This window comes from Muscardinus avellanarius (genome assembly GCF_963383645.1).
Source record: "Muscardinus avellanarius genome assembly, chromosome: 17".
Taxonomy (NCBI): Eukaryota; Metazoa; Chordata; class Mammalia; order Rodentia; family Gliridae; genus Muscardinus; species Muscardinus avellanarius.
The window spans coordinates 29,838,935-29,983,113 of NC_137803.1; the positions used below are offsets into that span (position 1 = coordinate 29,838,935).

At 44.8% G+C, this 144,179-nt stretch overlaps 1 protein-coding gene across 1 annotated transcript; it reads right to left on the bottom strand.

Moving 5' to 3' along the window:
* Window positions 1-14,176: 14,176 nt before the first annotated feature.
* On the bottom strand, window positions 14,177-72,828 carry SLC14A2 (solute carrier family 14 member 2; the record flags this gene model as incomplete). Its single annotated transcript, XM_080714790.1, has 19 exons — window positions 14,177-14,377; window positions 17,680-17,729; window positions 22,126-22,260; window positions 23,896-24,043; window positions 29,075-29,267; window positions 30,144-30,272; window positions 30,576-30,765; window positions 31,466-31,625; window positions 32,505-32,587; window positions 35,190-35,312; window positions 50,261-50,435; window positions 50,890-50,939; window positions 51,347-51,481; window positions 52,693-52,840; window positions 58,246-58,438; window positions 62,244-62,372; window positions 66,699-66,888; window positions 67,902-68,082; window positions 72,679-72,828. 19 exons carry the CDS (start codon window positions 72,826-72,828, stop codon window positions 14,177-14,179), a joined length of 2,763 nt encoding a protein of 920 aa, XP_080570916.1.
* Between the last annotated feature and the right edge of the window lie 71,351 nt (window positions 72,829-144,179).

Below are 144,179 nucleotides of genomic sequence, written 5' to 3' on the forward strand. Positions count from 1 at the left end.
ATGACATCCCTTCTACTGGCGTTTTCTTCCTTTTAGAAGCTGAAGGAGCAGAGAGTGGACGAGGTATCCTGTCCAGGACTGGCAAGGGCACCAGCCCAGCTCAATGTCCAGAGTATGCAGTGCATCTGACCTCCAACCCTGTACTCGCAAACAGCAGAGTGCAGCGAAGCACCAAGCAGCTCTGCCAGCCCCATGGGAGAGCCTTGGAGGTCTGCTGAGTGTTGGTAAACAGCATGTGTCCAGCTCTTCTGCCTGGTATCTAGGGGCCTCACATGATAAAGAGAATGGACTGGAATCTGGGGCACACGCAGAGCAGCACACCAGTGTGTTGTCCTGTGGCCTCGTGTGAGCTGCAAGGCTTATGCATTTTCTGCGAGTGCATCAGGTCAGAAGGTCAGGTCATCCCAAACACCTGTGTGTTGCTGGGGGCCAGGGTGATGTGTCCATAACAGAACCAGTACATTGCTTCTGATGGAAAATACTGGGGCAGGAGGACTACCAAATACCTGCATGAAATGTTGAGGGAAGGAATTCAGGAGAAAAAAATAAACACCAAGATCATCTCTCTCTCTCTCTCTCTCTCTCTCTCTCTCTCTCTCTCTCTCTCTCTCTCTCTCTCTCCTCCCTCCCTCCCTCCCTCTCTCCCTCCCTCCCTTCCTCCTGCCCCCTCCTCTCTCTCACCAAGGTCCCCTCCATGGACTCTCAACCATCACTCATGGAAAGGCAGGAAGATCAAGGCAGCATTAAGACTCCTCTACCTGCCTTCAGGACCCTGCCTTTATAAAGGGACCACCCCACTCTCTATTCCTAACCCTCATTATTCCTCAATAGGGTCTTATGTGGAAGCATCAGGTCACCTGTGTGGAGATGCCTCTTCTAGGAAGATGTCAGATGACTGAAATCCTGGTTTGGGGGATATATATATATATATATATATATATATATATATATATATATATATATATGACAAATTCTGTTATCTCTCGTTAGCTTTCTTTGTTTAAATGAGAAGGCCCTCTCAGTGGTTTCAGTGAGACATGTGAGGTCCTTATTGGAGAGACCACAAGAGCTGGCAGGTAGTCATTTGTAGCTGTTCACCATCTCACTCCATCAATTCCCACTAAAGTGTCCTGATACTCAACATAATGTTCTCCAAATACTATTGTTGTGCTCAATTAGTGTGCCTGGCCCTCTCCCTGAAACCTGGCTCAGCTCCAGGTCTTGGGAGCACCCATAGCAAAGCCAGGCTAGTTGAGGGATTGGGTGTTGCTTTGGAAAGGAACACTGTGTCCTCAGAACCTCAGAGTGACTTCTTCTGTGGTGTGTTGACTTCTGACACTTTAAAAATGTCCTTAAAAACCTACTAGCTACTCATATATTTAAAATGTGGTAGTTCATTTTCATATTGTAAGTTTAAATGATTAGAAACATACCTTTACATACAACTGTCGAGTGGCTTCTGGATGCTAGTCATATCTTGTCTCTTGGCCTGGCTGCTGGTCCTCTAGGTACATTCATTTATGGGAGATCATTGACTAAGTGGTACACTTATGATTGGTTCACTTTTCTGGAGAGATATGGTATATATAATGTTTATATTTATATTTTAATAAGATGTAATAAAGCCAAAGCAAACAAAAACCTTAAAATAGGTTGCTTGAGCTCAGAGTACACCCTGCTCTTTTACTTAACCTTACAGAACGTGCATAAAATTTTGAGGGTGTGAGCCCTGGTCAGCCTGAAGACAAGAACTCCTGGCGAGTTCTTGGATCTAACACCCTTGGAGAGGCCAAATAAATGGCTACCTCTGGCATGCAGGGAGATCCCGCTAGCCTCATACAAGCCCGATCAGAAGAATTCAAGACGAAGTGTACACAAATGCTATGGAATTGTTGAGGAAGGACACTTAACTTTGCCTTGAGAATTAGAGAAGTCCTCACAAAGGATGCCAGTGACAACTTAAGGGTGCACTGAAGACTGAATAGAAGTATCTCTGGTGGAAAGTGGGAGAAAGCAATGGCAAGAACGGCAGGAACAGGGACAGAATAAAATTAGGGTGCATTGGGTCTGAGGCTAAGTGAATGTGGAAGAACTTACTGAATATATATGGTGAGTGTGTGTGGGGGGAGGGCGGGGAGAAGTGAGAGTGAAAAAGTAAGCAGCACTGGACCACGAGCAGCTTATTTGTAAAGCCTAGGAACCTGGCTTCATCCTTCAGAAGGAGGAGCCTCTGAAGGATGCTCAGTAGGAGATCTATCACCACCTCTATCATTACCAAGTCTACCCCACCAACTCCATCCCCACCAGTGCCACCATTACCTCCTTCATTGCCACCTCCACCATCACCACATCCATCACCAACTTCATCATCACCAACTTCATCCCCATCAATGCCACAGCCACCTCCGCATCACCACCTCCACCACCAACTCTACCTAAACTAATACCACTTTCTCCACCACCATGTCCATCATCACCATGTCCACCACCAACGCCATCATCATCGCCAGCTCCACCTCTACCAATGCCACTGTGACCTGCACCATCTCCAAGTCCACCCTACTGACTCTACCTCCATTAAAGCCACTACTACTTCCACCATCACCAAGTTAACCATCAAGCCTCCACCACCAACTCCACCTTTACCAATACCCACTAGGTCTGCCATCACCAAGTACACTCCATCAATGTCATCATCACCATTTCCAACTCCATCGTCACCAACTTGATCTCCACCAATGCCACCAGCACTTCCATTATTAACATGTCTACCCCACAGTGCTACCACCACCACCAGCATCATCACCAGCTTCATCCCCAACACCGCTACTGGCATCTCTACCATCACCAAACTCTATGCTACCAGAGAACCTATTATAATGATTGTCTTCACAACATGGATTCTCATAATGCTAATTACAGCACAGTGACTTAGGGAACAAAATTTGAATTGAATCTATTTTAAAAATACCCATCCTACCTAAAGAGAGAAAGCTAAGTGGGTTCAGTGTGAGGTGTGGGGAGCGAACTCCCTGGCTGGTGGAGGCTCCTCTTTTCTAACCTGTGTTCTCTGCCCACCATCAGTGTTGTGAACTGTGCTGCATACAAAATACAAGGTCAAGACGAGAAATTATAGAAGACATGGAAAGATTTCTCAGTATATGAACAAAAGACAGCCATGACTGAGCTTGAATTTGTTCACAATAAAACTTTTTAAAAATTTTTTTATTGGTGCACTGTATTCATACATCATAGTGGGATACAAAAAACTTTTGTAGACATACATGCACACATTGCCCAGTCAGCCCCCACCCGATCCCCACCCCATTCCCTCCCCATCCCTCCTTCCCATGCCTGGCTTAGTGGTTGACATCTAGTATTATAGCAATTTATCCAAAATTAAAAATGATATTCTCACATAACAGTTTCATTTGTCTGATACCAAGCTTTTGATAACTTAAAGATAACATTTCAATATTTCTTTTTGCCTTCTTTCTTACCAGAGAATATTTTTTTTCTTTTTTTTAGGTGAAATGATCATATATTTTATATATTTATTTTTCAGAAAAAATCTATCCTAATATGGAATATGGACTCTAGATACCCAAAATGATCTCGAAAAAGAACAAAGCTAGAAGATATATATATTTTCTGATTTCAAACCATATAAAGCTACAATAATTGAAACAGTGTAGTACTGTTCTAAAGGCAGATATATAAACCATTGGAGTTAAATAAAAGCCTAGAGATACATTCTTCCATATATTGTCAAGTTATTTTTGACAAGGTTTCCACGAACATTTGGTGGAGGAAATAATAATCTTTTAACTAAATATTGTTGAAGAATAATACTTACATGGAAAAGAATAAAATTGGACCCTTACCTAATCCCATATACAAATGTTAACTCAAAATAGATAAAAGACCTAAATATAAATCTTAAGAATATAAACTTTTAGAAGAAAATCTGGGTCATAAAACCTCACAACATTGAAATTGGCAGTGATTTCTTGGATATGATTTCAGTGGCACAGGCAACAGAAGAGTATACAAACTCCCTAAAAAATAAAGAAAAAAATTGTATATCCAAAGACAATGTAAACAGAGTTAAAAGTTACTGATAGAATGGGATAAAACATTTCCAAATGCTATATCTGAAGGTATATTAATATTCCAACTAGAAATCCTAAAAATTAACAACAATAAAAGCAAACAATACAATTTAGAGATAGGTAAAAGACTAACATAAATAATGAATCTCCACAGATAGCCAATCTTAGTTGTCTGTTGGATAGAAAATTTTGTTTCTCTGGTTCTGGTGTGTGTTACCTATTTCTTCTTTGTAGTTAATCTCTTTGAGTATTTTCTCTAGTGCTGGTTTTGAAGACATAAATTTCTTCAGTTTCTGTTTGTCATGGAAGCTTCTTATTTCCCCATCTAATTTGATAGAAAGTTTTGCTGGGTAGAAAATTTTTGGCTGGAAGTTGTTTTCTTTCAGAGTTTGGAATATGTTACTCCAAGCCCTGGCTCTCATGACTTGGTTTGGGAAGTCTGGAGTGATTCTAATTGGTTTGCCTCTGAATGTCACTTGGCCTTTTGTTTTTGTTGCCTTTAAGATTCTCTGCTTGGCTTCCACATTGGTCATTTTGACAATTATGTGGCATGGGGATCCTCTTCTCTGATCCTGTCTAAAGGGAGTTCTATAAGTTTCCTAGACCTGTGTATTGACCTCTTGCTCTATGTTTGGAAAATTTTCTGCTATTACTTCCTTGAAGAGATTGTTGATCCCTTTGGTTTCACCTTCTTTTCCCTCCTCTATTCCAATTATTCTTAGGTTAGCTCTCTTAAAATGGACCCATATTTCTTCAATGTCAGCTTCCTGCTGTCAGATATTTTTTTCTAGATTAGAAACTATGCGTTCATTTTTGGATTGATCATCTTATAAGAGCGAGATTCTATTCTCCATGTGGTCTAATTGGATTTTGTACTTTGAATTGAGGTCTTTACTTCATTAATTGCATCCTTTATCTCTTTTTGGCTCTCTCTGAATTCTTTTCAAAACATCTCTATTATTTCTACAGTTATTTTCCTGATTTGATCTTCTAGAAATCTCTGATTTTCAGTTTTATCGGGTTCTGATGTTGTGGGGTTGTGGGCATTCATTGCTCCATTGTTATTCCTCTTTCCCATGATTTCAGAAGTTTGTGCCTTCTCTGGGTTCTTTCCTTGGTTCACTATGACTTCACTTAAGGTGCTCTGGATCTCGAGTCTGTGGTATCTCAGACCCCACTACTCCTTCACTGGGTTGTATTGCAGAGTCTCAGACCCCGGGAGTCGATAGAGGCTGCTTTAGACTATGGGGAGTGCCAGGTTGGGCGTTCTCCTATGGTGTGATATCTCTGCCACCACCACTCCCCCACTGGGTCAAGTCCCTGGGAGTGCAGTACTGGGATTTCTCCTCTGGGGCCCGCAATTTGACTCTCTGTTGTTGAGTACGCAGATGGAGCTGTAGTGGACTCGGTGAATTCGCTGCTGCTGCCACCAGTGGCAATATGGTGCTGCTGCCACGCCCTCAGCCGTGAGGCTGGCGTATTTCTTCTCTGGTTTTGAGCTCCGCTCTGAGTCCCTGCAATGTATGCTGAGCCCAGCAATTGGGAGCTTTAGATACTCCCTGCGCTGAAAAATCTGCTGAATCCCGCCCGGCTGTTCCGCAGCGGCTCACCTCGGCTCACTGTCCGCCGCTCCTCTCTGGAGCCTGGTGGGCTGTTGAGTGCGTTGGTCTGGTGCCATCTGGTGAACTCGCCGCTGCTGCTGGCAGTAAGGCGCTGCTGCTGCTGCATCCTTGGCCGTGCAGCCGGCGTATCTCCTCTGTGGCTCTGAGCTCTGTTCTGAGTCCCCCTCCTCTTTGGGGCCTGGTGCTGCAAGGAAAGATGGCGCCTGTTGCTCTGCGCCGCGGCTCCGGCAGCAGCACTGCAGTCTGGTTTCTTTCTGGTGTCCCGGTTTTTCAGCCCTCTTTTTCTCTGTCTCTTGTAATTACATTTTTTCGTTTCTCTGGTTTTGTTTTCTGGCTATGAAAGGCACTGATTTTGTGGTAATAGAGATTGGTTGTTAGCGGGGCTCTTAAGCCCCGCTTTTCTCGGTCACCATCTTCCTGGAAGTCCACAATAAAATTTTTAAAATCATTTTTGCAATTCAAGGTTTCTGATTTTCTAGCAACTCAAGCCAGTGCCATAGGGTAGCATAATTGCTAGGAGACTATCATGGAGCTTTACCTCTGTTATCTCATTTAACTGTGAAAAGGACTCCAATAATAGGTCTGAAATAATCCTTGTGAGGATGAGAAGTTGGGCTGAGAGGCGTCAGAAGAATTCCTCAGGCCTCACCATTAATAAGTGAGTTCCTTAGTCTCTGCATGTTCATGAGCTCCAAAGTCCTTTGGGTATCAGTGAAGTAGGGACAGATTGGGACACTAGGCTTGAGCAGATACTCTGCAATGGGGGAAAAGCAAGGAAGCTTTGCATGGCTTTTGGAGATGCTCTGGCTCCCTCTGGTGACAATTTATAGGTGTTGCAAGCCAAAGCACGCTTGGTGTGTTTGTACTTGGAGATCTTATTATATAGGTTTGTGTCCAAACGTCAACATGCAAAACAGAGCAAGAAAAGAACAGTGCTGATGGGGAGGGAAAAAAGGTCAGGCAGAGCCATCTTGGTTCTAGATGCCTGTCGGCCTCTGTCCTCCATCTAACAGATAACTAACTGGACACAGGAATCACCAGAGAGCTCCAGCGTGTAGAGTCTAGGCTTCAGGCCCAGAGTTTCTAATTATTTGATCTTAAGGTGCCGCATAGATTTGCATTTTGGGGGGACTGGGGATTGAACCCAAGTACATTGTACCTCTGGGCTATACCCTCAGCCCATTTAATTTTTAAATTTATTTTGAAACAGGGTCTCATTACTGAGGCTCTTGCTAAGTTGTGGAGGCTGGCCTGGTTCCTGTGATCCTCCCAAGTACTAGGGTTACAGGCATGCACCACCATGCGTGGCAGACTTGCATTTCTAACCACATCTGAGTGATTCATACTTAGGTAAAAAGCAAAACAAAAATTACAGCACACTGTTTAATATTTAGCCTTCTTAAGACACTGTTATGTCAGTAGAAAAACTAAAAATGCAATTCCCACATTCAGTTGCTAAAAGGAACCCAGAGGAATTCCCAAGTTACTATCTCATATCTGCTTTGACCCTGTTTGAAGAGAAAAGATGCCATTCTACAAAACGCATAAACCCCAATCCTCCTTTTGGCCTAATTCTCAAAAGATCAAGTTAATATAATCCAATCACATTTAAATCAATAAGTGTATCCTTGCAGAGAGGAGATCCAAACCGCTAGCTCTTTGGAATGTGTTCCTGGGGGTGTCGCTCCTTTACTACACCTGGGGGCAGCTAGTACAGGGACTCGGAGACGTATGGGACCCCATCCTGCCCGTGGGGACTCAGAGTCTGTTACTGCCAAGGAATCAAGGGGCTCAGGAAAGGGGCAGAAGTCCTTGAAGGCAGCTGGCATCCCAAGGTCCTGGCCTGACCTTCAGATTCCCACCTTGAGTTTGTGCCCGGATCTCTTGGCCTTGCTCTAAATTAGGGTTGCCAGAAACTAGCTGAGCTTCTACATCTCTCAGAAAGCCTAAAAACACTCCCAGACGGTCAGATCCAGAGTTTAAGAATTACATGGTAACAGGCCATCTCTGACCCCTGAGACAGGGGCAACCACCACCTGACAAAATTATGTTGCCTGGGGCTCCTCCCGGATGAGAACTCTGCTAGTTTTAGTACCACCTGTATCTCATTCTAGAACTACCTGTCCACTTGCAGCAGCTGCTGACACTAGCACCGCCACCTTCTAGAGACTCTTCTCCCTGCAGCCTCCCTGGCTCGAGATTGACAGTATGGAGGACCCTCCACATCTCCTGTGGCGATGTGAGCAACCTTGACTTTGCATCGGCATGCTGGGAGATGCCTTAAAAACCAATCACCATTGGGTCTGCCCCAGAGATTCTGATGGGAACATATTGTGGCCTGGAAATGGGGATTGTTAAATCCTCAACTTCACGAGTTGTCTACCTCCCTGCCCTGTGATGCTCCTTGCCACATCTGCTCTGGGCTTGCTATACGTGAAGGTTCCTCTCTCCAGCACTAGGTGGACCCTAGTGACTCATGCTGCCCCCTCAGGAAGCTGGAGCTGGAAACAGCAGAAAGAAGCAAGAGCCCCTGCTACAGCAGCTCATGCAGACCTTGAGGAAGCTTGCTTAGGGGACTCGCAAGGACGTAAATCCCCCATGAAGTATGTCTAGCATTTCCTTCTTCAAAAAATTATTTTAGGATTATTTGGATTAATATGTATAATTGGAATTTTATGTATAAGCATTATAACTAAAATTGATGGGCAGCGGCTTGTGAGAGACTCAGGCAGCAAAGATTTTTTTTCCCCCAAGGATAAAGTTTGGGCCAAAGATTAAGTCCAAACTGACCTTAGTTTGGGCCAATATATAAGATTAGTTCAAGCTGGCCTTGTGATGAGACAAAGCATACTTTCTATGATTATTTAAATGTCTGGCACCCTGCCCTGAAGTCTGTTAAAGACTTTTTCTGTCCTTGAAGTTCCTGTTTGCATGACTATAAAGATTATAACAAATCCTGAAAGGAGAGAAGTAAGAAGGTAGTAAGAGAGAAGCTGGAGAAGCTTCCATCAGAATAGAGTCCGGGAAGCTGCCATCTGGTCTCGCGTGTCAGTGTCTTCTCTCACGAACCTCAACTCATGCTAGGGCTGGACCCCGGCAAGCCCTCTGTTTCTGTCTCATTCCTGGCCCCACCAGGTGGGCAGAGAGCTGGGTCTCCACTCCCCCACTGAAATCCACTGTTTCCTCCCACCCCCCCCCCCTTTCTCCTGTTCTAGTACCACCAGGCACACGGGCACACCCTCTTTTGCATCTCTCTCTCTTTGGCTCTTCTCCACCTCCTTTATCTCTTATCACAAATGTCTACCCACTTAGGGCTTACTACATAGAGGTCTCCATGGGGTTCCTTTTCTATTGGCCGTCTGTCCACCTGCCCATCCACACGCAGCAGTTGCTGCTGTCACCAGCCCCCCTCCAGCCCCAACTCAGGGCAGCCCGCCATCCTGTACCTGCTCACAGGGTGCCGCACGGCTTGCATCTTATCTGTGGCCACACCTCCTCACCAGGCCCAAACAGCCCACCTGAGGGCAGTGAGGGTCGAGGACTGCTGACCACCTCGCTGTTTTACTTTCCCTTTCTAAACAGGTGCTCAACAGGCTTCCGGGGCAATGTGAAACCTTGCTTGTCTGTTTGGCCTACTGAGCCGGATGTATCTGCTTGTGGTTTCGTTTTTCTTTATTTAGTCTCTGATGAGCCACAGGGCTGGCCCCCAGCAACATGGTGAAAGAGATAGACTTTATTTTTGAGCATTCTCTGTGCTGAACATGTTCCTCCTGCCTCCAGATGCCCAGTGCTTCTCATTCTACAACATGTTGGGTCCTCCGTCCCTTATTCAAAACCCATCTGAGGACTGAGGGCTTAACAGTCTCCAGGAGTGACTGATGGAGACAGCTTGGGGGCCAGGGAATTGGCACAAAAGTCGTTTTTGACTCTGGCTGCCCCTTAGAACATACTCCATGTACTTTATTTTTTATTTTTTATTTTTATTTTTTGGTACTGGAGGTGGAACCCAGGGGCTTTCCTACCTCTGGGCTATACTCCCTGACCTATTTTTTATATTTTATTTGGAAACAGGGTTTCACTAAGTTGCTGAGAGCCTCACTAAGTAGCTGAGGCTGCCTTCGAACCTGTGTGATCCTCCTGTCTCAGCTTCCCAAGTGCTGGGATTACGAGCGTGCATCACCACACCTGGCATACTCCATGAACTTTAAAAACACAGCTGTACACAGGCCCACTACTGACTCAGTTGATTCAAACTTGGCTTAGCATGTCAGAATCAGGTGATTTTAGTTTATATAGGACTCAGAGCCTTTGCAATACTTTCTAAGTGGGACCTTGATCTAGCAGCATTTGGATAATTCAAGAGTTTGTGGGAAACTCAGATTCTTGGCTCCATCTGAATCTACTGAATCCAAATCTTTGGGGCTGAAGATGGTTCCTATATGCACAAGAGTTTGCAATCAGTGTGTTACAATGTGCAATGAAAGGGGAAAGGATGGTTGGAGGCAGTATCTTATTTCTAAGTCCAGATTCTTGGTTCTCAAAGTGTGGTCTCTAGACCCACAACATCAGCGTCATCTGAGAAAGTTTTATAAGTGCAAATGCGCATGCTCTGCTACAGACCTACTTCATCAGACTCTGAGAATGGGCCCAGAAATCTGTGTTAGAATAGACTGGGAGTGATTTCAATATATTTTGGAGTCTGAGAACCATTGGTTTACCGTCTACTTGTCTCACCGGAGACCATTTTACAGAACTTGGAGGTCCAAACTGTAGCTACTCTGGAGGAAAAGGATGGTTGCAAAAGACTGTGCAGGAGCTGAGAGTTATTGCCCAGAAAATACTGAAAAGTTTAGGGTTAGATGGTGTGGACCATTCTGAAGGGATCTTTCCTTGGAGGAAGTGATGGGCAGTAAGATTTGGAAGCAACATTCAGTCAAATGTCCTGCCTGAGATTTCTGTGTCTCTTCTAAGTCTGTGTGAAATGAATTTCAAATTCCACCTAGGATAAGTACATGAACTGAGTGAGACCATGGAGATGGGGTTTTCTCAGGTCTATTATGTGTCATAAATGTGCAAGCTCTGTGAAGGAAAAAGACAAATGGCACAAATAACTGTGCATATGTAGTTGTGCCCCTCACATTTAAAATCTTTATGTGATGACAGAGTTAATCATGCCTTAGTCTTTAGCTTGTTATCTTCACTGGGGCACGCAAGGTCTTTTCCTTGAGTGTATGAAGTTGTGCATATCTTTTTATTTTTATAACTCGCTCTGTATTTTTTGTTTGTACATGTGCTTGAAAAATATATGTTGTTGTTTGTATGCATGCCTAGATTTGTAGTTTGCCAGTTTCTGTGGTGTAAATGCTCCCACCATGGCTGATTTCAAGCTGCCGGTATGATATCATTGAATGGCATTGGGAGGAATGCATCTGCGTGCACAATAGGCTCTCAGGAGTTAGAGCTGACTAGTTCTCCACTGCTGATGTTCATCTAAAGTGCTGGACTAGATGACTGCTTTTTTTTTTTTTTTTTTTTGCAGTACTGGGGATGGAACCCAGGGGCATTCTACTCTGAGCCACACCCCCAGCCCTATTTTTATTCTTTATTTTGAAACAGGGTCTCACTGAGTTGCAAAGGGCCTCACTAAGTAGCTGAGGCTGTCCAAAAACCACGATCCTCTTGTCTCAGCCTCCCAAATTCTGGGATTACAAGTGTGCACCACCACGCCCGGCCTAGACGACTGGTTTGGTATCTTGTAGATACTGAACGTTTTCATGGATTAAGGTTTTTTTTTTTTTTTTTTCTACCTTGCTTAAAATCCTGGGCCGATACAGCTTGCTTTATAGGCAAGGATATTGAAATACTTAGAACAGCTGAAGGATTTTATTAGTGGTCAATAATCAGAATGGCATGTACATGGAGGCTTTCCGGCTCTTAATAAAACCAGATTATAAGACTTTGGTGGAAAATGCACGAGAACTGCTACTTTAATAGTTCGATGTCATCACTTGGAGGTTCTGGGGCAGCTCGTGAGCTGTTAGCATAAACAGCCTTCTGGTGAAATTCTTAGATGCTTGATCTTCAGAGAGTCATAATTCTGTGGTCATTAAAATACAGCTTGGGACCTTCTTGGCCTCAAGGTGTGACCACAAACTCAAGAGGCAGCTCTGGAATGTGAGCTGTTCCCCTTTCCTAAAGGGAGAATTGTTTCCATGGAGAAGCACTGCATTTTCCTGGGGAATCATAATGGGCTAGAAAGGGCCTGAAAGGCAAATACATAGAGCTTGGTGCTCCTGGGCTGGCAAAAGGTGGCAAGGATCTTGGGAAGGATAGTAAAATGAGAAGATAAAAATAAAAACTAGCTTTTTGTAAAGGATAGGTTCTAGTAAAATGTGATTGGTTCCTTAAAGCTGAGTTTATAGAGGCTCTGTCCCCTCCTCCTTGTTTAATCCCCCTACGCTTCCTTATAGGTCACCACTCCATCATGCCAAACTGGAAGAGGGAGAGGAGGAGGGAGAAAGAGAAGAAGAAGAGGAAGAGGAAGAGGAAGAGGAAGAAGAAGAAGAAGAAGAAGAAGAAGGAGGAGGAGGAGGAGGAGGAAGAGGAGGAAGAGAGGAGGAGAAAGAGGAAGAAGAAGAGGGAGAAGAAGGAGGAGGAGAAAGAGAAAGAGGAAGAGGAAGAAGAAGGAGGAAGAGGAGGAGGAGAAGGAGAGGAGCAGGAGAAAGAGGAAGAGGAAGAAGAAGGAGGAGGAGGAAGAGAAGGAGAGGAGGAGGAGGAAGAGGAAGAGGAAGAAGAAGGAGAAGGAGGAAGAGAAGGAGAGGAGGAGGAGGAAGAGGAAGAGGAAGAGGAAGAAGGAGAAGGAGGAGGAGGAGGAGAGAGAGAAAAGGGGAGAGAGGAGAAGAGAGAGAGAGGACAGAGAGAGACACTCTGGTTTGGAGAGGTTCATCGTGCTCTGGGGAAGAGCCGGGAAGGCTGGGCCACGTAGATTCCGATTCCGGGGTCCTGTGGTTTAAGAGCTCAATAGAACTTTATTCCCAGAGTGACTAAATAACAAAAGCTACTGGCCATTTGAGAGGGGCTGGATTTCAAGCCCGGCGTGGTGGTGCTCACTTGTAATCCCAGTGCTTGGGAGGCTGAGACAGGAGGATAACATGTTTGTAGCCAGCCTCAACAACTTAGTGAGGCCCTCTGCAACTTAGGGAGACCCTGTTTCAATCAATCAATCAATCAATCAATCAATCAATCAGGACTAGGGGTATAGCTCAGAGGTAGAATGCCCCTTGGATTAATCCCTAGTACCACACAAAAAGAAGGGCTGGATTTGTACTCTTGCACAGAAGTCTAAAAGACTATTCTCTAAAAAGTGACATGGGTTATCAATAATCTGCACCTCAGCTCAAACAGAAAGCAATGCCCATGGTCATTTCTCTAAAGCTCTTTCCATAAACAATTTACACCCTCCTCTGACTCATCTCTTTGCAGACCATGATGACCGTGGAAAACCTCCATGTGGGTAGCATCTGATCGTGTAGGTGAGCCCCATTTTAAGAAAACCCTGACCAGATCTTGCAAACTTAAACAGTTTAATGATAGTATGATTACAAAAATTACAGAAGGAAAGACATTTGTTTACAATATGATTTGAATGTTGAGAAAGATCAGTTTTTATCTTATGACATTTCCAGAAATAGTTCTGTTGTGTAAAAGAAGGCATATTAGTATTTTTGGTGAATTTAGGTTCCTAACCCCACATCTGGAGAGCATCTCTCACGATGCAAGAATAAACCTCTAGAGAACACCAACACTTTCCTGCCTCTTCTCTGGGTAACCTTCCTACCTGTTACTCAACTCAGGGTAATTACTTGTTGGTCATACTCATTCAATCAGCTTACAGGAGACAGAGAAAAAAAATCAATATTTCTGAGGTTGGAGGGGCTAAGAGTCCCTCCCTGTCATATATAAATCCCTGACAATAAGAAATTGAGGCTGAGATGTGGGAGGGCTGGCCTGAGATAAGTAGAACTAATTGGTGGCAGGCAGAGCTGAGGGGGGACGAGCCCTCTTGCCTTCCACGCTAATGAGCATTTCCTGGCACTGTATTTGCTATGTGAAATGACTGGGCTGGATGGCTATTTCATTAATCTCTGATCCCTTCTTGATGACTTCTTTTTGGGAATGAGGCTTATTTTGCAAAAGAGGGCAAATTCCCTTCTGAGGGAGCTCTCATAGAGACAGCTGTGGGTATCAGGTCTAACTCACATGCCTTTGATAAGTGTTGTGCATCTTAGAAAGGTTCCTGAGTGATGACGACACATACATTTCCTTGTGCTTGGGGGAGAATCACAGAACAGACAGAAGGGGAGGTTAGAGGACTTTCGGCCTGGGGACCCAGGCAGCCTGCTAAAAGCTGCACTTATAAGGATGTGCTTTATCAAGGGCAACTTAGGAGACCTCATAAGCCTGATACTTTGTTATGGTAGATGCTCTTCTGTTTCTTTCCTGGGACAGGTAGTAGATGCGGTTGGCCTCTGGGTAGGTGACTTTGCTGAGTGGGAGCTTGTAGATGGCAGGGTTGTTGGTCGTCAGGAGCAGGAAGGTGAGCGCTGAGAGGCAGAAGGGCCAGGTGCAGGTTGGTAATCCAAACTGGAGGGAGGCAGAACACAAGAGAAGCCTCAGTTATATCTGATGCTAGCTCTTGTTTAATTAGCTTTTATTAGTCAATGATAGCCCTAAGTCTCTAGAGAATGGGATGCTTTTGGGCATTAATAAGGGTGATGCTTAATTGAAAGACAGTATAGCCAGGCGTGGTGGCACATGCTTATAATCCCAGCATTTGGGAGGCTGAGACAGGAGGATTGTGGTTCCCAGACAGCCTCAGCTACTTAGTGAGGTTCTTTGCAACTCAGTGAGACCCTCTTTTGAAAATAGGGCTGGGGGTATAGCTCAGAGGTAGAATGCCCTGGGACTCCATCCTCAGTACTGCAAAAAAAAAAAAAGGCAATATAAATAAAATCATGTTGAGAGTATTAGTCTCCATATTGTATCAGATGAGCACACACCCTTTAAGATACAGCCTTTGGAACCTAATAGGGATTAATATGCCTTTATGGAGAAGACATGCTTTATCTTGGGGAATCTGGCAGGCTATATTTCTAACTCTAGGAACTATGGCAATTCCACATCTTCTCCCATCATCTCCTGTTAAAGGAATGTTTTTGGCAGACACTTAATAGGACCAGACCTTTTTCTCTGACCACAGCTCATTAGTTAGACCAGAGGCAGGCAACGACCCAAACACAGCTTTCCACTGGCTGGTGACTAGGACCAAGAGGATTTTTCTTTTGAGAATTTGAACTGAAAGGTACAGAGACTATGTCCTTAGGGGTCGTGACCGGGAAGGACTGGAGAACTGCGCAGTGAAGAGTGGTCAGTTAGAAGCTGTGTGCTGCAGAGAAACGCTTCACAGAGACAGGGAAATGAACAGCCATGTGAGGAGAGGCAGATGAATGACATCTCTATCCCAGGGAGCGGGAGGAAGAGAAGCTGCCTTTCTTCTCAGGGGCTCTCCCGTCCCCTTGCCACTTTCTCATGATGTTGACTTGCTTTTTCGTCCTTGAGATGCCCTGAGGCATCTGAGACTCCTTTCCACTCTCCATTTGAGATCGCGTGAGTGGATAGTTTGCAAACAGCCTACAAATTCAACCACGAAGCCGATCAAATCATACTCCCTTCCCCCAAACATCATTTATGATAAGCAGTAAAAACCTCAGTGAGTACCATGTAAATAACAATGCCAGTCCTGGGTGTGTGTGTCTAAAGATGGCACTGTTGGGTGAGGCTTGAGATAACAAGAACAGCCTGGAGCTGAGGCTGTAAGGACTACTCGTGAGTGATGACTTCCAGGATCTCTGAAGCTCTACTACAACTGCACAAGGTGTTTTGGGAAGCATCCTCCAATTCCTGCAGTGGAAAGGCTATGGAGTTCCACAGACCCAGGCCTAAGTCTCAGATCACATGGTAATCATCAACTAATCTTTCTTAGTCCACTTCTTCAATAGCAAATCAGGGATAATAACACCTTCTCAGAGAGTTGGTACTTAGTGCATAGTAAATATTAAATAAATGGTCCTTGGGACATGTTCATTCTTGTCAAGTAGATGGTGGAACTGCTAAAGACTGGGCTGCACATACATATGCCAGTTAAAAAGCAAGAGTGTGGCGCAGAAGTGCTCCTCTAGGGAGAGCTCAAACGGCCTCATAAATGTAATTCAACATTTTTTATCCCCTGTTCCTCAATGAAACTGGAAATTCCTTCTGGGTAAGTAAGTTAACAGACAGCGCATTCTGGCATCCCCATCAGTGGCCAGTGCAGTGTCTTAAACACAGTAGGCACACAGAAAGCAAACTTAATTTTGTTTTGAAATAAATATAAATTGAGCAGCATAATCTGTAAATTCCCTGCACATAGATAAAAGAGCTGTAAGCACTTCCTGGTTTGCACCTCTCCTAGTACCCTGTCCGAGGCAGGCACATGACACATATTTATTGAATGATTGATTGGGTAAATGAATGGTGCCAGAAGAGACAGCAAAGCTGAGCCTCAGAGGCCGTGCGCATCCTCTCGTCCCCTTCAGAGTTTCTGGCGGGGGGCTGTTCAGCCCTAGCTCTCACATCCCCTGTTGTGGAGACTCACTACCTTAGGTTTTCATTCATTCAAAGCTGCTTGAGTACTTCCTGTGTGCTGAGTACTGTAGTAGCTACTAGAGATAAAGACAAGACTTTGACACAGAGCCTCTGCGCTGAGAGAGGACTGGTAAGTATTAGACTTGTCACGATACTATGTGTCAAGTGTGGTAGTGCAGAAAATGCCCTGGGACCCAGAGGAAGGACTAATGAGGGAGACAGGTTAGTGTTAGGGCAGGCTCATTCTACTGCTTAGAAAATATTTCTCTAATGAGTGGTTTAAACCACTCATTTTCAGTAGAAGTGAAGGAAGAATTTCGTCAGGTGTTTGAGTAGAGTGTCCATGCTGTCCCCATCAGCAGGATCAACATTTCCTGGTTGTCTGTGTGATGTTTTCTTGACATCTTTATCTCTGGGGAGGAGGTGTTGACTAAAAACTGAGTCCTCAGCACTCTGTCCTAGGGCTAGCCAGAATGTCCTCCTGACCTCCTATGCCACCCTACCCTGGTGTCCAGACGTGGAAGGGGTTCTGGAACTGCACTGTGTCCGAAAGCCATTGATTCTGATTTCTCGTTGACTGGCTAGGACTTGTACTCCCCCTGTGCCCTGAAGCTTTTGCTAGTGACTGTCTCCCCCTCCATGAAACATATTAGTTGCTATGGGAAAAGATGTAGATTGACCCACAAGTGAGGCAAGCAGGTAACCTATACACACCCATACAAGTTATTATTATTATTATTATCATTTGTGGTACTGAGGGTGGAACCCAGGGGCTTTTCTACCTCCGGGCTATACTCCCAGATGTATTTTATATTTTATTTGGAAACAGGGTCTCACGAAGTTGCTGAGAGCCTCACTAAGTAGCTGAGGCTGGCTTCGAACCTGTGTGATCCTCCTGTCTCAGCCTCCCCGGCAATGGGATTACAAGGGTGTGCCACCATGCCCGGCCACACCCATACAAGTGAAACGATACAGATTTTAAAACAGTTCAAAAGGATGGTACAATAGAAAGGAGTTAGATTTATAAGATTCTACTCTTCAAATGGTCCTTCCACAAAGAACTCCACTGACCCACTGAGAATGGGATTTGTTTAAGCAACAGTTGACATTTAAAGTTTTGAAACCCAGCTCCTTTCACCCAGCAGTGCTGAGTGTGATCACTGACAAGGGAGATGGCCCGGGAAGGGCTCAAGAGGAGGTCTGAGCAGGGTTTGGGAAGCCGAAAGGTGGGGCATGTATGTTTGTAGCTCAGCATGACTTACCACAGATAACATGTTGGCCAGGGCAGCACCCAGGTAGGCTGCAAACAGAGCTGGAGAAAGAACCAACAAGAAATAGTCCAGTCACTATTTAACAGCATCTTAAGCTTTGTCTACTCATTCTCTCTTCATTAATTCTCTTTACACAAATTCTCTCTCTCAGATTAAAAAAAAAAAACAAAAACTTGAGTTATGTTTCCACTGCTTGGCAGTCTTAAAAGTGTTAAATTCCACGCAAATGCCGGCACAGCTAAGACAGCAGATGAACTTGGTTAAAAAGGGCCAGAATTTAGCTGTTACAGTTCTCTTGGGTCTTACCACCTTGCATTCCAGTAAAGGAACATTTAACAGCATAAACCATAAATGAAAATTTTACTATACAGCAAAGGCAAGCGGGTCCCAGAACTCCCGGCTGAAATATTTCATCACAAGGTATTAACATAATATGGGTTTCCAGGGAAAAGCAGTATTCTGTGAGCTTAAGGAAGCCCTAATACGTCTACTGCCTCGTCTTCTGGGCTCTGGGGAGAAGGGCTCAGCCAGGCTGACCACTGCCAAGAGCCAGGTGCTGCCAGGAGACCAGAGGGGATGAACATGGCCTGACATGGTTAGGCTTTGCTTTGGAACCTTTGGTTTCTCCATAGAGAGCATCTCGGCAGTCTCTAGGTTATTAACAACAGCTAAACCTTTATTAGAGAGCGACCGTGAGCCCTGTGAGTAGCAACACCAACTGCACCGTTCAACGTTTCTACAGCGCCAGCACTATTATTGTCTGTATTTCACAAATGAGAAAAGAGAGCCTCGGAGATGCTAAATAACATGACTATCCTGCCTGCCTGTGGGTTGGAGAAGTCCCTATCGCTTTGGAGGTTGGGGTTCAAGATGGGAACGGAGAGAAGATTAAGGGATGAATTAGATGGAGTCGGGAGTGGGGCAGGCAGTAGTTTGATGGTCCCATCAGCCAGCCCACTTCTCTCAGAGGGGACAAGAGCCCAGGCCATCCTCTGCACCAGCTGAATCTCATTCATTAGTGCATGTTACTTGACTACAGATAACAGGGGTCAGCACTTTCTGGACACTCTCTATGCATCGGGAATTGTTCTCATCGCACCTAAGAGTTAACTGATTAGCTCCTGGCCAGAGTTGTATGAGGCAGGCACAGTTAGCAGCAGGCGCTGAGAGTTCAAGTGACTTGTCCAGGATTATAGAGCTGACAGGTGGCAGAGCTGGGTCACCTGGGTCCGGGGTGGGGGGGGGGCTCATAAGCACTGGGCACTGCTGCCTAACGTGGCCGAGGTTAGAAAGAAAGGTACAACCTTGTGACTCCAGTACTTGGGAGGCTGAGACAGGGGGATCGCAGGTTCATAGCCAGGCTCAGCAACTTAGTGAGGCCGTCCACAACTTGAGACTCTGTTTCAAAAATAAAAATAAACAGGAACAGGAGTGTAGCTCAGAGATAGAACCACCTGGTTCAGTCCCTAGTACCACAAAAGAAAAAAAAAAGAGGGGTACAGTAGTGCACGCCTGTAATACCAGTACTTGGGAAGCTGAGACAGGAGGAGCACAGGTTCGAGGCTAGCCTCAGAAATTTAAGGTAACTCTATTTCAAAATAAAAAATAGAAAAAGCTGTGGTATAGCTTAGAGGTAAAATGCCCCTGGGTTCTATCCTCAGTATAAAAAAAAAAGAAAGAATAAAAGAGGAGGTAGTCTGGGGGACCAACCCAAGCACCCCCAGACCTCAGATTTCAGGGGAGCAGAAGGCCTGAGTGGGGCCCTCGGCTCAGCACCTGAAGAGCAGAGGCTGAGGGAGCAGCCGACACGGAGCCCAGCTCCATCCCTGGGGCTCAGAGTCAAAGGATTTATTCTCCTGCTCCCTGGCCCCATGGCTACTTTATTAAAAGTCACCTGTTATCAACAGGAAAACTTCCTATGTGCTGACCTGTGGTCACAAGGCCTGCAGAGTGGAGAGGGAGGAGGAGCAAGAGAAGGAGGAGAGGAAACAGGACAGCCTGTGCGGGCTGCTGCAGAGCCCTGTGGTGGAGGGACGCCTCCTCCTCGCCCCCCTGTCCCGCACTGGCTGTGGGGTTGTGGAAAAGGCCCTCAGTGTTCTGTTCCCTTTCACCTGTAGAGAAACACGGGCTTCAGGAAGGAGTGGCATGTCCTCTGAGAGCACAGAGAGCGTCAGTTGCTTTTATGGACCTGATTCTAGGTATTTTATCATGTTCTTGTTGGCTTTAGCTCCCCATCTGTGCAATGGGTATAGTAATAACACCCAACACCCTTTACAGGGTTGGAGTGAGCATTACATGAGAAGATAGGTTCACGACTGTGGTACCCTGGCACTGTTCAGGTTGTCCTGTGCATTGTAGGATGGTCAGCAGCATCCTAGGCCTCTAACCACTAGATGCCAGTAGCACTCTTCTCCTCTTCCCAGATGTGACAAAATGTCTCCAGGCACTGCCAGATGTTCCTGGGGAAGCGGGAATCCCCCGGGTTGAGAAGTACCGGGGTAACATCTGCCATACTGGTTGAGTTGCTTAACCTCTCTGATGAGGCTGAAACCAGGGGGCCGTGAGCCAGGCACCTGGCTGCAAACTTAAGGGGACTTTCAACCCCGAGGTCATGGAACCGCGTCAGGGTTGTCACCTGCGTGACCCCAGCATGAGCATGTCCTTAAGTTTTGCATCTGAGCTGCTGCATTTGCCTTACCCTAATCCTGACACATTTTTTCCCCTTCTCTGCAAAGTGGAATAGCTTAGACACCGACCTTGGCGACTGGGTGTTAAGGTAGAGATGAGGTGTTTAAAGGGCCTACTTTGTGGCATGTACTAGGTAAATGACTACCTTTCATTTGGACAATCTGACAAACTCTTATTTCTTAGGTAACTACATATGCTGGCCTTACATTGAAATTTTTGAGGTAGCAGAAAATAATTTTGAAAAGGAAGAAAAAGCTGGGAGTAGTGGCGTATGCCTGCCATCCCAGTACTTGGGAGGCAGAGATAGGAGGATCGCAAGTTCGAGGCCAGCCTCAGCAACTTAGCGAGACTCTCGGCAATTTAGCAAGACTTTGTTTCAAAATAGAAAAATAAAATAGGGTTGAGGATGTAGCTCAGAGGTAGGACATCCTGGTTCAAAGCCAAGTACCAGTAAATAAATAAATAAAAATAAACAGGAAGAAAGAAAAAGACAGCAGCCTTGTCCCGTCTGATTTATGACTATAGCAACAGAGATCAAAATAGCCCAAGTATGGGACTAACCAAGGCAGCTGTCGCTGTCGACAGACGAACAGATAAGGAAAATGTGACTGCACAGTCTAGTTTAGAATCTGTCTTCTCCATGTTTGTAGCGACTGTCATATGAGAATATATAAATATGACAAATTGTTACAGTCAGTGTCACTTCTGGGGCTCTGAACAAATATGTAACCAAGAGCGATCATTTGAACAGCTGTGGTCAGTGTTCAGATGCTTGAGTTTCATCACTGCGTGTGATGTAAACCCCTCAACTCCATGTATAAGGATTAACGGGTTTAAGTGTCACTCTGTCTAGCTGGGTATGGTGACACGGCTATAAACCCAGTATGCGGGAGGTAGAGACAGGAGGACTGAAGGTTCGAGGCCAGCTGCAGCAACTCAGGTAGACCCTCAGCACCCTAGTGAGTCTCTCTTTCAAAATAAAATATGAAAAGGAGGGCTGGGGGGTGTAGCTTAGGGGTAGAATACCTCTAGGTTCAATCCTAGTACCACGAGAACAAAAAAAAAAAAAAAAAAAAAAAGGTTACTCTCATTTCCAAACACTAGCCAGGGTCATAGGAGACAGCCAGCCCAGAGCAACAATAAAACAATCTTTATCTCTTTTTTAAAAAAACACACAAAAGACTGAAAAGGCAATGGCCTCCAGCAGGCCCCCACCCCAGCCAGGCTCGAAGCATACACCTGTAATGCCAGCACTTGGGAGGCTGACTAAGGAAAACTGCAGGTTTGAGGCCGGCCTCCGCAACTTACAAGACCCTGTTTCAAAATAAAAACTAAAAAAAGGGGCTGAGGGTGTAGTTTGGAAATAGAGCACCCCTGGGTTCAATTCCTAGTACCACACATACAGGAGAAAGAAAGAAAGAAGGAAAGAAAGAAAGAAAGAAAGAAAGAAAGAAAGAAAGAAAGAAAGAAAGAAGAAAGGAAGGAAGGAAGGAAGGAAAAGGGAAGGGGGAAGGGAAGGGAAGGGAGGAAGGAAGACAGAAAGAAGTCTGCCTCCATGTGGCTGAACATTGCGTACACAGCGAACATAGCGTTGAATGTATAAATCTCAGTAAACCATCGCAGACAGTTTTAACTAAAACAAAAAGCCTCCACCCCTTAATCTTTGGGGAGGCAGCACCCTCACGGGGCGGTGCTCCCCGCCGGAAGGCCCGCGGGCATCCTCGCAGGGGCCGAGTCCGTGCCACCTACCGCAGGCCACGGCCAGGAGGTGAGTCTGCCAGGTGATGACGTAGAACACGCCTCCCGCGGCGATGCACGCCAGGGCGCTGTTGAAGCCACACAGGCCGCCGTAGATGGACTCGAAGGGCGTGGCGATGCTCAGCGCTGCGAGGAGGGCGGAGGGTCACAGGCCCTCATCTGCCTGCCCCAAACCTCCCAGGGCCCTCAGAGCCGGGAACCAGCTATATCCTCTTAGGTATGGATAAAACAAAAGGGTCTCTGATTTTATTCAGTGAAAGTATATTAAAGGCAATACATGGCCGAAGAATCACATGCTATACTAGTGGCTAAGCCATTATTAGTTGGAGACCCTCTGAATACTCAAAGTCTTTTATTTATTTTTATTTTTGCAGTACTGGGGATGGAACCCACGGGCATTCTACCTCCGAGCTACACCTGCAGCCCTATTTTGTAGTCTTTATTTTGAAACAGGGACTCACTGAGTTGCAAAGGGCCTCACTAAATAGCTGAGGCTGGTGGCGAACAGCAATCCTCCTGTATCAGCCGTCCAAATACTGGGATTACAAGAATGCGCCACCATGCCCGCTAAATAAAGTCGTTTATTTATTTATTTATTTATTTATTTACTTACTTATTTATTATACTTTTTATTTTTTGCGGGTCTGGGGATAGAACCCAGGGGCATTCGACCTCCGAGCCATAACCCTGCCCTATTTTTTATTCTTTATTTTGAAACAGGGTCTCACTAAGTTGCAGAGGGCTCACTAAGTAGCTGAGGCTGCCCGTGAACCTGGATCCTCTGTCTCAGCCTCCCGAATGCTGGAATTACAAGCTTGCGCCCCCACACCCGGCTAAATAAAGTCTTTTAAAAGAAATAAAATAAATAATGCCCTTTAATAAAGCCTGATTTAAACAGTCCTGAAGTTGGGCATGGTGGCGCATGCTTGTAATCCCTGCGCTTGGGAGGCTGAGACAGGAGGATCGCACAGCTTTGAAGCCAGCCTCAGCTACTTAGTGAGGCTCTCAGCAACTTAGTGAGACCCTGTTTCCAAATAAAATATAAAATAGGTGTGGGAGTATAGCCCGGAGGTAGAAAGCCTCTGGGTTCCACCCCCAGTACCACCAATAATAAATAAATAAATAAATAAATAAATAAATAAATAAAATAAACAGTTCTGAAAATCTCTTTCCTCTGCTTCCCCCAAATCCTTCCAAGAACAAATACAAATCCTTTTTGTTTTTTCATCACTGGAGAAATGCTTAAATATCCCTAGAAGAAATCTCTCCCAAATTTTAAATTTACATTAAAATATAAATGATTAACATCAAAGCCTTTCTTTCTTTCTTTCGTTCTTTTGTTCTTTCTTTCTTTCTTTCTTTCTTGGGATGGAACCCAGGGGCATTTGACCTCCATACTACACCCCCTGCCCTATTTTTATTCTTTATTTTGAAACTGGGTCTCACTAAGTTGCGGAGGGCCTCACTAAGTAGCTGAGGCTGTCCGCGAACCGCGGTCCTCCGGTCTCAGCCTCCCGAATGCTGGGATTACAAGTGTGCGCCCCCACGCCTGGCTCCCAAAGCCTTTCTTGAAGATGGCTTTTGCCCAGGGGAGCATGAAGGTGCTAGTATCAAAAGTGGAGAAACGGGTCAATGGAAGGAGAGAAAGTTTCTGGGAATCTGCAGGTGCAGAGTTAAAGGCAAGGTCACCGGCTGCCTTACAAGCTGGCCCTGGGCACTAACACCCCTGGGCCCATTAACAAGGGAAGGGATGACACAGACCTGCTAGCATCCCCATGGTGGACCCGATTGCTGCATGCAAGCAAATGAGAGGCGACGATATGAACAGAGCTAGGAGGAAGATGCCCCCGGTCCAGGGGTTGTCACAGCCATACACTTGGCCGATTCCAACGGGGATGGCTCTCAGAAGCTGTGGGTACACACAGGGTTACATGATTACAGAGGAGAAAGAGATGACTTAACCCCCCCCCCCAACAGATTCAGCACCGAAACCTGCACCAAAACTTTTTGCAACAGGCTTCCAGGACATTTCTGTTTAGATGGGTCAACTCTAAAAGGTACACGTGCATTATCTTCTTAATTTTGAGTTCTTAGAACACCAGTTAGGATGCTGAATTTTCTTCACTTAGAGACTGTCAGATCTTTACTCCCCTTCCCCACTGCCATGAAGAGAAACTGAAGACCTTTCACATGAGGGTATTATTCAAGATATGGCTGGGTGTGGTGGTACACATCTGTAATTCCAAATCTTGGGAGACTGAGACAGGAGGATGGCAGGTTCAAGGCTGGCTTCAGCAACTCAGTGAAGCCCTCAGCAACCTAGTAAGACCCCGTTTTAAAATAAAAAGTTAAAAAAAGGCTGGAGGTGTAGCTTAGAGGTGGAATGCTCCTGGGTTCAACCAGTAATACAAAAAAATAATATATGTCTGATCAAAAGTCTCATAATTTTTTTGGTACTGAGGATTGAAGCCAGGGACATTTTATGTCTGAGCTACATCCTCAGTCCTTTTTATTTTTATTTTCTATATTTTAAAAGAGGGTTTTGCTAAGCTGCAGAGGGTCTAACTAACTTGCTGAGGCTGGCCTTGAACCTACTTGAACCTCCTGTCTTAGCCTTCCAAATACTGGGATTACAGGCATGCGCCACCGTGCCTGGCTCTCATAGTATGTTTAAAGCTCTTAAGATGATAAGAAAGCTAACTATTAAATGGAAAATGGTCTTTTGTGCTCCCAGCACTACATGTCTGACTGTGGTGACCTTGTCTTATCTGATTGACAGTTGGATTAGGATCTATAGAAGGCCTGGAGAAAGCAGGATGGTCCAGCATCTCTTTCTTGATCACCAAGGGGCACCCTGCTTGATACTGTCCTGTACCTATCCCCAGGTCTGGTGGTGTCTGTCTGGTTGGAAAAGCACTTGAGGAAGCCTGCTACCTCATGGGCATGTGCACAGAAGCCCTGGAGTTTGGGGACAGGATCATGAGGAGCAGGCTTCCCTTGCAACTGAGACGGGGTCCTGTGTTTCAGAGGGTTTTGCTAAAGGCCCTTGAGCTAGGGACATGCTCAAGGGAGGTGGTTCTGGGAAACGTTGGCCTATGCTGGGATTAGCCTCACCCCTGGGGGTAAGCTGAGGGGAAGCGGAGTCATGGGCTGAGTGGTGTGCATATTGTAGTAAAGTACTGTGTTTCTCAGTTTGAGTTCTCTGAGAAGACTCTGACCCTGGGCATACCAGGGGGAAGGACGTGCAACTCAAAGGCCTCATACCCAGAGAGAGGATGTGGAGCCAGGAACATGGGCGGAGTGGGTTAAGCCTTCAGGCCCAGTTTCCCATTATCCCAGGAGAGAGAACAGAAGAGGGCTCTGGCCTGGCCATGCTGGGGGAAGGGGATTGCGGGATTTTATACAGAGGCAGTATAACATGAAGGTGCTAGTATGAAAAGTGGAGAGATGGGGTGCAGTGGAAGGAGAGAAAGTTTCTGGGAATCTGCAGGTGCAGAGTTAAAGGCAAGGTCACCGGTTGCCTCTGAGGAACCTCTCCAGTGGTAACAAGAATAGAAGAACTGCCAGGCATGGTGGTGCACACTTGTGATCCCAGCATTTGTGAGGCTGAGACAGGAGGATCCGGGTTCACAGACAGCCTCAGTTACTTAGTGGGGCCCTTTGCAACTCAGTGAGACCCTGTTTCAAAATAAAGGATAGAAATAAGATGTATGATTACAATGCACCAATAAAGGAGAAGAAAAAGGAAGAGGAGGAGGAGGAGGAGGAGGAGGAGGAGGAGGAGGAGGAGGATGAGGACGACGAGGAGGAGGAGGACGAGGAGGAGGAGGAGGACGAGGAGGAGGAGGACGAGGATGAGGAGGACGAGGAGGAGGAGGAGGACGATGAGGACGACGAGGAGGAGGAGGACGAGGAGGAGGAGGAGGACAAGGAGGAGGACGAGGATGAGGAGGACGAGGAGGAGGAGGAGAAGCCACAGTTGAGATAGGAGTTTAAGATAGAAGTAGAATTTCGCCAGGCCTAGTACATCTATAATTCCAGTACTTGGGAGGCTAAGACAGGAGGATCACAGGTTCAAGCCAGCCTTAACAACTTAGACCCTATTTCAAAATAAAATTAAATAAATAAATAGGGGCAGGGGAGGGAGAAAGGTAGTTTGGTAGTAGAACACCCCTGTGTGGTAGTGCACACTGTAATCCCAGTACTTGGAAGGCTGAGACAGGAGGATCGCAGTTCACAGACAGCCTCAGCTACTTAATGAGGCCCTTTGCAACTCAGTGAGACCCTGTTTTATTTTTTAAAATTTATTTTAATTCATTTATTTATTTTGGTGGTACTGGGGGTGGAACCCTTCTACCTCCGGCTTATAATCCCAGACCTATTTTATATTTTTTATTTGGAAACAGGGTCTCTTAAACCAGCGAGGCTGGCTTTGAACCTGCGCGATCCTCCTGTCTCAGCCTCCCAAGTGCAGGGATTACAAACGTGCACCACCACACCCGGCGAGACCCTGTTTTAAAATAAAGGATAGAAAATAGGGCTGGCTCAGGGGTAGAATGCCTCTGGGTTTCATCCCCAGTACCTCAATAAATAAATAAATAAATAAATAATAAAAAAAAAAACAGAGGAATCCATGGAGACTCAAATTTGTTGGGAATTTTAGACCTGCTCTTTGTTATTTACCACTTATTTTTCAGAAACTCAGGGAACTGAAAAATATAATTATAATTATATGAAATTATAATTTTCAAGAAGACACAACAGATGAATCATTATCATATGCATTCATTGGCCGGAAAGTTCCTCCCTTCCCCTTCCTTCCTTCCTTCCTTCCTTCCTTCCTTCCTTCCCTCCCTCCTTCCTTTCTTCCTTCCTTCTTTCCTTCCTTCTGCCTCCCTCCTTCCTTTCCTACCTCCTTCGCTTTTTTTTCTTTCCTTCTTTTACTGGTTTCAGTCCCCAGTACCAAAGGTCAGAAAGCTATACCTCTAGCCTTTTTTGCTTTGTATTTTTTGCGGTACTGGGGATGGAACCCAGGGGCATTCTACCGTAGAGCTACACCTCCAGCCCTAATTTTATTCTTTATTCTGAAACAGGGTCTCACTGAGTTGCAAAGGACCTCACTAAGTAGCTGAGGCTGGCCATGAACTGCAACCCTCCTGCCTCAGCCTCCCAGATGCTGGGGTTACAAGTGCGTGCCACCACACCCAGCTGCTTTTTATTTTGAAACAGCATCTTGCTAATTTGCTGAGGCTGGCCTTGAACCTTTGATCCTCCTGTCTCAGCCTCCCAAGTACTGGGATTACAGGTGTGCACACCACACCTGGCCAGAAAGTTATTTCTTAAAGAACGACCACTACAAATTGAATTTTTCCCTCTGGAATTTTGGGGTTCTAAAGTATTTGTACAGGATCATTCAAATTTTCACTTCTTTAACATTCTGAAATAGTTTTTAATCGAAAATGTGGTGTGGAGAATGTAGTGTCTGAAACTTGCAATTTCTCATGTCATCTCACAGCATACTAATTAGAGTAACTGTGCCCCCAAAAGCTACCAATCAGGTTAACACCAGGAAGGGGAAGTAGGAGGAGCTGGATCCCCAACACGGGACCTTTTCTCATCTCTGGCCCGTGAAGGCCCTCTAATACATGAAATGGTCAACAAGAATAAGACTAACGCAAGCATTTCCCTTCCTAAATAACGATGCTTCCTAGTGCAAATCTGGGGCCCTTTCCACTATGCTATGAAATGCTAAGAGACCAGGCATCATTATTTCTGAAAGTTTCTTCAACAGGCCCAAGTGGCTTTGTGGTGATAAATTGCCAATAATGAAGTTTCCAGGTGAGACCAGACTGTGGGGCGCTGCCGTGCAATAGGAAGTAGGAGGCCTCAGAGAAACGGTGCCTGGCTAGATAAGAAGGCTAATGGGCACCCTTCTCCATGCTCATTTAATGCTTTTGGTGTTGCTTCTTATTCATTATCTTGGCAGACTTCCAGAGGTCAGCATCATATACAGAATACCTGCTTAAAAAACCCACAACTTTGAAAACTCTGCTATAGATGTTTTGTAATGGGGGAAACACCTGTGCTTTGAAACATGCGCAAGCCTCAGAGAGCAAATGGAATCCACTCCTGGAGGCTGCTGGTGACTTAAGCCAGTAGATGGTAAGCAGCCTGGTGTGCGGGCCTTTAATGGTCAATGCGATTGAAGGAAGAAAATATACAGTTGCATTAAAACTGGAGTAAAGTATCAAAAACACTTTTGAACAAAGAAAAAAAAAATAAAAAAACAGAAAACAAACAAACAAAAAAATCCAGGTCCAGAGCTAGGAGGCTGGAGTTTAGCCTTGACTTTACTCCTTGCTAATTTGGTCTGTGACCGCAGGCAGGTCTCTTAATCTGGTCTCAGTTCCTTCCTTTGTGTTATAATAGGATAGGACCAGAAATAGTCCTTTGAGCTTTTAGAAGACAAGGAAAGTAGTTTATGGGATTTGTATGTAGGATGCCTTATGCTGTATGTGTTAGGAATTATCACTCATGAATACAGTGTGTGTGTGTGTGTGTGTGTGTGTGTGTGTGTGTGTGTGTGTGATTGGGGATTGAACTCAGGGGCCTTCTTCCTTTGAGCTACACCCCCTATTTTTTTTTTTTTTTTTTGTAGTACCAGGGATGAAACTCAGGGGCTTTCTACCTCCGGGCTATAGTCCCAGACCTATTTTTATATTTTATTTGGAAACAGGGTCTCACTTAGTTGCTGAGAGCCTCACTAAGTAGCTGAGGCTGGCTTCGAACCCGTGCGATCCTCCTGTCTCAGCCTCCCAAGTACTGGGATTACAAGCGTGAGCCACCACACCCAGCTTGTGGAATCTCAATGTGCAAAATAAATACCACGTGAACACTGAGTTTGTATCGATGCTGCCCTTCCCCCATCCATGATATCTACCAAGGGCACTTGGACCTCCGACCAGGTGATGTTGGGCACCGAGGATGCCGGCTGCAGCAGCTTGGTGGGGAAGAAGAGGTTGTAGTGGCCGGTGGCTGCCAGGTACAGGGTCACGGCAATGTTGAAGGGCAGTGTGAAGACTGGCAGGTCCCACTTGCTGAAGATGGTGCTCAGGGCACTGGAGAGGATGGGGCTGAGGGGAGAAGCATGGGAGGTACCGGTCAGGAAGCCGCCTGGGCCCAACACTAGACCACACAGCAGCAGCAAGCCCCTGCACCTTCCCAGAGGAAAGTGGCCTGTTGAGCATCCTCTCTGAGCCCGACTGGCCCTGGGCAGATCTCTCCCTGGGCCACCTCCCTGCACAGGGCACAGTGACAGGGCAGGAAGCCCATACTCAACTTTAGAAGGAAGCCTTTCTGAAAGAGGTGTGAAGTCTCCGAACTTCCTCTAAGAGTTATTTAGCTCCATCCCCAGGCAGGAGGGGAAAGGGCAGGTGGGAGGGAGAGAAGGGAGGGAATCACCATTATTCCAGTCATTGATACTTTCTGAGCAGCCAAGTCCACTTAACTTCTTGGCCAGAGTGACTTACATTTTCTGGAAGTGGTAGAGAAGGCTGGCCTCTAAGGTTTCTCCCCTGTGGTTGGCCTTCAGCCCACCCTAGGAGGTTGTCTCAGACTGGTCAAAGGTGCCTGGGACAGATAAAAGCTGGGGGCGTAGGAGGGCTATTTCCAGAAGCTGACAGGGTCCTATATTGTGGCTCTTAACCTGTGTTTGTCTCAGTTTCTTTTTCTGTGCTCTGGCACGGTGAGACCAGAAATCCTTTTACATTTAAAAAAAAAAGGAGAGAAAAAAAGGAAGAAGAAAGGATGATAGCTAATGAGCTACTGCAAATAGATAACCTAGCATCATGCTGTAGGAGTATAACAGTAATTATGCCCAGTGGGTGTTTCTGATGTATAAGTTAAACAAACACTACTTAAAAATGGAGTTTAGACAGGTAGTCACGGGGTTTGGATAAAAAGGATGGTGGCCCTTTGATCTGAACGCACAGCCTTAGAAGCGAACTTACCAAGACATGGACATGACGATGATGGGGAGCAGAAGCCACCAGTAATAGTCGCCCTTGTCCGAGAACACGGCCATGAGCAGCCCCACCAGGATCCCATTGTAGCCGTGGAGTCCCGCTGCGATGGCTGACCTGCAGGACGGACGGGCTAGTGGGATGGGGGCTTCCCAATGGCCTTTTACATTTTCCTTCAGTTGGACTTTTCTCAACTGGGGTGTGACCACACAAACAGGCCTCCCTTGTGGGAGTAGAAAGAAAATCAGCCCTGTCTGCCCTTCACATCTCTTTAGACAGGACATCCCTGTGCAAAACAATCTGGGAATTGTCACTTTTAGTTATCCTCGCCCTTATTTTGAGGGTTTTTGGAGCTGAGGGGTGGGCCGGGGGAGTGGTCCTCTTGGCTCAGGCCTGGCCTCTGGGCCCTTGGTGACTTACTTGTCCTGACTTAGGATGAGGGCTGTCAAGGTGGACACGACGGTGCCCAGGCAGCCCGAGATGGCCCACCAGGGGTTCTGGATGAAGAGGCCCAGGACGATGAGGATGCCGCTGAGGGGGTTGTTCACAAACATCACCTGAGATGTGCCCCGGAGCACCCAGTCCAGGAACTGAAACACTGGGGATTTGTCTGAAATGGAAGAGGGAGGAGGTCAGGAGAGGCTTGGCCTGGCGGGCCCTTGGGCAGAGCCTGGTGGGTGGGCCAAATCTCTGCAGGGGTCTGAAGTGGTTTTCATGGACAGCACCTACTGTCACCTACCATGGAAGAGGGTAAACCCGGGACCGGGGAGAGCATTTGATTGCCCAGAAAATGTGAAACTATTGCCAGCCGCATATAGTCTCTAGGTTGTTTTCCCACCCAGTGGGGAGTAAGTACCCTGAGCTATCTGTGCCTCCCATAAAAGGGGCATGAATTTACCAGAAAACTCTCTTGCTGCACAGAAGGCATCAAACCCATGAGCCATGTCCTGGGAGATTGCTCTAGAGAACCTACTGACTGAGTAGACACAGTTCTCCCAGGAGCTATCTGGAGAGTGTTTTTCTAGAATGCTGGCTCAAGAATCCCGGTACTAAAAATGTTCGTCGGCAACATTTGAGTGGGACATTTGGGACAGCAGGATTATTCTACTTGGCAAAGAGAGTTTGCACACTCACATGTACTGGTATTTACATCCCAAGAGGTTATCTTCAATTACAGCAAAATTGCTAGCTTCCCTGAAAGCACCTTGCAAAAGAGCTAGTTATATAGAATCCCCGTGGCAATGTGTTTCCAGGGATGACTGAGGTGATCTTTACAGCATAGATGAGGGGCTGCTTTCACAGAACTGTACCTTTAAGCCTCTCTCCGCATTCCTTCATCTCCCCCGTGATGTAACTGAGGACCTGGCTGACCCTCTTCCCACCGGCAGCCATGGAACTCTGAATCCAGGAAGTCCTGGACGTGTGGGTTTCCACCTTGATCTCGGAGCTCTCCTCCATGGTGTCCAGATCCTGCCCAGGGGCAAAGGATGGGCAAGCACATCCCACATAACACGGTTTTCACGTAGAGAAGTAACGTTTGTGGTCCTTTGGGGACCAAGCTATTTTGTTAAGCTCTAATTATTTATGTATTTCTGCACATTAGAATCTTTTGTTTGACATGCCATCTCACTTAATATGGGCAACCGTATTAACCACCTTGAGGTACAAAGAAAGTGACATCTCCATCCTCATTGTGTGGATGAGGACACAGGTATACTGAGGCTCTTATTTGCAAAGGTCAAGGTCAGTAGAATGAAGACAAACCACAAATCTCTAGGGTTCTTCTTCTTTTAAACCTTTACTTTCACTATACTGCACTCTTTCTAGAGGCTATTGTCCCCACCCTAGCCTGTCTAGTCTTCAGCATTTAACTGCCCATAAAGGTATGTGAAATCGAACATGTAAAGATTCTGCTTTTGAGAATAGGCATAATTTCCTAAATGCTCCATTTGATAATCAATAATTCAAATAAAAGAAATAGGAAAGTTTATCAAGTAAACTATGAAGAATAGACATTTTATCCAAGTAATTACATTTCTGAAAATATGAATTCATCCAGGCATGGTGCCTCACGCTTGTAATCTCAGTACTTGTGAGGCTGAGACAGGAGGCTCTCAGGTTCGCGGACAGCCTCAGCTATAGTGAGGCCCCCTGCAACTTAGCGAGACCCTGTTTCAAAATAAAGAATAAAAAGTAGGGCTGGGGGTGTAGCTCAGAGGTACAACATCCCTGGGTTCCATCCCAGTACCGCACACAGGAGAAAGAAAATATGAACTCAAGGAAAGTTTCCTCAAATCAGAGCAGCTCCTTGATGGGGCTTCTGCCTGGCTAGGGCCACTTGGTACTCACGAGCAGCTCCACCGTGGGCTTGCGGTATGCGTAGGGAAAGGGCTCTTTGGCTTGTCTCTCCTGGTGCTCACCTCTTCCAAACACTGGAGTGGGAAGGAAGGAGAATCATCAGTTTAGACACCTCTTCTCTGGCACCTTAGCAACAGTTTCTTGCAAGACTTAAGTTAGACTGTTCCATACTTTCTATTCTGCTGAGGAAGCTCAGAGCCAGGGAATGATGTAGCTGAAAGCCCTCTCTTTTGCTTTACTGATCATAGGCCCATTTGGGTCTTCTCTTTGGGGAAAAATATCACATCTTCATGCAAACAGGACAGTTTTCAAGGAATATAGGGAGTTCAGAGACTCTGCTGAGCCTCGAGGAAGAGGTCCTGAGTTAGCACCACCCCTGTACTTTTTAGATGAGCCTCCAGTAGCCCAGAGGGATGTGACGGGTCCTTGATTCCTGAATCCAGTGTTCTTCCCCCTCAACCGTGTGTGAAGAACTTGCAGGTGCACGAAGGAAGGAACCTGGATGTCACTAAAGTCTGCTGGCCCCGTGTATGATAGTAAGCTACTGGAGCCGTGCAGGGGCTGGGTTTTAACTTGGCTGGATGGTTTCGGGCTGTTTGGCTTTTTCTCTTTCTATCTTCTTTCTTTTTCTTTTCTTTCCTTTTATACCCCTCTCTTTTTGATGCTTGATCTGAACTTTAGGTTTTTATTTATTTTTTTGTCCTTGGGATCAAATCCAGGGGCATTCTACCTCTGAGCTACATCCCTGCCTCTATTTGACTTCTTACTTTGAAACAGGGCCTTGCTAAATTACTGAGGGCCTCAATGAGTTTCTGAAGTTGGCCTCAAGCCTACAATCCTCCCGTCTCAGTCTCTCAATCACTGAGGTTACAGGCACATGCTACCATCACTGGGCTTGAATTTTAGGTATTTTAATATTACTTGGTTGGATCAGCACACTCTTGGCGTCTACCTATGTGATTACTTGAAACGGATTTTCGTATGTCCTTGTACTTCTAGAAAACTTTTGTCATGTGACTGTAAACATTCTTTGTTATTATGGGCAATTTTTGTTAAGGATGACCAATTTCAGTGGGTTTTTATGCATCCTGAAAGAGCAGGCCTTTATTTTGCGTCTTGGTGCTCTGGTTCCCCCCTGTGGTCAAATGTGAGAACAGCAGGCTGAGCTCTGCCCACTCTATTTTCCAGTCTGCAGTGCTGTGCCCAGTCTACATTAATGCGTTTTCAGGGCCTCTAAGACTGGATGTTCCTAATTTTGAAGGATCAAAGGCTGAAAATGTGTGTTTGGGAATTTGCACCATGTAGAAGAAATATTAATTTTGGAAGCTTTGAGAGGAATAGGAAGCAGAGAGGATTCCTCTGCCCGGGAGGCTTGTGTGCGCGACCTCTGACTGACCTTCTCGTCTGGATCTCCCTCTGCCTGCCAGCAGCGGGGCAGTTCCTCTGGCCTTCCACCTCCAAGGCTCCTTTGCAGGGGGCTCCACGTCCCGCCCCCAGCCCGGCCCCGCTATCATGAGAGGTCAGGAGGGAGGTGGTTGACCTTCTGAAATGAACCAAGTTTTCTTCCACACGGTGCTGGGGACCCCTGTCAGCATCCAACTTCTGGGCTTCAGGGACCCTCGAGGGGCCTGCAATGCTGTCTGTGCCCTGTGCAGTTTCCCCAGGACCACTGCAAGCCCAGCTCTCTGGCCTGCTATCAAGTGATGGGATTGGATGAGCTAGAGGAAGAAAGTCCTTGCTGCCTCTTTTTTGGGGGGGTGGTGATGTGCTGTTGTGAGGGAGCAGTAACCAGGGAGTCAGTTTTGTCCCCAGGGGTGCTCCTGGCCAGCTGTGGGGCCCTGGGCAGTGCTGCCCTCTCCAGGGGCTGCGGTGCAGTTAGATGGCCTGTTTGTCCTGTCTCTTCCACAGGCTGCTCTAACTCACAGCCTGTGTGGGGGGATCTCTCCACACTCCTCCGGGTGGCCAGAACCCCAGGTCAGCTTCCGGTGCTCAGCTTTGGCTGCCCTCTGGCCCCTCCCCGCCCCTCCTCTCCATCTGTTCTCTTGGTCTTGTCGTCACTCTTCTTAGACCAGTGATTTTTTAACTTGGTGCTGAATTAGAATCTCATAAAGAGCTCTAAAAGATCCCGATGCTGGTAGAGCATGATAGGGCACGCTTGTCATCCCAGCATTCGGGAGGCCGAGACGGGAGGATGGCAGTTTGCAGACAGCCCTCAGCTACTTAGTTAGTGAGGCCCTTTGCAACTCAGTGAGACCCTGTTTCAAAATGAAGAAAAAAAAAATAGGGCTGGGGGTCTAGCTTGGAGGTTGAATGCCCCCCCCCCCCTGGGTTCTATTCCTAGTACTGCCAAAAAAAAAAAAAAAAATCCTGATTGAGCCCAGGCCACTTCCCTGATGAATTAACTCAGTCTTTAAAATGATTCCCACCTGTAGCCCAGCTGGAGTGTCTTGGCCCAGAGCTGTAGAAGTCTGCTGCCCAGCCTAGCATGTCTCCCATGCTAACAAAGGGTATGTCCAGAAATGAGAAAATCATGGCTTTGGGCAGTGGTCATGTGTGTAAAAAAAGACTCTGACTTTGATGGTCTCCCCACCACCCTGTGAAGTAGTTACTGTCACCGTCCCCGTTTTATTAGAGTAAGAAGCCAGGGACCCAGTGTGAGTGGGGGGATGTGCGCACCTTTGCTCCTCCTCCGAATGGACGACCACTCGATGTGGAACACGCTCCTGTGCCTGGGGAGCACAGCTTCAGAGCCCCCCTCAGGCTTTGGGCCCGCTGTGGGTGGTTGCTCCCTGCCGCCACCTAGCCAGGGGCAAAAAGAGACAGGTCAGCGTCCCACCTGGTCTACACTCCTGAGCACCAAGTGTGGGCTGAGAACCAGGAAAAACCACACCCAGAGGCTGGAAAGGAGAGAGCAAAGCAGCCTGAGGCTGGAGCAGTGACTGTATTGGCCTTTACATAAAACATCTGCAGCTCCATTTTCCCCACAGCACCATCCACTTCTGCTCCCTACACTGACCTAACTTGTACCCAAGTCAAAGGATGGATGAACCAGCCCAAGACCCATTTAACCACACCTTAGAGCAGCATGAACAGCTAGACTCTGGGATGGCCACCCAGTCACTACTCTTCAGCCAGTGCCTTGGACACAGAGGTGGTAGGGAGTTTTAAACTGGTTGTGCATGAAATCACCTGGGTGCTTTTTAAAAATACCTAGTTAGATGCAATGGTAGGCACCTACAATCCAAGCAACTTGGGAAACTGAGGCAGGAGGACCGCAAGTTCCAGTCCAGCCCGGATAACTTAGGAAGACATTGTCTCAAAAATAAAAAAGAAAAGGGGCTGGGGATGTAACTGGGTGGTAAAGTGCACCTGGATTTAATCCCTTGGACCTAAAAAACATGCCCTTTATCCTAGAACAATTAGAGATTAAAGTTTTTAATGCTCCTAGTATTCAAAATGGTTCTAGTGTGCAGCTTGGGTAAAGAACTATGGATATATGTTCTTATCATTCAAAGTTGGTCCCTGGGCCAGCATGAGCATAATCTTGGAGCTTGCTCAAAGTGCAGAATCAGGGTCTTACCCCAGACTGATGGAATCAGACTCTGTATTTCAACAAGATCCCCCAGGTAAGTTCGGTACATGTTAAAGTTTGACAAGTCCCACTTTGTGGAGAACTAAGTGTCTTGAATGTGTTATCAATTACAAAAAAAAAAAAAAAGAATTGTTTGAAGCATATTGTCTTAAATTCCACACTCTGGGGAGGCGAGCACTCTTTGCACTAGGAACGAGACTTCTCAAGTTGTGATCAGAGAATGGACTGCATCAAATCACCTGGGTTGTTAAAGAGCATGCTTCACCCCAGGCCTGTTTATTGGAGGGTCACATGATCTCTCATGCAGGCTTAACACACTCTGCTTGGGGTTCTAGTGCACACCAGATCCATATGGTCCAGTGGCTGCCTGGAATAGCGAGAAGCACTCACACTATTATACTTGCACACTTTCTAATTTAACTCACTTGGCCCTTTCAATAGTACCTTGAAATAGAAGGGATGGGCATTGATATTTCTGAAAGATGGGAAAACGAGGGTTAGAATGATTTCTGTAGCATCCTATAAACAGTGAGCCTAGAGAATCTCAGCCTCTATCTTTTTCTCTGCATTGTTGGTGCTCAGAGTCTGGTTTGTGGACCTGATTCATGCATGTCACTAGGGGACTTGCTTAGGGATGTAGAATCTCAAGCCTCATTCCAGACTCACTGAATTCAGATCTGCTTTAACAAGATGTCCTGTTGATTCGTGTTTGAAAACACTGGTCTAGATAACACTGATGTACAGACAAATAAAGCTCAGAATATTGAACAGCGAGTAACCCGAGAGTCTGTGGGGCGCGCATGAATAAGGAAATAGGTCTTATTTACTCTTTCAGATTAAAGGTAACAAGAAACCAAATCCTTTATTTCTGGCTCAGATGGAGAAGCAGCTACTGTTTTAGCCTCTCGCCCATGGGTTAGCATTGAGCTAAAGCTCCCAAGGCTGGGAAGTGTCCATCAACTCTGTACTGTAGAGATGCCAGGAATGTCAGCTTGCCCTGGGACCCTCTGAAAACATGGTTCATGCAGGATGAGAATGGTGGGGGTGTCCTTGCACCACCTGATAAGGCAGGTGTTCCCCCAGAGTGCCAACCATCAGCGCGTGTCTGCCAGGCTGGATGGACACTTCTGTTGGACCACTGTTTCTCATTCCACATATGACAAATGCCAGCCACCCACTTGGCAGAGCTATATTTTAACCCTTGTATGATAAACTCAGATTGGATGGGATCTTCAAGATTACCTTCTTTGTCTAGAAAAGTCAATTCACCAAGACATGCAGCTCATGAATCTTGGCAAAGCATCAGGTCTCCTGTTAGTTCACTGTTCTTTCTACCCCAATTCTATACTGTACTGTACTTCACAGACATGTGTGGTACATTAAAGAGACTTTCCTTTAGTCTGGGACCTGGTCCTAATATTGTAGGGCACAACCGATGCTATTTATTGACATGTGTTGTTTCTTATATATAGAAAGAGGGTGGGTCAGTTCAACAAACAAACAAACAAACAAACAAACAAAAAACCACTTATCTGCTACTTTTGGCAATCCAGATAGGAAAGTTATTGGTAGTTAAGATACTCTAGTTTTTTTTTTTTTTTTTTCCCCACCAAAGGGTTTCAGACTAACAGAGGCAGAGAGAGCTGGGCTTGTTGAGGGAGATCTTTAGGTAGCCAAGTGAGAGATTGCTGGATGAGGTGAAGCCCATCCATCAGGCAGGGCTTACAGATGGCTGCAGAAGGTCAGTGGCTTAGTCTCTGCTTAGACCTGGTTCTGTGTGTTTAACAGCCCAGATTCTTTGCCTGCTCCAAGCCCAGGAAAATGAGGCATGAGGCAGGGCCACAGAATACTACACGTTCCTAGAGTTGATGGCCCAGCCACCAATCCAAACCCAAACCCCAAACAAAGCAACAAAACAAAATAAAGAAAATAAAAAAGCACCTTCTTACATGGGCAGTATTGAAGTGCCCAGGGCGGGTTGCAGCCCCTTATACTGTGCTGGTCAGTGTTGAGAGTGAGAGGTGGGAACAGATGCCACAAAGAAGATTGGAGATAAAATAAGCAACTTCCCAAGGCTGTGAAAACCTATAGAGTGAAAGGTGGTAGTAATTTACTCCTGGCCTCTGGGACAAATTCTCAGGACTTTTATAATGGATAAAGGCAATTTCAAGAATATTACGAACACGTCTATCAATTGTTCTAGAAATGAGATATGCCATTGGTGTGGTGGAGAAAAGAAAAAAGAAAACAACACTGGCTGGGAACCAGAAGTCACTGATTCCTGCCTGGCATTTTGCAAGTCATGTAACCTCATTGACAGTTTCCTCAATTGCAGGCGTGCAATTCTCCCAGAAAGAAATACACAGGCTCTGCAGGGCTGACCTGGTGCACCCAACCTGTAAATGAGACAGCCATTTCAGAGGCGAGCCTGCCATTTCTTTTTTGTATTGTAATAGAATGAAATAATGCTTGTGAAATGCTCTGGAAGATATATTTTTTTTTTTGCAGTGTGCACACATTAGGTTTATCCTTAGGGAGGACACTTCCCTCTGGCGGCACTGGGCCCTTGGCTCCAGCCAGGATGGCTCCTTACTTATCCTTAGAGGACCTCTGGCATTTTACATCTACCTTCATTGATTCCCACCTACTGAGATTCAATTATGTGTTCTTGTCTGTGGCTTTCGCAGAATGGTGAGACCCCTGACAGCCAGAATCGTACTAGATTTCCTGACACCCCCAGCACCTATCAGATGTTTTGTATACCATGGTTTAAAAAAAAAAAGCAAGCCAGAAGTGTTTGTTGAATAAATCAACCAGGGCAGGGATGATTCTCCTACAAATTTTAACTTCTGAATGGTGTGACAAAGTCATCGGATATTCTAGGGTATGAACTACTTTTCAAAATATTTAACATCTATCTTATAATAAATGTTAAATACTTGATAAATATTGAAATAAAGATGGGAGGCTTTCATAGGTTGAAAAGGTTATAGCTGAGGTATGTAGGTTTTGGAAGGTGTGCAATGAGGGCTGATTATTGCCAGCTTTGCTTGGGTAAAAGAGTGGAAGTTTATAGATGGTGATAAAATGGTCGGCTATCTACCACCAATCAACCTGAAACCCAAAAGCCCTGCAAGAGTGATGGAATAACTCAGTTAATGAGAGAGAAGAAAAGAGGCCATTGAAGATAGAGATCTGGCTTGATGTAATTTGTTTGGATCGAGCATGTTACCTAGGTCAGTTCCACCTGGCCACGAAGCCTTAAGCTGCTTAGAGGTGGGATTGGGACTTTCTGCATCCCAAGAGGAAACGTTCACAGCAAGTGCTCAGTGTTTTAATCACTTTCCACACCTATGATCAGACACACATAGAAAACGGTACTACAAGCCTAAGCCGGGCGAGGTGGTTCACACCTGTAATTCCAGTGCTTGGGAGCCTGAGACAGGAGAATCGCAGGTTCAGCAGCCAGTCTCAGCACTTAGCAACACCCTTTCTCCAAATAAAAAATAAAATAGGGCTGGGGTTGTAGGTCGAATACCTCTGGGTTCAATTCCCAGTTACCCCCCGCCCCACACACAAAGAAAATAGAACTTGCATGGTTTGGTGCAGTAAACAGATGCTAGGCCCAGGGATTCTGGCCACCAATAGCCCCACCTGGTTGCTTAGAGGGCTCAGGACATTGTTGCTTCTGCACAGATACATGTGTGCTGTGGCAGACAGTTGGGCGGCTTTGTCCTGTGACCTGTGGATCAACTCAGCACCTGAGCAACTCCTTGGCATGCCTGCCTGGCGCAGGGACTACTGCGCTCCCCTCCTCTAACAAGCCTTATTAAGTGTTCCAATGCATGTACCTTCACGCCAGGGGCCATTCAGGATCATTTTAGAGGCACGGTCCCCGCCCTCGAGGATTGCAACTGTCCTGTGTTTTAATAAGAGTTCATTGATGCATTCTTCCCACTGACTTGAAGGGAAAGAAGAGTTCTAAGCCATAACTATTTGTTCAGAAACACTTTTTCTGGGGATAGTGATCTCAAAATATTCATGCCTCTGCTAACTTCTAATGCCCAGAAATTGCCAACCATTTACATTATCAGTGGTAAGAAACATTTTGTAGGAAATTCCACCTGTTGAGTGGTGGTGTACATCTGTAATCCCAGTACTTGGGAGGCTGAGACAGGAGGATTGTAGATACTGAGGCAATCAGTAAACTAGTGACCTAACCACCATACCTGGCTACACCATGACTTGTCATTTCTGGGGCTACTCTGTGTGTGTGTGTGTGTGTGTGTGTGTGTGTGTGTGTGTGTGTGTGTGAGAGAGAGAGAGAGAGAGAGAGAGAGAGAGAGAGAGAGAGAGACTTGTGAGTTATAAATAGGGTGGCCCCCTTTTCTGTGAAATTAGCTGATATTTTCAAGGATAATATTATTAACTACAAAAGGCATTGAATATTAGAACTGGAAAAGAAAGGCTTTTGAGATTCTCTAGCCCTTTCATTTTATAAATTAGAATATAGAGCCTTAGAAGATGGAGTGACTTGCCTGTGACCACAGATATCAGCAAAGCCAGGAGTAGATATTATGTAGATAGTCTCTGTCTCTTTCCCTATAGTCTAAGATTTCCCTAAATCTTATTCCCACTGTTAACTCATTTGTAATTTTGAATGCAATTTGAAAAAAAATTTAAAACATTTTTACTATTTTGGAACAGAGTCTTGCTAGGCTGATGAGAGTCTCACTACTTGCTGAGGCTGTCCTCAAAAGCAAGATACTCATGCCTCAGTCTCCCAAGTACTGGGATTATAAGTGTGCACTACCAGGCCTGACTTGAATGCAATGGCTTAGTCACGTATTCTAGAATCAATCTCAATCTCTCTCCTTTTTTCTTTTTTTTCTTTTCTTTCCTTTCCTTTCCTCCTCCTCCTCCTCCTCCTCCTCTTCCTCCTCCTCCTTCTTCTTCTTCTTTCCCTCCCTCCCTTCCTCCTTTTCTCTTTTGTACTGGGGATTAAACCCAGGGGTATTCTACCTTCAAGTTACACCTGCAGCCCTATTTTTATTCTTTATTTTGAAACAGGTCTCACTAAGTTGCAGAGGGCCTCACTAAGTAGCTGAGGCTGGCCATGAACCTGCAATCCTCCTGTCTCAGGCTCACAAGTACTGGGGTTACAAGCATGTGCCACCATGCCTGGCTCTAGAATTCACTTCTCTTTAAATTGTGGTCCCCTTTCCTCAAGAAAAATCCCAGTCAGTCTTCCTGTACCTTCCCAATGTAACTGGTTAGGAAGTGATTGAGACAGGTGGGGTAAAGAGGAAGAGCGGGTCCATGGAAACACCTGGAAGTAAATTACTTGGCAGCTCCAACTTCTTAATCAATTACCCAACACACACACACACACACACACACACACACACACACACACACACACATATATATATATATATATATATATATATATATATATATATATATGTGGTACTGGGAATTGAACCAGAGACAGTCTACCTCTGTGCTATATCCCTTGACTGATTTTGTTTCTTATTTGGAAATAGAGTCTCACTAGGTTGCTGAGAGCCTCCCTAAACTGCTGAGGCCATTCTTGAACTTATGATCCTCCAGTCTCAGCCTCTCAAGTGCTAGGATTACATGTGCGCTCAATTTTTCTTTTTAAGAGTGTCGGGTATAAATTACTGTAATCTCCATAGACTCATCTTCATAGTTGATGTTTTAAGTTTTTTCTCTTCTCCTTCCCCATATAGTTCACTGTCTGGCCAGTGAACTTGCCCAGATTTTGTTTATTTTCTTGTCTTTGGCTCACTCCATGGGTAAGACATGAATATGCATACATGAACTGATATCTCATTTAACTTCCCACTACTTTATGGTAGCCTCATAAATAAGATTAAAGAGACTACAAAGACTAGAACCTCTCTCTGTAACCAGGATAATACCCCATCTGCCTCCAGAATGGCTTTGTCCTCTCCCTGCATGGTTAATTCCAGCCTACACTACACCCTTGGAATTGTGTTTACCTTACCAGTCTCTCCAATTTGGGTCTATCTTCAGTTCATTCTGTGCTTCAGCTTCTAGACTACATCGTCACTTTCCTACTCAGTAATCTACATAGCTCCTTCTGCCCAGATTATAATGTGCCAGCTCTTCTGCTTGACTTTCCAGATGTTCCACAGTATGGCTAACTTCACCATCTGGCGCCATGCCATCCTTTTCTTTCCCACGCGCCTCCTGCCAGGGCACTTGGCTCTTTCAGGGCTCCCTGTGCTTCCTCCACCTCTCTTTTTGCCCCAGTCCTAAATACCCTGCATCACCTGGTTTATGTTCTTTTCTTCTATGGGCCATCCTTGGCTTATTTGGCCATCTGGATCAATCCACTCTGATTTCCCACTGCATGTGCAGAAAGTCCTCTACATCCCATCTTTGGAAGTTTAGACCACAGCAGGGTTACAGTATACATGAAACCTACTCAATGCATGCTTTCCAACCTATTGAAGCTACTTTGGAAGACCGGTTCTTCCTTAACTGAGTGACCTTTGAGACCAGGCACTGGCAGAAGAAAACAGGCACAGAGAGAAGCGGCTTACCTGAGGCCACTCAGTGGCCAGTTATGGAGACAGGTTTTGACCTCCAGATTTGATTTTTTACTCCTGCACTATAGGTATTTTACAGATAGTTGGGAATTTCAAAATGATATCAATTGGTTTATGACTTTTCAAATTTAAAATATCATGATTTGTTTTATATCCCAAAGGGTACATAAAACAATAGAACCTGCCTATCATCACTTTTGTGACACCCAATAAAAGGCCAAGGAATATTCTGGGCCACTGTATACTAGTTTTTTTTAGGGAAACATTTACATACTCCTTTGTGCCTCATGCCCTTCCCTCATTAACTATGGCAGACATAACTAATTGATCACAGCACTGTATTCCAGTAAAGTTAAATACAGCCTTAGAATTCTTCTTAACACAATGATTCAGAAAATCAGTATCAATCAGAGTTGGCACTTGAGAATAAACTTATATTTTCCCTTCAAATCTTACAGAAGGATATGGATTCTGTACATATTTGAGGGAAGAGGGCACATCAAGGCTAAATTGTTGAAGAAGGGAGAGGCCAAAGTCACATCCAAGCTCCAAGGATGGCTTTCCCCCCCAGTAAGTTTGCCAAAGTTTATATCATTTGGTGCCAGTTTTGGAGATCACATACCTTAAAGTCTGTCCATTCTCTGATCAGATCAATATCCTGGAATGTTGCTTCTTATGGCTCAACTATCTGCCTTCCAGAAACATCTCCTTTCTGTTGCTGTCCAGAATAAGTCTACAGTAATCTAAGATAAATACTTAAGAGGGGGTACTAAGGAGCTGGGATATTAAGATGTGTGTGGAGATTGGTTGGTCCAGTTTGACTGGCATGTCTGTAGAAGGAGTACAAGGGCTAAGGAGACAAGCCAGGGAGCCTGAGGCAGGCACTCAGCTCGGGAAGCATCAGGTAATGACTGGTTGGCAGAAGCTGTACTCCATCTCATTAGCTGCTCTACTCATTAGCCTACTCTGACTCTAACTCATTAGCCAGAAGCTGTACTCCAGAGGCTCAACTCAGCACCGTGCTGCCCTGAGAACCATACAGATGTCAAGGGAAGGATGGCAAAGGCTATAAAGGCTCATCCAGTAGGCAGGTGAGCTGAGAAAGGGACCTGAAGGTTGATTGATTCACCTGATTCTGACACCGGGTGGGAAGAGGAGCTCAGGGTTGGATGCTAGGATACTTGGACTTCCACGCAGGCTCTTTTAGCACCCGGTCTCATCTCTATATAGCCAGTTTCTTCCTCTCTAAAATACTAGATTTAAACTCTAAATATTTAAGAGCCATTGTAGCTTGATGCTTCCAAGATCTAGCTTTTTTCCTGAGTTCTTAGTGAGTTTCCCATCCCACAGCCATCTTCCCCAGATGCTGCTCAATGAAAAGAAGAAACAGATCTTTTTTTTTTTTTTTTCTTTGAAAAACCCGATGTTGCTGTTGGCTGGGAATCTACCTGGTTGACTTTGATTCCCAGCATCTCTTACCTGGGCTCCGTTCGATTTCCTGATCAGGGCTGGAGAAATCTAGACCCTCAGGATTCGGGATGAAGTTTCCTTCCAGCTGGGCGGCGTTTCTGGTCCTCAAGTTCAGGGACTATGATTTCTTCTAAACCCAAACCTCCTCACTTCTCTGAGACCTCAGGCCCATCCTCTTGAGGACTTTTGCAAGTTCACCAATTTGCATACCCTAAATCTATGCCTGGCATATGTCTGCCAATTAAGAAAGGACACCATGGAAGAGGAGGGAGAGGAGAGACAGACGATGCCCCTTCTGCCACTCCCAGTGTTCTCTGGCCTTCCTGTCAAAAGACTATTGCCCTAAACCCCCTAGTGAAGATAAACTCAGCCACAATGGCTCCCCCACCTGGGTGGGTCAGGCAGCTTTCCTTTAGAGGGCAGAGCTGGGGGCTGTCTGGTAACTTCCCTGCTGTCTCTCAGGCATTACCTCCTTTCATTAGAATTCTAGCTCCAACATTTGCCTTTAAAGCAATTATCTAAGCATTGTCTCCTCCAGGGGCCTATTTGCCTTCCAACCTCAATAAGCTCCCTTAATTCCCAGTACAGGCAGGGTGCGGGCTGGGGAGCGACGTTGCCATTGGTGTCTTGATGGAAATTTTTGCACAGCCTGATACTAGATGTCTTCTTTTTGGTTCTATGGAAAATTTCAGGTTTTTCCTCCTAACTGTTGCTGACTGGGGTCCTGGGAAATCATCAGGACCCTCTTAAGAAGGGCATGATCTAACCCTGCATCCAGAAAGGACCGTGAGTCTATATATTAGGGAAGCTGTCCCTCCCCAGTTTCGTGAGGCCGTGGGGTATGTGTGGGGGGGTGTTGGTGTTTGGGAAGGGGGACCAACCCAGACATGTTTTGTTTGGCTATGTGAGAATGATAGACGATCAACCCTGTGCTCACACCACCCCCACCCCAACGCACACTCAGCGGTGGACTGTGGTCACCTACCCAGGACCAGAAACAAAACCTCATGCTGAGGAAATTAACCACACCTGAGTACACAAACTTCCCCACTGACGTCAAAGGTCCCCTTCCCACTACACCAGGTGTTTTGGAACTGCTGAAGAGGGGTCTTGGTTCTGCAGAGGGAAAGCAAACAAAGGGGTGAAAGGAGCCTACAGGGCCCCACATTCCAGGGAGAGGTGGGGAATGCGTGAGAGTAAAGCAGGTCCCTGCACAGGGGCTTTCCTGGGTGTTGCTTGCTCAGGGCCACAGTGTCTGCTAACTGTACCTGAGCCCTCACCTAGTTTTCTTTGCGCCCCCTCCACCCAGTCTCCTCACTCAGCCTGGATGCTCATCCCTTGGTGTTTTGTTCTGACCCCTCTTAAGGGCTCCTGAACTTCTGTGGTGGCTTGGTCCAGATCTCTAGGCATCCATCTACCTCAGGCATATCACAGGGGTGCCACGTGTGAACAATACCTAATCGATTTGGAAAGAGAGAAGGTAACAGCCCTGAAGAAGCCATCCAGGAAGTTCACAGTGGGCCCATGAGCTAAAAGGAACTGTGGTTTTTAGAGGTACAGAATCTGTCAAACAGGGCAATAAGTGTTATCTCAGAAAGCAAAAGGTCATGATTGAATCCTGTCCCCAATAGGTCCTACAGAAGGCTGGAGCCCGGGCACCCAGGATTCACCAAGAGACCTACTTATGGGACTTTTTTGTAGCTCAATCAGAATTCACTTGCGAATGGCCCTTTGTTTATAATGCTCATATAGCTCTACATTACCCAGCGGGGTCTAAACTTGGGGTGGTCAGGTTCCTCCAGGGAAAAGGTCCAGAGTCCTGTTGGAGTAAGAGCAAGTCTGAGCTAGTTCTACAAAGTGCTTCTTCCTTTCTTTTATTTTGTTTCAGTCGCCCCAGCAGCTGCAGAAGGGATCTGGGAGCTACTGGTTATTAGCTCACAAAGGGTTGAAAAGAACTTGTGATTCTCCCTTCTATCTTCTCTTTAAGACATGAGATTTCTAGTTCCTCTCAAGGTAGCAAGGGTTCCTATGGATTTTTCTATCTTCTCTGAATGGCTAGAGGCAGGAAAAGCCAGGCAAGTAAAGAAAATATCACATAAAATGTGAAGGCCTTTGAAGTTTCCAAACAAGACTGTGTTTTATTAAGTAGAAATCATGTCCACACTGAGAAGGCTATCTCCTACCTGCACTTACGTGATCACTGTCCCAAGGTCCTCACAACCATTAGGACTCAAGGAAACAAGGACAGGCTCACATGGGACACACAAACAAACTGGGCACACGGGTGTGATGTAGCCACAAACACAGGGCAGGGAGACCAAGTGCTGGTCAGATCTTAGAGAGTTGACCAGAAAAAGAATCCTCCAGTGGGGAGGAAGATGGGGAGGTCGAGGACAAGGCCGATCTGAGTGATACTGGTCCTCCAGCTTATGTCCACAAAGCAACCATGTTGAGCATCCCAGTCAACTGACCACATAAATGGCTAATTGGAAAGCTGCCAAAGCAATAATAGTATATTTTTGATACCTCTGGTGTCCATGTTCTTATGTTTTGCCATGTTAGTGATATTTCCTCCTTATTCCTCTGGAGGAGCTCAGGGCTGTAGAATCTTCCTAAACAGAAAATTGGATTTGGAAGAGAGAGGCCGCTGTGCTCACCTGGCCCCCCTCCTGAAGCCAGTGCCCCCACCAGGCCTCCAGCCCCTGCCCAGGCGAGCTGTCAGCCGCACAGAACACCTTTTCTCATCCTCTCCCTTGCTACAAAGCACCCCCCCCCACACACACACACTCATTCAAAGTTGGAATGACATTAATGTATTATTTCCTACTGCAGATAGCCAGGGTCTCAGCCATTTCTTCCTTTCAAGCTCCAAAGAACCAGCTTCATCATCATTCCTGGTGGGACCAGGGGGCTCCAGACCCTTATTTGCTCAGGTTGGCCTCATCTCAGCATGGCCTTTCCCCCCTTTTTTCCAAAGGCTGTCTCCATATGTGCTGCCCATGTTTTCCTTATACTCTCCCCTCCTTTTTTATTTTTGTCAAACCTATTCTCGGAAATGGTTCCTTCAACACAAGATGCAAATGACTGATCATGCTTACTGTTTTACTCTCCCAGATCATTTATATTTTTAAAGGGTTTCAAAGCCTTCAATCAAAGGGATAGCTGGGAATGTTTGGGCAGCAGGTAACGGGAACACAGGGAACAGGAGGAGGCAGAGATACTTTCCTGGAACCCTTAATACCATGCCCAGTACGTTTCCTAAACAGAAGACCAACCCGACCAGATAATTTTCTCAAGATGAAAACTGGTTCGGTGAATGTAAGTTGGCTCAGGCAGCGTGAGATAGCAGCCTCATCTTCATCTCACTTGGTCAGGCAAATCTCCATAAAACCAATTCCTTGAAGGCAGGGACTGGTTGATTCTTTCCTGGCTTATTGTCAAGCTTGGGGCTGAGTGACATATGCAAAGCCTCAGGGATGAATGAGTGGCTGAGGTCAGGCTGCATCATCAATGCCAGAAGGTGGCCCACAGGGGCCCATCTGGGATGGAATAAGAGAAAGAGATGAAATTTGGAGCCATCATTTACCAGAAGCTGTACCTGATTTCAGGAGCAAGAGATAGACGCTAGCAGAAGATGAACATGAACACATGTGGGGATTTAACTTTGACTCCCATCCCAAAGATTTTCTAAAACCCAAACCATTACTTTATAGCAAAAATTTCAATGTTATGTCCTAAAGTGAAGGAAAAAAAAGGGTTACTATTGGGACCTGAACCAGAACTGAAAGCTTAACTGGAAGAAATATCCTGCAGAGCAAAATTGCAAATGGTAAGAACTTGGAGAAGATAAGAAACTTGGAACAAAGATCTAGGAGTCTAACATATGGATACAGGAATTCCAGAGAGAGAGAGAGAGAAAGAGAGAGAGAGAGAGAGAGAGAGAGAGAGAGAGAGAGAGAAGAAGAAGAAGAAGAAGAAGAAGAAGAAGAAGAAGGAGGAGGAGGAGGAGGAGGAGGAGGAGGAGGAAGAAGACAGAAGAGATGGAGAAAAAGCAATGGTCACACAAATGTTTGGAGAAAAGTCATGAGCTGGAGAAAGGCTTGAGGCTGCAGATTAAAAGGCAGGGCTGATGAGAGAAGAGGCACACCTAGGCTTAACTTTATAACACTTCTGACTCCAAAGATGCAGAGAAAATATCTAGTTATTTTATTTTGGTGCTCATGATTGAAGCCTGAGGCATTCTACCAACAAGATACACCCTCAGCCCTTTTTATTTGTATATTTTAGTTTGAAACAGGATCTCACTAAATAGCTGAGAGTCTCACCAAGTTGCTGATGCTGTTTTGGAACCTGTGATCCTTCTATCTCAGGCTCCCAAGTACTGGGGTTACAGGTGTGTACCATCATGCCTGGCAAATTTTGTTTCTTTTTACAAAAGCTAATGAGATTTGCCATAGATTTCTTATTTGTAATACCCAAGAAACAAGAAATGAAAGAACAACATAGACAACTGAAGGGGATGTTTGCATTCCAGGATCTCACATCTAGCCCAAATCATGTATTTACTCGCCAGGGAAAAGAAAGTGTGGAGATGCAAAGGGTCAAAGAATCTGTCACCCGCTGGTGTGACGGCACACCCTCTATATCCCAGCTACTCAAGAGGCTGAGGAAGGAGGATCACAAGTTTGAAATAAGCCTGGACAATTTAGGGAGACTCTGTCCCCAGAATAAAAATATTGGGGTATAATTTAGTGGGAAAGCACTCCTGGGGTCAATCCTCAGTAGCACACATGCACAAAAGAATGTTACCCATATTTTCTCACATTATTATTTGATGGAAATACTCAAGATATTCTAAACAAGAACAGATAAGTCAGAATAGAGATTGAAGGGGAGGGGAAGATGAAAAATAGAGGAAAGTGACAAATAGTGAACTTCAAATGGACAATGATAGAATCACAGGGAATGTATGATATAGGGCTAGATATAAATTCTTGCAAAAAGAAGAGGCATATTGCAAGGGAAAACCCAAAATGGTAAGTTATCTCAGCAAAGTTTAAGGTGGGAGATGGTTGGAGAGGTTCATGTCTTGAAAGGACTACAGCACTGGAAAATAGTGAAAGAATGATAACATTTCAGCATGGTGTGGTGGAGTACATCTGAAGTCTTTGTATTTGGGAGGCTGAGGCTGGAGGATTGCAGGTTCAAGGATAGCCTCAGCAACTTTAGTAAGGCTCTCAGTAATACAGTGAGGCCCTATTTCAAAACAAAATAAATAAAAAAATAAAAAGGACTGGGTAGTAGCTCGGAGGTAGAATGCCCCTGGGTTCAGTCCCTAGTACGAAACAAACAAAATCCAAAATAAAACAAACAAAAAATCTTGGTGTGGGAAAGGAAGATTGGAGAAGTGAGTTGGAATCTTGTTGATGTAAACGTTTCAGTATTTTGTTTTTATATAATAATATAGAAATAGGCTTTTGATCATGAGTATTGGGAAAGGGGCAATGATTGCTAATGGTCAAAGGAAAACCGAAATGTCTCAAGACTCCTTATTTAGACACTTCCAGTGCCCCAATGGTCCCCATTTTGAATTTAAAACCTCATCAGTGTGAAAGTCCTCTCTGCTGAGTGAGGTTCTCAGTGCCCATCGTCCACTAGCTCTGCTCTCCGGTGCCTTCATTTCTAGCACGTGCTCCCATCTCAGCTCCACTCTGGGTCTGCCCGGGAGCCACTCAGCAAGTTTAGCTCTACAGCATCTATTAAGTAGTTAAACATTCCTAGCGGATCATCTCCGAATTACTTTTCCAAATGACTACACAGTATTTTTGCTTTGCACCAACATGGATAACACACTCCTTCCTTCTGACTCCAGCAGTCTCATCACCAACTTCCTTTAATGTAGCACAATAGTTAGGAAGATTTGGGCAGAGAGAGAAAAATCAGCCTCAGGGATAGGGAGGTACAGGTGTGTTTGATTCCATACAGGTGCAAGGAGAGGCAAAGAAGGTGAGCACTGAGCTGCTTGGCCCAGAGTTGAGACCATGATGGCCAGGCAAGAGCATTTCTGCTGGAGCTGGACTAGTCACCGCTGGGGGGCTTCACTTCTTCGCTGCTTCTCAGTGACAGGTAGTAGATGCGGTTGGCCTCGGGGTAGGTGACCTTGCTGAGTGGGAGCTTGTAGATGGCAGGGTTGTTGGTCGTCAGAAGCAGGAAGATGAGGGTAGAGAGGCAGAAGGCCCAAGTGCCTGGTGGCACACCCATCTGGAAATAAAAGCAGGGAAATGAAGAATGTTCCTAGACTTTTGTGTTGGGACAGAGTCTCTGGGGGAGAAGGCTGCGCCCACAGAAGGCGTCCCTAGACCCAGAATGTCAGAGGAGTTGGTCAGGAAATTTAAGGTATTGGTTCTTTTGGGTATAATCAGAATCATTGAATGCTAGAGCTGAAAGTTGGCCTAGGGATGGTCTCCCACATCCAATTTAACCGCATGGATCCATCTTCTCATCTTTGTTACACACACACACACACACACACACACACACACACACATTCTAGAGGGTACATGTACAAAATTCATCTCTGGAAAAACCCTAGATAAACCTTGACAGAAATATTGCGTAAGGTGCCAGACCCAAACCAATTCCAGATACTTCCACAAGACACTAGGTGTCTGGGAGTTCTGACAGGGCTTTAGGATAGTGGGGAATCCAAACTTACCACCGCCATCACATTGGAGAGGGCTGCTCCCATGTATGCAGAGAACAGAGCTGTGGAATTGCAGGGACCAGCATCAGAGTCAGCTTCCTGGAGCCTGCCTCTCCCCTCCAGCCACTGCCCTGGCAAAACAGGGAGCCCAGACCAAGAATAGGGGGCCACACTCTTCCCTGCAGCCTCAGCGTCTGCACTATGCCTTGACATTGAGTTCTCCTACCCGATATTATTTATTATGTTTGTAGTTGTTTCCCTTTTGACTGCATCCTATAAGGAAATCCATTAGAGCATCTATATGCTTTTACCTTGCTTTCCCCTTTCAAAAAGGCCTTGTATAGAGTCAGGGGCCAATGAACATCATTTGCTCGCCCCATCTGGTTTTGGGGATGTGCTAGTGTTGGTAAATATCCAAGGGGGGAAGAGGAGCCAGAGCAGCTTGGTTGTTACTTTCCTGAATACCTACCACAGAAAAGGGCCAGCAGGTGGGTCTGCCAGGTGAGGGCGTAGAACATGCCCCCGATGGCGATGCAGGAGAGGACGCAGTTATAGCTCCAGAGGCCCACATAGATGGTCTGGAAGGGCGTGGCCACCGTCAGGGCTGTGGAAGAAGGCGTGGTATTTCTGGGTAATTCTGGGCCACAGAACAGAGGCCACCTCATGGCTGGTGCCAGGTCTCAGAGCTCTGTCCTTCCTGGTCTTCCACCCCATACCTACAACCCTGGCTTCAAAGGAGCCTCTGAAAATGATGTGACATCTGGTCTTAGGAAATCCACATGAGAAGAAAGTAGTGGTTTCCAAACTGTTTTCCAAAGCTGTAGTTTTTACACAAAGTTGTGGCAGCTTCTAGGACGAGGTGAAGCTGAAAAGGTGGGACTGCAGCCCTCAACTCCTATGGCTAGTGTGGCTGTGTTTTAGCAACAAAGATTTCAAATTGTAAGATTTCTGTTTGAAATGGCTGAACAAAATTTGTGTATGCACTTGTAGATTTATGTAGTTAGAGGAATTTATAGCTATGGGGCTAGGAAATAAAGGATAGATGAATCTGGGTAAAAAAATTAATGGGTACCACTTGTGTATTTTATTTTATTGGTACTGGGGATTGAACCCTAGCATCATTTTATCTCTGTGTAAAATCCCTAACCCTTTTTATTTTTATTTTGAAACAGGGTCTTGCTAAGTTGCTGAGGTTGGCCTTGAATCTGTAATTTTCCTGTCTCAGCCTCCCAAGTATTGGGATTACAGGTATGTACCACCACACCCAACCGTGTTATTTTTATTTTTGTGACTTTTTTATGGGCTTGAAAATATTTCCAATTAAAAAATTAAAGTTTTACTCCAAAATATCTTTGAAAAACATTGGAATAAGTAAGAAACAGACACCTTCTCCCAATGTCCTCTACCTCATTTTCTGACTCTATTGCAGAAAAGAGCATATCCATATATAAATGTGTATACGTATATAAATGCATGTGTAGAAATATGGAATAACACTTGAGAAATGCCGATCCAATTTTGGAAAAACTTTTCCTTTTAGCTTACTCAAAACCTCAGAGTTCTGGGCCATGTGTACTCCAGTCAATGCTAGTATTGCTCCCAGTGCCTCCGTCCAAATTGTATTCAGCTGCAGGGCTCAATACAATTTGCTACCTTTGGAGACTCTGAGAAAGGGAAAGCCGAATCCCTACTGCTGACAAAGATTTGAAACTCCAGTGAAGAGAGCAAGTCTGGAGTATTTGTTATGTGTGTGGGAGAAGTGTCTCAGGACGATTATCCCCAGGATTCCCCTTCGGGGCAGGGGCTCTCTCCTACCTGCTAGCATTCCCACGATTGACCCAATGGCTGCGTGCAAACAGATGAGTGGTGAGGAGATGAACAGAGCCACCAGGATCACGCCTCCTGTCCAGGGATTGTCACAGCCATACACCTGGCCAACCCCGACGGGGATGGCTTGTAACAGCTGCAAAATCAACAGAATCCAGGTCACTGGAGCATGGGCTGGTAATGCAAAGACAGGCTTCAGGGCCAGGACCCAGCCATTCCTGGAGGGGGTAATGAGGTAGAACAGGAGGATGACCGTGCCCTCCAGCGTAAGAGAGACCAAGAGGGGGCACACACTGGAACAAATGGCTCCCCACTCCACCACCTAGCAGGCATCTAGCATCCCTCAGGCAGCAGGGGGACCAGGTGGTGTTTGGCAAAGATCCTTCGGAGGAACAGGTTGCTTCTGCTTTCAGAGGAGAACCTTTGAGGGGAACTAAATGCACCACTTTCTGGGACTTCTGTTGGGAATTTTGGGGCACTCAGAAATTTCCTCTTAACCTTCTGAAATCCTACAAATAGTCTAGAAATATTGGATATATTCTTGGCCATTTTTTATTATTTGCTGCATTGTAATTTTACATCATAGTCGGTGTATAGAGTGACAGAAAAATACATGCCCACAACTCTTGGTGACCTTTCCACTGGGTCCCTCCCTCTGTCTCCTCCTTCTCTTCCCTGTCTTTGAGATTGGGGTTGGTAATTTTGTATATATTCATGGCATAATTTCTTGGCTACTTTGATGGATGATTTCACTGATGGTCACTAGGCTAAAGCTTCTGAACTTGACTTCTAATCTAAGGTCTTTACCACCTTCACTCTCTCTCCATCAAGACACCATTGGCATGTCCTCTTTTGTGGGTGCTGTCTATTCAGCACTACCTGGCAGGTAGTGAGCCCATGGGAAGGAGAGGGCACTTTCTGTGCACCTAAGGATGACTTAGCACTATAGAACATCACTGTGTGGAACATCTGGAGAGTGGCACGAAGGCCAAACATCACTGAGAGACTTGGGGATGTTGTGTTGGGGATGATTGATTTGGGACCAAGGTTGAATGGTCTTCCTCTGGTCAGGCTGAATTGTCTATATTTTTCTGCAACTCTTTGAAGGCAAAGAGGAAAAGCGGGAGAATGGTAACGTAGGGTGAGCAGTGGCCTGATGATTTGGGGCTCTTGCTTCCAGGGTGCTGTGCACAAGTTCATTGTGTGATCATTGGCATGTCACTTCCTCATGCAGGCTAGGGTGTCCTCCTCTGCAACACGAGAAGGCTGGCCGGGCAGATGACCTTTAACATTGTATGGTTATATTCATTTTTTTTTTTATTGGTGCATTGCAGTCATACATCTTCATAGGGTACAAGATGGTAGAGGCATACATGCACACATCACTCATTTAGCTCTTCCCCAATTCCCTCCTATCCCCCTCCCTCCTTCTCAAGTTTGGCTTAGTGATTGACTTTGATATGCTTGTGAATGTACATCATGTACATCAGGGAATTTCCCTCTTCTCCCCTCCCATCCCCTCAGTTAGGTTGGCTTATTTGCTCATCTATGCTTTCTCCTTCTTCATCTAGAGTTCCCCCTATAACTCTTCCTCTCCCTAGCTTCCAAATATTAGGGAGAGCATCTGATTTTTTACTTTTTATGACTGACTAATCTCACTTAGCATAATGTTCTCCAGTTTCATCCATTTCTCCACAAATGATGTAATTTTGTTCTTTTGTATGGCTGAGTAAAATTCCATTGTGTACATATTCCATAGTTTTGTTATTCATTCATCTGTTGATGGACGTCTTGGTTGTCTATGGTTCTTTTCTCCATTAATGGCTCATATAATTCTTAGAGGATGGGACTTTTTATGACTGGGTACACAAAAGGTACTTAATAAATACTTATCATATTGATTACTTCAGTGGTCCTCAAACCTTGTATATTTGGATTCCCTGGGGATCTTTAAAGTACGAATGCCTGGCTCCCCTATAGACACTGATTAAGTTGGTATGAAGCATTCTACCTCCTAGTGACACCCCCAGCCCTATTTTTTATTCTTTATTTTGAAACAGGGTCTCACTGAGTTGCAAATGGCCTCACTGAGTAGTAGCTCAGGCTGTCTGCGAACTGTGATCCTCCTGTCTCAGCCTCCCAAATGCTGGGAGTACAAGCGTGTGCCACCATGCCTGGCTCCTTTTTTATTTTGAAACAGGGTCTTGCTAACTTGCCAAGTCTGGCCTTGAACCTGCGATTGATTCTTTTGTCTCAGCCTCCCAAATGCTAAGATTATAGACCTGCACCACTGCACCTGGCTTATTTGGTTCTTTTAAACAATTTGATTTGATTTGGAATCAATCTGATTCATTTAGGGGATAGTGTTTGAGCAGTCCCAGAAAGCTTTTGAGCTCTGCCCCTTCACTCTGAATGGGTGGACTTCTGACAACCAACTGTACATTGCTTGGACCAGAGTCTATCAACTTGTGATAGGGCCTAATATTCTGTATAGGGCCCAGAACATGTTTTTGAGTAGGCTAAGGAACTCAGCTTATGTGTGGAGGACGGGCTGGAAGTCTACTCAACAAACAGCCCTTGACCTGCCAAGCTTGGAGGAATGTGAAAGGCTGAGGGGGGCCCAGCTTCCACCTTCCCATCTGGGAACGCAGGCTGTAAGCCCAAGCAGTCAAGAATGAGAGGTATGAGGGAACATTGGTCTTGGAATGGAGCCTGTGTTCAGAAGGCAGCTCCTCTGCCGGGACCTGTGCTTCAGCCTCGTGAACTGTGTTTTTGTCCCCTCCACCCTGATCTCCAGGCCGCAGTTGGCTCTCTGGGGTGAAGCGCAGTCAGGTGTGTGGTGGAAATTTACTGAGCACCGGCCTCTTCCCCACTCCTTACAGTTCTCATGTAACAGCAATGAGCCAGCTACATGAAAAAGGAGACCTTCCATCCCATTGTTTTAGAGAAAGAAGGAAATGGCGTGGATACTACAATGCTCAGATCCTGATGGTGTGGGAGAGAAAGATCCTCGTTGGCAGAGTGATGGGCTGGTGCCAAGCTGACAGGGTAAGCTGGGCCTTAGGGTTCCCAGGTTTGGGTCCAGACACTTTCCAGTTGTTTGAGGATGAATGAGAGGTATCTCTTCTCTGTGACCCACACGCCACACTGGGTCCCCCCAGCCAGTTCTAGGTATCCAGCCTCATAGTGTGGGTTGGGGCTCAGCAAGCCTTTTTCCCTGGTCATGCCACTTGTGCCTATGGCTGGCACTAGGACAGTGCCTCATGGGCCCATGCACCCAGAGGCAGTCTGCCTAATTGCCAGATGGCTAATACTGACAATATGGTCTAAGTGTGGTCCCTGCTCCTGACCTGGCCATTTTCTATTTGAGAGAGGAGCTTTTCTTTAAAGGCAGGGATTTATCTTTTCCAATTTCTTGGGTTTAGGCCCTAATTCTGCCTCCAATCCCACTCTCCCCTTAGCCCAGCCCAAGACAAACTTAATAAAACATCAGCTGAGCCGGGTGTGGTGGCACATGCTTGTAATCCCAGCATTTGGGAGGCTGAGACAGAAAGATTATGGTTCATGACCAGCCAAAGCTACTTAATGAGGGCCTTTGCAACTCAGACCCTGTTTCAAAATAAAGAATAAAAAAATAGGGCCGGGGGTGTAGCTCGGAGGTAGAATGTCCCTAGGTTCCATTCCCAGTACCGAAAAAAAAAAAAAAAAAGACATCAGCTTTTTTTTTTTTTTTTTTTCTTTTTGGTGGTACTGGGGTTTCTGGAAATGCTTCTACCTCTGGGCTACACTTCCAGACCTATTTTATACTTTTTATTTGGAAACAGAGTCTCTTAAGCCAGCGTGGCTGGCTTTGAACCTACGTGATCCTCCTGTCTCCACCTACTAAGCGTGGGGATTTCAAGCATGTGCCACCATACCACCAGAAGACATCAGCTTTAAAGAGCTTTGGCACTGCTTACAGCAACTTTTGCCCCAGAAGTGGGGGAGCATTTCCTTTTCTGATAGCTCTTGGGGTAGAGTGTGGCTGTCCCTGGAGGACCCCCAAGTGGTGGCTCTAGAGCTGAGCATCTGCAGAAGGCCATGCTGAGGTCCAGGTACACTAGACCACGGGGTATGACTGGATGGTCACAGGGTTCAAAAGTCATATTATACTAACACTTTATAAGGACATAGGTTATGTTTTCAAATATTCAAAAGGGTACCACAGAAGCCATATCCTGAATTACTCTAGAGAGCAGAGCTAGAAGTAATGGGTAAAAGATGAAGGTAGATGGGTCCCCCAGGAATGGTACCCCAGTTGGAGGTACCTAATGATGGGGTGGTCTCCTCTGGAAAGAAGCGAGTTTTGTCTCAGTGTGATTATTCATTGGAGGCACTTGTCCCATCTTGGACTATGGAGGTGGTTTGAAGCTCAGGCTCTGTGTCAGGCTACGTAGGTGGTTATACACAGGTGCTAGCTTCAGGTAGACTTTGAAAAACTAATTTGCTCCTGCCTTAATTTTCTGATCTGAAAAATGGGAACAATTATAGTACCTACTGCATTGGGTTATTATGAGGGTGAAATGAATTAATGTCATAATAAGCTTGCTTTAGTACTAAATGTTCACTATTTCTATGTTTAACAAGGGCAGAAGTTTATAGTTATATATACTCGGTCGTATGTTATATTTTTATTACATAACTTCATCCCCAGTGTCTAGAGATCAGCAGAATAAGTGAGTATGCACATTGATGATAATAGGCTCTAAAGCAGAGTTTCTTGGGGCGGGGGGTGAATTGGCCCGGACCACCCTCCCCCCATGCCATTCTGGTATGGGGCTGTAACTATTTTCTGTATTTCTATCTTTTTAAAAACTTCTTTAAATCTTCAAAAAAAAAATAAAGCAGAGTTTCTCAACTTTGGCCTTATTGACATTTTATACTATATAATTCTTTGTTGAGGGCAGAGACCAGCTGTGCTATATACTGTAGGGTGTTTAGCAGTGTTTCTGGCTTCTACCCACTAAATTCCAGTAGCACTTTTCTAGTCTTGACAGGGGACAACATCTCCAGACATTGCCTAATGCTCTAAGGGGCAAAGTCACTCTTGCTTGAGAACCATTGGTATAGAGAGTCTGAAAATTTACCTTCTATCTTCCCCTGGTAATGTCTTTAAAATCCTAATTTGACACATTTATTTTACCCTTTTACCATTTTATCAAATTAGCTATCATATATAATGTTTTTATTCAACTGTCACCATCTGATATTGTCTAAGTAACCCTTATTTGTTCACTTGTGTGTTATCTCTTTTCCTCTCTAGGATGCACGTTTCATGAGGTCAGGGATGTGTCTTATACCTTGTGTAGACCCAATATCTGAAAAAGTTTCTGGCTCATATTAAATGTTCAATAAAGATTTGTTGAAAAGATGGACATCACAGCAACCCTTTCTGGACCACTGAGGCCCATTGCTTGATTTCCAGTGAGGCAGAGAGCCAGGGCAATCTCCAAGCCACAGTGGATTCTAAAGCTTTTAACTCATCACCATTAGGAAACTTACCAAGGGCATTTCAATCTCTGTCCAGGTGATATTGGGCACTGAAGATACAGGCTCCACCAGTATGGTGGGGAAGAAGAGGTTGTAGTGACCTGTGGCTGCCAGGTACAGGGTCACGGCAATGTTGAAGGGCAGCGTGAAGACTGGCAGGTCCCACTTACTGAAGATGGAATTCAAGGCACTAGAAATAACTGGGCTGAAGGTGGGAGAGAAAGAGGGTTAACTGCCACGAGCACCATTAGATCCATACTGTTTTATCAGCGCTGTCCACTGTAGCCTCTGCCAGGCCTTCTCCTGCTATAGCCATTCCTCAGGATTCTAGTGGTTTACTGATCTGGGATTGCAAATAAGTCTTCAGTGTAAACTTAATGCCTTTGAGAAATTTTTGAAATACTAAAACATTTTGAATAGAAGATAAAATAGCTAATATATTTTCTTCTTTAGCTGAGAAAATGAAACAAAATGTGATCCATACAAAACGTAATCATCAGGATGTGTGTGTGTGTGTGTGTGTGTGTGTGTGTGTGTGTGTGTGTGTGTGTGACAGCTATTGTCCTGGGCTGTGAACATTTAGAAGTCTGACCTCCTGGGAAGAGGCTGCTGTGGCATGTAGGTGGTATGCAGGCTTGGACTCAGCACAGATACCAAGAGCTATTCTGAAAACTGCCAGGTGAAAACAGAACCTTCAGTTGTTTGTACCTTCTGTCTTCTTGGCCTCTTCCTTGAAAAGAGTGTGAATTTTGGAGAAATATAGAACTGGATGCAAATCCTCATTCTTCACTGTTAGGTGAATGATCCCCCTTAGCTTCCGTTTCCTCCGAAGGGGCCAGACACTCTATATGCCCAGTACCTCTCATATCATACTCAAAGGGACATGAAGTCATGTTATCTGGTTAAATGGTCTACATTTAATTGATGACCATGGCATTTTGGACTACCTGAAACCCCTACTGTACATATCCAGCATATAAACCCTCCAACATGCTGACAACTATTTCAGATGAAGTCTTTACTGTTTGCTTGCCTTTCAGTTTCAGTCAGCCACTGGGCCCTACCTTGTTAAAAATAGAAGGACAAAACGAAAAACATTTTATTTTCCTAACCATAAAAATCCACACCCTGTCTCCTCTGTTCCCACATATTTTATCTCTTACATTTGATGGACAGGTCCCTGCTCACTCATCAGGCCAGCTTTCCCTGTTCTTTGATCAGTCTCAAGGACTTCACTTCTGTGACATTCTCCTCTTATTTTATCTGCAGTATCAATCTCCTCCTCCTCTTCCTCTTCCTATGTGCTAGAAATTAAATGGACAGGCATTCTACTATTGAACTGAGCTACACCCCCATCCCCATTTTATTTTTTAATTTTTTGGTAGTACTGTTCTAGGGATTAAACCCAGGGGGCATTCTAATTCCCGGCCACACTCCCAGCCCTTTCTAAAGTTTTGCTTTGAAATAGCGTCTCCCTAGGTTGCTGAGAGTCTCACTACATTTCTGAGGCTGTCCTTGAACCTGTGACTTTCCTGTCTCAGCCTCCCAAGTACTGGGATTACAGGCATGTGCCCCCATGTCTGGCATAATCTCTTTTTTTCCTCCGGATCATCCTCATCAGTCTATAAAATGTTCTAGTACCTTCTATCTTTAAAAATTATCCCCTCCCAGATTGATGCTCACTGTTGTGCTTGCCCCCTTTTCAGCTCCTCTTTGCAGCAATACTCCTCAAAAGGGCCAGCATCTTTGGGATCCCAGTCTCATTGTCACTCCCAGTCACACCAGTTAGGTCTGAGTCCTTATTACATCACAGGAATGGCTCTTGTTCAGTTTACCAGGGTCATCTGTCCTACCAAATCAACAGTCTACTTCCATCCCCTTAATTTAAACCCTTCTATTGTATTAAAATACTTTGTGTGGGCTACCATGACATTGGATGTGGTTTTCTTCCTGCCTGTTCCTTCTTAAGTCTCCTTTGCTGACATTCTTTATTTTCCATCAGACAGTTAAATGTAAAATTCTATGGCTCTGTCTTAGATTCATTCTCTCTCTTCTCTCTCTCTCTCTCTCTCTCTCTCTCTCTCTCTCTCTCTCTCTCTCAATATCTTTTGGGTGTATTCTTTAGTTCACTGGATGAAATACCTTCCATATGCCTTTCAAATCTTGACTATACCACCCAGTTCTCGATTTGTAGACCTAGTTACCTTCTCAACATCTCTCCTTGGAAGGCTCATGTCTATTATTATCCAAACAGAAGTCTTGATTTGCCTCCTGTCTTCTGCCATCAACCAATTTTTCTCTTAGTCTTCTCCACAGCTCAGATAATCAGGCAAATTACAGGAACGCGGAATGCACGGAATCATCTTTACTTTCTCATCTTCCTACCCTCAGCCTCCTGACAAGTCCTGTTGCCGCCACACTCCTCAAAGCAGACTTCAAAGTCAAGCACTTCTGGTTATGTTCATGCATTCTGCTCTAGTCAGAACCACACTCCTTTCTGTGGGACTTGATAGCAGACTCAGAACTGTGCTCAGCATCCATTCTTGCTCCATTTAAAATTAATTCACTTTGCATGCAGAGGGGTCTTTTTTGTTTTTTAAATTGGGAAATTGGGTGCAGAGAAACTAGGTGTAACTTCTATCCAAGGCAATGTGGCTGAGATACCAGGCACCTTTATAAACCAAATTTATGCAAATGAGGACAAGTTCTGCGTCTCACAGGGGGTGAGCTTTAAGGAACCCCCTTCCCAGAAAAGGTTGCCTTATCTTTTTGTCCCAATGGATTAAAAATTAAAGAACCCATAAGAAGAAAAATAAATTACCCAAAATGGTTAATGTAATTTATTTGTAAGCACTACTAAAAAGTAATGAAACAGTACTTAAGCTAAATTAAACTAACTGGTTTTAGTAACTCCAGACTTTGAAACCAAACAGAGACATTTATTTCTTAGAGATGTTAAAAATAAATCACCATGTCTGATTTATAGCTGAGAACAGGAATAAATCCCCATGTCTGAGTAGAGTGGAGACCAGGGTGCCATGTATATGTGAAGTCAGGAGTTGGAGGTCAAGGGTTCCCTATGACAGCAGGCACACTATGAGACCCTTTGGACACTCTACTGACCTGCTATAAATCTAAAGGAACTAGGAAACACATGTGTGAATGGCAGAGCACACCACTGACTCAAGGAATATTTGTTTCTACCCCCTTCGATCTTGAGTAGGACCTCATTTAGTTCAAATTTCTAGCTTTATATAAAGACCTTCTATTTCAAGAAAGCCTTGTGATTCTATCACAAGGAAGTGCTTAGCTTTTAGGTCTTGGTCAGGTCACATAATAGAGGAGTCTCAGGAATCATAGAGTTTAATAGTGAAGACTCTGCACTTAGAAATCCCACATTAAAAACTTATGTCCCAGGGCAAGTTTCTTGACTTCTGCAGTCTTGGGTCTTCCCTTCTATAAACTGGGGGTGCACATAACCCTACCTTGCTTAGTATTGTCTCTGGCATTTAGGAACTACTCAATAAATGTTAACCTTTGTTATTAAGCCTATCACTCAAGGAAGATTATCAACACATTAAAAACTTGTGAGCTGGGTATTACGGTACCCACTTGTAGTCCTAGTACTTGGGAGGCTGAGGAAGGAGGATTGGAGGTTCCAGGACAGCCTTGGCAACTTAGTGAGATCCTGTTTCAAAATTAAAAATAAAATTCACCTGGGTGTGTGGCTCAGAGGTAGAATACCAGTAACACCAGTATCACCACCACTACAAAAAAAAAAAAAAAAAAAAAACAACAACATACATGGTCTTTGTTAGTCCATAGCCACATGTGATCCCCTTTTGTTGCTCTTGAACTCATGGGCTTTCACATGGTCTTGCTAGACCAACCAGCCTGACTGTGCAGATCCTGGGTCCCACAGCAGTGCATGTCCTACCCCTGTCCAGGGAAAGACACAAAGCATTTTGGGCCTTCCCGAATCTGTGAGCAGAAAGATGGCGATGTCTCACCAGGCCATAGTTGTGAAGGTCACAGGAATCAGGAGCCACCAGTAGTAGTCTAACTTGTCCGAGAATACAGCCACCAGCAGTCCCACCAGCATCCCGTTGTAGCCGTGGAGTCCAGCAGCGATGGCTGCCCTGGGGGTGAAGCAGTGACTTTGTGTTGGAATTTAGTGGTGCCTTTTGGACCCTTCTACCCTGGAACTCTAGGGTGTGCTTAATTTAGTGATTCTTTACTAATGAAAAAAAAAATAGCCATTTCACCTTTCTTTTATTTTTTCCAAGCAATTAGTATATTTTAAATTTTTTCTTTTATTGGTACACTGTAATATACATCCTGATGAAGTACAGATCGAGGCATACATGCACACACCAGTATCACCACCACTACAAAAAAAAGCACTCAGTGAGCCCTCCCCCAGTTTCCACTATGCTCCCTCACCTTCCCCATGCAGAACACTGTGATTGACACTGGTAAATTTGTATATGTGCAGCATGTCCATTGAAGTGTTTGCCTTGTTGAGTTTCCCTTTCCCCTACTATGTCCCTCCCTTAGGTCCCTTCCATGACTCCACTAGGGTTTCTCCTCCTTTGTCTAGAATCTCTTCACACACACACACACACACACACACACACACACACACACACACACACAGTCTTGTACTTGTGATATTATATACCTGTGTCTGATTTGTGGCTAAGCACTCCTTTGCTTTTCAGGAGTGTGTTTGACTGATAGGCACTGAGGGGAATCTAAAAGAAGTCTGGGGTGTGATGCAGATGTGTGTGTGTGCGTGTGTGTGTGTATGTGTGTGTGTGTGTGTGTGTTTAAGGCAAGGGAAAAGGGAGAAAGAAAGGGAGACGGAGTATTTCATGTGGTGTGCAAAGTTCTCTGGGGCTAAAGTCTGGGTGCTTTCCTTCTGCATGTCTGCACCCCAGTGGGTAAGCTGAGTCAGCTAAGGAGGCCCACACGCCCCTCCCCATGCCTTGGTGAGTAGAACCAAGCCTGGGTCTGTGGCCTCTGTCTTTTTTTTTTTTTTTTTTTGTGGGTCTGGGGATGGAACCCAGGAACATTCGACCTCCGAGCTACAGCCCCTGCCCTATTTTTTATTCTTTATTTTGAAACTAGGTCTCACTGAGTTGCAGAGGGCCTCACTAAGTAGCTGAGGCTGTCCGCGAACCACAATCCTCCTGTCTCAGCCTCCCAAATGCTGGGATTACAAGTGTGCACCACCACGCCCGGCCGTCTGTCTGTTTTTGAGGAGGCACCTGCTGTACTAAACCTCTCCCTCTGCTCCTCATCAGCCCTGCCTATGGCCTCCCCAATGGCTCTTCTGGGAGAGGGGAGTATGAAGGGTTTAGAGAAGAAACTGGGCTACTCTTGCTGCAAAGTTCCTGCCAGAGAATGAGTGTTATGCTCATGCTCTGTCCTCTGCGCTTGCATATGGGTCCTGTGAGGGCCCGTGTTCACTGCTGTGCCCGCTGAGCCCCAACATCAGTAGTGTCTGGTATGCAGTGGCTGCTCAGTCAGTGATTGTTGAATGAATGTGCACCTGCTAAACCTTATCATATTTTGGCTGCTCGTGTATGGCAAAGGCTTCTGGAAGCTCAAGGCACCCTGAGATGGGGAAAGGGAACTCTGGCTAGAGGAGGGCACACCTGCTCGGCAGGGGCTATGCCTTAAGTGGGGAATAAGAAGGACCTTTCACCTCCATACTGACCAGGAGATTTGCTGACCCGGGAAAAGTAAGAAAAGGGAGAGGGGCAGGAGAGTTAACATGGAAGTTTCCATCCAGGAGAGCTGTGGACAAGACACTTGGTCCACAGGTGTCCAAGCCAGGAGGCTTTTGGTTGAAAGGTGAAGGGGCAACTGGAGACACACTGGTATCTGGGAAGGAAGCTGAGGCTAGCTCAGGAGCAGAGCCTGGGTTTTGAGAAAATATTTGTAATGAGTTTATATTTTCTCCATATTTTCTACTAGCATTTGGTTTTAGAATTTAGCCTTTCCCTCCCCATCCCTCTCTTCTCTCCCTTCCTTCCCTGCAGTACTAGGGAATTGAACTCAGAGGCATTCTACTTCCTAGCTATACTCCCTGACCTTTTGATTTTTTTTTTTTTTGTTCTAATACAGGGTCTCGCTAAGTTGCTGAGAATCTTGCTATGTTGCCGAGGCTGGTCTCAAATCTGTGATCCTCCTGTCATAGCCTCCCATGTACTGAGATTACAAGCATATGTCGCTATACCCAGCTTCTTTTTCTATTTTCATAGCAACTGCTTTAGGTAAACTTAGGAATAATGCTTGGTCCCTAATTATATGTGAAGGAAGTCTTGCAGCCCCCCGTAGCTGGTTGTGGCAGAAGTAGGAGGAGTTAAAATAATGGAGTCTCGGGAAGATAAAATTAGGGGAACATCTAAGGCCTGCCTTGACACCTATCCCACCCTGTGGGGCACCTTCCTTTTATCTAGCTATTTATTTATTTATTTATTTATTTATTTATTTATTTACTTATTGGTACTGGGGATGGAACCCAGGGGCCTTCTACCTCTGGGATATACTCTCAGACCTATTTTATATTTTTTATTTGGAAACAGGGTCTCTTAAACCAGCTGAGGCTGCCTTCGAGCCTGCGTGATCCTCCTGTCTCAGCCTCCCAAGCATGGGGGCACCTTCCTTTTCGAACTCTATTTTTATTTTATTTTTCCCCAAACTGGGTGACTTCTGGGTTTGGTTACCAAAAAAAAGCCCATTACCTTAAATCCCTGCCATCACCATCAAGAGTATAAAATTAAGCCAGGCATGGTGGTACTGCCTGTAATCTCAGTACTCGGGAGGGTGAGACAGGAGGATCATAGGTTCCAGACTAGCTTTAGTAACTAAGTGTACTCTTAGAACCTAGTGAGACCCTGCTTTAAAGCAAAAATTGAAAAGGGCTATGTGAGCCGGGCGTGGTGGTGTGTGCTTGTGATCCCAGCATTCAGGAGGCTGAGACAGGGGGATTGCGGTTTGCAGACAGCCTTAGCTACTTAGCTAGGCCCTTCACAACTCAGTGAGACCCTATTTCAAAAAATAAAATGACAAAAAAATAAGGCTAGGAGTGTATCTCGGAGGTAGAATGCTCCTGGGTTCCATCTCCAGTACAGGAAAAAAAAAAGGCTGTGTGTGTGTGTGTGTGTGTGTGTGTGTGTGTGTGTCTTGATGGTGACCCCTGGGGTCAGCCCCCAGTGCCAAAAATAAAGTACAAAATTAGGTTGCACCTCAATGCCCAAGAGATTTCCATCAGGACCATGGTTCTTCCAAACAGGAGTTCCAACACACAAAGCACATTTGTGGGCTAGTGGGGGCAGTAGAGTTGCAGACAGTGGGGTGGTGAAGGGTTGTGGGGTGGTGAAGGTTATAGTTAGGATATGCAGCCATGTCAGTGGCTCATTGTAGATAGTGGTAGAGTCCTTGGAAGGACATGTGTAAGTGTGTCAAATAGGGGCCTGGAGCTTTGAGTCTATGATGTAGAACATGGTGCTGACCTATCAGCAAGGAAGTGTGACTATTTCTTAGGTGCTGTGGCAGAATATGGAACATTGGAAATGCACTCCCTGTCCTGAACATGCTAGAGAGAGAAGACTCAAAAAGAAAAAGAACAATTCAATAAAATACTGAGGTATGTTCAATAGTTGTTTAGTGTACACTGGGGGCAACCAAGGGTGGGAATTAAGGGAGTGGTAGGATTGGATAGTTTAGTTGGTGTCAGGAACTGCAGAAGCAAGAGTGCTTAACTGGGGCAAATGGGGAGTGGGTGGGGTTGAAACTATTTCTTAATAATTACCCGAGGGATTCTCATCATCAGGAAAGTTTAAGAACTGTTGGAATAGCAGGTAACAAAATCTGAAGTAGTAGTCAAGCCCAAAATGTATGCTGCTTGATTTTGCACACACTGATCCCTGGGCCCCAGCAGAGCTGGCGCCACCCCTGCCTGCCTCTGTGGTTCCTGCTGCTCTCGTCTGTCCCCCTTGATGCCCCTGCTCACTTCATCCTCCCCTCTCTTTTCCATTCTCTGGCATCCCCCATACCCAAGGTGTCTATCTCAGAGGCCGCCTTGCTATTCAGCCCAGTATGTGATGTCTGTCTTCCCTGAGCTCTTAATTATATGTGGCTTGGTGTTACTCTGAGATATTTGTTGCCTATTAATTCTGTCTCCCAGATTGTAGGCTCCACAGGGGAAGAACATCTCGAGCACTCTTTAGCACCTCACAGGGAATGTTTCCAGAAGTTTCCATAGTCAAACGGCCTGGTGCTGTCACTTGCTATGAGTCAGAACAGTTTAATTCTGTAGGGACCTCTAGTGACCTTCTCAAAGTCGATACTCAGGAGTCTTGCCTGGCTGCTAGGATAGGCTGGTTGAACATTCAAGAAAACAAGTTACCTGTCTGCCCCGCAAAACTTGCTGAGAGGTCTATAGAGGGACTCACCTGTCCTGGCTTAAGGCGAGGGCAGTTAAGGTGGAGACCACTGTTCCCAGAACCCCAGAAATTGTCCACCAGGGATTCTGGATCAGAAGCCCTATGAAGATGACGAGCCCACTGAGAGGGTTGTTGACCAACATCACCTGAGCCGTGCCCCTCAAGATCCAGTCTATGAATTGGAGGGCCAGGGGCTTATCTGCAAGAGACAGAGTGATGATCAGGGTCCAGCCTATGTTGCCCACTGTATTGCTGGTTGGCATGGCAACCAAGACACGAGGGTATACAGGACATCTCTCTTCATTTATCCTGATCTAAGGTGGGGCAGTGAAGGGGTTGGGGGAGGGAATTGGCACCCAGCCCATGTCTCTGAGTGGCCCAGCAGTTGGTCTGCAGTGGGTGGCAGTTTTTGCCATAAAGACCGAAGCATCGTGCTGAGACCAATTTAACACAGTTCCAGCCATTGGCTTGGTTGGCAAGGGAGCCCCAGGAGGATTCCGAGGGAAATTTATTGGTCCAAGGAAAAGGTTGGAGAGGGAAGAAAATTTTTGTTTTGTATAGTGCTGTATGACTCAGTTAAGGGCTGGTATTTGAGCAGCAAAGAAAAGTAGCTTGAAGAAACAAAGCTGGAAAAGAAATTGTTTTAGTCCAGCTGTGAAAATCATTATTGAATCAGGGCCCAGAGGAAGCCAGGTGTAGAAGAGGGAAGATATATTCTACTTCCTTCTCTGGTTTGGTTTCCAGGACAACCCATGCTGGTGGGGGGCAACTGGGGACGAGGAGGGTGTGGCACTGGTTCAGTATTTAGTTCAGGTAGTTAAAATAAAAGAATACTGGGATCTTGGGAAGGGTGCTGCCAATATTTTCTTGGCACATAGTAGGTATATAATAAATAGTTATGGAACCAAGGGAAGGAATGACCATCCAGCTTATTTGGAAAATAACTATACATTGCCAATGTGGTTGTCCTTTATCTATTCCGTGTAGGAATGGGAAAATTTGCAAAGAACTCAAATCAATGAAATGCATTTTATTCTGAAACTGTGGAATCACTGGTTAGTAGATATTATATCTAGCTGAAATCATCTTGGGCTGGAGCTCCCTCAGTCATGGAAGCCCTTGCCATGGGAGTGAGGGAGCAACCTCCTCACCCAAACTGGAGCGAGGGCTGTCTCTGACCTGGCCCGTGGCATCCTCCCTGGCACTGCTTACCTTTCATCCAGCTCCTGTACTCCTTCATCTCACCACTGAGATAGCTCACTGCCTGGGAGAGGCTAAAACCTCCTTGGATTGCAGAGTCTTGACGAAGTACCTCACTTTCTTTCCGTTTACTCCGTTCATTGGGTTTTTCAATTTTCACAATGTGGCTGTCTTCATCAGATGGTCTAAGATCCTTTCAAGAAAAACAATGAGCAGATATCAAATAATATACTTTTTTGAGCAGAAGCATTTGGGAATAAAAAAGGCTCCCAGATTTTTGATAAAGGATAAGAGACAAAGGATGAAACTGATGTTCATTGTCTGAAACCATTTAGGGTACCATGCAAGCCTACCCTTACTAGCCTACCCTTATTTAAAATTTTTTTTTATTGTTTCATTGTAGTCTTACATCTTAATGGAGTACAATATGGTAGAGGCGTACATGCATACATCACCCAATTAGCCCTTACCCAATTCTCACTCTATTCCCTCCCCACTCCCTCCTTCTCATGTTTGGCTTAGTGATTGACTTTGATATGTTTGTGAATGTACAGTACATTCTGTACATCAGGGAATTTCCCTCTTCCCCCTTCCCATCCCCCTCAATTAGATCACCTCATTTGCTCATTTATAGTTTTTCCTTCTTCGTCTAAAGACACTTAACAAAAGAAGAAATTCAAATGGCCAATAAATCTATGAAAAATGCTCAACATCATTAGCAATCAGAGAAGTACAGATCAAAACTACCCTGAGATTTCACCTAACTCCAACTAATCATTCAAACACAAACAACAACAAATGCTGGTGAGGATCTGGAGAAGTGGGAACTCTAATACATTGTTGGTGGGATTGCAAATTAGTACAACCAGTTTGGAAAACAGTATGGGGGATCCTCAGAAGAATGGGAACAAACTTACCATATGATCCTGCAATACCACTTCTGGATAGCTACCCAAAAGAATGGAAACCAAACTAAAAAACTAATGCATGCATATCTATTTTTATAGCTGCACAATTCTCCATTGCCAAACTATGGAACCAGCCAAGATGTCCATCAATAGATGAATGGATTACAAAACTACGAGGTATATAAACAATGGAATTTTACTTAGCCATAAAGAAGAACACAGTTATATCATTTACAGGGAAATGGATGGAACTGGAGAACATTATGCTAAGAGAGATTAGTCAGTCACAAAAAATAAGAATTCAGATACTGTCGCTAATACGTGGAAGCTAGGGAGAAAGTGGATCACATGAGGAACTCTAGTCAAAGAAGGAGAAATGGCAGATGAGCAAATAAGGTGACCTATACATTTTTCATAATAGGGTTTCTTAACCTTTTATACCATGGATCAAATCTGGCAGTTGAGAAAAGCTGTGGACTTCTTTCCAGAATAATATTTAAAGCTGTATAAGATAAAATAAGTAAGATTACATTGAAATTTAATTATTAGAGTATTTAGAAATTTGTAGTTCAAAGCCAGGTGTGGTGCATGCTTATAATCCCAGTACTTGGGAGGCTGAGACGGGAGGATTGGAAGTTCAAGGTCAGCCTCAGTAACTTAGTGAGAATCCCAGCAACCTATGGATATCCTGTTTCAAAAAACAAAAACAACAACCAAAATTAGGGCTAGGAGTGTAGCTCAGAGGTAGAATGTCTCTGGGTTTAATGCCTAGTACCTCAATAAAATAAAAAAAAAGAAAAGAGAAAAAAACCCCCTGTGATCTGTATTAGATTTAATGCCTATTATAATTTAAAATCGCTGATGAGTGAATTATATGGAATCTCTTTATCCCAACTTGGGACAGTTCTGTAAGGCCATTCCAGCTCTGGAAGCTGCCACAGGATCGTGTCTTTACTGTGACTGCATCACAGCTTACCTCCTTCTACCTTCTCTGCCTAAGCTCCCTGCCTTTACCCCTCTGTAAGTGTTGGTCTCAAAGGCACACTCCAGTAAATTCCTTACTTGGCAGATCTCCATGCCAAAGTTAGATTCGTGGAAGACCAATCTATGACAGTGATAGAAATTCCAGGTATTACTAATATGACTGCTGTTCACTACCTAGCAAATGCTAAGGTCTGTTGGAAGTTAATGAAAATAAAGATAAATTATTTTCTCTATCCAAGTTCATACTCTCTTCAGTTCTACATGTGGACCCCTTATTCAAGACTTATTGCTTTAAAGCTATGCTGTCCAATATGGTACCCAATGAAACATGTAGCTATTTAGCACCTAAAACATGGCCAGCATTCAATAAGCTAGAAAAATTCTTCAACTTGATAAAGGACATCTATTAAAACCCCACAATTAATGTCACACCTAATGGTGAAGGACCAGATACCCTTTTCCTCTAAGACTGGGAATAGGACAAGGATGTCTGCTCTTGCCATTTGTATTCAATAAGTATTAGATGCACTAGCCTAAATAATTAGGCAAGGAAAAGAAACAAAAGTAATTCAGATTGTAAAGAAGTTAAATTATCTATTTGTAGATAGTACCTCCTTTTATATTGAAAATTCTTAAGGAATCTACAAAAAACAAAACAAAATCCTACTAGAGGAAATGAGTAAATTTAGCAAAATTACAGGATATAAGAATAATATACAAAAACCTACTTTATATCTATGCCATGGCAATGAATAATCTAAAAATAAAATTAAGAAAACCGTTATGTTTATGGTATCATTAAAAAGAACAAAATATTTGGAGCTGGGTGTGGTGGCACATATTTGTAATCCTAGTACTTGGGAGGCTGAGACAGGGGATCACAGGTTTGTGGCCAGCCTCAGCTACTTGGGGAGGTCTTTCACAACTTAGTGAGATCCTGTTTCAAAAATAAAGAATAAAATAGGGCTAGGGGTATAGCTTGGGGGTAGAATGCCCCTGGGCTCAATCTCCAGTATCCCCTCAAAAGAATAAAATATTTGGTTATAAATTTAACAAAAGTTGTGCAAGTCTTATACCCTGAAAACTACAGAACATCAAGGAAAGAAATTAAAGACCTAAATAAATGGAAATATATTCTGTTCATGAAAGATTTAATTGTATTAAAATGGGAATATTCCAGAAATTGATCTGCAGATTTAATTAAATGCCTATCAAAATCCCAGTGACTATCTTTTTTTCAGAACTGGAAAATATGATCCTAAAATTCATATGAAAATGCAAGAGCCTCAAAATAGATCAAACAATCTTGAGAAAGAACAAAATTGGAGGATTCACACTTCTTGATTTTGAAATTTACTACAAAGCTATAGTAATTATGGTGGCATGGTACCGACCCAAAGGTAAACATAAATCAATGAAAAAACTTGAGAGTCGAGAAATAATTTCAAACATCTATGATTAGTTTTTCTTTGTGGGTCTGAGGATGGAACCCCAGGGACATTCGACCTCCAAGCTAAACCACCTGCCCTGTTATTTATTCTTTATTTTGAAACAGAGTCTCGCTAAGTTGTGGAGGGTCTCACTAAGTAGCTGAGGCTGTCCAAAAACCGTGATCCTTTGGTCTCAATCTCCCAAATGCTGGGATTATAAGCATCGCCACCATGCCTGGCTGATTAGTTGATTTTTAATAAGGGTGCCAAGGTAATTTAATGAAGAAAGAATAATATTTTCAACAAATAGTGCTGGGATAACTGGATAGCCACATGTAAAGATTAAAGTGAGATGGCTGAGTAATACCATATAAAAGCTACCTGAAAATAAATAAAAGAGCCAAATATAAGTGCTAAAAGATATGGAGAAATGAAAATCTCAAACTTATTGTTGAGAATGTACAGTGATGTAGCTTCTTTGGAAAAAAAGTTTAGCAGGATCATGCAATCCAGAAATTTCACTCTTAGGTTTTTACTCAGGATAAATAAGGACCTATGTCCACCAAAATTCTATACATAAGTATTTATGGCATTCTTTATAAAAGTAAAAAAAAGGAAACACCTACATCTCCATCAACTGATAAATGGATATATGTGCACACAGCGAAATATTATTTAATCATAATGAAAAGAGAATGAAGTGCTGATTCAGGCTACAACAAAGATGAACCGGAAACCACGAGAAGTAAAGAATCCAGCCACAAAAGCTCACATATTGTATGATTCAATTAATTTGAAATATCCATAGGGATGGAAAGTAGATTGGTGGTTGCCAGGGTCTGAGAGTGGGATGGAGTGGAGAATTAGAATAAAAAGGGGAGTGAATGTGCCATGGATATGGGGCTTTTTATTGAGGCTATGTAAATATTCTGGGTTAAATCATGGTGATGTTTGTACAACTCTATAAATATACCTAAAACCACTTAATATAAACTTCAAAAAGATAAATTTATGGCATGTGAATTATATCTCATTAAAACATGCTTAGCACTGTGTCCCTGTCCCCCCTACCAGCAGCTGCCAGTCCACATCGTGCTCTGTGTTCAGAGAGTGCCATGACCCACATTATAGAAAGGCCTTCATTAAGAGACTACCGTGCAATTCAAGAGAGTAAGTCTAAGGGCAGGGGGAGTTGAAGTCAGATTGGAAGCTTGGTGTGTCAGTGTGAATTCTCTACTTGTCCTTTACGTCAGGCCTCATACAGCCTTATGTTTTTTTTTTTTTTAAAATGTAAAGTCAAGTAGGACCCAGCATGGATGTGACCATGTGTTGATTAGAAAAACAGTCTCCCTGGGCAGTGGCATTTTCTTGGCCTAAACCAAGTCCATTGGAAGCCATATCTCTTATCCCCCCTCCCTTCCTCCCAACTTCATATTTGGGAAAGATCTGGAGGGAAATGTTGCTCACCTTTTCTTCAGGCATTTCCAGTAAAGGCAGAGCTGGATGGGCATCCTGGGGACTGGAGGGCCAGGTAGGGCTGCTCAGCTCAGACTCATAGAGTTTGTATCTGCTGGAGAGAGGCTCTGGCAGGAGAGGGCTGCTGTGGTTGTCAGACATTTCTGGATGGGGTGGCTGCTCAGCTGTCATGGACTGGTGAGAGGGAAAGAGAAGGAACAAATGGGTGAGGATGGGCCCCAAGGGACTCACTTGAGGCCGAAATGACACCTTAGAAGGCACAAGGTCTGACCCTAAACTCCCACATAAGGGATCTACTGTTGGAGTTGTGCTACCCTTACTCGTGTGAGCTCTACCGCCCCTGCCCTGATTCTTCTAGGTCCGAAAGAAAGTCCATTTTTGCTGTAAAGACTTGCCTGATCACCTAGTTTAATTATTGAAATATATTTTCTCATGTGGCCCCTTTTACCATCTTATTGTGGTAGTTGGTTGTACATGCATTTTCCTTAGATACATACACATAGATCCATTACTGATTAAGAGGCTAAAATAAACTCGTTTTCTAAGTTGCTCTAGAGACCATATTGCTGATAGTCAACCTCCAGCTCCCCTTTCTCTACACATTTTTTTGTGCCCTTCCTAGCCCCTTTCCCCTTTTCCTTCCCTAGAGGGGCACAGAGCTCTGGTCTGTTTTACTGGAAGCTGCAGGTACCCAGGCTGGTTCTCCTTCGCCCTCCATGTGGGGCTCCTTTCCCCTTCATCATATGAGCCTGGGCTTATGCCATGATTTGCTTTTGAAATGCCCCCTGCTCGAGGCCCTCACCATCCCATTTCATCCTGCTGCCCCTGACAGGGCTGTCCTTCTCTCCTTTCTATTCAGTCATTTTAGTTGTTCTTCTTTGGCTTCCTCCAGCTCGGTTATGTCTGTATTTACTTTGTTGTGACTTTGAGAGGTGGTTTTGAAGCTGTCTGCTTTCTTTCTTCAGCATGATCCTAAGTTTCCCCATGGATTCACACACTGCCTGCCCTGAGGTGCAGGAAGTCTTTTTTTAGGGTAGCATTTGCAGATCCCTAACATGGCTGCTGCCATTGCTCATGCTGACCACTGCAGACACTGGTAAATAATTGCAAAGGTCCTTTCTATGAGGACTTCTTTCTATTCCTGCATTAGCACCATTTCCCTGGATGATATCCTCTCTTCTTCCAACAAAAGAAATTCTTGTTCTCCGTGGTTGCTTTCAGACCACCGCCCTCTCTGATTGGGCAGAAACCTCTCGTCTGAGGCATATACCATCTGACCATCCCCTCCTTTTTAACTACTCGTGACTGTGACTGACTTCCTCATCCCTGCCTCATTCCCTGAAGGCTTTAGATGTTACTACTCTAAAAATTCTAAACAACTCTACTGCACAGGGAGATAACTCATTGTCCTCTTCTCTGGCATCTAAGATCCTTGACTTTCTCCTCCATTGACTCTTTCCATTTTCTCTTTCCAGCCACCGATTTCCTCAGTTACAGTGTGGACTTGATATCTCTAAGTTGGACCTCGCCTGTGGCCACTACCTCCTGTATTTTCAGCTCACCTTCCAAGTGCTCTCTCTGATCCAGCCCTTTGACCTCCTGGAGACCTCTGACCCATGCTCCACTGGCTGCCTATCTTCCCTTCCCTCTTTGGCCAACGTAGATTTCAGTTTACTTTTTACAGCTTCTTTGCTCCTCTCTTCATGCTTGTGCAGTGAAATCTTGGCCAGGATAAACCTGAGGCTCTAATTTGCCCATGCTTTCACTAAGCAGTTGAGTTTGGCTAGAGATCAATTTAATACACTGGGTGGATGGCTTTCCCTCCCTTCCTTCCTCTTTCTTTCTCTCTCTCTTTCTCTCTTTCTCTCTTTCTCTCTTTCTCTCTTTCTCTCTCTTTCTTTCTTTCTTTCTTTCTTTCTTTCTTTCTTTCTTTCTTTCTTTCTTTCTTTCTTCTTTCTTTCTCTTTCTTTTCTCTATTCTCTTGTGTTACTGGGGATTGGACCCAGGCAGTTTACCTCCTAGCTACACTCCCAGCCCTATTTTTAATTCTTTATTTTGAAACAAGGTCTCATTAAGTTGCAGGGGGTGGTTGGGAGGGCTCACCAAATAGATAAGTCTGGCTGAAAACCTGCAATCTTTCTGTCTCAGCCTCCCAAATATTGGGATTATAAGCATTAACTTTGTAAACTTTATGGTTACTATCCTCAAACAATTGACACTGCCTTTGCTCTCTTTAGCCCACCTCATTCCAGTTTCTGTTACCACTGCCCTAAGACCTGCACATTGGCAAATCCATACATGTTCAGTCCTCGTCTTCCTAGATGGCACTAGGTACCATGGTACTCCAAGAGTTGGTCATTCTTCCCTGGCACAGTGGTCAGCCATTACAGTGGATCTGCTTTCTGGTTGCCTCTTTACTTTTCCTTGGCTGGTTCTGTCTCCTGCACATGTGAGCATCCTGTGGAGTTCTGTTCTGGACCATCTTCTTTTCACCCAGGTGATGTCAGCCACCACTTGGGCTTCATATTTAATCTATATGCCCATGATTCTCCAGTCTAATTATTTCCAGCACAGTTTGAGCACTGGATGAATAGATCCAGTCGATTACCTTACACTTGCACATGGTTGTTCCAGAAGTAGCTAAAGTTAAGATGTTCATAATGTTGCTTTCCTAAATCTTGTTCTCCTTCAAGGGTGCCTACTCCATGAAAGTTCTCCCCCTCTCAAGCTACTCCTTCAGAAAATTTAAGAGTCAGATGTAATGCTCCCTTCAACTCCACTCTTCAAGCCCAGTAATTCTTTTTTAAATTTTTTAAATTTTTTATTTTTTTTGGTGGTACTGGGGTTCTTGGAAACCTTTCTACCTCCGGGCTACACTCCAAGACCTATTTTATACTTTTTTAAAATTTGGAAACAGGGTCTCTTAAGCCAGTGTGGCTGGCTTTGAACCTGTGCGATCCTCCTGTCTCTGCCTCCCAAGCACGGGGATTACAAGTGTGCGCCACCATGCTCGGCCAAGCCCAGTAATTCTATTTCCAAACTATATTTTCATGGTCACAGTCACCATTTAGCAACCATAGCCCCTTGCCACTTCTCTAACAATTCCCATTTGAATGTTTCATCCAGATTTATTCTCTTAGCCATGCTCCATAGGGCAGAGTTGTCATATGAACATCCAAACCCAGTCACGTTGGTTCTCTGCTTTACACCCTCTAACGGTTTCAGAAGACAAAACACACCTTTAACGGGGCATGGGAGGCTCTGCGTGCCCGAGCTCTGGTATGCTTTAGCCCACCCTGAGCTTCTCTTGCCCCATGCCTCTGGGCTCTGTGCTGGCCTCCTGATAGTACCTGGGAGGTGTTGAGTACTTTCTACCTCAGGGTCTCTGCAAGTGCAGTTCCTTCAACTCAAAAGGCCTCTCCCTAGCTCTTAACCTGGTGGACTTTGCCTCAGTGATCACTTGTTAGAGAATATTTCCCAGATCCACCCTCTCCCCAGAACTTTCCTGTCCCATGCCATCATGGAGCCCAGTATTTTTCCTTACAGCAGATTTGTGTATTCATTTCTATACCCTCCCAAGAATGCATGACTCATAAGGATAGTGACCCCCTCTATTATGTATCCCGAGCTCCTATGGCATGTAGTCGGTGTTCAATAAATAGGTATTAAATGGAAGGAAGGAAGGAAGGAAGGAAGCAAAGTAGGATGGGAGAAAGGAAGGGAGAAAGGGAGAAGGAAGGGGTTGTAAGGCTCCAGACTTCTATTAGAGTGAGAATGGTTCCTTGGAAAGCTGTACAAATCCCTTTGGGGTCTCGGGAGTCTTATGCAGAACCCCCTCTGTAGTTAGCACCTGCCCTTACTCCCAGGAGGAAGGGGCTTTTTATAGCTAATCTTTGTATGGCTCTACAAACTCATTCAAATCCAACCCACCCTGATGCTGCCATTGCTCTGGAATTGGGGACCCTTTACTTTATTTCATTCTGCCCCAGCAGGTGGGGCTTCAGTGAGGGGTGGTCGCCTTGCCCTGGAGGAGGCTGCTGGAGAGGCTTAGTCTAGAGCTGATAACAAGGAGCCTGAGAACCTGTTCCTCTCCAATACACTCTCTCCCTCTGGTGGCCAAGAGCAACCTTGGCCCTTGGTAAAAATTTCCACACAAAAATCAAGAGACAGTCAGCTATGTAGACTTGTGATCTTATATCACCTGGATGAACTAGAAATGTTTTAGAAAGATGCTGTGTTAAATACAGTGGCTGTAAAATCTATTAAAAGTCCAGTTGAAAATAGTAATGATAATTAAAATGATAATAATTAATAATTACAAATATTAAAATATTTCATTGAAGATGTTATCAATTATATTTCATTATTTAATATATCACCAAAAAAGGAAAATGCTGCCAATTACAAGTTTAAGAGGCATCCTGATCTCCAAAATGCTAAATTATGAAGGTTATGTATATCGTTAATCTAGGACATGGAGTTGTTTCTAAGTGGTGGTGCTCAACTCTACAGGTAGGAGTCAAGAATGAGTACATTCAAGAATTATTCTTTAACCACAGACTTCAAATATTTTTATATTTTTTGATGAAAACATGTGCATATATTACAAGCCTGTTAGGGACAGGAATTACTTCCTTGTTACTTTCTGTATTTTTACTACCTGCAGAAAGCCAGACATGTAATAGTTCCTGGATAAATCTTCAATGGATTAAAGAAAGAATGAATGTTTACACAAAAGAAGTACTCTCTAAAGCGTTCTCCAAACATGCACTTTCTTCTCTATCTTTGCTCTGGTATGCAGACACTATTTCTACATGCAGAGAAATCAAGGCTCAGAAAAGCCAACCAGGAATGTCAAACTTCTCATGTGGACATACTCTCTGCATTTTCCAAAGCTCACCACCTCATTTTGATGCCTGAAGGAAGGAGAGACCCAAAGAACCGGTAGATTGCTGTGGAATCGGGATGGGACTCGGTACTCCAGCCTGGCCTTCTTATTGTCACTGCCTTCCCGGGGCCCAGCTGGGGCATGCAGAGCCCCTCAGCCCAGCACTGTTTCATAAGTCCCATGGCCTCAGTGGGAATGACGTGCTTTCATTTCCTCCAGGGAACACAGTGTTCTTTTGCCATGGGAATGTTTATCCTGTTAAATGGGGGAATTTTGGCTTGGGGGCAAGGGTGAGACTGCTGCAGAAATGGCCCTGGAAAGAGAAGGTCGCTATGTTTGGAAAGAGCCCCGGCTGCTTGAGCCTCCATTACCCTCTTCAAAGGGCAACCTAGGATTCCTAGGACAGTAAAATTGCTGACTTGGTTCCTGGTGTATAGTAAGTGGTCAGTGATTTTCATCTCCCCTCTTGTGCTCCCAAATTGAAGGGACAGATTGGAGCTACCAGATGAAGGACAAACCAGTCTGAAACAGAATCGTCTTTCAAAAGTTTCCATAAGGCGTCGCCACTTGTTAAAACTGGATGTGGAATCTCTGCCCCAGCCACGTCCTGTCTGAAGGCCTCCGAGCCTGTTCCCAGCTCAGCTCAGAGCCAGTCCATTAAACCTGCTTCCAAGAACACATAATGATCTGCTGGGTGCACTCCAGTTCTCTCCTTGGCTGCCCACACCTTCCCTTCTCCCTCAGAAATACTGATTGAAAGGCTGTTTGGACCAGACCCACATTTACCCCCAAAGCCAGGCTCCCCAAACAGACTGGCTTCTCCGCTCTCTTCCTAAGAAGCCTCTTTGCTGGGTACCTACTGTGTACCAATGGGCTCCCCTGGAAAAAGCAGAGCGGGAAGGCTCAGGGCTTGCCTGCAAAGGCTGAATTGAATGGTGGGAGAGCAGCGAGCAGACCCTCAGCACCAGGGGAAGTGCAGACCTAGGAGGCACATGGAGCTGCCCCTGCCCTCCAGCACTAGACACTTTGGGGCTCAGCATTCATGTCGTTCAGGTCTCGACTTGGCCGACCAAGCAAGTACAAGAATCACACTCCAGGCTAAACCAATGCCTGGGAAAAGTCCTAGTTGGGTCAGAAATCGCAGCATGGATCCTGGTGTCCCATAGAGTGAGGCACCAGAAATCTAAGATGAATCCAGAGACCGTGATTGTTCTCCCAGTGTTTAGAAAATGTGGCTCCTTCCTTACTGTACTAATTTTGAAATTATTCTTTGGCTCCTTTTTTTTTTAGAAGACTGCTCATTCCTAGTGGAAGTGTAAAGACATGCCCACACCTGGAGGCCAGAGACTGGCCCCGTCTAGCACGTTCCTGCTGCTGTAGTAGAGAGGGCGCCCGAGCTTGGAGGGGTTCTCGAGTTGTTGGTGTGAATCAGCAGATACACCTCTCTTCCTCCCAGGTCTCTTGGGTGTAAGTATAACAGTGAACCAGCATCTTGGGGATTTGTCTAAAGTGGCCTCAATTTACATCATCCTTAAGCCAACTGAGTTATCCAGGGCACAACAGCTCTGGAGAAGGAAGATCAATTAGCAGAGTCTCTAAACTATTTGTTGAATTGATTAGTTTTGCCCAAGACATTGCAGTTGATGTATAGAGAGTTTCCATACAGTTTTACAACCTCAGGATCCAGGGGGATGTTCTTTGCCCTCTCTCATTCTCTAGCACCTCTGACAGATAAATAGCTCCTCCTGTTGGCTGAGGTCCGCAGCCCCATGAGGCTGGCTGTCCTTGTGAAGGGCCCTGAGTACTTGAATCTTTGTATACATGGACCTTCCTTGAACTCTGTGGGACCCCACCCCCTGCTGCTTTCAGTTCTGTCCATCATGCCTGCACAGGACATGAGGACCTTTTTCCCCATGTCTGAGCCCTTCGGAAGTTGACCCCTATGCCTTCCTTTTTCTGGGGCAGCTTTCTTGATTTTCCTTTGGTCTGGCTCATCAGATGAGGCCCCCAGACTCTGCTGTCCTTCCATGAGTGACAGCATCACTCTGAAGGGATCTTGCTGAGTCAAGCTGGATGTGACGGGCCCCGCCCATCAGCCAGTAAGTCCGAGAGCTAAGATGGCGCTGAGCGGAAATCTTCCCCAGAGCACTTAGGTGGTAAACAGCTTTCAGGAAGTGACGACAAGAGCATGAGATACACGGGAACACCGCATGCCATAGGGCAACAGCCAATGGACTGGCTGTTGCCATGAGTTGTGCACGTGAACAGTCTGCTGATTGGCTGTTGGGCTCTATATAAGGGGAAGATTTCTGGGGGGAAAAATCTACGGGAGATCGACGGGAGAAGATTTACGGGAAGAAGATTTACGGGAACTGTACAAGAACCTGGGGTAATAAAACTGCTTGAGGAAGATCGTGTAAGAGTCGTCACTGCGCGCGACAAGTGGTTGGCCCGTACGGGGACCTTCGCTTTGATCAGAACCTCGGCAGTCCAGGGCAGCCGGCTGGTAAGTACTCCTTGACTCCGAAAAGGGAGGAGGAGGCTCCGTTTACGGAGGGTTATTTTCCCCGATCAAAGGGGGCTCCATTAAGGAGGATATTTAGTAAATAAGGCTCGCGGATAAGCGAGGCTCGCGGAAAAGCGAGGAACAGCGCTGTATTTTCCCCGATCAAAGGGGGCTCCATTAAGGAGGATATTTTTTAGTGTAAGTAAGTTAGAGAATCGGGCTGGTCCTGATTCGACAAGATGGGAAATAGTCCATCTCACCCATTGCATAAAGCATTGAAAGCTTTGTTGAAAAGTAGAGGCCTAAAGCTTAGGGACAAGACAATACAAGATTTTCTCGAACAAATAGATAGGGTAGCGCCATGGTTTACAGTATCAGGGAATCTTTCTTTAGCAAGCTGGGATAAATTGGGAAGAGACGTAGAACGCGCCGAAGAACAAGGTATTGTCACAGGAGGGACTCGGCCGCTTTGTCGGCTGATTCGTGCCTGTTTGGAAGAAAGGCGCTTTAGAAAATTTGTGCAGGAGGGCCAGGCAGCTTTAGACGGTGTAAAAGAGGAACGTTCAACTTCCTCTAAAGTGGCCAGTGAGGAGGATTCAGAGTCAGAGGGGGAGGATGAATCTGAGGAGGAATTAGAGGCCATTTGTAAACAAGTGAAAGCTTTTGAACTGATTAAAGAGGAAATTTCGCCTCCTCCGTATAACCCTTCTGCGCCCAGAGCAGGAGAAGGTGTCTCTTTTAGTAGTCAGATGTGGAGAGATGCGGGAATTTTTTTAGCAAATCAAGCTTTCCCAGTTTTCCAGCTGCAGGAGGGGGGAAATCGTTATCATGAGCCTTTGGACTTTAAAATAGTTAAGCATCTCGCAGAGTCAGTTCGCACATATGGGTCGTCAGCTGCTTTCACTATAGCAATAATAGAGAGTTTACATCGCTATGCCATGACCCCAGGAGACTGGCAAAATTTGGTTAGGGCCACCTTAAATCCTGGCCAATATTTGGATTGGAAAGCTTATTATATAGAATATGCCACTGAACAAGCTGCACGTAATCGAGCAGCAGGAAATTCAGCCTGGGATATAGACATGCTGATGGGCCAAGGACGATTTGCTAATCAACAGCTTGGGTATCCACAACAGGTGTATGAACAAATCAACAGACTCGCTACCCAGGCCTGGAAGGCCCTCCCTAACAAAGGAGAGGTATCTGGTAACCTTACAAAGATTACTCAAGGATTGACTGAACCCTTTTCAGACTTCGTTGCCCGTCTAGTAGAGGCTGCGGGAAGAATTTTTGGGGATTCTGACGCGGCCATGCCGCTCATTAAACAATTGGTCTATGAGCAATGCACTAAAGAATGCAGACAGGCCATCACTCCTTACAAACATAAAGGCCTAGAGGTGTGGATGAAGGTGTGCAGGGAACTCGGAGGACCCTTAACCAATTCAGGACTTGCTGCAGCCATTATACAGGCCTCCGGACAACAAAGTAAGAATAGTACCAAAAATGGCAATTGTTTTTCCTGTGGAGCGACAGGACACTTAAAACGAGATTGTCCTAAGTGTAGGGCGTCCCAATCTTATCCTTCTCCTCCTGAGTATTGTCGTCGATGTAGAAAAGGAAGGCATCCTACTTTTGAGTGCCGTTCGGTTAAAGATATCGATGGCAACCCCTTGCCCTATACTGGAAAGCAATCATCAAATACTCAGACAAAAAACGGGAGGGCGGGCCCTCGTTCCCAGGGCCCACAAAAATATGGGAACCCTCAGGTGTATGGGGCCATGGAGACACAGCCACCTCAGTGGCCCAATTTACAGCCTCCGGAACAGTCCGGCGAGCCACTCCAGGTTCGGCAGGATTGGACCTCTGTGCCACCTCCAGGCTGGTATTAACGCCACAAATGGGGGTTCAAATTATTGAAACAGATTTTCAAGGTCCTCTGCCACCTAATTCTGTTGGCTTACTTTTTGGAAGGTCTTCCTCTACCATGAAAGGACTTGTAGTCCATCCGGGGGTTATAGATGAGGATTATACCGGTATTATCAAAGTGATGGCTTCAGCGCCCCGGGGTATCGTTGCCATTTCCCCTGGGGATAGAGTGGCACAGTTACTTTTGCTTCCCAGTCTACATGGTATGTTTCCTTCAGCAGAGGGACGACGCGGTATTGGTGGGTTCGGTTCTTCAGGAAATGAGTTAATATCTCTTGCCTTTGATATGGGAACTCGTCCCTTGATAACCTTGGACGTGGAAGGCAAGCAAATCCTAGGACTTTTAGATACTGGGGCAGATAAAAGTGTCATCGCCTGTAAAGATTGGTCATCTTCATGGCCCACTCAAAAGGCTACCGGAGAACTTAGAGGTTTGGGTTATGCTAAAACCCCTGACCTCAGTGCTAGGGCTTTACATTGGAAAGATCAGGAGGGACATAAGGGGCAGTTTGAACCCTATGTGCTGGAGCTGCCAGTTTCCCTCTGGGGAAGAGATTTATTAGTGGACATGGGATATTCCTTACAAAATACATCTTATTTCCCCCAAGCCCATAATATTCTCCTTCGCCAGGGCTACCACCCTTCCTACGGGCTGGGAAAACACCTCCAGGGACGTAAAAGCCCAATTCCTACTAAAGAAAAGAGTGGTCGCGAGGAACTGGGTTTTGTGCAGTAGCCACTGAGGAGGCAATTCCCATTACCTGGAAGACGGGAGATCCAGTATGGGTTCCTCAGTGGCCTCTCTCCCGTGAAAAGCTTGAAGTAACAAGGAAATTAGTACAAGAGCAATTACAGTTAGGCCATATCCGGCCATCCACCTCTCCTTGGAATACCCCGATTTTTGTGATAAAGAAAAAATCTGGAAAATGGAGGTTATTACACGACCTCCGAGCCATAAATAGCCAAATGCAGATTATGGGGCCAGTCCAACGAGGGCTTCCACTCCTCTCTGCTATTCCGAAGGAGTGGCCACTTATCAGCATAGATATAAAAGATTGTTTTTTCTCCATCCCTTTAAATCCTGCGGATACTCCTCGTTTTGCTTTTACTGTTCCCTCTATTAATCAAGAGGAAATTGACAGTAGATATGAATGGGTGGTCCTCCCACAAGGAATGGCCAATAGCCCTACCCTCTGTCAATTATATGTAAATAGTGCTCTTGAGCCCGTAAAAACCAAATTTCCAGAAATTCGGTGTATTCATTACATGGATGACATTTTGTTAACCACAAAAAATCCCTCCATACTTGAGGAGGCTTATTGTCACCTTGTAAAGATTTTGGAAACTCATCAATTATTCATCGCCTCAGAAAAGGTACAAAGAGGAGAAAATATACACTTTCTTGGCAACATTGTTCTCCCCCATGCAGTCCTGCCTCAAAAATTAATCATCCGCACTGATCAATTAAAAACCCTCAATGATTTCCAAAAACTGTTGGGAGACATTAATTGGGTTCGACCCTTTTTACAAATTCCTAACCATGCCTTGAAACCTTTATATAATCTGCTCGTAGGCAATCCTCAATTAGATTCTCCTCGCGTCCTTACCGATGAGGCCCGCCATGCGTTACAATTAGTAGAACAAGCACTTACGAAAGCGTCTCTCCGTCGAGTGACCCCTGGACAGCCATTATGGGCTTGTATCCTGGCCACTGAAAAACAGCCTACTAGTGTTCTTTGGCAACAAGGACCCCTTCTTTGGATTCACCCCAAAGTCTCCCCTCAAAAGGTAGTTGAATATTATCCCACCAGTGTAGCAAGCCTTGCCCTTAAAGCCATTCAGCAGTGCATCCAACACTTTGGCAGAACGCCCGATAAGCTGGTGGTACCGTACACTGCTCTGCAAGTACAAACGCTGGTAGCCACTATTGATGATTGGGCTATACTTATGTGCTCTTTCAGTGGTGAAATAGACAATCATCTTCCCAAAGATCCATTGTTACATTTTGTTCTGGAACATCCTCTCATTTTCCCATTGGTCACTAAAAACAAACCTGTAGCTAATGCAATTAACATTTTTACTGATGGATCCAAAACTGGTGTGGGGGCCTACCTAATAGAGGGAAGCGATCCTGTTATCATCCAATATTCACATACCTCTCCACAACTGGTTGAATTAAATATTGTTTTAGAAATTTTTAAGAGAGTTTCTTCTCCTTTCAATTTATTATCAGATTCACAATATGTGGTTAATCTGGTTAGATCGCTTGAATGCGCGGGTCAACTCTCTTTACATACTCCTATTCATTCTATGGCTAGCCAAATCCAGATTTATATACATTTAAGAAAGACACCATTCTTTATCCAGCACGTTAGGGCACATACTGGATTACCTGGCCCTATTACATATGGAAATGATCTAGTAGATAAACTCACCAAGATACATATGATTTTTTCTCTTACTCAAATGCAACAGGCACAGGCATTTCACCGTCAATATCATGTAAATTCTAAAACATTACAACAGCGATTTAAAATCCCTCGACATCAGGCTCGGGAAATTGTAAAAACCTGTAATGCCTGTGCCCCTTTTTTACACCCCCCACATGTGGGCATTTGCCCACGAGGCTTGCTCCCTCTACATCTCTGGCAAATGGATGTAACTCACATATCTGAATTTGGAAAATTGAAATATATCCATGTTTCCATAGATACTGTCTCTGGAATTATTCATGCATCTGCTCATGCCGGGGAAAAGGCACATGACGTCGTCAATCATTGCCTTGAGGCCTGGGCAGCATGGAATATGCCTAAAGAAATAAAAACTGATAATGGCCCGGCTTATACTTCCCAAAAATTCACATCTTTTTGTTCACAGATGGGAATAACTCTAAAGCATGGCCTTCCGTACAACCCTCAGGGACAGGGTATTGTGGAACGCGCCCATCGTACTCTTAAAGAATGCTTGATAAAACAAAAAGAGGGAATTGGAACCAATATGAAACCGAAGCAGCGCCTATCCTTAGCCCTTTTTACTTTGAATTTTTTGCAATTAGATGTCAATGGCAAGACTGCTGCCGATCGTCATTTTGCCCCCTCGGGTACGAGCCAGGGTTTCGTGCGTTGGAAGGATGCCCTCACAGGGCAATGGAGGGGACCTGACCCAGTGCTCACATGGGCCAGAGGCTCTGTTTGTGTGTTTCCACAGAACGGCACCGATCCTGTCTGGGTTCCAGAGCGGCTGACTCGTCTGGTGAAACAAAAGGATGATGAGCCATCGACTGATTCTTCTGGGGACCATGATACTGTGGAATTCCAAGGATAGGAAGTGATCCACAATGGGGGCTTTTGACTGCTTTTTCTTTTCTATTGCCTTTGAGTCATTCTGCTCAAGTTCTTCCCCGCTTAATCCTTTTACCTTTTCCCCTTAAAATTGGCACAGGAGCAAATTCTACTTTTGCAGGTTATAATTTTACTTATTAGAGCCTGACCATGGCCTTTCATTCTAACCTATTTGATCTGTGGCTTCTTTGTGGGATAAATGGCAGTTGCACGGATTTAGCTCCCCTTGTCATGATTAATGATAATGCGTTTATTGCCGCTAATCTTTCTTGCGAGCTTTCTGCATATCCTACAGATAACCGGTCATCGAAATTTGACAATTTGACAAGACGGTTGCGGTTGGAGATCATCAAAACCAATACTACTCAAGTTGACCCGGTGATGGCCCGCACCTTGATGTCCTGGATCCAACAAGCAGCTCGTCATTTAAAAGAGTGGGCTGGACTGGGTGCTCTTGGTCTTTGTCTGGTCTTACTGTGTATCTTATGTCTCTACTGTCTTAGAAAACTAATCCGTCAGCGCGCTACAGATCAAGTGCTCATAGCTCAGGCATTTGCAGCCATGGAGTTGGGACAATCCCCTCAAATATGGCTTGCGGCGATGGGAAAGTCTTAATGACAGGATGCCAGCTAGGACTGCACTCGGGACCCCGGGAGGGTGCATCCCGAGGAGGGCATGCTCAACTGCATACGGGTTGCCACTGATTCTTGTCCCGTCCCTGGCAAAAGGTGGTGGGCCTAGAAGCCCCTTCCAAACATACAGGGGTTGAGTCCTCTGTCCTCTCCTGTCTGAAAAAACAAAAAAGGGGGAACTGTGACGGGCCCCGCCCATCAGCCAGTAAGTCCGAGAGCTAAGATGGCGCTGAGCGGAAATCTTCCCCAGAGCACTTAGGTGGTAAACAGCTTTCAGGAAGTGACGACAAGAGCATGAGATACACGGGAACACCGCATGCCATAGGGCAACAGCCAATGGACTGGCTGTTGCCATGAGTTGTGCACGTGAACAGTCTGCTGATTGGCTGTTGGGCTCTATATAAGGGGAAGATTTCTGGGGGGAAAAATCTACGGGAGATCGACGGGAGAAGATTTACGGGAAGAAGATTTACGGGAACTGTACAAGAACCTGGGGTAATAAAACTGCTTGAGGAAGATCGTGTAAGAGTCGTCACTGCGCGCGACAGCTGGATCCCTGGGAACAACGGGTAGGCTGATCCCCCAGCCAAGGGGATGCTCCTGGAAGAGAGAAATCAAGGTGTGGGGAGCTGGGTGATTTGGTCAGGCTTCTTGAGAGCACACTGGGCCCAAGGGCTGCTGGATTATACCCCAGGAAGGTTGGGAGGGAAGGAAGCCAGGAAAAGCCCAGTTACTAAGAGGATGGGGTGGGAGAACAGGCCAGTAGCTGGGCTAAGGCGAGGGGTGCCTTTCTCAGGGCTGGGTTGTATAAGAGGTTGGCTCAGTGCTGTCTTTTATTAGGGGTGGTTCTGAGCTTTTCTTGGCAGCTCCAGCCCAGCAAGTCTGATCTGGGCTGAGAGGAGGCTGACTCACTGGGCCAGAGTGTCAGCCTGGGTGGGACAGGGGTCAACTTCCTTGGGGCCATCTGTGAGCTGTCTGGAGTTAGGGATGGCTGATGGCCAGTGAGCCACAGCTCTAACTTTCTGGGCTCTGCTGCAGGGCCAGGGCTGGGGCACTGTAGCTGAGACCTGAGGCCTGGCAGGGGAACTCTGCCCCCCAGCTTAAAGGATGTGAGGAGTTTGCCATGGCCATGGGGGTAGGGGACCAGATATACTTTGATGCTTCTCCTTAGATACTAGCTTGGGATTAGAAGGACATTTGGAGGGGTGACTAGGTTCTTCTCAATGGTACCTTTGTAGTGGGGTGACCCTTCAGTGTTCTACATGTTGTACCCCTGTCTCACTGCATCCCATCAATGTCAATTACTATGATATCAGGTTTTTTTTTAGGAGTGTGACTGGATCAGCCTCTCTCTCCTTCAGACCAGGCCCTCCCCAGCCTGAGTCTTCTCTCCTCAGGTCTGATTTTGCTCCCTAGGTCTTTGCCATCCTGCCATTGGTGATGGAAAATCATCTTAAAAACTGAGTTGGTCATGCTGCTGCTTGAGACTCTTCTGGAGAGGGGGAGTGCTCTATGTCTGCATTTCTTGCTATTTGAACTGGGCACATTTATCTCTGAGCATGAGACTGTGAGGAAGGAGTGGCCAGCGCTCAGGGTGCAAAGAAGCAGTTTTCTGGGATGCTAATTGGAGGCACAGGGAAACAATATAGAATAATAGTTGCATATGTAAGCAAACACGGCTTGTAAGATAGTTCAGTGCAAAAGTTCGCATTTTAAAAGTAAAAATTTCTGGGCAGAAATTTGTAGGTGGCTTTGTCAGGCGGTGCCCCTAGACTACTATGGGTAACATGTGGAGTCTCTCCATCTGCTGGGGCTACCTAAGGGGAGAAGTTGAGAAGATCTGAGGATAGCCACTGTTCTGCACTCCACGCTAATGTCCAGTGGGCTTCCCCTGTGCCCAAGCTCGTTTCCAGTGCTCTGTAGAATGACTCCCCTGCTTTGGGTAGGTGGCCTGCTCTGTCTCTCTCTGTTTCTCTCTCTCTGTCTGTGTCTGTCTGTCTGTCTGTCTGTCTCTCTCTCATACACACTGTGAACCACTTCAGGTAGTTAATTTTAATGTTATTAAATAGAGGTGATGTAGACGAGCCAGACTTCCTGGATTTAAACCCCGACTTCCCTACCTACTAGCTTTGCATGCTTTGGGGCATCCATAACTTCTCTGTGCTTTGTGTGGTCATCTCATCTGTGAGATGAGGACAGCAGTAGTACTTAAGCCATCGAGCTGACTCTCTCCTACTGTCTGTCTACTAGTCTCATCTGTGCTAAACAGATGGGAACCACTTAAGGGCAGTTTTTTTGCTTTCCTTGTAATACAGTATCTTGTACATACAGTAGGTGCTCAATACATACTTGACCAGGGTAGAGTGAAACACCCTCCAGGGGGAAAGAAAACCATCAAGGAACTGAGTGTGGGAATAATAGAATTACAGAGCTTTACAAAGTCCAGCTTTCCTGAAATAGGTCTCCTGCTGGCCCTCCGTGAGAGCTGAGAGCCATTGTGAGAAACTGAGAGACATCTTCCTTTCCTCCCAGTTACAGTCCTGTTTTTAGAACTCCTCCCCTTTCCCTCTAGGATGTGAACGATCCTTCCATTTTTAAGCCCAGAGAGCAGAGATCTTCACCCTTGACCCATACAGTCATCTCTAGGGAGATTTAAACTTGTGGACGCTCAGGCCTCTTCCCCAGAGTCTGACCTAATTGGTCTGGGGTGCACTTAGATGGGGCATTGAAATCTTTCTTTCTTTCTTTTTTTTTTTTTTTTTTGGTGGTCCTGGGCATTTAACCCAGGGGCAGTCTATCTCCAAGCTACACCTCCAGCGCTTTTTATTTTTTATTTTGAATCAGGGTTTCCTAGATTGTTGAGTCAGGCTGCGTGGATGAGGCTATCCACAGACATCTGCTCCTCCTGTCTCAGCCTCCCAAGTACTGGGATTAAAGGCATGTACCACCACACTTGGCTGGAGAATTGGAAGTTTTAAAAGGTCCCCAACTGGCCGGGCGTGGTGGCGCACGCTTGTGATCCCTGTGCTCGGGAGGCAGAGACAGGAGGATCATGCAGGTTCAAAGCCAGCCGCGCTGGCTTAAGAGACCCTGTTTCCAAATAAAAATATAAAAATATGTCTGGGAGTGTAGCCCGGAGGTAGAAGAGAAACCCCAGTACCACCCCCCCCAAAAAAAAAAGTCCCCAAGTGAAGCTAGTCTGCAGCCAAGACTGAGAAGTCTTGACTAAATCTTTGTGTATATGTTCCTGCTGCGTACATTTTACTTTCTTGCCTCTCCTGGTGAGGACTGAGGACCAGCTTCATCCAGAAAGTTAGAAATACAGGCTATTAACAGATACGTAATTTTTTCAACATCATTATCAATTAGATGTAAATCAAAACTACATGGATATTCCATCTAACTCCAATACTAATGGCAATCAGCAAAAAATTAAGTAACAATAAATACTGGTGAGGATTGGGGAAATAGGAACTCTCCTACATGTTGGTGGAATTGCAAACTAGTTCAGCCTATAAATATTAGTGTGGTGGTTCCTCAGAAAGCTGGGAATGATGGATCCACCATATGATTCAGCTACACCATTCTTGTGTGTCTTTCCGAAGGGGCCAATATCGGAGAACTATGGTAATATATGCATATCCATGTTCACAGCAGCACAATTCATAATGGCCAAATAGAGAACCAACCTGGGTCTCTATCAACAGACCCAGGTTGAATGGATTGCAAAATTATGGGAAGTACACACAATGGAATTCTACTCAGCAATGAAGAAGAACAAAATTATGTTATGTGGAGGAAAATGGAAGGACCTGGAGAACATAATGTTAATTGAGGTTAGCCAGTCACAGAAAGGGAAAGGTCATGTTTTCTCTCATGTGTAAAAGCGAGGGAGTAGTTGGGATACCAGAGGGACTCCAGACAGTGGAGGAGAAACCTCACTGGAGCCAGAAGGGTGGCCTAAAAAAAAGGGAGGGGGAAGACTGAGGTTCATTAATAGAAATATTACCATCAACTATGTGTACGTATGCGAATATACCAACATCAATCTCAGTACTCTGTATCGGGAAGGGGGAAAATGAGGAGGAGGGAGGGGGGAATCTGCTAAGTGCTGTGTGCATGTATGTCATTGTCAGTATGATTTACATTCTGATATGAGATTATAATGCACCAATAAAAGCACATTATTAAAAAATCACATAGCTGCATTAAAAAAGAAATGCAGAATCTTTCATGGTCTCCCATGAGAAAGATTCTGCATTTGAAGGAGATCCAGGTAATTCCTATGCTCATTCAGTTCTGGGAAGCAGGATGACAGGTGGGATGAGGCAGTGCCTTGCTGAGAGGTGGGCTAAGGATGTAGGGAGAACTGAGAAGGGGGTGTGATAGAGGAAGAGGGCGGGCCTGGAAGCTATTTTCATTGATTTCAGAATTTTGCTTAGTGGTCAAAGCATTCAGTAAGCAAGTGAAACCAGATTAGGTTTAGCAACAGCAAAACTAAACTAAAGCAGAAGCTAGATTTATGACTTTAATTAAGCACCGTTTACGTCTTCTATCTCCAGATGAAAGGAGGTGGCAAATACCCCAGTCTTCCTGCCTGCCTCTCTGCCTGTGGAAGCTACATCCCTGCTTCCCACACAACACACTCAGTCTCATATCAATAGCATGCTCCTGAGGAAGTTAGCTGTTGGTGGTGCTCAGTTCCAGAAGTAGAAATGTGTAGTCTATGGAAACAGAGGCTTCCTCAGCCATGGACCTAGTCCATACGTGGCTGACATGAGTTCATAGAGAGAGGACACAGACAGGTTGTCTATTTGTTCAGGCCCGAAGAGGAGCCCCCCTCTGGATCCATGCCCAAGCAAATTAAAGTTAGGCGGCTGTAGCCAGGCATGGTGCCCTCCTGGAGCTTTGCTAGAAGCTTCATGGGGGATGCTGGGGTCACTGGCGGCTGGGATGAAGAGCACCCTAAAGACCCTCAGTATTCAAACAACAAATCTGTGCAACACCAAAAAGAAAAGACCAGAGAACACCCTGCTTAGAGTATAAAGGGGCATTTATGGAGATAGTAAGAAGAGAAGTGTAGTTGAAATTGGCAGAAAGGAAGAAAACAGTAGATGGATCGGAGACAAAGATGGACCCACAAAAGAAAGAAAAAAATTAAGCAAAAAGGAGTAAAAGAGGAGGGGAGAGATGAAAAAAAAACAAAGAGCCATAGTAATGGGGGAGAGATGGGAGCGCTGGCGGTAAAGGGGGTGCCGAGAAGGAAAGGATACAGGCTGAAGAGGAGATGGTGTGGGGAGACAGGTGGGCAGCAGCCTGTAGGGGCAATAGGCTTCAGGCTGCAAAGATTTCCAGTTGAGGCCACTTCCCTTCTCCTTCCCTTTCTCCTTGAATCCTTAAAGAGAACGCAAAAATTCTCCATTGCTCCATGGCTCCTGGAAAGCCCTCTGGGCTTCAAAGTAGCCACTGCACCAGCTACTCAAGAAAGAAAACAAGAGATCTGGCCTGGAGACAGGCACCTAACAGTTCCAGGTTTATTTTGTTATTTCTCTTCCCTCTACCTAACTGGACTTACAAAGTGAGCTATCTTCAGATTCTCAAAGAAGCTACCTAGGATTGAAGCAGTAGAGGATATTAAGGAATCTATGTACTCTGGAAATGTTGGAAGGCATTTGCCAAGATGCTTGTCATCTGACCCTTCTGGAGCTTGAGGTAATGGGACAGATAAGTTTACTATATTTAAGAAGCCAGGGCTCTGCGAAGATGGAATTTGTCTGGACATCACTGGAAAATAAATTGACCTTGTGACATCTCTGGAGGGAGAGTTAGTGTTGATGAGCAAAACCCACTAGGATGCTCACAGCGGGTGGAACAGAAAGAGCAGACTCAGGACCACAGCCAAAGTCTGGCTCCAACACTTACTTGGCACCAGATCAAGCACAGACTCTTCCTCATCTGGAAGGATGAGAATGGTGGAATGGTGAGAACCACCTCGGAAGGCAGCACGCGGAGGGCCAGCGCGTTGCCTGGCATGAAGCAAGTGCCAACAAGTGTCATTTCTGCCATCCCTCCTCCCATCTTTTTTGGAAGTTGTTCATGAGCTCTAAAGATACAGCTACCAGGGATTTAAAGAGTGGATCTGCTGAAGTAAATATTTAGGAAGGCTAATTTTTCTAAATGACCAGTGTCTCTAAGTAGCTCATGTGTTGGATAGTGTTCAATCAAAATTATTTGTGAGTAGCTATTATGTACCCGTTACAAGGGATTCATCACTGAGTAAGAAAGAGCTCTTCTTGTAATGGAAACCAGAAAATAACCACAGATGCCTGAGCATGGGGTTGCAGTTGTTCCCACTGGACAGTGGGGTTAGGGAATGAAGATTAGAAAGACATATTTTAGTTGTCCAATGATTATAAGACATCCCTAATATTTATTGGGTAAAACCCGGGGTCGCTTAAATATCATGCAATATGAAAGACAAGTCAAAATAACAAGAGATTGTCACACTTAAAATGCTGGGTGAGAAACCCTCACAAAACAGAGGTGAAAAACAGTCATGCAAATCAAAAACTTGCCTGGTGATAGAAAGATGAGAACTTTGAACTGGATATTAAGGGGCTCTATGTCCTGTTTTTTTTTTTTTTTCAGGGTGTACAGGTACATCCCTCCTCTCCTAGGGCCTTTCCTTCAGAATGTTGATTTTTGGCAATACTCCTAATTCCTTCAAGCTCAAGGATGTGGAGCCAACCGTGAACTAAGGGGAAGTAGGTTTTGATCCAGATTCCAGGAGGTACAGACCCCAATGATCATTAGTATTCAGCTCTGGCTAGGGATACAGATGGGAATCACAGATGCTGGAGAAGAGGAGGAAGGCAGGCGGGTGTGAACCCATTGCCTTGGTCTTCGGTAGGCTCAACTCTAGTTAGAAGGTAAAGCACGTTTCTAAGCACCCATAGTCCGTCCATAGCATCTTCACTGACATTTGAGGCTTTAAGACGTAGAGATTCTTGGGGACGTGCACTAAAACTGCGATGACCATGGAGTCCACCAAATAATCTTTAATTTTAAGCTTCTCATTGCCATGCTCATAAAATTCTAAATATTCACCATGAAAATGTCAACTACTCAAGAGTACAAGATAGAGAACAGAAACTTACTGCCCTTTCCCAAGTGTGGAAATGGGCATCGTAAAGAGGCCAAGCAATCCTTCTAGACCACTCTGTGTCCATATTCACAGGCGACACCAGAGATGGACAGATGAAAGTAGCATTCTAGGACTAGAATCACGCCATGTGAACTATTTGAAAATCAGGAACATATCATATTTAATTTTATATGAATTTTTCAAAAAGAAAACAAATTAAAGTGAAACTAAAAGGGCTACTCAACTTCATATAAATATTTATTCATAATAGGAGTATTTTATGCTGTTGTAACCTTGAAAGGCTAAGAAAACAGAAAAGCTACTTTGAAAAACATTAAGAATTTGACATATAAAATTTTTTTGGGTTTTATAATTTGGCAGTATTATTGCCTTACAAAGAAAAATGAGAACATTATTTTTTATCAACTCTTAAAATTTTACTATGTATTTATTAATAATTTTATTTATTGTCAGACAATGATTTATCACTTATCAGTTATTAAGCAGTTATTTAATAATGGCTCTAAGATTAAAATATTGACAAAGATAAAAGTATCTGTAAGGAGCTGGGCATGGTGGCACATGCCCGTAACCACAGTACTTAGGAGGCTGGAATGGGAAGATTGCAGGTTTGAGGACAATCTCAGCAATGTAGTAAGACTCTCAGCAATATAGGAGGACCCCGTTTAAAAACAAAACAAAACAAAACAAACAAACAAAAACAATGAAAAAGCAAAGGCTGAGGTGCAGCTCAGAGGTAGAATGCCCCTGGATTCAAACCTCAGCAAAACACACACACACACACACACACACACACACACACACACACACGTAAATATTTCTAGGGATATCCCATAATGTTGCATTAGGATTTTCAAAATCCTCTCCAAATCTTATTGGAAGAGCTAATTATTAGGCTATTATTAATTGTGGCAGCCAGCCAACATGGTGGGACTCAGTGATCCCTTGCTTTCTGGTATTCTGTATGGTCAACGGGACACCACAGAAATGATGGCCTGTGATTTCTGAAGCTGAGTTATGAAAGACATTGCCACTTCCGCTTTGCAGGCTTGGGTTGCCTCCTCTGGCAGAAACTGCTGCCCAGTCATGACAACATTCAAGCAGCCTTATGGAGTTTCTCATGGAGAGGACCTGAGATCTCTTGTCAATGACTGGCACCAACTGGGCAGACATGTAAATAAGATATAAATAAGCCACTTTAATGGTGAGTCCTCCAGTTTCAGTTAATGACAGATGACAGCATCCCTGGCTGACATCTTGACTGCAGTTTCTTTGGAGATGCTAAGCTGAAATGACCCAACTATGCTGCTCCTGGATTCCTGGCCAGACACAATGAGAAGAAAACAAATATGTATTGTTGGTTTAAGCTGCTAAGTTTGAGCAGTCTGTCATTTAAAAATATATAACTAATACATTAGCTATTAATACCTTGTTACAAATCAAATTAGCTGGTCTCTTAGCAAGAACTCAGAAGGTGTGTGTGTGTGTGTGTGTGTGACTGGGACTTGAATCAGTGGGCATCCTACCTCTAACCTACATTCACAGCCTTTTAAAATTTTTTTTTTTATTTATTTATTTATTTATTTATTTATTTATTTATTTATGTGGTATTGGGGATGAAACCCAGGGGCATTCTACCTCTGAGCTACACCCCAGGCATATTTTTTATCCTTTTATTTTTGAAACAGGGTCTCACTGAGTTGCAAAGGGCCTCACTAAGTAGTAGCTGAGGCTGTCCACGAACTATGATCCTCCTGTCTCAGCCTCCCAAATGCTGGCATTACCAACATGTGCCACCACGCTCGACTTTATTTTTTATTTTAAAGCAGGGTGTCCCTAAGTTGCTGAAGCTGGCTTTGAAGCTGTGATCCTCTTGCCTCAGCCTCCCAAGTACTGGATTACAGGCATGTGATACCACTCTTGGCTCAGAAATAAATATATATTTTTAAGGAAGAAAAAGTTCTTGGGGGGGAAAGAAAGTATCCAATATTTATTGAATACTTAATGTGTGGTAGATACTGTTACTATGTTATCTTATTTAATACTCCTATCAACCACATGGAATAGTGTAGAGGGCACTTGTTTACTGATATGGAGATAGTCGGCTGCCAAAATAGGGTGACAGGCTATGAAAGAAAGATCTGTTGGCTAGACATGTTTGCAAGAGTTAGTTTCCTATTGGTTGAGTCTCAGGGGACAGAAAGTCTCTTGGGAAGAAAAAAATACCTGACTCGGGATTAGTTTTGAAGACATAGTCAACCCGCTAATTGAGGAAGTTTTGTTGCTTTCCCTTGGAGAAGAATAAACCAATATTGCCTCCAAAGAGTCTGAACATAGAGCACGAAAAATCACTTAAATGTGTGAAAAAATAAGAAAGTCATTGAAAAAGTGAAGTGTGCCATCATTTAATTATTTGACTATGATTAGCAAGTACCTCTTCTTTGTAAGACTTGTAGTTGAAAGAGGTAAATTCACATTCCTGGTCCTCTGGGAATCAGTGAGTGGTTAGAAGTCTGTAAATAACATGACATCATGTCTTATGTGAAAAATGCCTATGGTAAAAACTATCTGTTGGCTTGCTTGACCTTCCTAGGGTACCTTATAATACCCAAGACAGCTAAACTTTATGTGTCCTAGCATTCCTTGCAGCTAGAGTTTTAAAAGAAAAACAAACTTTGTTAATTTTCAGACATTTAGGAAAAATTTAGAAGGTGGAGATTAAGCAGAGGACATTTCCCATTTGGGGGGCCACTTGGTGATGTAAGGAAGGGCATGGACATGTGATGTTTCCTGCCACTCAGCACTCAGCTACCAGTTTTGTAGATTTGAAAGGCAGTAGCTAAGCGGTGTTGAGATTCTGGCTTTCTGACCCTTTAATATTGTGGTAAGGACTTGATAAAATCAATAATTTCAGTGGTAGTCTAGAGGTCGTAGCTACTATGGTATATCAGATTGTAGAGGTCCAGAAGTAATTGCCTCCTGCAGACTCACCCTCACTTTTGTATATCCTTAAATAGCTATAACCTCTTTCTGTTCAAAGTACCTGTGGTGGTTTCTTTCTGTTTACTATGGTGAACCCTGATTGACAAATTTCCTAAGAAAGAAACCAGACAGTATTTTGTGAGATGGAGGCGAGGGAAGACATAATTAGGAAGCAATTTTTGGAGGAGGAAACTAGCATAAAAGAGTATGATTTTCAAACAGCCCAGAAGGACAGACGAGAGCTCCCACGTGAGAGTGATTAAAAGAGCCTGTTTCTCTTTCTCTCAAATTGATATGTCCCCATCTCCTTCCACCCTCCAGCTGGATGGGTTATGGTTTTTATTAAGACCTGAACTTGAATGAAGAGTTATTTGGAGTTTCTGTTTGTTGTCACTGAGAAATGTATTATTTCAATGTGGGGTGATACTCAGAAAGCAGATTCTCAAGGAGGCCCCTCATGGATCCTGCAAAGATAAATGCATCTGGAAAAGGCAGTGTTTCTTTTCCTGTTGCCTTCTTTCATCACCCTGCTGGAGGCTGCAAGCTGCTGTCCTGTACTCACTTCCTGATCACCTACCTCCCTGCAGGAGGGCAAAACAGAGGGGCCAGGTGTTCTTTGACATAGCAAATTGGAAGAAAAATCATTGCATGGTGAGTGAAGAGATCTGAGATCTAAATTTAGCTCTGCTTTTTAACCTTGAGCAAGTTTAATTAATAAACAAATCTTTATTATCTTGTGGATCTGCCCACTTCTTTCCAGTTTAAATGCTATAACCTTGACTCAGGTCATGATCTTTTCTCCTGTTATATAACTCCTGTTGTCTGCGGATCCTCCACAATCTTTTCTTCTCAGTGGATCCAGAATAATCTTGTAAGAATACAAGTCAGATTATATCACCTCTTCTTTAAGACTCTGCATCGCTTCCCGGTACCCTCGGGATGTCAAAGTCCTGGGCAGGGCCAGGACTCGCTTCAGTAGTTCTCACTCGCTGGTCACAGAGGGGGCCGTATCTTAAGGCAAACTAACACCATAAGTCCTCAAGGTGAGTGGTCCAGAACAATCCATTTCGTTGTGGGAAGAAACTATTAGAATACATTTCTATATTTTATCTAACAATTAAAAAGAAAATTAAGCTTTACTAGCGTTTCATATAGGTGTCCTGGCTCAGATCATCTTTTAGGTTGTCACCTGTCACATATATATTTTTTCTACCTGTCAATCAATGTCAGCATTGCAAACTTGAGAGGATGGTAGTTGCTTATGCAGGCTCTGGAGCCAGACTGCTTGGATGAATACTTTTTATTGATTATTAATCCTATTTATTATAGTGATGATTCCAGGGAAGGGTGGAAGTCTCAGGGTGCAGAGGGTTGACCTAAAATGAACACTCAGTAATATTCTTGCAAAAAAGACTAATGAAAACAAATAATTCACAGGGAATAGGTAGGCTATTGCTTTCTCAGTTCTGATTTTGAGCTCATCACCAGCCTCATTATGTAGTAAAGTCAATGACACCCTATTTAGCCATGAAGAGACCCCTCAATGTCAAAATATAAAGTTTATTTTATTTAAATTTTTTGTGATGCTGGGGATTGGACCCAGGATCATTCTGCTTCTGAGCTACACTCCACGCATTTGTTTGTTTATTCATTTATTTATTTTATTTCAAAACAGGTCTTGCTAAATTGCTGAGGTTGGCCTCAAATCTGCAATCCTCCTGTCTCAGTCTCCCAAGTTCTGGGATTATAGGCACGCACCACACACCTAGCTATGAGGCTTAATTTAAACAAGGACTTACAATTATTGTTATTAACACTGACTCACCTAACTGCACACTATACCTTGATTTATTGGCTGGTTTAAATACATATACATGTATAATTTAAAATTAAAACTATATTGGAGTACCTGCTCAAAAATATGTATTTTTTTCTGGTCAGATTATTCAACAAACAATTTAGAGACACGAGCTGAGTCTTGGACTCAAGAACTTTTCCTAGACCCAACATAACCTTTGGTGTAATTTAAGAATGTGGCCTCTTTGATCCTTGATACATTTATCCAACAGGCTTGTTTCTATGCAGTATATTTTCAATGGGTCTTAAAGGAATAGACTTTCTGAGTTAGAGTATTTTAACCACAAAATGATTTGATCCAGATATTGTCAGATATTTACTCAGAATAACAACAATGGTAAATTATGTTTCATACAAATTATGCTGTTGATAAGATAGGTTGCAGTAAACTTCATCTTTGTGGTGGTGAATTGCCGCCTGACATTAGAACCAATTGGCTCACACACCAACTCCATCATTCAGAATCCGGCAAGATATGCCCTTTTGCACCATAGTCACTCTTGAAGTAATTTGTTTACCCTAGCTATCAGAACTCAGTCAATAAACCACAGGGATTGACAGAGTGTCACACTATAGGCAACAGAGGAAAATTGGAAAAGTGAATTGTAGGTGGCGAGTGACTAGTAATAAATAATCAGCTTATTCCTATTGCAGAAATGTCTGTGACCAGGAGAAAATTTAACCAGTGAAAAATCTGAATTGGACAAATGCGGGCTGCTTAATTCTGTATGAATACTTTCAAGAGAGAGTATGATCTCATTCTCTAAACTAGATGGCTCTTCAAATACCTGGTTTTGTTAAAACACACACACACACACACACACACACATCTGCCTACTATTACACCCTCTCCCATTAGTTGCCTGGCATCTGAGATGATACCACTAGTGATTTACTCTCTGGGCTAAGCATGACATCTTCAGGTATGTTCTGCGAAAACCATGTAGCTCTGGAAAGAGTTAGCTAGCACATCAAGTCAACCACCGTTTAGTGTGGCATCATCTATTCAGTGATTCCCTTGTTGTTAGAGCTCTGGGATAATATTAGGGCTCTGGGTACCCTAGGGAAGAGTGTGTCTAGAGGTGACAAGAGCTGAGGGTTTGCAAAGAGTAAAGAGGCCACAAAAGGAGAGTGATGAAGGCCAGCTCTAATTGTTTAAGTTTTGACAAAGAATTTAATTTTTACCCTTTAGTTCAGGTCTAAAATAGATTATGTCAACCACTGACTATATCATGATCATTTGGACTTGGGTAGGAATTGCATATTTCAGAATTAATTCAGAGTGACATTAAAGGAAGCCCAATATACAATGACCTTCAGTCTTCATTGACCTGGGCATCTGCTTGTTGACTATTGATGGTCAACCCAGGACACAGAACAGACCACTCTCTGGGAAACTATACTCATTTTCTCAGCAATTATTAATGAACAAGAGACAGGAAGGTCTAATTTCTAAAAGGTATAGAAAAATGCTCTTCGAAGCACAAAATAGCTGCAATTGGGGATTACCTCCCATAAGTCTCTTAGGATTCCACTTCTCACTCATTGTGGGTGATTGAGCAGTGGCTGTTCCAGTAGAAATTTCTAATGGTTCATTTCTGATGTGAATGTATCTCCCAGCTGTTCAACAAACTGACACAATGTTCAATCCCACCCCTCCCAACATCTGATCATCTCAGTAGATATAGGAAAAAAAAATCAACATTGTTTGACAAAGTGTACTTTTTTTGGATAGAACTTATCAGCCAATTGCTAACTAAATTGAAGAGTTATTTTTATCTCAATTTGTAAAAAAAATGTTTTCGGAAATAACAAGTTAGCTAGCTAAAAAGACCAGGTGGCTGGCTGTGCTGACAGATATTTGATAGCACACCAATTGTCTAAACTGACGGGAATTTGAATGAGTTCAGTCAAAATGTTGGAATCCATCAATGGGGAGTGTCAACCAAGTTTTGCTCTGAGAAAACACTCAAGAGTCTGCATTTTACAATGAGGAAGCACAAGCCTTTTGTTTGTTTGTAGTACTGGGGATTGAACCAAGTTCTACTTCTGAGGTATACCTCCAGCCCTATTTTAGTTTTTGTTTTGAAACAAGGTCTTGCTATGTTGCTGAGGCTGTCCTTGAACCAGTGATCCTCCTGTCTCAGCCTTTGTCCACGAGATTCAAAAAGAGAATTCTTTTAAAGAAGAAAGTTCTTTGAAAGAATATGAGTGAATCGATGGGTCTTCTGATCTTTTGTAAAGACCCAAGTTTCTCAAGGAAAGACCAACTTATAAACATGGTTCCAGATTTCTAGGCTCTGGGAAAGAGAGAAGCAGTACAAAACAATGTGGGTTGAATGGGGTAAAGGTGTTTTTCATATTATACCATAGACTTTTCACTAGCCCCATGCTTGGGGTGAGGCCAGAGCCAGCCCACTGACATGCCATGCGGTAAGGAAAGAGGTTTTTGATTTACGGTATTCCTTGCTCTTGATACCCGATCCTACCTCTCATTCCTTCTTCATCTTCTTCCTACCTTCATTATGGTCTACAAAGCCCTTATAAATCTCCTTCTGCAGGACAAGTTCTACCTAATTCTCTCTGAAGAATGAATGATAAATCACTCCACTAACTCTCTCCATGAAATATTATATTCTTGTTAGGGACTGACAATAGTTGACCGCCTTCTCTGTAATGGGTATTGTGCTGAGCACTTTACACCTGTTTTCTCATTTAATTTTCATAAACACTGGCTATTGGATGACCCAGCTTCTTTCTATTTCATAAGCTTCCCTGGCTGATGTTTAGAACTGTTCTGATGGGTTTTGGATTTGGGTGGGTAGTTGGAACTACTATAGCAGGCTCTGGATCCTAGGAAAAAGGAGATGCCCGGTATCATGTACAGCTGTGTATGCCTCACCTGATGAGAGCTGGTACAGCCGGGCGTGGTGGTGCACGCTCGTAATCCCAGCATTCGGGAGGCTGGGACCAGAGGATCGCAGTTTGCCGACAGCTTCAGCTACTTAGTGAGGTCCTTCACAATTTAGTGAGACCCTGTTTCAAAATAAAGAATAAAAAATAGCTGGGTGTGGTGGCGCACAGTTGCAGTCCCAGCATTTGGGAGGCTGAGACTGGAGGATCACGGTTCGCGGACAGCCTCAGCTACTTAGTGAGGCCCTCTACAACTCAGTGAGACCTGGTTTCAAAATAAAGAATAAAAAATAGGGCAGGTGTAGCTTGGAGGTCGAATGCCCCTGGGTTCCATTCCCAGACCCACCCACCCCCCAAAAAAGAATAAAAAATAGTGCAGGGGGTGTAGATCGGAAGTTAAATGCCCCTAGGTTCCATCTCTACACACACACACACACACACACACACACACACACATACACACACAGACACCCACACAAGTTGGTACAATGGCTGGTGCCAGAGGCTCTGCTGTTTGGATCTGTCAGCCAGCCCAGCCAAAACAGATGTCCCTTGGATAAGGCCAAAAGAAATACTCTTCAGTTTGTTCGAGGAGGGATAAGCTACTCTAGTTCAGAAATAAAACCATAAAGGCAAAGGGTTACCTTGCGATCCAAGGTCATGCTCAAGTCAGTGCCTACTAATGGGTCAGTCTGATCAATGCATTCAAGGAGAAACAATGGGTAAACTTTACCTCCCAATGACATTCATTCAGCAAGTATCTGCTCAGGCTGGGTTGCGGGATTCCTTTTGGGAAACTTATAGAAAGAGACAGCTTATTGGATTGAGTAGATAGAAGGGAAAATTTACTGGAATTAAACAATGAAATCAGAGTAGTTACACATGGACCCAGAAAATACTACAACTCCAAGACATGAGCAGAGAACTGGTCCAACCCCTCCCTCTCTTATTGTGTGGCCATAGAACGGTTATACCACAAAGCACACATGCTATCGACCTGGTTCTTTCAGGGCCAGGATCAGGGGCTAGAGAGGGTTGGAGAAAAGTCTGGGAAAGGAGGAGATGGCTGTTGATCAGGCTCCTGGCTAGGGCTCTCTTACTAGACAATACATAGTTGGATATAAATGTTCCTTATGACCTCACTGGGTTTCTCTTCAGTGTCCTATGTGGAAGGTTGTGCTAAAGTTCAGAGTAGCTAAATAACTTGCCCAAGGTTATGAAGCCAGTTTTTAACCAAGTCAGCTTGCTGGTGTAGGCTGGGCAGTACACTCTATTTTGCTTTTTCCATAGACCACACAGTACAGCCCTGATCACCCTGCGGGGAGAGAGCCAGGCTTCAAGGAATAAAGGACAGAGTAGACAGTAGTCACAGAAGAGGCTGTGGTGGCAGATGACTGAGATGGTGTCTCAGTATCCCCACTTCTTCATGTCATGGCCTTAGGCAGGTTACAGAGCCTGAGCTCTCTCATTTGCAAAAGGAGGTTGGTAATAAAATGGATCTAGGACAGCTTCATGGGTATTCTACTGGCACAACTGCACATGGGCCTGGATGCAAAAGGGCTTTACAGTCACCACCTCAAAATTCATAATAATGCAAATATCTTCAATTATTCAAAAATCTTGAATTTGTGTAGAGCATGGTCCACTGAATCTTTAGCTTGGGTCCTCTGCTCATACTTATCCCTCCCCCTCAGCCTATGCTGGTTCTCACTGCCTACTCCCCTGACTCTTGGTCCTCAGGGCCCTGCCCAGACTCATCCTCCCGGCCAGCAGTCTGCCCGGTGATGGCTGCTCTCCTGAGTGGAGCTGTGCACAGGTGTTGGGGAGAGGCCCAGTTGGATGTGTGTGAACTGCAGCATCTTCGCTCAGTCCTGGTATATCTTAGTGCTGTGCCTGGGTCACCTGTTCACTGTGGATTAGGATGGAGAGCCTGTGGGGAGGGGCAAACCCTGCCTTAGCTCCTCCACTCCTGGTTGATTATGGAGTGTCCATCTGATGACTGGTGGGAGGGGCACCTGGCAGCCAGCAGACCCTTTGCAGAGTGAGAACACTGTGACACAGAGGGAGAGAGAGAGCACAAAAGGAAAAAGTTATGTGTTTTAGCATCTGTAACTGGGGCTCATATTCCCTGCTTTGTGAGCAAGGGCCCCATTTTCATTTTGCATTGGGCTTCATTAGTTCTTTGTCTATCTCATGGGCTGTCATGGGGATTAGGTAAATAAGCACCTGAAATGCTCTGCACGGTGCCTGGGTCCCTGCTGCAGGGCAGATCTTCCTAATTCTGCTCCCTTCACCTGCAGTGGGAGGGCCACAGTCATGCTTTATGGGAGGCCCCCTTCCACTCATCAAGCCCATAACAAAACAGAATCATCTGCTCTCTTCCTCAGTCCTGACTTGCTTCTTCCTGCCCAGCCAGCTAATGAAGAGCTGACAGCCTTCATAACAGAGCAGGTCGAGGCTTGGCCTGTGTCAGGCATGTCGCTGAACCCAGTTGTCCTGTGACCACATCCTCTGTGATTCAACTCGTTGCCAGCACGATAATGAATTCAAGAATGAGTTTCTGAAATGAACCCTCAATCAGGGGAGAGGTGATAATGGTGCTGGTTATTAGTGATTATTCTGGGATGGGGGCTAGGGGTATGAGCAATAGAATTAAATGAATTTCCTTTCAAAGTTCTGCTGCGCCAAGTAAGAGATATAAATGCTACGTTAGGCATTTAAAATACCTCCAGGGTTCGGTTTATAGACTTGTTTATATTTATATATTTATTCGGATGTTTATGGCTTTCTCTCTGTCATTTTCACATTGGTATCTCCCTACTCATTATGGTTTTATGGCTGCTTTTTGGAGACCAGTGGCTGCACACACCAGTCATGATTTGACGAGAGGAAGGGATTCAGAAGAGGAAAATGAGTTTAATGTTATAGGTGGAGGAAGAGGCTTCCCTTGGGATAGCAGAGGAGTTAAAAATGAAGGCTGTGGCCTGCTTGCTTTGGTTAGTCTCAGGGGCATCCTGCTCAGAGCAGCTGAGGGATGTCCTATGTTGTATCTTCTTAGAATGCTGAGGAGCAGGGACAGTCTGGGGGTGGCAGGATCGCCCAAAGGTCAGGACAATCCAGACTATGGCTAATCCAGAGCCACGTCTTTTCCTTCCTATGCACAGGGCCATCTGAGCCATTGGATATAACAAATGTAATGCCTAGACCCCATGGTGCATTTAGGGGCTCATGAAAATGCTTTTTAATTTCTTTTAAAGTCAAAAAGAAAAGTGCACAGAATTCAGTGAGTGCTGTATTTGTCTCGATATCAACACAGTCATAAAATATAGGTTTTAAAATTTTTTATGGAGAAAGGAACCTACTAAAGCAAAGTGCCTGGGGCCCCCTCAAGTCATAACGTGGCTCTGCTGACATGGACCACCAAAGACAGCTGAGGAAGATGGGGGGCCTGCGCTCCAGCACCCCACCCCATGGTGTCCCTATCTCTGCTCCCTCCCCCAGTTCAGCTCTCATGTCTCTAATACCTAATTATCAGTCTCTACAGACAGAGGATTTCAAACAGGGAACAGGAGCTCTGGGCAGTTGGTTATGATGGCAAAGCGTAGCAGAGATGCCTTGCGTGGATAAATGCACACCAAGCCCCAGAGCCCTGGCTGACTCGGTCTTCATCAGAAGGCTTGTGAGGATGTTGTGGGTTTCAGGGTCTCCACAACATCTCCATCTGAGGCATAACTGTGTGCAACCATAAATGTGAGGGTGGCCGGTCCTGAGAGGTGTGTGTAGTGAGGTGCAAGAAGTGAGGAGCCCCTCTGTCCCATGTGCACCCACCCAGCCCTCACCTTCTCCAGCCCAGTTTCCTGGGAGGCTCCCTGATCTCAAAGGGACTGTTACCTGCATGGCTGCTCAGGGTTCTCTTCTACTCATACCCCACACCCAATGCACTGGCAAGTTCTAGTCACTCCAACTTTGCATTACACCTGCAGTTGACTTCTTTTTATCAGCTTGCTGAGTGGCTGAGCCCCAGGCACACTGTCCTCTCTCTCCTGGAGTGTGCAAACAGCCTCCAGACCAGTCTCTCTGCTTTCTCCGGAGCCTGCTTTCATAATTCTCCACCCAGCAGTAACAATGAGTAGTCCATTGAATATGCAGCAGAGCCCCTAGCCCCTCCAGAGCCCTCCAGTGACATCCCATCTCATTCAGATGCAAACCAAAGTCCTTCCAGGGGGCCCATTAGTCTCTATGACAGATCTCTGACTATTTCAATGATGTCATCTCTTTCCCCTTGTCAGACACCAGCAAGATCTGGTCCCTGCCCTCAGGGAGGCTTTGCACCTGCCCTTCCCTCTACTGAGAACAGCATAGTTTCAGACCTGTGGCTCCTCCTCACCTCAACCACTTTCTCTATGACAGTGCACCTTATCCCTTCCAACCCCAACCTCAACCCCAACCCCGCCACCCCAACCCCAACCCCAACCCCAACACCAACTGCCCATTCCTTTTTTTTGTTTTGGTACTGGAGATTGAACCCAGGGGTGTCCTACTACTGAGCTTTACCCCTAGGTCTCTTTCTTTCTCTATTTTCTCTCTCTCTTTCTCTCCCTCTTTCTCTCTCCCTCCCTCCCTTCCTTCCTTCCTTCCTTCCTTCCTTCCTTCCTTCCTTCCTTCCTCCCTCCCTCCCTCCCTCCCTCCCTCCCTCCCTCCCTTCTCCCTCTCCCTCTCCCTCTCCCTCCCCCCCCCCTCTTTTGAGATAGTTGCCCAGACTGGTCTAGAATTTGTGATCCTCCTGCCTCAGCTTTCTGAATTGCTGGGATTACAGATGCGTGCCATCGGCACCTGGCTGCCCATCTCTCTTTTGTGCTACCTTTCTCAAAGCACTTACTACTTTCTGACATTCTATTATGTGTCCACTGGGAAGAAGGCTTCCTGAGGGCAGGGATCAGATTTTGGTTACTATTGAGGGCCTGTATCTAGTCATATATGCAAATAATATTTGTTGAATGAATAGATAAAGGATGGCAACTGTAAAGTAATTTTTTTTCTTCTTTAAAAACACCTGCTATCGCTGGGCATGGTGGTACACGCTTGTAATCCCAGTACTTGGGAGGCTGAGACAGGAGATTCGAGGCCAGCCTCAGCTACTTAGTGAGGCCCTTTACAACTTAGTGAGACCCTGTTTCAAAATAAAGAGTATAAAAACAGGGCTGGGTATAGCTCGGAGGTAGAATGTCCTTGGGTTCAATCCCCAGTACCGCAAAAACCAACCAAACAAAAAAACCCTTCCAAAACCCAAACCAAAAAAAAAAAAAAAACCCCAAAAAACAAAAACAAAAAACAAAAGACAAACGTCTACTATCTATTCATCTAGGTTGGTTCCATAATTTGGCTATTGTAAATTGTGCTGCTATAAACATGAATATGCATGTTTTATTATAGTTTTCTAATTTTTGGTACGATACCAAAGGGTGATATAGCTGGGTCATATGGTGATTTGATTCCTTATCTTTTGAGAAACATTCACAGTGCTCTCCATAGTGGTTATACTAATTTATAGTTTCAACAACAGTATTTGAGTTCCTGTTTTCCCACATCCTTGCCAGCATTTGTTATTATTTTTGTTCTTAATGAACGCCATTACAACTGGAATTAGGTGGACTCTCAATGTGTTTTTATTTGCGTTTCTCTGATTGCTAATGATATTAAGCATTTTTCATATATTTGTTGGCCATTTGTATTCCTTTTGTTGAAAAGTATCTACTCAGTTCAACTGCCCATTTTTTGATTGGCTCATTTTTTTAGTGTTCAGGCTTTAAAGTTCTTTATAGACACAATGGAATTTTACTCAGCTATAAAGAACAACATAACCATGTCATTTGCAGGAAAATAGATGGAACTAGAGATTATGCTAAGTGAGATCAGTCAGTTGCAAAAAGTCAAGGATTGAAGGTTTTCTCTCACATGTAGAAGCTAGAGAGAAAATAGGAAGCAAAAAATGACTTTATATAAGCCAGGAGAGAGACCAGTAGAATAGTGGAAAGAGAAGGGGAAAGGAGGTGAGGAGGAAAAAGGAAGAACCTATGAAAGAAACAGTTCAGATTATGCTGTGCCCATGTAGGAAGGTCTCACTACCAATTTAGCTGCTAGGTATGGGGAGGGGAGGGGAGTGGGTGGGACCAGAAGGGAAGCACACCATACATGCTCAGATCTGTGCATTTCTGTTTGTATTAATGTGAACAGCACTAGTATGCATAATTACAATGCATACAGTAAATAAAATACAACAAAACCAAATCTGGATATCAACCCTTACGGGCAGGTTGCACAATTTCACCAGAGTTGGATCCTCAGGTGAATCCTGCTGATTTCTCTTGGTCTCACTGGCCTTGCCTAGTTCTGTCCCTCCTTATTTTGCAGGTGTTTTTCTGAAAGAATTTTATACCTAGTCTCCTCATTCACCCACATGCTGGCAATGCCCATGGCGGGTGTTTCTAAGATATAACATGGCCTGTCCCTCCCTGGCTGAGACCCTCAGAGGCTCCTGCACCTCCAGGGCGACTGTGGCACTCCTGATGGTGTCCTGTCGCCTGCCACCCACCCATCTCACCCTCTTGGCTATAGCCAGCTGTGCTTTTCAGTCCCCGTGACAGGCCCTGCTGTCTCAAGCCATAACTTTGATATCATAAATTATCGTGACATGATTAGTGCTCAGAACAGTTCTCAAAGTGACAGGGAAGGGAGGGGTAGCAAAAAATCACTCCTTTACCCTAATAAATTTCAGATCATGCCACGGGAAGAGAAGAAGGCAAGGAGTGAAAGAGAAGGGAAGGAGGAAGCTGGCATCATTTTACCCGCAGTCCGTCCATTTATTCAACCAACATGTTGATTGTAGGCTCAAGGAATGTGGGGACAGGCCCTGAGTGTGATGAGGAGAAGGGTATGATGCTTATGGGCTAGTACTGGCACGTAGGTTGTCCTGTGTGGGTGAGGAGAGCCCCTGTGGGAAGGAGGTATAGAGGGCTCCTGAGCCTGTCTACAGTGGGAGTAGGAGCCAGGGGTGGTGGTCAAAGGTGCACATGGCCTTTGTGCTGTGGATTGAGCCTGTGTGGCCAGTTTCAGGGACCCTATAGGCACAGAGTGACTGCACCAAAGAGGGAAAGTGGGTCAGGCTGAGAAGCAGGTACTCTGAGGAGCTCCGTATCTACCTGGTGGGCAGCTGCTGGTGGGGTCTTAGTACAGAAAGAGCTGGGAGGGTGGAGAGCTTAGAAGTATGGATCTGGAGGCAAGGAGACCAGGTTGGAGGCCATATCCAGGGCTTACCTGAGAAGTAATGATTAACTGTGAGGAGAAGATGTAACATCAGCCTTTCTTGGAGATCTATTTGGGGTTTGTTTGGGGCTGTTATAGACAGCAAAAGGGCCACTCCCAGGGACACCAGAGAGCCATGCCAGTGGCAATGGCTTCAGGAGGCCATAGAAGGGCTTGAAAAAAGAACAGGCAGGTATAGCTAAGCGTTGAGCAATAGTGATGGGGCTTTTATGTGTCATCTTGCTGAGGCGACAGTCTCCAGATCATCAATTAAACCCAGGCTCAGGTTTGGTAAGAAAGTGCCTTGTAGATGTGACCAAATCCCAGAATCAGTTGACTTTAAGTAAAAGAGGTCTCCCTTGGTGGTGTGGGTGGGCCTGACATAATCAGGTAGAAGGCCTCAGAAACAACAATACAACTGACTGAGCAAAGAGAAATTTTGGTAGTGGATGATAGCTTCAGCCTGTGCCCGAAGAATTCAGTGGATTTCAAGCTTAACTCACCAGCACCACAGTCACATAGGCAAGCTCCTTGCAACAAGTCTGTATATTATATCTAATCTATGTCATCTATATCCTACTGGGTCTGCTTTTTTGGTCAAACCCTGACTATACCAGCAGCTATGACAGGATGGTAATGGACCCTTGCCTGGGAAGTCCTCCTGGGTCCCTGAAGTTACATTTGCTCTCCAGACAGGGTACCTCTACCTCAATACCTCTACCTCTGCCTCTACCCAGCTTCTTTATCAGAAGCTATGTGGAGGGGCAGGCAGCAAGATGAGTATCTGGGGAATGGACATGCATTTCCCCAGGTGTGTGTGTGTGTGTGTGTGTGTGTGTGTGTGTGTGTGTGTAAATGTTACATACACACACATTGAATGGTAGAACTGCCTCTTCCCTCTCCGAGAGACCCAAACCCACACAGCCCCATAGCCTTCACTTTATAACTCACCACTTTCCTTTGTCCATCTTCTGAGCAATTCCCTCTGGACTTAATACCTCACCAGAATTGCTTATTCTGGCCACCTTCCCTTCTCTTTTAATTCTGATCTCTCTCTGCTCCCCAGTAAGGATTTGAAGTATATCTGCAGTATGTTGGATAAAGATTCAGTTTTATCTGTTTATGCCTCCATTAGCCAAAATCCAGCCCAGGAGTCCTGCGGGTGAGACTAATTTTGTTCTAGATAGCAGAGCCAATTTTTGCTGCTTCCAGTCAGATTCCAGACTTATTGAGAGCACTTGGCAAGCCACGTGTTTCCACATGGTTTGCCCACATTAATTAATTTAGCCTGATGCCACCAGAAAAAGACAGGAGGGGTGATTGGGCTGCAGAGTGTAAAGCAGGGTTGGGGAGGTTCTTGGTGGAGAGAGGGAGGGAGGTCCTTACGGGCAGGTGGTTCCCTCCCGTCTGCCATGGCGTTCATGCTTTGGAATACATTCTGTACTTCTCAGCAGAAGGGGCTCTATGAAGCATGCACAATACAGATCCCACAATATCATTTCTGTGCTGTGTCTTCAAGATTGTGTCTGGGGTGGGTGAGGGGAGAACCTTTATAATAAATATGCCAGGGGTTGTTGGCTCAGTCTGATGTTGGCTCCAAACACCAGAGATTGAGTCAGGCAAATTGAACAAGAACATCCGAGGCTGCAGAATATGTTCAAGGACGGCACCTTGGCTGGGCGGAGGGAAGAAGCTGGAGGCTGCCAGTAAAGAAACACCTGGCACCTGCCTGGCAATGTGTGAGAGTCGTTCTCCATCCTAACCCTCATAGCAAACCTGCTAGGAAATTATGACTATTTTTACAGAAGGGAGAAGTAGAGGCTCTTCCTGACATGACATTCTTTCCCGGATTTTTGTACACATGAAAGAGAGAAGTCAATTGCAAGGCTTGAAAGAGACCGTGAGACTGATGGAGAGTATGTGGGTCCTAACCCCAACCAGGTGACTTTGAATAATTTACTGAATTCCTAGGTATATCTCAGTTTAGTTAATGGCTAAGTAGAAAGATAGCTTAGTGCAGTGGTTAAAGGATGGGATTTGAAGTTAACTGCCTTACGCTCTAAACCTTTCTATGCTTCAACTTAAAAAATATGATGCGTGTCTGTAATCCCAGTACTTGGGAGGCTAAGACAGGAGGATCACGGGTTAGAGGCTAGCTTCAGTAACTTGTTGCTTCAGAATAAAAAATAAAACAGGGCTGGGGTGTAGCTTAGAGGTAGAATGCCTGTGGGTTCTACCCCCGGTTCTACTACCACAAAAACAAAACAAAACAAAACATACACATATATCTTTTTTTGTGTATATAACTCTTGTGTATATATGTATATATTATATCCTTTTGTGTATATACATACACAAAATGGGACTGAAATAATGTCTTCTGTATAGTTATGGATGAAATGAGAGGTTGCATATGAAGTGGTTGGCATGGTGCCAGCCATACGGGGTGCTAGATAGATGTTAACTATTACTAATTCCTCAAAGAGACACAGTGAAGGTGATATTTCTGGCTTACTTTCACTGAAGTCTTGTTTTTGGCATAGCATTATGCTTAAAATTCTAGCCCATATGCACTCACACTGAAAGTGTATAAAGCATATTATTATTTTCATAATGAAAGGAAATAATGTAAGAAGGCATTTCACAGGTAGGTAAAATATTCCAAGGATTGTTAAATAAACGAGAAGCTCAGATTTGAGGGTGGTTAATGCACACTGGTTGTGTGAGGAGTAAGTCTGGACAGGGTTTAGAAAGAGCAAAGAATTATGTTCTGAAGAATGAAGCAGTCCTTTCTGTAGGGAGATAAAGTATTAGAGAGGTGGAAGTCCTGTGTGTGTGTGTGTGTGTGTGTGTGTGTGTGTGTGTGCGCGCGTGCGTGTGTGTGTGTGTGTGTGTGTGTGTGTGTGTTGGAGGTGGCACGAGGAAGGTTGCTCAATAAAGAGGTGGATGTCTGGTGGGAGCTTGTTCTGACTGAGAGTTTCTAGTTTCCTAAAAGGATTGCAGTTTTCTAAAAATACTTTTATTCAACCTCTAACTAAGATGGAGGAAATGCATAGTCACTACACCTAAAAATATTATTTTGGGGTTTGCCGTTGTTAACATTGTTATTGTTTTGGAAGATTGTTGGAGATGGTGGGAGGGCTAAATCTTCCCACTCCCTCCAGGTTCACCTTGACTCACATTGATGAGTCATCAGTGTGACTCCTGGGCATTATATTCCTATTGCACAGCTCTGGTCCTAGGACTTAGATCTCTAGTTGTTTGACAATGCAGGTCACACTGAGGGTGTTCCCGTCAGGGTGAGGATGAGCCACAGGTCTGTGCATGGGAATCTCATTTTGGTTACATGATGTATACCGTGGAGTTCTGGCTTGTTTCCTAGATTTACAGAATTTAGAGCTAGGAAACATCCGGTTCAGTCTCTGGTCTTAGCAGGCTAGGAATATTATCTCAAGTTTTTCAAGGGAAACACAGGCACAGTCCCGGTGGGCCTAGTCTTATGCAAGGCTGGCCCCACTCTGCCCTAGGCCATCCCTCTGTCCAGATGCTTTCTGTTAGCAGAGGCAGCAACTGGTCCAGTAGAGAGAAGAGAGGAAGGGGTCGGGGAGGGAAGATGGGATAAGCAGGACCCTGCAATTCCTAAGGATGAAAGAAGGAACGAAAAAAGCTGGGTAGGCAAGCCCCAAGGCTTGTGGGGGACACTTGCAGCACCACTTTCTGACTGGAAGAGGCCCCGCAGCATGCAAATTCTGCTTCCCTGCCCCGTGTCCTAGTTCCCTGGAACTTCATGTTTAAAGTCCAAGCATTCTGGAAGCGCCTTCTACTCATATCCCCCATTGCTACCCTGCATCTGCTAATGCTTTGGGTCCCAGCTCTCTGTAGCCTAGGGATGACCTGTGACATGCAAGTTAGCCCTTCCCTTCTGTTCCTTAGTGCCCCAGCGCTGTCTCCAAACCCCACATCCATGCTGTCTGTAATCAGTCAGCACCCCTATGCTCTAGTAATTGAGATCCTCATTTAAATAAAAATGTAAAAGCATACAGCTAAACATTTCTGTTTTTTAAAAAATTTCAACATTTCAGTTTTGAAGGAACTCTGGGAAGTGCTTTTTTGGGCTGCTCAGTACCCTCTATACTGGTCGGCTACACTTCTGATTTTTTTTTTTTTTAATTGAAGGAGCTGAGGAGCAGCAGTCTAGCTGGAAGAGGAGAAGGGTGCTGATGTCTTAAAGTTGCACTGATATGGCAAGATCACTTAGCTGGAAGGATAGCAATCAGTAAAAACAGCACCGCTTTCTAAAAATTCTTTTATGCTTTTTAACATAAGGTGGAGGAAATGCATAGTCACCATATCTGAGGACACTGTTCTTAGGATCTTAGTTGTCAGGATATTATTGGAGGTCTTTGGAGATGACAGGAGGGCTCAGTCTTACCATCCTCCTCATACGTTCACATCAGCTCACACGGATGGCTCACGTTGTGTTTGTATTGAACGGCTTTAGATCTTGGGCCTTGTTTTGTTTCTTTGGTACTGGGGTTTGAACACAGAGGCATTCTAACTCTGAGTTAGTCCTCCAGCCCTTTTTTTTTAAATTATTTTTTATGTTTCAAAATAATCTTGTTAAGTTGCCGAGGCTGTCCTGGAACCTGAACTCCTCCTGTCTCAGCTTTCCAAGTACTGGAATTACAGGTATGCACCAGAATGCCTAGTTGGGTCTTTACTTGTTTGACAATGAAGATTTCAAACAAGCCCTTTTGGACTCAGGTTAAAGAGAGACCTGGGGAGTCTATTTATGGCCAACAATTACTTCAAGGAATAGCTTCACCTCGTTTCCCGCTGTGTCATAGAGAATAACACCAACAGTAAGGCTAAAGATGACAGAGGTGGAAATTATATAGCCCACATATGGGGCGCTAGGATTTGGGATCAGCTCTATTGGACTTGAACTGCTTATTGAGCATTCCTGGCCTTCATTAGGCCACAGTTCTTTGCTTGCTCTTGTTAGAGAGAGAGAGAGTCAGACAGAACAGGACAGGGGTCAAGTGCTGCCCCTTCTTGCTCTCAAATGCCTGTTTCTTTTGGCTCTGCAAGGAATACACAGAGCTGGTAGAAATACAATCCAGTGTGTTTTGGCTGGGAAGCAGAGACCAGAGGCCTGACTCCTACCTTCTAGTCTCAGGTCTCCAGCAGGATGCCTGAAAACTGTGGGGAGCTAACTTTCCTGCATCTTTCCCCCTAAGATTTAGGCTGGGAATATGGTGCCCAGGGTCTTGTGGAAGCTGTATTTATATGGTGCTCAGCTTCCAGCCTGAAATGAGACTGGTTCTATCTGATATCTTGAGATGTGGCATTGGCAGCTATGACATCAGAATATCCAGACGTCCAGACAATTAGATGAATTTTGTTTTAGCGTGCAGTCCTTTATAGCTTTATGGTTTGAAGCAGGAAGGGGGGGAGAGGTTTGAAAATTGTATAGTGCTAATTTCTCATTTTTACACATCAAACAAATTGGACTAGAGAGTTAAATATCTGTCCCAAGTCACCAAGCAAGGAGGTGGAAATGCATTTCTAGGCCAGTTCTTCTTGGTCAGCGGTCCAGGACACAAGTGCTGACCGGTCCTGACCCCAGTGGTTACTGTACATTAATCACTGCTCCTGTGGAGGGTATAGATGTTGGACTCTCCATTCCCATGTCATATGGCTGTTGCTCGTTTCATCAAAGATTAAAATCTAAGGGCTTCTAGTGACCCCTTGTTTCTGTCTTCCTGTGCCTGGCATTTGAAGCTTGGAGATCTAGTGGTTCTGCTGATGGGTAGCAGTTGGGCTCCCCTAGAACACAGCTGTGAAGCTGAACGAATATGTCTGGATTACCCAGTCTCCTCGTAGGTGCCTTCAGCCCAGATGCCCAGGACTCTTGGCATATTGTGAGTGTCAGTATTGATGGAGGAAAGCCATCAGCTAAACAGTCTAGAGCCTTGCTTCTCTATGTGTGCCCCAGGGCTCCACAGCAGCACCAGGGAGCCTGCTAGACATGTGTGTTCTTAGGTCTCCACGGAGCTCTGAATGGAAACCTGCATTTCAGTGGGGCTGCTGGGGGAAGCCTGTGCCTACTACACATGGAGAAGGCTGAGTGAGAGGAAGTTATGTCCAGTGTCACCACTCCCAGGGGTATGTGTATATCCAAAAGGTAAGGAGACAGTGTGGCATGATTGTAAATCTACACCCGCAATAGGGGCGAGAGATCGGAGAATTAAGACTTCAGTGCCTGACATCTGTGTCTTTGGCTGCAGCTGGGAGAGTGGACGGTGGTGGGCAATTTGAGAGCTCAGACTCTGCCAGCTTGCTGAGGCTCCAGTGCTGATACAGTCACTTATGTTAGCCATGTGACCTTACTTAGGTATGACACCTTGGGCCTCCGTCTTCTCCCTGCTTCCCTCCCTCTCTCTTCCTTTCTCTCTCTTTTTCCTTCTTTCACTAGACATTGAACCCAGGCACATTCTACCCCAGCTACCCTAGGCCTTTTTTATTTTTCACTTTGAAACAGTATTTTGCTAGGTTGCTAAGTCTGTCCTTGAACCAGAAAACCTCCTGTCTCAGCCTCCCAAGTACTGAGTTTACAGGTATTCACCACCATGCTAAGCTTTGCCTCCGTTATCTGCAAAATGGGAATAACAGTATCACTACCTCATAGGGTTGTTAGTAGAATGACATGATTTAATTCATGTGTAGCTCTTAGAACTGAGCCTTAGCACACTGTAGGCACTCAATAGTGTCAGGTTTTATTCTGATCATTTATCATGCATGAAGCTGCCTGTGGCTGCTGGGGCAGAGAGGTTACCAGTTGCATGATGTGACATTCCCACCTCAGGGACCACTGCCTAGGTGATGCGGGAGTCTTAATGTTTATGCATACCCTTACATTCCTGACACCTGGATTTAGATCTGTAGGGTGCTAGGACATGGGAAAGGAGGGTCCCACATGGCTTCCTGCGAGGCAAACTCTGCACGCACACGTGAGCCCTGCAATTGCCCATGTCCTGTGGTGGTTTCCAGAAAGCAAAACCAATTCACCTCCAGGGACTCCTCACTCTGTTCTGTTTGAAAGTCAACATGCAATAGTTTTATGATGTGAATTATAGTCCAATAGGAAATGAACCAAGAGTGCCTAACTTCTTCTGTAGGGTAGGCAGGACATTTCATAGCTGGTGTGTTGGGGGTGGTGGTCTGTGCCTGTGAGTTCATGCAGAAAACAGTGTTGTCAGCAGTTCTGAATGGAGCCATACTAAGGCTCTTCATCCCTGTTATCCAGTGAAGTGGCATGCTTTGGTGGAAAGGACCAAATTTGGCTTCAGGAGCCTTGGGTTTTTAATTTGCTAGACCTTGGGCAAGGCTGTTTGTCTGTCTGTCTTCCTCCTGCTCCTTCAGTTGTAAAACAAGGGGAAGGTGGGAATCTACATGTCTGCCAAGGATTTTTGGAGTCTCATGAGCTCCAAAATGAATTATCCCAGCCATTAAACTGGTCACAGTAGGCTGTTCACGAACTCGGGAGTGGTATCATGGTGACCACTGGCTGTGTTGGGGTCCTAGGAGCTCCTGTAGTGAGACCTAGAAATTTGCAACCTCTTCACAATTCCTCCTCAGAATTCAGAGTTCTCTTTCTAACATCACCCCCCACCCCCCCAACCGCTGTGCCCAGCCTGGCCACCTCCCCCTTCTCCACCAAGTTAACCAAAGTCTCTCTTCGTGGACAGTTCAATGGAAAGTTAGTCTGAAACGACAGTATATCATATTTCATGAATTTAATAGGGTTTTCATGATTTTACAAAGTGCCTCCACCAGACACTCGTAGCTGGAGGCGGCTCAGCGGGAGGCTGAAGCCCTGCATCTGGGTTTTTCAACTCTTGCCAAAATCCATTGAATTTGATCCGGAATGACTATGAATCTTTGGAATGTACAGTCCCTTTTCTCTTGCCTTATCCAAATAAAAAAAGGGGAGGGGGGAGGGTGGTGTGGGGAAACGTCCTATGAGAATTCCATATGGAAACACTAAACGTGCATTATAAAGGATTTCCTATAAACAAAATCACAGTCAAGGATGTTGGCCCCTCACCATGCTGAAAACAAAGGGCCCTTGTGTGTGTGTTTGTGTGCACTTTAAAACATACACATATATTCATTTGGGGTACTCTTGCAGACTCCTTCCTCTCTCTAGCTCATTCTCTTTCCATCTTACCCACCCCCAAAACTGGTCCCAAACTCCTAACAAGAACAAACTTTAATCGTTCTGCGCAGTAAATCCCCTACAAATAAATATCCAGAGCAACTTCAAACGCGCTTAATTGGAAGCACATGGGAAGAGCTCCAGAGTCCTGGCTGAGGCTGCAGAGCTGTAATTTAATGTTATGATCTGCCATAAATATGCACCATAATGAGCGGAGTTTGGGTTCCCCTTCTGTGTATCAGAAAACTGCAGGTTTGAGTTTTTTTACATTCTTTTTTTCTCAGCTTTTGTTCACTCATCAAACTTTACATTTAACACCCCCCACTCACCAACCCCAAACCAAAAGGACCACCGCAATCTAAACAAACCTTCCTCTCTCTTTGACCTCCTCCCCGCAACTCCCTTACTCCAAACTGTGCATGACTGTCCTGTCCTACCCTTTGCTGTAAAAGAATTATGGTTTAGGGTTTATTGGGTTTTAAAAAATGTGTTCAATCACCAGAATGGAAGAAATGAGGCTAAACCACCTTTGGGCCCTCTAATAGTTTTATCGTAGAATTATAGTTGGAATAGGCTGGCAGAAGCTGCAAGAGGCTGTGAAGTCCATCCCCTTGCCTCTAACACTGCGTTACTCAAAGATCTGAGGTTCATGGGCGCCCACCTTCTCCTCAAAGTTGCCAGAGGGGTGCTTCAATAACACCCTCTGGCAACTGAAATACATCTCTAAGTTCACCAGAAAGGAAGGCTTTTGTAGGCACAATGAAAGTCACATGATGTGAAGCTATTCCTCTTTGTTCCAACCTTGGGGGTGGAAGACATTTAGTTTGCTATCATTTGGGGTAGCTTTCTTGGAGAGAATGCCTTCAGCCAAATGGGTGTAAGAAACCTTTTCTGATTTCAAAGGGAGAGAACCCAAGCTCCCTGTGCATTGAATTGTCAAATTTCGGACTTGGAAGGGAACTCAGTGACCTCCCAGAAGAGCCAGAGTCCTCAACACTGTCCCTGAATGGCTGACTTCTATCCTTGGCCCAGGTCCTTCCAAGAGTTGGGAGTTCATCCTCTTCCTTGCCAGCTTCTTCTGTTTCTAAAGATCCTTAAGGAGCAGGACACAATTCTCCCTTTTGAGTCCAGATTCTCATTCTTGTTTCTTGCTTTTCTGTTCCCATTCTATTTTCTGGAGGTATATAGAAGAATTTGAATCCCTCTTTTAATGGCTATCCTTGGATTATAATATCCATCTCCACTTACTCCTTTTAAACCATTAAAAAGGACCAGCCTAGAATTTTCTTTTTTTTTCTTTATTACTCATATCATTGCTTTATTTTTTCCCAGCCCATATAAATTTATTTTTTCTTCCATATTTTATTTTATTTATAAGTTGAACTTATTGAAAATGGTGTACATTTGGGTTGTGCTTTGTGTCCTCTCCTCCCCCATTTTCCTTCCCCCTCCCAATAAAGTGTCCAGGTTAACCATGTTATATTTATACTATTACACATATTTGTATGTAGCTCCTCCATTGAACAACCTCAGCTTTCTTCCTCTCCTATCCTTCTATTCTAGCTTTGCTGAGATTTCCCCTCCATCATCTGGAGGCTTTCTGGTATTACCAATACTCCCTAGTTTGGGCATATTAGAGAAAAATCATATGTCCCTTCTCTTTCTGTGCTTGACTAATCTCACTTATCATAATGTTCTCCAGTTCCTTTCATCTTATTGCAAATGCTATTATTTTTTCTCCTTTATAGCTGAATAGAATTCCATTGTGTGTATTTCCCATAATTTTGTAATCAACTCATCTGTTGATGGAGATCTAGGTTGGTTCCATATTTTGGCTATTACAAACTGTGCTGCTATGAACATGGATATGCATATGTTAATGTAGTTCTCTGATTTCAACCCCTGTGGAAAGATATCCCAGCACCTTTCTCTTTTGTACTGATGTCAACTAGAGCCAAGACTTTGGAGGTTTCTGTGTCTCTGCTCCTATCACCCTCTGCTTTTCTATCCATTGATGCTTATAGTGAACTTGACTGAGGAGAAGGCTTGGCTCTTACCTCCTAGGAACCTACCTCAGGTTCATGAGCCCAGAAATAGAGGGCAGCTGAATGGACTCCAAAACTGTGGTATATATACACAATAGAATTTTATTCAGCCATAAAGAAGAACAAAATTATGCCATTTGTAGAAAAATGGATGAAACTAGAAATTATCATTCTAGGTGAGATTAGCTAGTTTCAGAAAGCAAACAGTTGTTTTATCTCATATTTGGAAACTAGAGAGAAATCGGGTAAAAAAGGGACTTCAGATAAAGTAAGAGAGACTCCAGTGGAGCTGAGGATCAGAGCAGGTCCATGAAGGAAAGGTGGAACCCATCTGACAGAGGAGGCCACCTGCAGTCTCATTTCTGTTCTCTGACCTCAGAGCTCCAGAGGAACTATGCTGAACTTGCCTTACCATTGGAAAAAGGCAATTCAGGTGTGCCTATTAGTAGGAAGGTTTCTAGACTCTCAGCCCTTTACCTCTGAGGGTTGCATGCTATTTGTCATTGGTAAGAAGTCATAATCTTGGGATCTTAGAGCCAAAATGATCACCATTCACTCATTCAATGAATATTTGTTGAGTACCTTCTGTATGCTTTTATGAGAATTGGAAATATATAAAGGTTAAGAAAACAGGTGAAAATTCTTATCTTTTATGGAGCTTGCATTCTGGAGAGAAGAGATAAGCATAAAAATGTATAAGTAAATTATATGTTTTACTATGAGGTGATGATGGCCATAAAGGAAATAAGATGGGGAGAGGGTTACAATTTTAAATAGGGTGGTAAGAGAACCCTCATTGCAAGGGGCCATGTGATGAGAAATGAAGGTCAAGGGAACAACAAGAGGGCCAAAATGGCCAAATATTAGCCTGTGAGACAAACAGGAAGGAGATGGCTTTAGAGAGGTGGGCAGGGGATTAGTTTCTGAGGGAGATGGGAAGCCATTGGCATGAGAGAGCATTTTAACAAACATCATTTTATTCTATATCCAGAGACCCGCTACCAGATTTTCAGCTTTGTATTACTGAAGTATCCACCAAGTCACAGATTCTGAGGAGTTTTATGACAATTGCACTCAGCTGGAGATGGACTTCCGATGCCTGGGCACTGCTTTGAAATTGAGGAACTCTCAAAAAACAGGGCCTTTATTCTCCACGTTGAGACCACTGTGTAGCAGTGTAACTCCTTGGCTAATCAGGAGGTACATTTCTGAACACTGTGCATTCAAACAAAACTCATGAAAAAAATCAAGCCTCCTTCTCTATACTCTCATGTGGTCATGTGGTAGGAGGATCAGGTGTAGAAGGAGGGACATTTCTCATAATGAAATGCCATGCAAAACAGAGGGAAAAGTGAGGTGGGGTGTCCATTAACTGCCTTCAACCACGGATGGTAAAAACTGTGAAGAGTATGTGGTAATTAATAAGTGTGAGCGTATGGCACAGGATCATGACAGAAATAGGCAGATCAGAGAAAGGACCATGAAATTTTGACAAGGTGCAACAGAACTGGACTCTTCTTAATCTAGCCTATGGAACAAACTTTACTTCTGCCTGAAGTTGCAAAATGGCAACACTGTTTTTTAAAAATCCCTGTCATTACATTCTTTAAAAAAAGTCACATAATGGCTATGTTACTCTGCCTTTCTGTGGCTCTGATCTTGTGATTCTACACCTGGATTACTTCAATTTGGTAGCCACCAGCATAAGGAGCTAGCCTAATCTTAGGTGACTGCAGTATAAAATACACAATGAGATGTCAGAGATGTCATATGAGCAGGATATGGTGGCACAGACCTGTAATCCCATTACTTAGAAGGACAAAACAGAAAAATCACAGATTCAGGGCCAGCTTCATCAACTTAGACTCTCAGCAACTTAGCAAGACCATGTTTCCAAATAAAATTTTAAAAAGGACTGGGAGTGTAGCTCAGAGGTAGAATGCCTCTAGGATCAATCTTCAGTACAAACAACAACAACAAAAAATAAAAAATAAACAACTTCATGTGAAATAGAATATAAAATATTTCAGTATTGGGCTAAATAAACACGAAATTTTGGATTTTTATAACTTTTAATATAATTATTAGAAAAATTGAAACTATACAGGTAACTTGCTTTTTTTTTTTTTTTTTTTTTTTTTTGGTGGTACTGGGGTTCCTGGAAGCCCTTCTACCTCTGGGATACACTCCCACGGGCTACACTCCCAGACCTATTTTTTAACTTTTTATTTGGAAACAGGGTCTCTTAAGCCAGCGTGGCTGGCTCTGAACCTGCGCGATCCTTCTGTGTCTGCCTCCCAAGCGCGGGGATTACAAGCGTGCGCCACCACGCCCGGCCGGTAACTTGCTTTTAATGGTGCACTATAACTTTTTTCTACAGGTTAGCTAGAGCTATTTGTGTGCCCTTCCTCCCAGCGTCTGTGTTCAGTGAGGTAGGTTGGTAGTGTGAAATCAACCATGGTGGGAGATTTTACACCATGGAAATAGGTAAGTGCTGCTAATTAAGGTTCCTTTCCTTCCTCCCTATTTTCTTCCTTCTTCCTTCCTTTTCTATGGCTTATCAGAGTACCATACCTCACATTATTCTTCTCATCTACTCTGCATGTTTTGCTTTTCATAATTTCTTTTCTGGATATGTGGGTTGAGTGTGTCAGTTTTGCGCACTTCTCTATGTGTCTTTCTCTTAGTGTCTACATTATTTCATTCATTCATCCACAATCACTGCACAAGTATGCCATATACGGTACTATTTTAGACCATGGAAATTTAGGATGAATAAATTACAATCCTGATCTTGGAGGCACTCAGAAGCTAGTGAGCATGTCATTCATAATAGAACAGAGGCAGACTATAGCTGTGTCAAGGTGAAACCCAATGTATAGGACAGCCCACAGTGCTCAGATGAAGGTTGGAAACAGGGCCAGGAAAGGGTTCAGAGAGTTTGATCTTTACGGATGAATAGGAGTTTTTCAGGAGAGAATTTGGAGAAGATTGTTCCAGGTAGAGTAGGGTTGCCAAGTGGCTTGGGGTTGTCACAACCAGAGAGAAAGGAAAGGAGAGTGAAGTTAGACTAAACAAGGTTTTGGGCTACAACAAGGAAGGCTCTGGGCAGTATGCTGGAAAGCCACAGGCATGTATAATTTCTCTCTTCCTTCCTCATCTCCGTCCCTAAAGTCTCTTTCAATAAGGCATAACTGGAATGTGGAGCATCTAACTGTATCCTTGAAGGCCTCATGTCCCAAGAGGCAGAGTTTTAACCTAGGAAACAAGGCTTTGATGCTGGACCTTGGTGGATGTTGAGATCAGACTGGACACAGGCTGCCCTTTGTCCCAAAGGACCTGGAGAGAGATGGACACAGAGAACCCACATGTGGAGTTGGGGACTTCATTTTGTCATTTGGAGTGTTTCTATGGTGACAGAAACTGGAAAATTTCAGGGGTGTATCTCTTTGGAGATGCCATATGGAGATGAGATAAAAATTCCTGCCCACTGGCACCAGAATCAGGGTGGGAGTGGCAAGGGGGAGTCAGGAGGAACAATCACAGATAGTGACATTACAGGAAAGGGTGGGGATGAGCACCAGATCAGGAGCTTTGCTGTCTGTCCTAGGAATATTATTTCCTCTCTGGACCTGTTTCCTCACCTCTATAGTGAGCAAGTTGGACTAAATCCCATGTGTTTGGATATTTGTAGTATTTGCTGATTATTTTATGTTCCTTCTTGAGTTTAAGCATGCCATTGAAATATTTTCTATTTCTCACAAAATGAACTCTAAATACATTGATTTTTATAGAGGTGCTTTGGTCAATATCATACATGGCCAGTGGCTTATAGTAGAACAGGAAAAAGCTTTCTTACCTCTTCCCTTTATACATCTGCTCTGATATGGCTGATTATTGCTAAGAATCAAAATGCAGGTTTCCCATCCAAGGGCCCAGGGCTCAAATGTTTTCTGTCATCTCTGACCTGCCATAATTTTTTTGTGTAACTTATCAGGGGGTCGCAATCCCTCCTGAGATCTGGCACTGCAGGTATTTTCTTTCTTTCTTTTTTTTTTGGTGGTGGTACTGGGGTTCCTGGAAACCCTTCTACCTCTGGGCTACACTCCCAGACACCTATTTTTTTGTATTTTTATTTGGAAACAGGGTCTCTTAAGCCAGAGAGGCTGGCTTTGAACCTGCGTGATGGATGCTGGAGGTGGAGGCCCCACGCCCTGGTCCAGGTGCCCTTGGCGAGTCCTTCTTTGCTCATCATCTCCTGGTGCCTGGAGGATTCTTGATGCTACTGAAACCTGAGGTCCAGGAGCAAAGTCTTTTAAGCAGGAGGGTGTCTTGCATGTTATTTTTGATTTTTCACTTTTTGTCCATGTCTCATTCATCTGGCTACCTTGCCACCTCTGTCAGAAAAGAATTTCTAAATGACAGCTTTTCTCTTGTCCTTTTTTAACCTCCTTTACAGCCATTCTTGGCTTCTTGGGGGCAAATTGAAGTACTCATTTGCCCCTGGTGAGTGGGGCTCTTCTGAGCTGGACTTTCATACCTCTCCTGCGGCCTGCCACGTCACCTTCTCCTTCTCATCTTGGTGATACGATCACCTGCCCCCACTCCAGGTCCAGAGACTCCTCCAGTTTCCCTTCTGCCACTGCAATTTCTTGATGTTCTCTCTTTTCCATGAAATGTCCTCTCCGTCTCTGGCCTGCAGACCCCCTGAGCATCTATGATTGCTTGCAATGGGTCCCCTCTTGGTTCTTGCCTACATCTTGCTTTCTAAAGCACAAATAAGTCTGGGAGGCAGAGATCCTGTACAAAGAGGGGCGAGATGAGCCTGCTACCCTGCAATAAATGGATCACGGAAGACACAGTTTCGCTCCTTTGGCAATCTCAATTGATTTGCCTCCAAGATGGGAAGACTGTTGCCTATTCTCCTTCACTGAGATTTTTTGAAGATCAGAATGGACAACAGATAATTGCAGTTGAAGGGCTTCATAAATAACCAAGGTGTAGGTGGTGCCTCTGACAGGTCTTGCACTCTGTCCTCTTGGTGAGCACTTGCTGATGAATTAGGTGTCACTGCAGTTGCTCCAGCAATGTTCCCCTCAAGCTATTTCTCCAACAAACACAGAAGCAGGAAATATTGGACATGGGTCTTTTTGGATTGGAGCATGTTTAGTTGGAATAAAGTAAAAGAAGGAAAAGCATGGGGTGGTGGGCAGATATGGTGATAGCTGATTTCAAATGCTTTAGGGCTGTCAGGAGGCAGAATAGTTGACTTAATCTGCCTTGGACTGGAAAGAAGAAGGAGACAGATGTCTCAAGTAGGAATGCAATTTCTAAGAATTGGCTGTTCCTGTGGAGGTCTGAGGCTCTGGGTACACAGACCCCTGCAGGTGCTCGGGGAGAGGCTGCGGACAGGGGGACTGGCCCAACAGGCTGAACACATGGTGAGTTAATGAGGGCAGCTTCTCTTTACCCCCTAGGCTCTGGCCTCCCTGCCTCTTTGTGTCTCTTCCCCAGACTTCTGGTCCTCCCTCTGCCTTGCAGAGCAGCAAGACCCCTGCCTCCCCCTGGCCCAGCTTTGCCTGGCTCTCCACTCTCTTCTGCCTTCAGCCTTCCTCTAGCAGTAACGTTCTACTGGCTTGCAACGTGCTTGCTTCTCTCATTTTGAAAGTCAGTTCCTTAGGCTTTCCCCTTCAGTTCCAGTGGTCCCTCTCTTTTCTCTCTGCCACCATATTTGAGAGCCTCTTCCCTCTGCCTGCTCTCTTGGCCCCGTACATTGCACTAATAGACATTTGTGTCTGTTGTCGCTGAAGGTTTTGTCTCTGTAACCTGGCCCTGGTCTGTTTTCCAACAGTCTTGCCCCACTGTGTGTCTCTTCATTGTGAGGGTTCACTAAACCACACTGTTTTGGGGGGAGGTTTGAGAAGTCTATCTTTCCTAATAATCTGAGTCTTGGCTTTGTCCTTTACTAGTGCTGTGACCCTGAGCAAGTTACGTAAACTTCCTGTGCCTCAGTTTTCTCAAAAGGGATCTCAGAGAAAGTAGATCCTGAAGCATGGGAAGAGCCTTCTGGGTAGGGGAATGGCAGGGCATAGGGGAAGGGAGGAACATTTTTGTTTGTTTGTTTAATGTACAAATCAGGAGGCTTGGGCCACAGGGCTAGAGTGATATCCAGTTTGGGGATGGAGCCAGTTAACTATTTAAGTGTATAGGAGCTGCCTCATGTCCTTTGGGGGCCACCTCCTTCCCTCGTGACCCCCCAAAGACTCTTTTTTCTTTGGAGGCCACATCTATCACTAAGTATTCTAGGAATTTCCTGTTCTACCAGAGTTGGTATTCCTAGAGGGTAGAGCACTCTTCTACTCTTTTCATTTCTTTCTTTCTTTTTTCTTTTTTTTTTTTTTGCGGGTCTGGGATGGAACCCAGGGATTTCGACCTCTGAGATACAATCCCTGCCCTATTTTTTATTCTTTATTTTGAAACCTTGTCTCACTAAGTTGCAGAGGGCCTCACTAAGTAGCTGAGGCTGTCTGTGAACCGCGATCCTCCAGTCTCAGCCTCCCGAATGCTGGGATTACAAGTGTGCGCCACCACGCCCGGCTTCTTTTCATTTCTTTATAGTTTCCACAGCATTGGACTTTTGTTGTGAGAGTCTAACCTGTGTGCATTGGCTAATGTTGAACTTTACTGTGGACAGGTTACTGTAATTCACAGGAAGGGCTCCCCCATTTTCTCACTCTTCACCTCTGTCATTTAAGAGTGAAGAAGATAATTTTTCCACCTCTTCTGGCCTCTGAGCCCAGGGAATGTGGTGGTACCAACAAATGGGCAATTGGATTTAACAGCTTTTGATAAGGCTTCTGGAGTTCTAAGGGATGGTAAAATGGGTCTGTTAATTATGGATGGCATGTTGGGGAGACTGTTATGGGAGATATGCATGTTCAGAGATTCTTCCTCCATCAGCAGTTGGATTCTAATTTCCTTCTCCTTGATTATGGTCTGACCGAAGTGACTTGTTAATCACAAATAGAAAGGGACAGAAGTGATATTGAGTGGCTTTGAAGCTAGATCATTAAAGAGAACAAAGTTTCTGCCTGTCTTTCTGTAGCTCTTGAGAAGCTTTGAAACCTTGAGCTACCATGTGTATTGGCCACATTTCCTCCTTATTTTGATGTTTCATTATTAGCCTTCTGAGCCTGGAGGGGCTACCCCTTACAGGGTTAGTTAATTCCTAGAGGTGGTAAATAACCTTTGTATACCTTTCATATACAAACCAATCAGTACCTGCTTCTAACTGCCTTTATGGAAATCTTACACTCTCAACCATGCTATCTCACCCACCCATATCACTTGAGGGCCATGTGCCAGCCAACCAGGGACGACCTCATGTCCCAGAGCCCACTGAAATCATTTATTTAATGCAGCTAATTTTAAGCCTGTGTTCCTTTCCACACAAATACAATAAAGGTCTTTGCTTCTAAACCATCCCTTCCAAACGCTGAGGCTAGTGCTTCCCACTTGGTTCTCCACAGTGCATATGTCCCTGCTCACTTGAGATCTCTGAATATAACAAACCGTCATTTCAGTGGCAATTGTCTCATGACCAACTGGAGATAAATGGTGAGCCATCCATGAATAATGAAATCTATGTTTTAAGATGCCATGTAGGAGGGAGGGAGCACACAGGGAGACCACAAAGAGAGGGAAGGAGGTCCCAAAACAAGGCACCCAGCTGTCTCAGACCAACTGCCCGATCTATGAAGACCCTGGCCCCAGCCACTCTCTGGATGTAATTGCATGGGAGACCCAAGCAGGAACTGCCAGTTGACCTGTAGAACCATGAGAGGTAATCATAATAAAGAAATATTGTTGCTTTTTAACACTAATTTGGGTAGTTTGCTATACAGCCATAGATATCCGAAACAGAAGAGATGATCAAAGTTACAGCTCTGTTGACTTTATTTTCATTCTTTTGACTACCACATGTAAAATCTAAAATCACTCCAGTTCTAACAAGGTGCTGTAGACTGCCCCAACCCCCTACCGAGGGCATCAGTAATAATCCTCTTGTATTACTTGTTATAGTGCCTAAAAGAAAACACCTAACACTATTTAGAAATATTTCTAAGGGCACAAGGATGAAATGTAGAGCTCAGCATGGCCGATCGGGGAAAAAAAAGTGCAGAGAGAGAGAAAAAAAAAGAAAACAAGACAAACTAAGCTTTCAAAGAAAATTGAGGATCTGGAGAGCCTTCAACTCTTTTGATTTATATTTAAACATTTCTTGAGATTGAAGTCTTGATTAGCCCAGTCCTCTCAAGTTCTGCCTCAGCCCTGATTTATGGGGAGGCCAGGCCAGAGCAAAATGAAAGCAAAATGAGGTGTTCTTTAAAATTACCTTGGTGCACTTGAAGGAGGCACAAGTGCTCACGTGGAGATTAAAAGGAAAGTGATGAGATGAACTGCCCAAGCCTTAGCTCCTTGGGCCCTTTGGGGAGGGGCTGGGAAGGATGGCTGAGTCTCTGCAGGTGGAGCCCCTGCAGGACGTTGTATTTGCCTAGCTTACCCATAGCTGAGCTCCCCATCAAAGGGTGGATCTGAATGCCCAGACTGGCACTCTGATTTAGTGAGCCTTCCAACACTGGCTGGAAGGGTGGGGTTTCTAATGTAGAGAGAATAGCAGGGGTGTGGACTGTGGATAGGAGGGGGTGTGCCAGCTGCCACTGGCTTGTGTTCATAGAATCCAGACTCGCTATGGCTCAGAGACTGACTTATCCTCAATCCCGGGTAGGGGAAGGCCCTGAACCAGGTTCCCCATTCTGCTTCTTTTTCCACCATGCATTTCCATGGGCAAGAAGATGGATCCCACGTTCCCCTTTTACAGCTCACTCAGGACACCCAAGATATATAATTTCCTAAACAAATGGCCCCAGAACCACTTTCATGGCCTTCCCGGTCCTCCATCCTTAGGACAGGACAGATCACACGGGTGCTGTGCACATCCTAACATTTGATAAATGGCCACATGATGGTTATTTACAGGAAGTCGTAGAGAAGCTTGGACATATTGTCTGGGATATTCACTTGCATGAGCACAAGGATTTTCAATTGTGAGATGGAGTTCAGGGGGGGGAGAGAGAGAAGCGTAGACCAGAGCCCTTTAGTTTTGCCACAAAAAGCTGAGTATTTTGAGCATTTGAAATTCAAACTTGGCTTTTCAGGTTCATGTAAAGGTGTATTTGTCAATAAAGGAGAAGAAAGCAGGTTGTATTTGATATTTATCCTCTTGGTTTACAACTCTTGCATACCTAGCCATATGGCATATGTGAGCCTCCCTATGTACTCATGCCCAGGGGTGGAGTTCGGTGCTGTTGGTCTGTTGTGTTATCTGCAGTGAGTTCAGCCTTTCTCCAGCCCTCTCCCTTGTGGGTGGGATGGTATTTGTGAGTCTGTTGTTTTAAAATTTAACTCATTTCCCAAACCTCCTCAGTCCACGAGTCAGCAATGGCTTCCCTCTGGGAAAACCCTGAAGACCTATGGGACATTCTGCACCCAAGTTGTTGATTTTACCATACTTCCTACCACTATCCTCCATGAACTTTCTGTGTGGTAGTGCAAGACCCTTCATTGCTTCTCTGTGCTTCTTCCCCTTCTACTCTCCTCCACCATGTGTGTGAGCATAAGTACATACACATATACATGCATGGACACATACATATACATATACACACGTGTCCACATGTATTTACAAAGATGAGCAGTTTCTCTCCTCTCAGTTCACTCAATACACTCACTCTAGAGGTCTGGAATACCACTCCCTCTCCTCTCCACCCATGCAAATCTCACCCATTTTTAAGGATTTAGTTCAAGTTAACTTTTTAGAGACACTTTGTTTATTCATTAATCAATTCATTCAGTGATTAATAGTTGACCCTCTGGCATACACCAAGCCATGGATTTCAGCCACAAAGACATTTTTTTTTCTACTTTAACTCACCCTGATCTTCATTTTCTCAATTTCAACTTCATATAACATCATTACTATTGAATTTTAACAAAATTTCAACATTGTTTCCAAAATTTTTCCAGTTATAGATTTTGTCTCTGAAATTAAATGAATTTCTTGTGGTCAGGAAGTCACTGTGGGGATATTGCTACATGCCATTCATTGTTGAGTAGAATTTAATGGCATAAAGTTGATAAGTAGCATCTACTCATTGATTAAACGATAGGCAGATTGATAGAGGGATGAAGTAATTTTCTACCAACCCTCCTTATCCATATAAAGGGACTTTCAAAGAGCATGGGTGGTCTGGCTTTCATTCTTTCTCTGTCACTTTTTTTTATCATTCCACTGAACTATTTCTAATCTATTATGCAGCTATCATGTTGGAGTTTACTTCAAACCTTTGAACAGATTGATATTTTGGAATGAACTCTTACTAAGAATGATTTCTTTATTGTAACGTTAAGACTTTATTTGTAATTTATAACAAATTACTCTTGTAGGCAAGCATTTGTTGAAATAAATAGGTTCAACAATTTATTACTCCTTATTATTTCCATATGACATTTTGTTTGCTTTTCTAGCATTTCTTCTGGTGGGTCTGAACTTCCTGTTTCTATCTCTGTTCCTTAGGAAACAGCTTGTACTAGAGCAGTGAGTTTCAAAAGTGTGGCTGTTGGGCCAGCATCATCAGTATCCCTGGACACTTGTTATAAGTGCAATTCTCAGGACCCAGCTCAGAGCACTAGTTAAACAAGCCCTCCAGGTGATTCTGATACAAGTTTGAGAACCTTTCTATTAGCTGAAAGAACATTGGGCAGGCTGTGTAGAACCTGAATTCAATTCTGAATCTGGATTCATTATTGAAACATCGTGGATGTCATCATGAATCTTAGTTTTCTCATGTCTATTTTTCTGTCTTGGTATCTTTGGGGATAAAAATTGACTATTATCCTTTCAGTTATTTTGACTGGTGACATGGGGACAGTAGAGTGATGCTTCTGAAGGTTGTCCTAAGGATCAAATGATTCATTGTACACTCACCTTTACAAGACTGCCTTAACCTCTCAGAATCAAAGCCCAGATTCTCATTATTTTACACTGGATTGTACAATCAAGATATTTTGGTTTCTACTTATGCAGGTGTTACCACCCAGGGGAAAATACACAAGCTTGTCCACACAATATACTTGAAGTGCCTTAATAAATGGTACATGTGGTGAAAAATAAACTCAGCAGAGGAAGCAGCTTCTGAGAGCTGGAGTAGTCACATGTAGGAGGTTGCCTATGAAAGAAGGGTTTTGAACTAGGACTTATAGTTAGACTATGCGAGATGACTAGTCAGCCCACTCAGCCTGTCCTGGTCAGTCCAGGGAGATGGATTCCAGGATTAAATATACATGCTATTTAATATGCATACTATCTGGGGGTAAAGAGAGGGGGGTAGTGAGTAGACCAACAACTAGGAGTGTAGTATGTTTGGGGTTTAGGGTCCAAGTGAAGGTCTTTGTTGTGGCAAAGGAATCTGGGAACTCAATGAGAGACATTCGTTTAAGAGGTTACTGGTTATTTTCTAGATTTCCCCAGGGGCAGTAGGATATTCACCCAGCGATATGTTGGAGACATCACATCACTTGCTTTCAGAAGAAGACAGCATTGAGGTCTGAACCCTTTAGCCCTATCTTGGGAATTATTCAGCTGGCCCAATGGAGGCAGTCTAAACCCATAGGTGTTAATTAAGTCCTAACAGCTTTAAACACAGTTTCAGCTGCCCTAGAGGAAAAAAAAGCAGATTCATCATAGTAGTCATTTTCAGTTTTGGCTACATATTAGAATCACTAGGGAGCCTTAAAAATCCACAGTTAGATTCTACCCTAGAGATTTAGATTTAATTGATCTAGGAGTCTGTACATGGTTATTATTTATTTTTCAGTAGTGGGGTTGAACCCAGAGGTATTCTACCTCCCAGCTACACCTCTAGCCCTATTTTTTATTCTTTATTTTGAAACAGGGTCTCACTAAGTTGTAGAGGGCCTCACTAAGTAGTGGAGGCTAGCCACAAACCTGCAACCCTCCTGTCTCAGCCTCCCAAATGCTGCAATTACAAACATGCACCACCACAACCAGATCATAGTTATGTTTTAAAAGCTCTCCGACATGAGGAAATTTTATTGTGTGACCCACTGCCCCAGAGGATTTGGATATCATCATATATATCAGGCAAAGCTCAGCTACCCCAACAACCCATATTGTGCTCTGCCCAGTGAGAAAGTGTTTCTGTTGTTGCACATCTGTTGTCTCTGCTTTCTGATAGCTCCTCAAACAATGAAAAGAATTGCCATGCTGAAGAGTCTGGCAGACATGTGTGATCTTGGCTGTCATATTGAAAAATACAGACCCAGAGAAGAAACATAAGGAACCTTATCCTGAGTGGAGCACTGGTAAGACTGTGTAGCATCTGAAGAGTTCTGCTTGATGCCCAGTGAAGATCTGGGAACTACCAATCAGGACCATAACTGTAAAAACATCATCTGGTTACTTAGAATTTTATAACCGTTGCATGTTTATTTTTTTACATTCTCTTCTACAACCCCAGAGCAGCTACCAGTAAACCCTTGGATTTGCCAAAAACTGCAGGCCTGTTGTCAAAGCTTTAGAAGAAAACTGAAGGGTTCTGTGGCATCATGGCACAAGAAGGACCTGAGACACAGCTAGGTGCAAATAGCTTTCCAGGGGAAAGAGCAGACCTACCAGAAGAAAGCCAACTAGGGCGGAGTTCCTTGTGGCTACATTGTGTTTTAAATGTAACAAAGCAGCAGGGCTTGGTTGCTCATGCTTGTAATCCCAGCATTTGGGAGGATGAGACTGGAAGATAGGAAGATCCGCTGCTCGCAGTTGGAGGGCAGCCTCAGTTACTTAGTGAGGTCCTTTGCAACTCAGTGAGACCCGGTTTCAAAATAAAGAATAAAAAATAGGGCTGGGGGTGTAGCTCGGAGGTAGAATGCCCCTGGGTTCTATCCCCAGTACCCCACCCCCCATAAAACAACAAATCCAATGCCTAGCACACAGAATTTATTAAAGAATTGTTTGTCACATTGACACTTGTCCTGTCTCGCCTCTGATCCTCATGGGTCATGTATCCTTGAGTATGTTATTTATTTACTTAGGGATCTACTCTTCTCCCTGCGAAGTGGGGGTAATTAGCCTTCAGGAAGTGCCTCAGTGGTCCAAGAGAATGAAATAGTGCTAATGTGACACACCTTTGGTGACATATTATTTCCCCAACATCTCAAATTTTAGGTTCAAAGTCCGCATATGATGTGTCTTCATTCATTCATCACAATTTCACTGAGCGCTTGCTGTGCATACGCCACACAGGGACTTGGGACTCAACACAAAACAATAACAAAAAGACCCTAGTCTCATTTTGTCTTTATTTCAAGTGGAGGGAGACACAATAAGCTCCATAGTTCATCTGTGTTTGTGTAATATAGAAACAAGGAAACATTATTTACAATGTCATATTTCTTAACTCTTTGTCCCTGCTTCAAAATCAAGCAGTGCCCCCAGGAGCAGGTGTGTGGGCCAGATCCCGGCCTGCTGCCAAATACAGTATTGCCAAGGGCACACGGCCTTGGCTGGTAGAACCCAGAACAAGAGAACCCTGAGGCTTAAGAAACATGATGGAAGTCACACTGCTTGAGGACTTCACCACAGTCTGTAAGCATAAGAGATGGCTTTGATTTTTCAGGATTTTATACTTCCAAGCTACTCATGTACTGTGTATCAGAAGACAGTGGACCCAGTGCCTATAAGCTATGCTTTTTCTAAATGCTTTTACTCAGTGTCACTCTAAGATCATTTCATTCTGATATATGCAGCGTGAATGAGCTCAGGGTAGGATGCTTTATGATCTGTGGTTTAGGTTGACAACCATATAATCCAAGGAGAGCTTTATTTCAAGGTGAGGGTTTGGAGAACCTGCAGCCTGGGTCTTCAAGAACATGTAAGAAGTCATGGAGTTTTAGAACAAAAGTAGTTAAGTGACAGGGTTAAGACAGCCTCAGCTACTTATCCTGTTTCAAAATAAAGACTTAAAAATAGGGATAGAAGTGCAACTCAGAGGTAGAATGCCCCTGGGTTCCATTCCTAATGTGTGTATGTGTGTGTGTGTGTGTGTGTGTGTGTGTGTGTGTGTGTGTGTGTGAAAGAGAGAGAGAGAGAGAGAGAGAGAGAGAGAGAGAGAGAGAGAGAGAGAGAGATGGAACTTGATATGATTCTGTAATTCTGGTACTTGGAGGCTAATACAGGAGGATCATAGTTTCCAGGCCAGCTTCAGCAACTTAGTGAGGCTCTCAGCAACAGGGTCTTAGTAAGACCCTGTTTCCAAACAAGAAATAAAAATAGGGCCGGGTGTGTATCTCAGAGATAGAATGTCCCTAAGTTCAATCTCCTAGTACACACATACACAAAAACTCCACAAAGAAACAAACAACAAATGAATGAATGAAAAAGAAGAGCAGAGATGAGTACTAGTGTGGAGGTTGAGGTGGGAGTGTCACTTGAGTCTGAGAGTTTTAGAACAGTTTGGGCCACATAGTGAAACCCTGTCTCAGAAGGAAAAGAGAGGAAGGAAGAAAAGAAGGAAGAGTAGTAGAGGTGGGTAGGTAATAAATGGAAGCTTAAAGAAGGAATGTGACCAGCAAGACCATCCAGTTGGCCAGCGATAGCTGCCAAGGGTGCTGAGGACACCTGACTTCCATCCCAGCACTCCATCTCCCACTATCATTTTGAGCGAATATTGGTGTGTGTCTGTACTCTTGGCAGATAAATTGTTTAATGAGCCAAATAATTTTACCATAATGGCATGAGCATTTCATAGTAAATCAGGTCCATTGTCACTACCGCTTACCTAATTACCCACATGTAGCCAGCCAGGGTGAACTTTCCCCTTGAAATCCCTGTTTCATAGCATATTGATTTCCCAGATAAATTGTTCTGAGATGGCTGTTGCTGGCTAGTGATGAGATAGGAAGTCCAGATTAAATACGCCTCGAGTTGATTTTTATAGTACTGGATCCCTAAATCTTGAATTTTCTTTCATGAGGATGAAGCACCTAGTGGATTCAAAGGGATAAGAAGTGCAGAACCAGTATATTAATAGATAATTTAGATCAGTGTAAAGGGATTGGTTCAAGGTTAAGAGATAATTTTTATTTCCAATAGGGAGGTATTTGTGAGCAGTTACAGGCTATAGGTATGGAGCCAGTGGAGAAGAAAGATTGGATTTAGACCGGAGGAGGGCACTGTATTTTCTCAGATTAGGGATAGGGGTGGGTGAAAATAGAAATAAACAAGAGATTGAATCTGTGTGTTGAGGGGCAGTGGGAATAGGGTCACACAGGGTGCAACCAAGGCCTGATGCTTTCCAAACCATCAAAACATTGGAAGTGCTGTTCAGGCTGGAGTTAGTACCCAACATTCATAGAGACACAGGGGAGGTAGGTGTTATCACCTGCTTCTACCAAGCTAATTTAAATCCTCCTCAGTCTACCAGGAGTGCTCGCAGAACATGGCATGCCACTTCAAGTAGATTCCTCTTCTTTTACTACATTTAGCACTAACTACCCATTCCAAAGTACTGAGAATATGACCACCTACAGCACACTCACTCACCTGTCTGCCTAGACTCTTTGCCTCCATCAGGGTAGATTAGGCTGGGTAGCAATCACAACCCCCAAGACTCTGTGGATTCAAATAACCAAGGTTTAGTTCTTGCTCATACTGAATGTAGGTTCTGGCCTATGGGTGGGTGGGTCCTGGCCTCTGCTCAACGTTGCAATTCATAGACTCAGGTGACAAAGGACTACCTTTTCAAATGTCACTTGTTTTCATGCCAAAGATAAAAGGATGCTTCCTCAGTTCTTGCTTCAGCAATTAGACGACACAATATGGTGGTTCAAGACATGATGGTCAGCACCAGATGACTTTGACATGATGTGATGGTTTTGCTCACAACTCATTGGTCAGTACCGCTGTTGTGCCTCCACCTACTGTGATGAGCAGGAAGTGCAACCCTACCACATGCACAGAAAAGGGAAGACCCAGAGCTACTTAGCCAGCAGCACTAATGATAAAGCCAAAGAGCATATCCTGAAGATCAGGCCAGAGTGTTCTCTAGCTTCTGTGGAAAAGGTGCCAAATTGGGCAAGCCAGGGCACCGGTCACAAGGTAGTGACATGTTGGTTGTCCCCTCAGAGCTCATTGTCAGCACAATCCTGCAGGCCACAGGCCACAGTGCTCACAGCCACAATGCTCTGCTTAATGCAGACCAGGTGAGGCATGATGTAGCGATGGACATGAAGAGCCATTTAGCAAGATACACAGAAGAGGCTGCTCATCGTGATTGGGGCACCGACACTGCCTTTTCAAGTGTCCAGCTCCCCTGGTGTCCTCAGGATCTAAAGCTCATACTTCTGTGAATGGCAGGATAAGGGTATAAGGACAGATCAACACCTTGCTGATTTGATTTCACAGAACTGAATATAAGAACCTGGGAAAGCCCAGCCCAGAAGAAACCTGTAGTCCCTCTAATGTAGGGTAGAAAAAAATAAGTAGAAAGGAGATAGAAAGGAAGAAAAAATATAACTTTTATATAAGAACCTAAAGTCCCTCAACCTTACTCCTCCAAAACAGTTTTCTTTCCCAGGCCTGTCTCTTCCAAATTCCTGGGAAATGTGTAAATCCTAGAGTTAGCTGAAAGAAGCTATAATTGCCCTCTGCATTATTAACAAGATAGATATGATATCCTGAGAAATCTATAATTCAGGACACTCTCCAGTGTATTGATCAGATAATGGGAGACCTCAGTCGGCATGAGGACCCTAAGGATAACCAGATTACCAGACCACCAAAAACTACCTTAAGACTACTGGATTGAGATCATCCTCACATACCTCCTCCTGACCAACCGCCCCTCATGAAAGCCTCCTATACAAGGAGAGCCCTAAATCCCCAAAGGTGCGCCTCTCTCTCTCCCTCTTGAGATAACCCGCATTCTCCCTTGAGCGTGTATTTCTTATTTTGTTAAATAAACCTCTGTCTATGTCTTTGACTGGAAAATGTTGAAACTCTTTTCCACTGTGTAAGCCAAGGACCCCACTGATCTTACGTTGAGGAATCAACACTTTCCCCATGACAGCTCCTCCAAGTCAGGACCCTGAGGCACAGCCTGGGAGGGGCCTTCTTCATATTTTCTTGGTCTTCTCCTAAAAGACCTGGGGCTGGCTCTGTTTTTAATAAAATTATCTGCATCTGCCTGGTAAACAGATTTTAAACCTTTTTAGGGTCCCTTCTTGAGGAAACTGACCATTTTTGACTTTGAACCCAACAACTGTCCAAAGAAGTGTGGCTAGCCAAGGTGGAGGATGAGAGGCGGTGGCTTTTGGAGACAGGTGTCTCATGGCCAGGAGCTCTGCCTCCCTTACACTCCCCAGATGCCCCATGCTCCTCTGGTGAGTCCCTAGACACAGGTCAGATTTTTGAGAAAAAGAACAAAAACAACCTCAGCTTTCTGAATTTCAGGGACACTCTGACTCCTTTCCAGTTTTTAAGGCACCTAGGTATAGAACAGAGAAGCTTCTCTCTGCTGAAGGAGAACAGCTGGAGATCAACAGACAGATTGGGGCTGTCAAGCTGGCTTGCTCTCTATGGGCCAAGGTCTCTTTAAGATGCAGAAACTTGGAGGCAGAAAGGTCAAACGCAGGCCAGTGGAAATTTCCACACTCTGTGCCTCTGGGCCAGCATCTCTGTCTATCTCTGCTTGGAAGGGTGGGCTCTGTTCCCACAGGCTGTGGGGATTTATTAGTTCAGCCTGAGAGGGAGGTGTTGGCCTTACTTCTCTGTGGGAGCAAGTGGGTGTCTCCAGTGATAAATAGAGTTAGGGAGAAGTCTCAGAGCTGGTACACTCAGCCACGTGGGGCTGAGTCCCCGGTCCTTTCTCTTCTAGGGAGTTGCACATGTAAGCACCCATGCATACGCATGCGCGTGCGCGTGCGCGCGCGCGCGTACACACACACACACACACACACACACACACACACACACACACGGCACACTCACATGCTCAGCTATAAAGTGACACGGGGTAATAGAATGGTTTGCTTCCAAATCTCAGATCCTCAGCTCCAGTAAACCAACATACTCTCACTGATCACATAAGGCTGCAACTTTGGTTGTCACTTTGAAAATACCTTACACACACACACACACACACAAACACACACACACACACACACACACACACACACACACACACACACACTTTGAAAACCTTTTCGTTTGTCTTCCAGCCCTCACTAGCACTTCTCATAAGCCTGACCCTCTGAGCAATGCTGGACATATTCTTAACTGAGGTGCCCTGCGGTTATCTGTTAGTGGAGATATAATCTCCCACCCCCAAGATTCTTCCTTCAATACACTGAAATATTGAGAAGTGAGAGCTGTTAGGTATTGAAGGTCCCTGTGGAGATTAAATGGGAGTCAGAGATCAGCCACCAGCTGGCTGAAGCCTTCACTGCTGGAGGAGGGACAGTCACAAGCAGGGAACTCTGGCTGGGTTAGAGAGGCCAGGGTGAGCATAACACGGATGTGGTGTGTGTGTTGTACACATGTGTTGGGATAATAGCAGGGAGAGGGCAGAGTTAATTTTCTACTGAGGGTTTTATAAGTGCTCCTGTGTTTTAGGAGACATGGCTAAGGTTTTGTACATATGGAAGAACGGCCCCATTTTTTTCCCCCGTGGAGGACATAGTGGTTAAGAACCATAGATTATAGATAGGTGTGGTGGTACACATCTGTAATCCCAGTATTTGGGAGGCTAAGGTGGGAGGCTCACAGGCTCAAGGCCAGTCTCAGCAACCTTGTGAGGCCCTCTAAAGCTTCTCCTGTTTCAAAATAAAAAATAAAATAGGGATTGGGGTGTAGCTCGAGGGTAGAATGACTCTAGGATCAATTCCCAGTACAAGAAGAAGGAGGAGGAGGAGGAGGAAGAAGAGGAGGAGGAGGAGGAAAAAGGAGGAGGAGGAGGAGGAGGAGGAGGAGGAGGAGGAGGAGGAGGAGGAGGATATACTTTGGAATTAGCTATTTGAGTCCAAGTCCTGGCTCTGCTACTTCTAGCTGGGTCACTTGGGCAAACTCTAACTTCAACAAGCCTCTCAGTTTCCCTGTGTGTAGAATGGGCAAGATCAGAGAAATGACATTTTAGACATCATAGAGCTGGGACTGCTGAGTACCCCGCATGGGGTAGGAAATTTGAAGTTAAATTCCTTTTTTTTATAATTTGAACTAATATTTGGGTCATTCCATATTCTCATTTTCTCACCTGGAACAGTGTAAACCATCTGGAGTTCTTACTTCAAAAACAGAAATGGCCCCCACTTGCTTCATTCCTTTAAGGAGACAGGACACAACCTGCCCGCTACTCTGACATTGGAGCAATGGCAGACACACATCTCCCCTTGACTCATCCCCCACCACACTCCAGTGCCTTGTGACTGTACACAGGGCTAGAGCTGAAGCCCAGGGGTCAGGATAAAGAGGCAAGGCAGGAGTCAGGGCAGACTGGGATGGTTTGCAGCAGCGAGTGGCCTCAGAGTGGCCTCTTAGTGGGAGGTGGGCCGCCATCACACTCACTGGCATTCCTTCCATTGTCTGGAAGGCGCTGTCCTTGGAGAAGCAAGTCAGGGTGCACTGATGCAGACTGGAGGGCCTCGAGGTTGCATGTGGGCAGGGACCGATGCCTGCGCTATGGTGGAGGACATCTGGACATGCTCATCTCCTGGGGACAGCTGGACTTCTACCACTCACTCAGTGTGGAATCTTGGGGGAGTTGCCTCACATTTCCCAGCCTCAATGTCCTCATTTGTCAGACTGATGGCTACCAGGACACCGGGCCACGTTTGCAGACTTCATCTCTTCATTATCTCCCTACACATATGCACACGGATGGGCACACAACACATATATATGCATGCGTGTTTGCATAGAAGCATAGGCATGCACAGACAGTATGCCACATGCATGCACATGTGCATGAACCCCTGCATGCATGAACACACGCACACACACGCATGCACGCATGCACGTGTGTGCTCTCAGCCATCTTGATCATATCCAGCCTGGTTTCTGCCTCCTGCCTTCATGGGCCTTCTCATCTTACCCTAGTCACCTGCTTGTCTGAACCTCAAGACTGGACCACACCCTTTCACTTTAGTTCCCTTGTTGTGCTGAGTTGATTGTATTTCCTTGCTGTTTTTATCCTACCCATGCATAGTTGATTTGCTGACAGCCCTGGGTTCAAGGTCCTCTCTCCCACATCCTGTCATGCCAATGATGCTTAAGCTTCAGGGCCCTTTAGCAGCCCTATGTCTTTACAGGATCATAGTGTTTTTATGAAGTTGGTGACAGTCAAACATTTTAACCACCCCTTTGACATACCTTCCTCATTTTGGGTGGCACTGGAGTGGCACTTTGGAACTCAGTAAAGGGTAGTTGAGTCAGGGTTGTGTTTGATTTGGGTTCAGCCAGATGTATTTACATGCTGTTTAATCACCTATCTCTAATTCATCTATTGCTAGCTGTCAGGTGTAGGAAAGGCCTCCAGAAATTTGAAGGGGACACGAAGTGTAGAGACCTACCTGGCTGTGTGTGTCCTAACTCTGCCCAGCATTAGAAGTATATGGGTGATGGAGAGAATCAAAAGTTTCCAAATACACAGAGCCAGCTGCTCCAGGGTGGGACATTCCTCCAATCATCAGGTCTGTAAAATGTTAAGCAGAGAATTCTCATTGCTGTCTAGTCAAAATGAAAGTTCTCTCTTGTCAAGAATATACTCGATCATGCAAAGTAACACAATTATAAATGCACTATTCATCTTGTTTCTTTTTTGATGGGAATTACTGACATAGAATTTATCAAAATCCCCATGTTTAAATGTCTTGCTGATTTGACAGGAAATACCGACATTGATGGAGATAACATAAAACTCATTATACGCCACTACAATGAGGACATCGATGACAATCTGGTTAGTAAGTTTTCATGAATTCAAAGAGCATTTTAGATTCGTAGCTATAAAAGAAAAGTCGAAATGCTCCTAAATCTCATAACTCATGTACGAGAAAGCCTCAACAGAGGTTTTCACAAAGTTAATAGCAATTCTAAAAATTCACATGGCTTTCCCAGTGACAAATTATGAGGCTGAGAGACACCTTTCCAAACTCTGAATATTAAAGTACAAAATTTGATGAACCTGTTAGGGGAGAGACTGAGTTATCTGCAGATTCTCTCTATAAAATAATACTGAGAAATTATAGTCATTTGAAGAGATGATCAAAGCACTGATAGCCAAAATGTGTAGGAGAAAAAGCATGACAGATGTGTGTCAGTTACTCTAGACTGTGTGGTGCCTGTTGATTGAAATGTGTAGTTTGTAGTGAATTTCCTCTTTCAAAATAAAATTCCACTTCCAATCGCAATTTGGTATTTATAATCTTGATTTTTTTTCCTTGAGGCAGCCCCTTAAATCACGAAAGCCTCAGTCCTCACAGACAGGGTCTGCCCTCTGTCTCCTCGGCTTCTTCAGAGCCTCCTATTGGCCTGGCTTCCAGCAGATTAGACATAAGGACAGGGGCTGAAGTGGCATTTTGAGGTGCTCGCCATGAGCCGGGGGAGTATGGGGTTCTGTCTGACATCACACATCCTTAGAGACCACCTGCCTCTTATTCTACGGGGGGCGAATTTTTGCCATGCTGCCAAGGGAACCTGGACCTTCCTACCGACCATCTTGTCAGGGCCTGGCTGGGCTCTGCCAGCCCCCCTACATTTCCTTTTAATAAAATTTAATGTTTTCATTTTCAAAGACCTAGAAAATCCAAACACTTTTTAAAAGCCCCGAGGAACTATAAAAATTAATAGCACAGGGATAATTTCTTTTTCAGTGGCGACTCAATTAAACCTGCCAAAGTCAGACAGTGTGATTTAAACGCGCCACTTGCAGAGAGAACGGAGCAGAGCCGGCAAACAGAGACCGAAACAATAATATTTACCAATTACCCTCTTGGACAGTTCCCACCCGGGCCCCTTTCCCCCGGGGAGAATTCTTTCCTTTCCTCCCTCCTCTCCAGGGGCCAGGGCTCAGCATCCCTAATTGTTTTCTCCTTGAATGGTCACATTGCTATCAACAAGTGACTGAACTTCTTCTCTTCTCAGGGTAATGGAAAAATACCACCCGGGCTGTCTGCCCGGGGCAACAAGCCACGCGGACATCATCTTGAATGTGGGGCTGAGCTCAACTTTGAAAATGGAAGAATGGTTCCAAGTTTGTCCCCGCCAGACGCTTCAGCCCTCCAGCTGGACCAGACATCTCACATTCCAAGCTGAGCCCTGCCCCAGGGCCCTTGCTCCTGCTCTTCCTCAGCTAGGAATGCACTCTCTCCTAGACATGGAACACTCACTCCTGAAAACCTGACTCCTGAATTTTCTTTGAGAACCCCGAAAGATCAGGTTCTTTTAGATAGCTTTCTTGGTAAACCCCATATTTGTGTAAGATTTTCCCCTTACTCTTTTTACCTGCAGCTCTTCTATCTCAAAGCAACAGCATAGTCTCTTGATTATGTCTGGGCAGTCTGGATATGGGCCCCAGAACTTTCAACATACAGCTTTACAGCAGGTTTATCCTCACTCCTAGGCTGTGAGCTCCCCAAGGCTGGAACGCCTCTGTATGTGTCCTTCTCATTATCCAGTGTATTCAGTTCTGCATCCCATTGGAGCATACTAATTGCATTTGAGAGGGAGTGGAGATTGTTCACAGTTTTCTATACCAGAAGGAAGATTTATGTGCTCCAGGAAACAGGTACAAGCCCCTCAGCTTGAACCTGTGAACCCAGTGTTCACATAGAAAAAAACTGAGCTCAATGTCCATTAGTGGGAAGTAGATAAAGAAAATATGGAAGCCGGGCGTGGTGGCGCACGCTTGTAATCCCCGCGTTTGGGAGGTGGAGACAGGAGGATCGCGCAGGTTCGAAGCCAGCCGCGCTGGCGTAAGAGACCCTGTTTCAAAAATATAAAATAGGTCTGGGAGTGTAGCCCGGAGGAAGAAGGGCTTCCAGGAACCCCAGTACCACCAAAAAAAAAAAAAAAAAGAAAATATGGAATATGATGAGTTGCCATAGATCCGTTTAAATAAAGAAATGGAGATGAGTCATTAACATATGTCTGGATCCCTCAAGCAAACATTGAGGCGAGTTGTAGAACAATAGGGCCGTTAAGACACAACTTAGGTAAATTTGGCAGCACATCAACCAGTACGCCATGGCATTTATGGTGCCAGATGAGTACATCCACGTGTGAATGCATGGATCAGAAAGAAATACGCTCAGTTCATGACAGGAGTTACTGCTGGAGAGGGAAGGAGGGCAGTGGAGAGAGGAACCCACTAGTTTCTAATTCCTCTGAAAGTTTTTTCTTTTCACTATAAAAATCTGGAGCAAGTAAGAGAATGTTAGTCATTGGTGATTGTGCTGGCCAGCGCAGGGATGTCCATGAGAGGGGGACTGGCACGATGCCCACTCCGCCCTTCACTGGGCACCAGGCTGGGCACACTTCCCACCTCACCTGCAGTGAGCTGCAGCTGTGTGACCTCCATCCGACGGGGAATGTGGGTGGGAGTGACAGATGCCCCCGAGGCCCTTGAACACCTGGCCCAGGGCCCGCAGGCCTGGCAGTGGGTAAACCTGCCATGGATTTGCTGTCACCCTTTGCAAGGACCTCCCCCAGGCTGAGCTGGACTGGGAGGCACGGCGAGGGGGGCATGCTCCAAGCACAGCTCCAGCCGCCTGCTGTCTACAACAGGCCCCACATGCAAGCGCTTCACCTTGCATTTACCTTGGCTGGCTTCTTTACCATTCCCAAACATAGATTGCTCATTCCCATCTGCTCCCTACCTGAAATGTCCTCCCTACAGCATGCTGCTTTTATGGCACATATTCAATCATACGACCCTTTAGTCCAGGCCACTGTCCCAGGTGACTCTGGACTCCTATCTCTGTCCCTCCTGTCTGTCCTCAGAACTCTTGTGTGTAGGTACTGCTTGTTTTGGTTTCAGTCACATATACCTTGTGCTGTTACGCATATCTTGGTGATGGGGACAATGGCTTGTCTTTGTATCTCTCTGTCAGGGAATGACTGAATAAGTAGAAGGGATGAGAATTAACAGTGTCTACTCAGATGCTCACTCTGCGGGTCTGATGGGTTTACTGTACTTGTTTTGGAATTTTTAGAATTAGAGTCAAAGGGACCCTTCCCTTCCTGGAGGGAGTTGGGGGCAAGAAGAAATGCAATCTGAGGACTGTGTGTGTGTGTGTGTGTGTGTGTGTGTGTGTGAGAGAGAGAGAGAGAGAGAGAGAGAGAGAGACAGACAGACAGACAGACAGACAGACAGACAGACAGACACAGAGAGACAGAGAGACAGAGAGAGCAAGCACACAAGGACTCCCACCTTGAAGTGAAGCTGAACTCACATGTGGTTCCTGCTGGGGTGATGCCGCCTGGTAGTTTCGTTTCTGTTGTACACACAATGGACTCCTAACCACCTTGTTTGCTCAAACTCACAGCCCAGTGTGGTCTCCCAGGGCACCCTCATCACCAGGGCCAGCCCTTTCTCATCTCCATCTTCTCTGGGCTGTATCTGCTACTCCAGCATTTAGGGCTCATTTCAGTTGGGGGGAGCTGAACCAGATTCTTAGATGAAAGCCCTATGAGGCAGGATTGCCCTAGTGATGTAACAGATGATGGGAATATAGGAGATGGGCTGATAGATGGGGGGCCGGGAGTTAACAAACCCATGAATGTACAATTCTTATGAGCCCATAAAAATAAAACGTGCATTAAAGTAACAATTGCAGTGTAGAGGATACTGGTTTTCCAATCTTGCGGGCTGTACAGCAGGCACAAGGGCTGTACAGCCCTTTCCTGACTCGATGGGCTACTTGGTGGGTGACAGCTTGGTAGGCCCTCAGCATCAAAAGCATTTCTACCTGAAGTGGTTTCTGAGTGTCTGTGAGTGCCTTGCTAGGACAGGGACAATTGGTTGGCTCATGTCTAGGTTACTTATGGAAATGTCAAAGTCCTTAGGCACTGGGAAAATACCCCAGGAGTCGAGGGAGGGCATCCTCATGCCAGTCTAGGGAGGGTCTCTCCTAAGTGCCTAACCTGATTTAGTGGTTTGAATAGTCCCTAGACAGGACTGAATAATCTAGACAAGAAAACACTACTAGGCTCCTTGCAAGCCCCAGGAGAGAGTGCTGGCTAGACAGAACAGGCAAAGCTGGGGAGGAGGCCCTGCTGGGAGGGGATGCCCACTCATAGACCCCAGGCCCAAGGTGTAAAGTTTCTGGCATGTCTTAGGAGGGAAAAAGTTCTCACAACCATAATCCAACTCCGGAGACACTGGTAGTGGGGACTATGAAAGAGGCAAGGCTTTAGGGACATTTTTGGCTGGTGAGAAGAGAATCCAAGTCAGACGCAGCTGCTCAAGGTGATTCTAAATGCCATTCCTTAGGAAGTTCGGGAGCACACAGTCTCAAAACCAGAGCTACAGTGTGACAGGGCTGACAGGGGTGTCAGTGCAGCTCAGACACATTAGTGGGGCTT